The sequence below is a fragment of the Oncorhynchus masou genome, chromosome 23, assembly GCF_036934945.1.
Source record: "Oncorhynchus masou masou isolate Uvic2021 chromosome 23, UVic_Omas_1.1, whole genome shotgun sequence".
Taxonomy (NCBI): domain Eukaryota; kingdom Metazoa; phylum Chordata; class Actinopteri; order Salmoniformes; family Salmonidae; genus Oncorhynchus; species Oncorhynchus masou.
The window spans coordinates 11552158-11696336 of NC_088234.1; the positions used below are offsets into that span (position 1 = coordinate 11552158).

Genomic DNA, 144179 nt, shown 5'->3' on the forward strand with positions numbered 1-144179 from the left:
AAGCCAGCTGTGCATGTCTGCATCTCACTGTCGTAGGCTGTGTTTTGGTTATTTGGATCAATAGCCTTTTCTGCATTCACTTAGGCAGTTTGTAATAGGGTTAATTTATTCATTACCAAAACGTCCCTGCTGTAGGCCGCTGTCCGTTGTGCTGATACAGCGCAGCAGAGATCGGCTTCAGATTTTAAAACTCAATGATCTCGGAGTCTCGGCATTTGAACTTTACGCAGATTGTGCTATGGCGTGATTAGAATTCAATATAATTCCCGCTGCAAAGAACCCGCCAACATGTACTCCCCTTTCCGATTTCAACTGCCCCCTTATTCACTTTATCTTTGGGCGGGGTCTGCTTGTGACAGCCTTTCATGTAACTCCTTTGCTGAGAAGTCCTCCCATCCCAGAAAACGCTCCACCACATCCATAATTATGTCTTTCTTTAGAGACTTTCCCTCCTCTCTGGCCGTGCCGTTGACCACCATAGCTGTAAAGAGTACAACGTCCAGTTTTCAACCAGTATATCGGCGTCCTGCTAATGAGAACCAACCCCTGCCGCCTGCAGTGAATGCCTGTCCACCACCATGGGCCTTTCATTAAGAGGTGTGGTATTACTCATGAACACCATTCATTAAGAGGTGTGGTATTACTCATGAACACCTTTCATTAAGAGGTGTGGTATTACTCATGAACACCTTTCATTAAGAGGTGTGGTATTACTCATGAACACCTTTCATTAAGAGGTGTGGTATTACTCATGAACACCTTTCATTAAGAGGTGTGGTATTACTCATGAACACCGTTCATTAAGAGGTGTGGTATTACTCATGAACACCGTTCATTAAGAGGTGTGGTATTACTCATGAACACCGTTCATTAAGAGGTGTGGTATTACTCATGAACACCTTTCATTAAGAGGTGTGGTATTACTCATGAACACCGTTCATTAAGAGGTGTGGTATTACTCATGAACACCGTTCATTAAGAGGTGTGGTATTACTCATGAACACCGTTCATTAAGAGGTGTGGTATTACTCATGAACACCGTTCATTAAGAGGTGTGGTATTACTCATGAACACCGTTCATTAAGAGGTGTGGTATTACTCATGAACACCGTTCATTAAGAGGTGTGGTATTACTCATGAACACCTTTCATTAAGAGGTGTGGTATTACTCATGAACACCGTTCATTAAGAGGTGTGGTATTACTCATGAACACCGTTCATTAAGAGGTGTGGTATTACTCATGAACACCGTTCATTAAGAGGTGTGGTATTACTCATGAACACCGTTCATTAAGAGGTGTGGTATTACTCATGAACACCTTTCATTAAGAGGTGTGGTATTACTCATGAACACCTTTCATGAAGAGGTGTGGTATTATTCGTGAACACCGTTCATTAAGAGGTGTGGTATTACTCATGAACACCGTTCATTAAGAGGTGTGGTATTACTCATGAACACCTTTCATTAAGAGGTGTGGTATTACTCATGAACACCGTTCATTAAGAGGTGTGGTATTATTCGTGAACACCCATCCTTGTGTACATCCACACAATTGTATTGTAAATCATACTATTGAATGCCCAATTACTCATTCATGTGCATTCATGCATGTGTGTGTGTCCTTGTGCGTTCATGCATGTGTGTGTGTGTGTCCTCGTGCGTTCATGCATGTGTGTGTGTGTCCTCGTGCATTCATGCATGTGTGTGTGTCCTTGTGCGTTCATGCATGTGTGTGTGTGTGTCCTCGTGCGTTCATGCATGTGTGTGTGTGTCCTCGTGCGTTCATGCATGTGTGTGTGTCCTTGTGCGTTCATGCATGTGTGTGTCCTCGTGCGTTCATGCATGTGTGTGTGTGAGTCCTCGTGCGTTCATGCATGTGTGTGTCCTCGTTCGTTCATGCATGTGTGTGTGTGTCCTCGTGCGTTCATGCATGTGTGTGTCCTCGTGCGTTCATGCATGTGTGTGTGTGTGTCCTCGTGCGTTCATGCATGTGTGTGTTCTCGTGCATTCATGCATGTGTGTGTGTGTGTCCTCGTGCGTTCATGCATGTGTGTGTGTGTCCTCGTGTGTTCATGCATGTGTGTGTCCTCGTGCGTTCATGCATGTGTGTGTCCTCGTGCGTTCATGCATGTGTGTGTGTGAGTCCTCGTGCGTTCATGCATGTGTGTGTCCTCGTTTGTTCATGCATGTGTGTGTGTGTCCTCGTTCATTCACGCATGTGTGTGTGCGTCCTCGTTCATTCATGCATGTGTGTGTGTGTCCTCGTTCATTCACGCATGTGTGTGTGTGTCCTCGTTCATTCATGCATGTGTGTGTGTGTCCTCGTTCATTCATGCATGTGTGTGTGTGTCCTCGTTCATTCACGCATGTGTGTGTGTGTGTCCTCGTTCATTCATGCATGTGTGTGTGTCCTCGTTCATTCATGCATGTGTGTGTGTGTCCTCGTTCATTCATGCATGTGTGTGTGTGTCCTCGTTCGTTCATGCATGTGTGTGTGTGTCCTCGTGCGTTCATGCATGTGTGTGTGTGTGTGTCCTCGTTCATTCATGCATGTGTGTGTGTGTGTGTCCTCGTGCGTTCATGCATGTGTGTGTGCTGTAGAATCATTGGAACAATGTCCTTCTATAATTATATCAGTGGAATCGTGGTTATTTTCCCTCCTCTAAAGCTGTGAGGGTGAAGACTATGGGAGAGAGGGGGGGGGTGAGAGAAAGGGAGTTAGAGGTCAGAGAGAGACTCTGGGTTCGAGCCCAGGCTCTGTCACAGCCGGACGCGACCGGGAGGTCCATGGGGCGACGTACAATTGGCCGAGCATCGTCCGGATTAGGGAGGGTTTGTCCGGGCAGGGATGTCCTTGTCCCATCGCGCTCTGGCGACTCCTGTGGCAGGCCGGGCCCAGTGCACGCTGACACGGTCGCCAGGTGTACTGTGTTTCCTCCGACACATTGGTGCTACTAACAATTGGATACCATGAATTTGGGGAGAAAAAGGGGGTAAAGAAAGAGGATAGAAAGGAAGAGAAAGTAGGGAGAGCAGAGAGAGATAGGGGGAGAGCAGAGAGAGATAGGGGGAGAGCAGAGAGAGATAGGGGGAGAGCAGAGAGAGGTAGGGGAGAGCAGAGAGAGGGGGAGAGCAGAGAGAGATAGGGGAGAGCAGAGAGAGGTAGGGGGAGAGCAGAGAGAGATAGGGGAGAGCAGAGAGAGATAGGGGGAGAGCAGAGAGAGATAGGGGGAGAGCAGAGAGAGATAGGGGGAGAGCAGAGAGAGATAGGGGGAGAGCAGAGAGAGATAGGGGGAGAGCAGAGAGAGGTAGGGGAGAGCAGAGAGAGATAGGGGGAGAGCAGAGAGAGATAGGGGAGAGCAGAGAGAGGTAGGGGGAGAGCAGAGAGAGATAGGGGGAGAGCAGAGAGAGGTAGGGGGAGAACAGAGAGAGATAGGGGAGAGCAGAGAGAGGTAGGGGGAGAGCAGAGAGAGATAGGGGGAGAGCAGAGAGAGATAGGGGAGAGCAGAGAGAGATAGGGGAGAGCAGAGAGAGATAGGGGGAGAGCAGAGAGAGATAGGGGAGAGCAGGGGAGAGCAGAGAGAGATAGGGGGAGAGCAGAGAGAGATAGGGGAGAGCAGAGAGAGGTAGGGGGAGAGCAGAGAGAGATAGGGGGAGAGCAGAGAGAGATAGGGGGAGAGCAGAGAGAGGTAGGGGAGAGCAGAGAGAGATAGGGGGAGAGCAGAGAGAGGTAGGGAGAGCAGAGAGAGATAGGGGGAGAGCAGAGAGAGCAGAGAGAGCAGAGAGAGAGGGGGGAGAGCAGAGAGAGAGCAGAGAGAGGTAGGGGAGAGCAGAGAGAGGTAGGGGAGAGCAGAGAGAGATAGGGGGAGAGCAGAGAGAGAAAGGGGGAGAGCAGAGAGAGATAGGGGGAGAGCAGAGAGAGATAGGGGGAGAGCAGAGAGAGATAGGGGGAGAGCAGAGAGAGATAGGGGAGAGCAGAGAGAGGTAGGGGAGAGCAGAGAGAGATAGGGGGAGAGCAGAGAGAGATAGGGGGAGAGCAGAGAGAGCAGAGAGAGAGGGGGGAGAGCAGAGAGAGGTAGGGGAGAGCAGAGAGAGATAGGGGGAGAGCAGAGAGAGATAGGGGAGAGAGCAGAGAGGTAGGGGAGAGCAGAGAGAGATAGGGGGAGAGCAGAGAGAGAAGAGAGAGAGCAGAGAGAGGGGGGGGAGAGCAAAGAGAGGGGGAGAGCAGAGAGAGATAGGGGAGAGCAGAGAGAGATAGGGGAGAGCAGACAGAGACAGGGGGAGAGCAGAGAGAGATAGGGGAGAGGGGGATAGCAGAGAGAGCAGAGAGAGAGGGGGGGAGAGCAGAGAGAGAGCAGAGAGAGAGGGGGAGAGCAGAGAGAGAGGGGGAGAGCAGAGAGAGAGGGGGAGAGCAGAGAGAGGGGGAGAGCAGAGAGAGAGGGGGAGAGAGCAGAGAGCAGAGGGGGAGAGCAGAGAGAGGGGGGAGAGCAGAACGAGAGGGGGAGAGCAGAGAGAGAGGGGGAGAGCAGAGAGAGAGGGGGAGAGCAGAGAGAGAGGGGGAGAGCAGAGAGATAGGGGGAGAGCAGAGAGATAGGGGAGAGCAGAGAGATAGGGGGAGAGCAGAGAGATAGGGGAGAGCAGAGAGAGAGGGGGAGAGCAGAGAGAGAGGGTGAGAGCAGAGAGAGACAGGGGAGAGCAGAGAGAGGCAGAAAGATAGAATGAGAAAAAGACAGAGTGAGAGAGAAAGAAAGAATGAGAGAAGAAAGGAAGAGAAAGGAGAGACGACGCGTTGGGGACAACACAAGCCAGAACAGCTTCAGTGCACCTTGGCATAGATTCTACAAGTGTCTGGAACTATATAGGAGGGATGCAACACACACACACACACACACACACACACACACACACACACACACACACACACACACACACACACACACACACACACACACACACACACACACACACACACACACACACACACACACCACTGTAGCATTGCTATAAAAGTGCTATTTGCAAAGGAAGTTAATTGTCTATACAGCATTTAGTTACTCAGGAAGTCCTGTTTAACTATACAAAAGTTAGAGACAGACACAGAGAAAGACAGAGAACACAGAGACAGAGACAGAGGAAACACAGAGACAGGGGCAACACAGAGACAGAGACAGGACAGAGGCAACACAGAGACAGAGACAGAACAGAGGCAACACAGAGACAGAGACAGAGGCAACACAGAGACAGAGGCAACACAGAGACAGAGACAGAGGCAACACAGAGACAGAGACAGGACAGAAGCAACACAGAGACAGAGGCAGGACAGAAGCAACACAGAGACAGAGACAGGACAGAAGCAACACAGAGACAGAGACAGGACAGAAGCAACACAGAGACAGAGACAGGACAGAGGCAACACAGAGACAGAGACAGAGGCAACACAGAGACAGAGACAGTACAGAGGCAACACAGAGACAGAGACAGGACAGAAGAAACACAGAGACAGAGACAGGACAGAGGAAACACAGAGACAGAGACAGGACAGAAGCAACACAGAGACAGAGACAGGACAGAAGCAAAACAGAGACAGAGACAGGACAGAGGCAACGCAGAGACAAGACAGAGGCAACACAGAGACAGGACAGAGGCAACACAGAGACAGGACAGAGGCAACACAGAGACAGAGACAGAGACAGGACAGAAGCAACACAGAGATAGAGACAGGACAGAGGCAACACAGAGACAGAGACAGGGCAGAGACAACACAGAGACAGAGACAGAGGAAACACAGAGACAGAGACAGGACAGAAGCAACACAGAGACAGGACAGAAGCAACACAGAGACAGAGACATGACAGAAGCAACACAGAGACAGAGACAGGACAGAGGCAACACAGAGACAGAGACAGGACAGAGGCAACACAGAGACAGAGACAGGACAGAAGCAACACAGAGACAGAGACAGGACAGAAGCAACACAGAGACAGAGACAGGACAGAGGAAACACAGAGACAGAGACAGGACAGAAGCAACACAGAGACAGAGACAGGACAGAAGCAACACAGAGACAGAGACAGGACAGAGGCAACACAAAGACAGGACAGAGGCAACACAGAGACAGGACAGAGGCAACACAGAGACAGAGACAGGACAGAAGCAACACAGAGACAGAGACAGGACAGAGGCAACACAGAGACAGACACAGGACAGAGGCAACACAGAGACAGAGACAGGGCAGAGACAGGGCAGAGACAACACAGAGACAGAGACAGAGACAGGACAGAGACAACAGTGAGACAGACAGGACAGAAGCAACACAGAGACAGAGACAGGACAGAGGCAACACAGAGACAGAGACAGGACAGAGGCAACACAGAGACATATGTACCACAGTGGGGTGCGGATGGGGGGGCATATGTACCACAGAGGGGTGCAGGTGTGGGGAGGGGCATATGAACCACAGTGGGGTGCGGATGGGGGGGCATATGTACCACAGAGGGGTGCAGGTGGGGGAGCATATGAACCACAGAGGGGAGCGGGTGGGGGGGCATTTGAACCACAGAGGGGTGCGAGTGTGGGGGGCATATGAACCACAGAGGGGAGCGGGTGGGGGGCATATGAACCACAGAGGGGAGCGGGTGGGGGGGCATATGAACCACAGAGGGGAGCGGGTGGGGGGGCATATGAACCACAGAGGGGAGCGGGTGGGGGGCATATGTACCACAGGGGGCTGCGGGTGGGGGGCATATGTACCACAGGGGGGTGCGGGTGGGGGGCATATGTACCACAGGGGGTGCAGTTGGGGGGGATATGTACCACATAGGGGTGCGGGTGGGGGGCATATGTACCACAGGGGGTGCGGGTGGGGGGCATATGTACCACAGGGGGCTGCGGGTGGGGGGCATATGTACCACAGGGGGTGCGGGTGGGGGGCATATGTACCACAGAGGGGTGCGGGTGGGGGGGGGGGCATGTGTGACCAGTTGGTTACGGTGTAGTTCTTTCAGCACCATGATTTGAACAGCGCTCAAATGGATTAAAATAGTCATCAAGACCTGTTACCTACAACTCATCGTCTTACTCATCACTTACTATTGGTTAATCAATGTCTCCCGATATCACATGACGATTTATTAGTATTTTACAGGACCAAATGTAATAGCATATAGGTCTACTGTAGCATAGTATGACTATAATATGTTACACCAAAAACACCTCAGTCATTTCTTATATGAAGCTGAATAGTACATTTTTCCCCTCACGCCGCCCAAACTCAGCACGACCTCCTAGGCAGGAGATTGATTCCAGACTGTATCACAGTGGTCTAAGGCACTGCATCTCAGTGCTTGAGGAGTCACTACAGACCCTGGTTTGATTCCAGACTGTATCACAGCGGTCTAAGGCACTGCATCTCAGTGCTTGAGGAGTCACTACAGACCCTGGTTTGATTCCAGACTGTATCACAGCGGTCTAAGGCACTGCATCTCAGTGCTTGAGGAGTCACTACAGACCCTGGTTTGATTCCAGTCTGTATCACAGCGGTCTAAGGCACTGCATCTCAGTGCTTGAGGAGTCACTACAGACCCTGGTTTGATTCCAGACTGTATCACAGCGGTCTAAGGCACTGCATCTCAGTGCTTGAGGCATCACTACAGACCCTGGTTTGATTCCAGACTGTATCACAGCGGTCTAAGGCACTGCATCTCAGTGCTTGAGGAGTCACTACAGACCCTGGTTTGATTCCAGACTGTATCACAGCGGTCTAAGGCACTGCATCTCAGTGCTTGAGGAGTCACTACAGACCCTGGTTTGATTCCAGACTGTATCACAGCGGTCTAAGGCACTGCATCTCAGTGCTTGAGGAGTCACTACAGACCCTGGTTTGATTCCAGACTGTATCACAGCGGTCTAAGGCACTGCATCTCAGTGCTTGAGGAGTCACTACAGATTACACTCCCTTTCAATAAACATAGTTTACATGTTGTTAGCAATCTAAGCCAACCCTGTCTGTTTTGCCCCATAGTTGTGCATGTCTCGCTTTTGTTGCTAAACAACCAAGCCTTTTATATGTATCAATCTTTTCCAGATAACAGTGGCATCGGAGACTGAAGTGTTTCTTTCTTTTAAAACCAATATGACTGAAGAGAAAGACCAGCTACAGACCAGCTACAACAACCTGACTAAAGAGAAAGACCAGCTACAGACCAGCTACAACAACCTGACTAAAGAGAAAGACCAGCTACAGACCAGCTACAACAACCTGACTAAAGAGAAAGACCAGCTACAGACCAGCTACAACAACCTGACTAAAGAGAAAGACCAGCTACAGACCAGCTACAACAACCTGACTAAAGAGAAAGACCAGCTGTCAGGGCAGAGTGAGCATCGCTTGGTGTTCCAGGGATTTAGCTTTTCTTTTCCTGGGTTCTTTTTCCTGGGTTCACATTCCTGGGTTCTTTTTCCTGGGTTCACATTCCTGGGTTCACATTCCTGTGTCCTTTTTCCTGGGTTCACATTCCTGGGTTCTTTTTCATGGGTTCACATTCCTGGGTTCACATTCCTGTGTCCTTTTTCCTGGGTTCACATTCCTGGGTCCTTTTTCCTGGGTTCACATTCCTGGGTTCTTTTTCCTTTATTGAATGGGTTTAATAATGGAATTATAGGGATTTAGTTGTTAGTTTTGGTCAGTTTGCCGTGAGTTTGGTGGGGATGGCGACACATGGGGACGCCTTCCCTATCGCTGCGGCATGGTTTCAGGTATGCTACTGAAGATGCTGTCACTGTGGAGGAGGCTATGAGAATGTTGCTTATGCATTGAGAATGAACAAAAGTGGTTGTGATTTTTCTGAAAAGAGAAGCGTCATTCAGATTGTTGAGAACGGCGTCATCCTTAATGATGTGTTCATTCGAGTCACGCCGCTCATCTCCCCGTCTACTCGGGTTACGAATTTGAATGTGTCACCCTTCATTCCTAATGAGCTACTGAAGTTTGATTTGTTGTGTGTTTTGAAGTTTGTAAGTGGGATTCAGATGATTTTGCATGGTCGCAAGCACCCGTCACTGAAACAGGTCATGACCTTTAGGGGACAAGTGTTTATGTTTCTGGACTCAACAGAGCAGACTTTAGAGCTGTCATTTAAAGTCAGGTATGACAATAGGCTATATATGGTGTTTAACGTTTAATTGTTACACGATTAAATAATGTAACTAACTCATTAGGATTTGGGGCACCACGGAAGAGGTTGTTTAAAGCGTTACCATCTCCTGAATTAAACTCTATAAAAGGTCTATATCTATTACATCGATAAACAGTCCTCCGATTAATCATTACCTCTTATCAAATTATCCTACTGAACAGTCGTAACCTCCTTGCATCTGAAAAAACCCAGCCTTGCTCATTATTCAGTACTACACAAATTGGTTTAAATATTTACTTACTAAGCAAACTAAATAATAGCACAGAATAAACATACACCCTTTACATGAGACAAAGGTCTCTAGTGACCTGACAAAATATTACTGCTTATTACAGAGATGGAGAAAAAGGGACACTAACGTTAATAACAATAACGTTCAGTAGTGGGAAAAGTACCTAATTGTCATACTTGAGTAAAAGTAAAAGATATCTTAAATAGAAAATGACTCAAGTAAAAGTGAATGTCACCCAATAAAATACTACTTGAGCAAAAGTCTGAAGGAATTTGGTTTTAAAAATACTTAAGTATTAAAAGTAAATGGAATTGCTAAAAATGTACTTTAGTATCAAAAGTTAAAGTATAAACCATTTTAAATTCCTTATTTTAAGCAAACCAGACGGCAAAATTTTCTTGTTTTATTTTTGTTGATGGATAGTCAGGGGCACACTCCCACACTCAGATATAATTTACAAACCAAGCATTTGTGTTGAGTGAGTCCTCCAGATCAGAGGCAGTAGGGATGACCAGGGATGTTCTCTGTTTAGTGAGTCCTCCAGATCAGAGGCAGTAGGGATGACCAGGGATGTTCTCTGTTTAGTGAGTCCTCCAGGTCAGAGACAGTAGGGATGACCAGGGATGTTCTCTGTTTAGTGAGTCCTCCAGGTCAGAGGCAGTAGGGATGACCAGGGATGTTCTCTGTTTAGTGAGTCCTCCAGGTCAGAGACAGTAGGGATGACCAGGGATGTTCTCTGTTTAGTGAGTCCTCCAGGTCAGAGACAGTAGGGATGACCAGGGATGTTCTCTGTTTAGTGAGTCTTCCAGGTTCAGAGGCAGTAGGGATGACCAGGGATGTTCTCTTGAGAAGTGTGTGAATTGGACCATTGTCCTGTCAAAATGTAACGAGTACTTTAGAGTGTCAGGGAAAATGCATGGAGTAAAAATAAAATTATTTTCTTTAGGAATGTAGTGAAGTAAAAGTTGCCAAAAGTATAAATAGTAAAGTACAGATACCCCCCAAAACAACGAAAGTAAAAATACTTTAAAGTACTACTTAAGTACTTTACACCACTGATAATTTACACCATTGCAGAACTATTCTCACATTAATCATATAGTTTCCACATGAACCGCCGCCCGTTTGGAGTAAATAATCATTAACGTATTTACGTGTGAAATGCCTTCATTCGCCGTTTCTCAGTCGGATCCAAGCCTTCTTGTTTTGGGTCTCCTGTGGGTGTAATGCTCTGATTGTCCACAAGAGGGCACACTGTCCTTCTTAATTGTCTGGTCTCCATGGGTGTTCATTCATTGGAACAGCTACTTAGCTGTACCAGTGACTGTCTGAGAGGGGAGTTTTCTCCTTTCTCCACCTCGTGTGGATAGTCAGAGTATGAACCACGCGCCGCTGCAGACTGGCGACGTCCTGGTCTGGTAGGTGAGTTAATTTCCTTCACCTCGTGTTGACCATTTCAAACGGGTAGAGACATAGAAATGGTATCCATGAGTCTGTCGTACTACTTAAAATCTTTCAAAATTGTCAAATATTTTCAGCATTTGCTTTAGCCTGCCTGGAGTGGCAGTTGGGGTTTCTATTGCAACAGCACAGCTCAACATGCCAAGCATACGAGTACTGACACACACGCAGCTGTTGCTATTTTGCACAATAATAATGATATTGCTTAAAAATAAAGATATTAAGGAGAAAATACCAATCACGTGGTGGTATTTTTCTGCTTTAACAAATGAGAGCGTTACAAAACTTCACACACAGTCAGAGTTATACTTAAACTACATATTTTTTAATAAGAGCTTTGCAAGAGCCTTTTTGACTTTCAATGATGCAGCTCTCTCTAATGAACCATTGAAAAGTACCAACAGAAAAGTACAAAGATCTTTTATAGCCAAGATACACCCCTCTCAATTTACATGACGAACCACAGATCTTAGGAACAGTTCACAAAGTTTAAGATTTGTATGAAAGGTATCAATAAAACATAGCAGTTACTTCTGTGTCAACAGTTCTCATTGTAAAGACCAGTGTCTGGCCCCCTGCTACTCCAAACGGGAACCCGTCTCATCCTGGTACGGTATAGAACAGAACCATTACCTCATGTTATCTGGAATACTCTATAGGCTTTATTACCCGAAGACATCGTAAATCTCCTCTGTCAGTGTTATCTCATTGAGGCCCGTCCTCAGTGGAACACATATAATACTCTATTCTGTCGAATGTATCAACTAGTATAATGTAATACAAGCATTATAACAATCTTACAAGCATTATAACATTATCTTGCAATTTTCCACGACACACAATATAGTCCTGTTTGTCAAAGTGTTTATTAATACAAAGTCATCAGAGAGACAGAGACAGAGGTACAGTTGAAGTCGGAAGTTTACATACACTTAGGTTGGAGTCATTAAAACTCGTTTTTCAACCACTCCACACATTTCTTGTTAACAAACTATAGTTTTGGCAAGTCGGTTAAGACATCTGCTTTGTGCATGACACAAGTCATTTTCTTCAACAATTGTTAACAGATTATTTCACTTATAATTCACTGTATCAGAATTCCCGCGGGTCAGAAGATTACATACACTAAGCTGACTGTGCCTTTAAACAGCTTGGAAAATTCCAGAAAATTATGTAATGGCTTTAGAAGCTTCTTGATAGGTTAATTGACATAATTTGAGTCAATTGGAGGTGTACCTGTGGATGTATTTCAAGGCCTACCTTCAACTCAGTGACTCTTTGCTTGACATCATGGGAAAATCAAAAGAAATCAGCCAAGACTTCAGAAAATAAATTGTGGACCTCCACAAGTCTGGTTCATCCTTGGGAGAAATATCCAAACGCCTGAAGGTACCATGTTCATCTGTACAAATAATGGTACGCAAGTATAAACACCATGGGACCACGCAGCCGTCACACCGCTCAGGAAGGAGATGCGTTCTGTCTCCTAGACATGAACGTACTTTGGTGCGAAAAGTGCAAATCAATCAAATCAGAACTGAAAAAGTGTGTGATAGCAAGGAGGCCTACAAACCTGACTCAGTTACACCATCTCTGTCAGGAGGAATGGGACAAAATTCACCCAACTTATTGCGGGAAGCTTGTGGAAGGCTGCCTGAAATGTTTGACCCAAGTTAAACAATTTAAAGGCAATGCTACCAAATACTAATTGAGTGGATGTAAACATCTGACCCACTGGGAATGTGATGAAAGAAATAAAATCTGAAATAAATAATTCTCTCTACTATTATTCTGACATTTCACATTCTTAAAATAAAGTGGTAAACCTAACTGACCTAAGACAGGGGATTTTTACTCTGATTAAATGTTAGGAATTGTGAAAAAACTGAGTTGAAATGTACATGGCTAAGGCGTATGTAAACTTCTGACTTCTACTGTAAGTCATCATTTTATTGTGATATGTGTTGTACATGAGCATGTGCTGACTGGCTGACTGGCTGACTGACTGACTGACTGGCTGACTAAATGCCTACCTAACTGACCAACAAATAACTAGCTAGTTAACTGACTGACTCCTCTCAGCCTTCCAGTTTTATCATCACAGAAAATAACATTTTCTCAAGCTGTTTGTTAGTGGGTGTGACCTGGCTAAAGCTTTCTGTTAAAATGCTTATTGAACATTATACTGGACAAAGCTGTGTAGAGGCAGAAGTCTAATGTTGGGGGTTATGATGATTAAACTCAGAACACGCTCACACTCTTCTTTTAGTTCAGAACGACACTATTTGTCTTGGTGATGAGTGTGATGCAACAGTAACACTCTTGATAACATCTCAGATGTTTCCTCAATGATGTGGATGTTTCTATCCTCCACTGTGATCTGCCATGTCATCCAGGTTCCAGCCTCTCCCTCCCCCTGCCTCCCCCCCACCTCTCCATCTCTCTGCCCCCCCCAACACCTCTCCCTCCCTCTCCCCTGCCTCTCTCCCTCCCTCTCCCTCTCCCTGCCTCCCTCTCCCCCTCCCTCCCTCCCTCTCTCTCCCCTGCCTCACCCTCTCTCCCCCTGCCTCTCCCTCTCTCCCCCTGCCTCTCTCCCCACTGCCTCTCCCCCTCTCTTCCTCCGCCTCTCCGCCTCCCCCTCCGCCTCTCTCCCTCCCTCTCCCTCCCTCCCTCTCCCCCCTCCCTCCCTCCCTCTCTCTCCCCTGCCTCTCCCTCTCTCCCCCTGCCTCTCTCCCCACTGCCTCTCCCCCCTCTCTCCCTCCGCCTCTCCGCCTCCCCCTCCGCCTCTCTCCACCGTCCCCCTCAGATATCCCCCATCTCTCTCCGTCCCGGCAGAGTAATCTTTTTATTACACCCATCACACCCTGGCCCCCCTGTCCTCTCTTTCATATTGTAGTCAAAGCGTGGTAGGAGCAGGACACTGGGGTCTCTAGTATCTACACCTGATGACCTCTCCTCCTCTACCGCCATGATGCTCTCTACCAAACACATGATGGCCGCATCGATGTTGGTGTTGTCCTGCGAGGGGGAGTGGGATGGGGGGAGAGAGAGAATTCAATTTTCGCATTCTGTGGTATTTTCACTATCTATCTATCCATCACAGCAGTGAAGAACAAACACCTTTGTAAATAAAGTACACACACAGAGAGAAAGTGAGAAAGACAGACAGACAGACAGACGGAGAGACAGACGGAGAGAGAGACAGACAGACGGAGAGAGAGACACACAGACGGTGTCAGGATTTGGCCAGGGTTGTTCCGGGTTTTTGTCAGTAGATGTCCCCATTGTGCTTTTTGTCCCTGTGTTTTTCCCTTGATCCCCATTATTGTTTGCACCTGTGTCTCGTTTCCCCTGATTGTATTTAAACCCTTTGTTTCCCTCAGTTCTGTGCTCTGTGTTTGTATGTTAGCACCCTGCCCTAGTGTTCTGTGTGCTCTTGTCGATTCCGGGTGAAGTTCTTGTGGTATTCTGTTTTTTTGTTTTTGTTTATTTTTTGGTGAGTTTCTTTTGAGGTCTTTTTGTGTTTTTCCTACCACCTTTTGGATTTGCCATTTTTTGTATTTTAGGATTTTTTCTTTATTAAATACACCGTCTTAAGTACTGCTGTGTCTGCCTCATCTTCTGGGTTCTGCTGTCTATTCGTGGCTCAGTTGGTTAAGTGACTGTTTCTCACTCCGGAGACCCAGGTTCAAAACCGGGTCCTGACAGAAACACAGAGCCAAAAATGAACCCAGAGGCAGCCAGTTCCCAGGACCTTTTTGCCACGCTGTCCCACCACCAGGAGACTGTCCAACGCCACGAAGCCGCCCTGGTTCAGCAAGAGGCCTTAATGGCTAGACATTCTCATCTTCTGTCGGAGATGCTGACTTCCATAAAGCAGATATCTGATCGACTTACCCCGGCAATGGTTCCCGTCCCAGTACCTCAGGTTCACGTACCCATGGCAGTTAACCCCCTGGCTGAACCTCGTCTTCCACCTCCCCAACGGTTCTCAGGTGATCCAAGTGCTTGTAAAGGCTTTCTCACTCAATGTTCTCTCTCCTTTGAGCTGCAACCTTCGTCGTTTCCCACCGACCGGTCTAAGATCGCATATATCATTACCCTGCTGTCGGAAAAAGCCCTGGCCTGGGCTACTGCTGTGTGGGATGCCCATAGTTCCTGCTGTGCCAGCTACTCTGCCTTTGCTGAGGAATTCAAACGAGTGTTTCAAGGCCCAAGCAGTGGTTCTGACTCAGCCAAACAGCTCCTGACTCTCCATCAAGGTTGGCGCAGCGTGACGGACTATGCCATCCAGTTCCGCACGGTGGCAGCAGCGAGTGGCTGGAACAACGAGGCGCTCACGGTGTGCTTTCTGAAAGGCCTTTCCGACACTATCCAAGATGAACTGGCCACTCGGGAACCACCGGACAATCTCGAGTCCCTGATCAAGTTGGCCTCACGCAGTGACCAGCGTCTGAGAGAGAGAGAACTCAACCGTAGACCTCTAGCCCCTATCAGTCCCAGCTCCGAGTCCCCACCTTTATCATCGCTGGCTCCACCGGAACCCATGCAGATTGGACGCATCTCCCAGGCTGAGAGAGACCGCCGGATGAGGGAGCGACGCTGTCTATATTGCGGCAAACCGGGCCATTTCCGTTCCACGTGTCCCGGGCTCCAGGGAAACGCTCTGTCCCGTACAGACCGGGGGAACTGTAACGGGAAACATAACCTCCTCCCATCCGTCCAACTCCCGTCTGCTCATTCCAGTCACCCTCTCCTGGGACAACCACAAGCTTCACCTTCAAGCCTTGGTAGACTCTGGAGCCGCAGGTAACTTCATGGATGGTGTCTGGGCGAAGGAGAATGGCGTTCCCTCTGAACCTCTAAGTGACCCCATGAGGGTTACTACATTGGATGGAAGCCCTTTGGGATCTGGACTTGTCACTCATGTCACTACCTCCTTGAGACTTTCAGTTTCACAACACCAGGAATTGATGAACTTTCATTTGATCTCCTGTTCCGAGTTCCCTCTCGTCCTTGGATACCCCTGGCTTCACAGCCATAACCCTCACATCGACTGGTCTGTGGGCACTATCAAGCAGTGGGGTCCTACGTGCCAAGCTACTTGTATTTTCCAGAATTCCCGAGTTCTACTCCCGAGTCTTTAGAATCCATCGACCTGACCCGAGTTCCCGAGTGTTACCATGACCTCAAACTGGTGTTTAGCAAACAGAGGGCCACCATGCTACCACCCCATAGATCTTACGATTGCCCCATCGACCTGTTTCCGGGCACTTGCCCCCCAGGGGTCGGATCTTTTCCCTATCTCCACCCGAACGAGCTGCTATGGATACCTACATCAAGGACTCTCTGGAAGCAGGCCTCATGCGTCCATCAACCTCCCCGGCGGGAGCAGGGTTTTTCTTTGTGGCCAAGAAAGATGGTGGATTACGTCCTTGCATCGACTACCGGGGACTCAATGACATAACCGTCCGTAACCGTTACCCGCTACCCCTTATGGCCACAGCCTTCGAGCTGCTCCAGGAAGCAGTTGTTTTCACTAAGCTTGACCTGCGGAACGCATACCATCTTGTGCGGATCAGACCTGGTGACGAGTGGAAGACCGCTTTCAACACGCCTACTGGTCACTATGAATACTTGGTGATGCCCTTCGGCCTGACCAACGCCCCAGCGGTGTTCCAAGCGCTCATAAACGATGTGCTTAGGGATATGCTTAACATATTTGTGTTCGTTTACTTGGATGACATCCTCATCTTTTCGAGCTCCCTTCAAGAACACACTAAGCATGTCAGACAAGTACTCAAACGCCTCCTGGACAGCCATCTGTACGTTAAGCCGGAAAAATGTGAATTCCATTCATCCCGAGTACAATTCCTGGGATTTGTAGTGGAACCCGGTCGAGTCCAAATGGACCCTAGGAAGGTAGGGGCGGTAGCGGATTGGCCCACCCCCAAATCCGTTAAGGATGTTCAGCGTTTCCTGGGCTTCACAAACTTTTACCGCAAGTTCATCAAGAACTTCAGTTTGGTGGCAGCTCCTCTCTCAGCTTTAACCAAAGGTGGCAATGCAAGGTTTGTGTGGGGAAGAGAAGCTGAGACGGCCTTCCAAGGACTCAAGCAGCGCGTCCTCTCTGCTCCCATCCTGATACTACCGACTACGGATGAACCATTTGTGGTGGAGGTAGACGCATCAGAGGTTGGTGTTGGAGCTGTCCTGTCTCAGAGGGGTGAAGACAAGAAGCTTCATCCGTGCGCTTTCTTCTCACACCGGCTTACCCCGACTGAGAGGAACTACGATGTGGGGGATCGTGAACTCCTAGCGGTTAAGATGGCATTGAAGGAATGGAGACACTGGCTCGAGGGGGCTTCTCACCCGTTTCAAGTGCTTACGGACCACAAAAATCTGGAGTATATCCAGCAGGCGAAGCGATTGAACTCTAGACAAGCTAGATGGTCTCTTTTCTTCAATCGATTCCAGTTTATCCTCACCTATCGGCCCGGGTCGAAGAATCTCAAACCGGATGCCCTGTCCCGAGTCTACGCTCCTGCCATTCGAGATGACACGGACATGCCTGTCCTTCCTGCTGCTAAGATTGTGGCTCCGATCTCGTGGCAAGTTGAGGATACCGTGAGACGTGCTCAAGCTAGCGAACCGGACCCTAAAGGAGGCCCTGCCAATCGGTTGTTTGTTCCCAAGGCAGTGAGGACTCAGGTCCTTCTGTGGGGGCACTCCTCTCGCCTCACCTGTCATCCGGGCGTAGGTCGCACCTTGGAGTTCATCCAGCGTAAGTTCTGGTGGCCTACCATAAGAGAAGACGTTGCCACTTTCGTCAATGCCTGCCCCGTGTGCTGCCAGGGCAAATCTTCTCACCTCCGCCCTCAAGGACTCCTTCACCCTTTACCTGTTCCCCACAGACCCTGGTCCCATATCTCATTGGACTTTATTACTGGACTTCCTCCATCCCATGGCAATACTACTATCCTAGTCATAATCGACAGGTTTTCAAAGGCGGCCAGGTTCGTCCCTCTGACTAAGTTACCTTCTGCCAAGGAAACGGCTGAGTTGGTAATTAATCATGTGTTCCGAGTCTTCGGCATTCCTCAAGATGTGGTTTCTGACAGAGGTCCCCAGTTCGCCTCAAGGTTTTGGAAGGCCTTCTGCCAACTCATGGGGGCTTCTGCCAGTCTATCTTCAGGGTACCATCCGGAGTCCAACGGCCAAACAGAGAGGATGAATCAAGAGCTGGAAACCACCCTCCGATGTATGACTCGTGACAACCCGTCCACATGGTCATCCTTTATTGTTTGGGCCGAATACGCGCACAACACCTTGCGCTCCTCCTCCACTGGTATGTCCCCGCACGAGTGTCAGTTTGGCTATGCTCCTCCATTGTTCCCGGACCAGGAGGCAGAAGTCAGAGTGCCTTCAGCCTTGAGGTTCGTCAGACGCTGTCGGCTTATGTGGAGGAAGACCCGTCTTAATCTGATGCGTTCCTCACAGAGGTATCAACAACAAGCCAACAGACGTCGCCGTCCCGGGCCTACCCTGCGCCCCGGCCAGAGAGTCTGGCTTTCCACAAGAGACTTACCTCTACGGGTGGAGTCTCGCAAGCTGTCCCAAAATACATCGGTCCCTTCAAGGTTGCCAGGAGAGTTAACCCAGTTTCTTATCGCCTACACCCAGATCCCTTAAGATTAATCCCACATTTCATGTGTCATTGTTAAAACCTGTTGTTTTTTCCCCTTGTCCCGGCAGACAGACCTCCCCCTCCGCCTCGTGTCATTGGAGGCCAGCCGGCTTATACCGTCCACCGGATACTGGATTCCCGCCGGGTGCAGCGGTCCTGGCAGTATCTGGTGGACTGGGAAGGCTACGGTCCTGAGGAGCGCTCCTGGGTTCCTGCCAAAGACATCCTGGACCCTGACCTCATTCGTCAGTTCAGGGCCCTCCACCCTGAGAGAGCTGGTAGGAACGTCAGGAGCCGTTCCTAGGGGGGGGATTCTGTCAGGATTTGGCCAGGGTTGTTCCGGGTTTTTGTCAGTAGATGTCCCCATTGTGCTTTTTGTCTTAAGTACTGCTGTGTCTGCCTCATCTTCTGGGTTCTGCTGTCTATTCGTGGCTCAGTTGGTTAAGTGACTGTTTCTCACTCCGGAGACCCAGGTTCAAAACCGGGTCCTGACAGACGGAGAGAGAGACACACAGGGGGAGAGAGAGAGACAGGGGGAGAGAGAGCAACACGGGGAGAGAGAGAGACAGGGAGAGAGAGAGACAGGGGGAGAGAGAGAGACACAGGGGGAGAGAGAGAGACACAGGGGGAGAGAGAGAGACACAGGGGGAGAGAGAGAGACACAGGGGGAGAGAGAGAGACAGGGGGAGAGAGAGACACAGGGGGAGAGAGAGAGAGACACAGGGGGAGAGAGAGACAGGGGAGAGAGAGAGACAGGGGGAGAGAGAGAGACAGGGGGAGAGAGAGACAGGGGGAGACACAGAGAGAGAGAGACACAGGGGGAGAGAGAGAGACACAGGGGGAGAGAGAGAGACACAGGGGGAGAGAGAGAGACAGGGGGAGAGAGAGACACAGGGGGAGAGAGAGAGAGACACAGGGGGAGAGAGAGACAGGGGAGAGAGAGAGACAGGGGGAGAGAGAGAGACAGGGGGAGAGAGAGACAGGGGGAGAGAGAGACAGGGGGAGACAGAGAGGTAAAAAGACAGTTTATAATCACAGTCCCTCACTCAGCCAGCAGTTAGCAGGTATTGACATTCTATGAATGAGCTCAGACACTGTCTGCTAACATCTCCTAACATAAAGCATAAATCCCCTGATATACACTCCATACAGCAACAATAGAGACCTATCCCTCCCTATGCCGTGACCCCATGTCGTGACTTTTTACCTCTGACCTCTCACCTTGGCTGAGGTCTCGTACCACCCCACGAAGCCGTGGTCTCTGGTGAAGTTCTCCAGTTTGGGCAGTTTGGAGCAGAGACCAGTGCTCATTTGGTCACACTTATTACCCAATAGGACGGCCGGAATTGGCCTCCCGTTACCCAGAGCAACCTGGGAGGAGAGAGAGATGAAGGAGTGGTGAGACAGAGTTGTGGAGAGAGAAAGAGAGAGACACAGAGAGAGAGAGACACAGAGAGAGAGAGACAGAGACAGAGAGAGAGACAGAGAGACAGAGACAGAGAGACAGAGAGAGAGAGACAGAGAGAGAGAGAGAGAGACAGAGAGAGACAGAGAGAGACAGAGACAGGAATGAAGGAGGGAAGGAGGGAAGGGTGAAATAGAAGAGTGAAGGGGGAATGTAAACAAAGCTCTATTAAATGTAAACAGAACTTGAGCCTCATCAGAATCTACCTGGTTATAAGCATATTATAAGCATATTATGTCCCTTGTCAGTAACCTTGGAGTCGAGATCTCTCTTCCACTTGAGGACAGCCTGGAAAGTGCAGGCCCGTGTCATGTCAAACACCACCAGGTAAAATGCATTATTACTGGTTCTAAGCATGTTCTAAGCGTGACTTGTCAGTAACCTTGGAGTCGAGATCTCTCTTCCACTTGAGGACAGCCTGGAAGGTAGAGGCTCGGGTCATGTCAAACACCACCAACGCACCCACAGCCTCACGGTAGTACACTCGCGTCATGTTGCCATAGCGCTCCTGGCCTGGGGACACAACAACAATGATTTACCAACAACTACAACAATAACAATCTTTTTCAATAAAATTACGTAAGCAGCTAAGTGTGTGTGTATATATATATATATATATATATATACATATATATATATATATATATATATATATATATATATATATATATATATATATATATATATATATATATATATATATATATATATATATATAATACACACACACACACACACACACACACACACACACAAGTTTTGTAATGTGTAAATGTAATTTCTCCTGGAAGTTAACCTCTCTCACATGATACTAATATACTGGGAAAAACCATCTGATAGACAGACGCTATTTTAGGGCACAAACAGGTCTGAAAACACAGTAAGAAACCTACTTACTTTCACCTCTGACCATCTAGACAGACAGAGAGAACAGGCTCTCTCTGAACAACACATTCCGTTCAGGATGTGTAATGAAAAACACCACATATACACAAAAGTATGTGGTCACCCCTTCAAATGAATGGATTCAGCTATTTTAGCCACACCCGTTGCTGAATCTCTATCGACAAACTTTGGCAGTAGAATGGCCTTACTGAAGAGCTCAGTGACTTTCAACGTGGCACCGTCAGAGGATGCCACCTTTCCAACAAGTCAGTTTGTCAGATTTCTGCCCTGCTAGAGCTGCCCGGGTCATCTGTAATTACTGTTATTGTGAAGTGGAAACGTCTAGGAGCAACAACTCGGCCGCGAAGTGGTAGGCCACACCAGCTCACCGAACGGGACTGCCAACTACTGAAGCCTGTAGCGCATAAAAATCATCTGTCCTCAGTTGCAACACTCACTACCGAGTCCCAAACTGCCTCTGGAAGCAACAACAGCACAAAAACTGTTTGTCGGGAACTTAATGAAATTAGTTTCCGTGGCCAAGCAGTCGCACACAAGCCTAAGATCACCATGTGCAATGCCAAGCATTGGCTGGAATGGTGTAAAGCTCGCCGCCATTGGACTCTGGAGCAGTGGAAACGCGTTCTTTGGAGTGATGACTCACGCTTCACCACATGGCAGTCCGACAGACTAATCTACGTTTGGCGGATGCCAGGAGAACGCTACCTGCCCCAATGCATAGTGCCAACTGTAAAGTGTGAATGAGGAGGAATAATGGTCTGGGGCTGTTTTTCATGGTTCGGGCTAAACACCTTCGTTCCAATGAAGGGAAATCTTAACGCTACAGCATACAATGACATTCTAGATGATTCTGTGCTTCCAACTTTGTGGAAACAGTTTGGGGAAGGTTCTTTCCTGTTTCAGCAAGACAATACCCCTGTGCACAAAGCAAGTTCCATACTGAAATGGTTGTCTAGATCTGTGTGGAAGAACTTGACTGGCCTGCACAGATCCCTGACCTCAACCCCATCGAACACCTTTGGAATGAATTGGACCGCCGACTGCGAGCCAGGCCTAATCACCCAACATCAGTGCCCAACCTCACTCATGCTCTTGTAGCTGAATGGAAGAAGCATGTGGCAAGTCCCTGCAGCAATGTTCCAACATCTAGGTGAAGGCCTTCCCAGAAGAGTGGAGGCTGTTATAGCAGCAATGTTCCAACATCTAGGTGAAGGCCTTCCCAGAAGAGTGGAGGCTGTTATAGCAGCAATGTTCCAACATCTAGGTGAAGGCCTTCCCAGAAGAGTGGAGGCTGTTATAGCAGCAATGTTCCAACATCTAGGTGAAGGCCTTCCCAGAAGAGTGGAGGCTGTTATAGCAGCAATGTTCCAACATCTATCTAGGTGAAGGCCTTCCCAGAAGAGTGGAGGCTGTTATAGCAGCAATGTTCCAACATCTAGGTGAAGCCCTTCCCAGAAGAGTGGAGGCTTTATAGCAGCAATGTTCCAACATCTATGTGAAGCCAGAAGAGTGGAGGCTGTTATAGCAGCAATGTTCCAACATCTAGGTGAAGGCCTTCCCAGAAGAGTGGAGGCTGTTATAGCAGCAATGTTCCAACATCTAGGTGAAGGCCTTCCCAGAAGAGTGGAGACTGTTATAGCAGCAATGTTCCAACATCTAGGTGAAGGCCTTCCCAGAAGAGTGGAGGCTGTTATATCAGCAATGTTCCAACATCTAGGTGAAGGCCTTCCCAGAAGAGTGGAGGCTGTTATATCAGCAATGTTCCAAAATCTAGGTGAAGGCCTTCCCAGAAGAGTGGAGGCTGTTATAGCAGCAATGTTCCAACATCTAGGTGAAGGCCTTCCCAGAAGAGTGGAGGCTGTTTTAGCAGCAATGTTCCAACATCTAGGTGAAGGCCTTCCCAGAAGAGTGGAGACTGTTATATCAGCAATGTTCCAACATCTAGTGGAAACCCTTCCCAGAAGAGTGGAGGCTGTTATAGCAGCAATGTTCCAACATCTAGGTGAAGGCCTTCCCAGAAGAGTGGAGGCTATTATAGCAGCAATGTTCCAACATCTAGTGGAAACCCTTCCCAGAAGAGTGGAGGCTGTTATAGCAGCAATGTTCCAACATCTAGGTGAAGGCCTTCCCAGAAGAGTGGAGGCTATTATAGCAGCAATGTTCCAACATCTAGTGGAAACCCTTCCCAGAAGAGTGGAGGCTGTTATAGCAGCAATGTTCCAACATCTAGGTGAAAACCTTCCCAGAAGAGTGGAGGCTGTTATAGCAGCAATGTTCCAACATCTAGATGAAAACCTTCCCAGAAGAGTGGAGGCTGTTATAGCAGCAATGTTCCAACATCTAGGTGAAAACCTTCCCAGAAGAGTGGAGGCTGTTATAACAGCAATGTTCCAACATCTAGTAGAAAGCCTTCCCAGAAGAGTGGAGGCTGTTATAACAGCAATGTTCCAACATCTAGTAGAAAGCCTTCCCAGAAGAGTGGAGGCTGTTATAGCAGCGAAGGGGGGGGGGACCAACTCCATATTAATGCCCATAATGCCCACGTGTCCACATCCTTTTGGTTGTATAGTGTAGCGGTTGCTGCTAACACGCATTGCTTGAATAACATCAGATTAGCAACCTGGCAGAAAAGCCTTTTCCTACAATGTCTCTCTCTGTTTACCACACCATCTCTGTCCATCCACTGCATGCATGCATTGTGCCATTCCACAACGTCTATCTCTGTTTACCACACCATCTCTGTCTATCCACTGCATGCATGCATTGTGCCATTCCACAACGTCTATCTCCATTCACTAAGTCCACATATGCTTCTACAGGAGAGATGAGTTCCCACTGAGCTTTAAACACATAGCCCAAAGGACAAACTGTTTAGGACTCCTATTGGCAATGAGGCTCAGGGCAGGAGTGCTGATGTAGGATCCGTTTCTGCTGATGTAGGATCCATTTTCTATCCTTATATAGCAGCGTTTCCCAAACTTGGCCCTCTGGACCCCAAGGGGTGCACGTTGTTGTTGTTTTTGTATCATTTTTTGGGATACTTTCACCCCTTTTCCGTGATCTCCAAATTGGTAGTTACAGTCTTGTCCCATAGCTGCACCTCCCGTATGGACTCTGGAAAGGTGAAGGTCGAGAGCCATGCGCTCTCTGAAACACGACCATGTCAAGTCGCACTGCTTCTTGACACACTGCTCGCTTAACCTGGTAGCCAGCCATACCAATGTGTTGGAAGGAACACCGTCCACCTGTCAACCATATCAGCGTGCACTGCACCCTTCCCGCCACAGGAGTCGCTAGAGGGCAATGGAACAAGGAAGTCCTGGCCGGCCAAACCCTCCCCTAGCTTGGACAACGCTGGGCCAATTGTGCGCCACCTCAAGGGTCTCCCAGTCACGGCCGGCTGTGACACAGCCTGGGATTGAACCCGGATCTGTAGTGACGCCTCAAGCCTTGCGATGCAATACCTGACCGCTGTGCCACTCAGGTGTTTGGTGATTGGTTTTTTCCCCAGCACTACACAGCTGATTAGTTGATTATTTCAATCATCAAGCTTTGTTCATTTGAATCAGCTGTGTAGTGTTTGGGCAACAAAATAAAAGGTGCACCTCTTGAGGTCCCGCCGACCAGCTTTGGGAAACGCTGGTCTATAAATTATAATAAATAGCATGATATGGACGTGGCAAGAGACCTGGGGGCTGTATGTATAAAGTGTCTCAGAGTAAGAGCGCTGATCTAGGATCAGATTCCCTCTCCATATACTCTTCATCCATTTTTTTATCAAAAAGAAAATCTTGACCCAAGATCAGCGTTATTAAAAAAATACCAGATCAGCACACCTACTCTCAACGGATGACTGGTCATCATACACACTGACAGCTGGTAGACATGGTGTGATGTCATTATCTTTGGTGGAGATGATTAGGAGGGAAAAGTCTAGATGATACAGCACCATAAACAGTCTGCTCTGTTAACAGATGGGCTAAAACACACACACACACACACACACACACACACACACACACACACACACACACACACACACACACACACACACACACACACACACACACACACACACAGCAATGCTTTACTATACCTGAGAAGACTTTTTGTGGACCAACAATTGATTCCCATTCAAAATCCTATTTTCCCTAATGCCTAAACCCTAACCTCAAATTTAACCCTAATTTTAAGCCTAATTCTAAAACCCTAAACCTAAAATAACATTTTTACAAGTGAGGACTGGCAACATATCCTCACTTCTCTGAATGTTAATTGGTTGACTATTCTAGTGAGGACTTCTGGTACACACACACACACACAGTCAATTACAAAGACTCACGAATATATAGGTGCTTGTGCGCGCGATTTTGTCCGGCGTGCGTTCATGCCAGCGTTTTGGGCATCATTTGCTACTGATTAAGAGCTGAAACCTATCGTTAAGAGTCCTATGTGTCATATAAAAATAGAAACGTTACAAAACTATAGGGTATTTTAGTTACACCTAATTAGCTTACCAACCGAGTGGCCGATACCATTTAACGTGGAGCATGGCCTAAGTGCGTGACATATTGTAGACTTGTGTGTCTTATAAAATAATACACAGTTATACAAGCCAAAAGGTAGGCAACGTAGGGTAGGTAATTACAATAAGTTAATTCATTTAGGCTACTAACCGGCTATGTCCCACAACTGCAGACGCACCACCGTCTTGTGATCCCAATTGAGGACTTTGAGAGCGAAGTCTACTCCTATGGTGGCCCGGTAATGTTGAGAGAATATCTGATGAACATAACGCTTGATTATGGACGTCTTGCCGACGCCCAAGTCACCGATGACCAGGACCTTGAGCAAGCGTTGTTGCTGCATGGTTGGGCTATGGGTTGGTAGAAAACAATCAAGTCTAGTTACACCACATTATTGTCCACATAGAAATGTTTTATGAAAAATGACACGCAGAAAAAAAATATTCCAATAGCCAGTGTCTCTTATTCAGTTGTTTTTATTCCATATGGGTCCACTTTTCGCAGCTCTCTTTTCCCGTTACTGAAGTTGTCTGTGTGACAAATAAGACAATATACAAGTCAATTGATAGAGAAAAAACATTTACATCCCGTCTCCACTTATTCAAAATATGCACTCAAAAATAGTCCAGAAGTAATTTTTTTTTTCTCCGTTTTTCTATTTCTATACAAGTCCAATGAATCCACGCAATGAATCCACGCACGACTGTGCGTATTGGTGGCTCTTCACCCGTTACCTAACCTTCATTCATCTGGCGCTAAAAATGAGAACTTCTAAAAAGTGCTGTCAGCGCAAAGTCATTAACTAACTGTCAAATGAGGTCAAACAGCCTGCGGTCTGTGTGCGTGCTCAACTTATCTAAAAGTCGTTGCTGTTTATCTGCGCGTGAAGCTTCTTCTGCCCGTCAGCTGTTTGACGAACACACCCCTCTAACCGATCAAATAAAGGCCAACTACACCACATAGTTATTCACATACAAAAAAAATGTAATGGAAAATTACATAAAGAAACAAATTATCCAAGCAGTGGTTAAAAAAGTACCCAATTGTCATACTTGAGTGAAAGTAAAAGACACCTTAATAGAACATTACTCAAGTGCAAGTGAAAGTCACCCAGTACAATACTACTTGAGTAAAAGTCTAAAAGTATTATTTGGTTTAAAATATATTTAAGTATCAAAAGTAAATGGTATTGGTAAAATAAACACGTTTTATCAAACGTAAAAGTATAAATAATTTCAGATTCCTGATATAAAGCAAACTAGATGACATAATGTTATCGTACTTTAAAAAATATATACGGATAGCCAGGGGCTCCAACACGGACTTCATTTACAAACGAAGCATGTGTTTGGTGAGTCTGCCAGATCAGAGGCAGTAGGGATGACCAGGGAAGTTCTCTTGATAAGTGTGTGAATTAGGCTATTTTCCTGTCTTGCTCAGCATTCAAAATGTAACGAGTAAATTAGGGTGTCAGGATAAAATATATATATAAAAAAGTAAAGTACAGATACCCCCCAAAAACGAATTAAGTAGTACTTTCACGTATTTTTAGATAAATACTTTACATCACTGAGTCCTCGTCAGTGTCTATATTTTTTCTCGTTCCATATGGGTCCACTTTTCAGCAGCTCCATTTTCCCCATTACCTGAAGTTGTCTGAATGCCAAATAAGTGTAAATGTAAATAAGGTAATCCTCCACATATTCTAGCATAAACTAGTACATTAATTGATAGAGAGAGAGAAAGAAAGAAACATTCATATCAAGTCTCACTTATTACAAATATGCATTCTCGAAAATATTCCAGTTGATTTATTTTCTCACTTTTTCTATTTCCATACACCGTCCAATGAATTCACGCACAAACGTCCGTGTTGGTGACTGGCCGTGCTGGTGACTGTCCGTGCTGGTGACCGTCCGTGCTGGTGACCGTCCGTGTTGGTGACTGTCCGTGTTGGTGACCGTCCGTGTTGGTGACTGTCCGTGACCGTCCGTGCTGGTGACCGTCCGTGCTGGTGACCGTCCGTGTTGGTGACTGTCCATGACCGTCCGTGCTGGTGACCGTCCGTGTTGGTGACTGTCCGTGACCGTCCGTGCTGGTGACCGTCCGTGCTGGTGACCGTCCGTGTTGGTGACTGTCCATGACCGTCCGTGCTGGTGACCGTCCGTGTTGGTGACTGGCCGTGTTGGTGACCATCCGTGTTGGTGACCGTCCGTGTTGGTGACTGGCCGTGTTGGTGACTGTCCGTGTTGGTGACCGTCCGTGTTGGTGACTGTCCGTGCTGGTGACCGTCCGTGCTGGTGACTGGCCGTGTTGGTGACTGTCCGTGTTGGTGACCGTCCGTGTTGGTGACTGGCCGTGTTGGTGACTGTCCGTGTTGGTGACCGTCCGTGTTGGTGACTGTCCGTGCTGGTGACTGGCCGTGTTGGTGACTGTCCGTGTTGGTGACCGTCCGTGACTGGCCGTGTTGGTGACGTGTTGGTGACTGTCCGTGACCGTCCGTGTTGGTGACGTGTTGGTGACCGTCCGTGTTGGTGACCGTCCGTGTTGGTGACTGTCCGTGTTGATGACCGTCCGTGCTGGTGACCGTCCGTGTTGGTGACGTCCGTGTTGGTGACCGTCCGTGTTGGTGACCGGCCGTGTTGGTGACCGGCCGTGTTGGTGACCGGCCGTGTTGGTGACCGGCCGTGTTGGTGACTGTCCGTGTCGGTGACCGGCCGTGTCGGTGACCGGCCGTGTTGGTGACCGGCCGTGTTGGTAACCGTCCGTGTCTGGCCGTGCTGGTGACCGTCCGTGCTGGTGACCGTGTTGGTGACCTGCCGTGTTGGTGACCGGCCGTGTTGGTGACCGGCCGTGTTGGTGACCGGCCGTGTTGGTGACCGGCCGTGTTGGTGACCGTCCGTGTTGGTGACCGGCCGTGTTGGTGACCGTGTTGGTGACCGTCCGTGTTGGTGACTGGCCGTGTTGGTGACCGTCCGTGTCTGGCCGTGCTGGTGACCGGCCGTGTTGGTGACCGTCCGTGTTGGTGACTGGCCGTGTTGGTGACCGTCCGTGTTGGTGACCGTCCGTGTTGGTGACTGGCCGTGTTGGTGACTGTCCGTGTTGGTGACCGGCCGTGCTGGTGACTGGCCGTGTTGGTGACTGTCCGTGTTGGTGACTGTCCGTGTTGGTGACCGTCCGTGACTGGCCGTGTTGGTGACGTGTTGGTGACTGTCCGTGACCGTCCGTGTTGGTGACGTGTTGGTGACCGTCCGTGTTGGTTTACCGTCCGTGACCGTCCATGTTGGTGACTGTCCGTGTTGGTGACTGTCCGTGCTGGTGACCGTCCGTGTTGGTGACCGTCCGTGTTGGTGACTGGCCGTGTCGGTGACCGTCCGTGTTGGTGACAGTCCATGTTGGTGACCGTCCGTGTTGGTGACTGGCCGTGTCGGTGACCGGCCGTGTTGGTGACCGTGTTGGTGACTGTCCGTGTTGGTGACCGGCCGTGTTGGTGACCGTGTTGGTGACCGTCCGTGTTGGTGACTGGCCGTGTTGGTGACCGTCCGTGTCTGGCCGTGCTGGTGACCGGCCGTGTTGGTGACCGTCCGTGTTGGTGACTGTCCGTGCTGGTGACTGGCCGTGTTGGTGACCGGCCGTGCTGGTGACCGGCCGTGTTGGTGACCGGCCGTGCTGGTGACCGGCCGTGTTGGTGACCGTCCGTGCTGGTGACCGGCCGTGCTGGTGACCGGCCGTGCTGGTGACCGGCCGTGCTGGTGACTGTGCTGGTGACCTGTTACCCAACTTCCATTCCATCTAGTGCAAAAAAGTTATAAAAAGTGATGTCATCAGCTGTCAAGTTAGGTCAAGCAGCCTGTGTGTGCGCGCGATCATCTCACGTATAAGCGGTTGCCATTTTTCTGAGCGTGAACTGTCTCCTGCCCAGCTGTCAGCTGTTTGACGACCACACCCCTTTAACCGAAAGTTGTCTACGCCCACACAAGCCTGGTCGTTCTACGGCTGCTACCATAGGTTAACACAAGCCTGGTCGTTCTACGCCTGCTACCATAGGTTAACACAAGCCTGGTCGTTCTACGGCTGCTACCATAGGTTAACACAAGCCTGGTCGTTCTACGCCTGCTACCATAGGTTAACACAAGCCTGGTCGTTCTACGCCTGCTACCATAGGTTAACACAAGCCTGGTCGTTCTACGGCTGCTACCATAGGTTAACACAAGCCTGGTCGTTCTACGCCTGCTACCATAGGTTAACACAAGCCTGGTCGTTCTACGGCTGCTACCATAGGTTAACACAAGCCTGGTCGTTCTACGGCTGCTACCATAGGTTAACACAAGCCTGGTCGTTCTACGCCTGCTACCATAGGTTAACACAAGCCTGGTCGTTCTACGGCTGCTACCATAGGTTAACACAAGTCTGGTCGTTCTACGCCTGCTACCATAGGTTAACACAAGCCTGGTCGTTCTACGGCTGCTACCATAGGTTAACACAAGCCTGGTCGTTCTACGGCTGCTACCATAGGTTAACACAAGCCTGGTCGTTCTACGCCTGCTACCATAGGTTAACACAAGCCTGGTCGTTCTACGGCTGCTACCATAGGTTAACACAAGCCTGGTCGTTCTGTCGCGATACGAAACCTTCAGCCCCGCCCCTTGGCCGGCAGCGGGGTGCTAGAGGTGGTTAGCGTCCCGTTCCCTGGATTGGACAGGGCACTATAGGTACTTCAGGTTATCTCGGTATAACCAGGACCGCTCGCGTAGCCCTGCCTCTCTATATCGAAGAGTTGTCCGCGTAGAGAGGTCTTTTGCCTTGTCACTCTCAACGGGCTATCTCTAGCTGGGATGTGTGAACCCCACGTTTATCCTCTAGACTCCTTTTACACCCCTAATGGATCCTTGAGTTGTTATTAAGCACTAGTCCTACCAGTCTCTATATGATTTCCCTGTGGTTGAGTGTTTCCCCTCTGTGATGTATCTAGTTTAACGTGTGAAGACCTTTAGTCAACTTAGTCTCACTACTCTGCCCGTCGGCTATGTATCGCTTGGATAATAAAACTTGGATAGATCGATAAGACAATTAATGAATCACTACTGGACACACCTTCCTCTTTGTCTTTTAATGCTAACTCACTTTGTCATAGAGCATTGATCCCCGTTTCCAGTGTCCCGGTAGAGGGGAGTGTCAGAGTTGTTATCTCCCGTGCCGTTAACTGTCTTGGGAGGGCGTTTTACTCGAGACAAAATATGGCTACCGTTTATTTTTGGAAACACTGTTTGTCTTTTACAATCAAACACGCTTCAAAATACACCATTTGTTACTTGGTTACACACAGCGTTAATCAAAAACATGCAAATGCCTTAATGCTCTATAATGCCTGGTACAATGATAACACTTATCTCTAATAAAATATAATATTTCCACTTAATTACCTTTAAAAGATGACAGGGAGACCCACGGTATCAGGAGCAGAGATTCAGTCGGTCAGAGTCCTTTTAAGAATTTAGGGAGGTAGCGACTCCCCTCTACTGGCTGAGAGGTTGAATTGGAGTCGGTGCTTTACTAAATTGAGAGATTCCAGTTTGGACTGGATGAGAGATCCCGCTGGTGATTCCCTGCCCCACTGGAATATCGAATAGTCCGTGCCATGCAACTAGGGCGAGGTACTGAGCTCAGTTGAGAGGTTAAGTTTTTTTAGACTTTCTCTGGATGTAATTTGCATCAGTATACAAGCACCAAGGCCACAGGCGACAGAACAGCTGTTCAATAGTTAAACGGTATATCGGAGAGACACTTCTCAGATCCAACAAGTCAGGTGCCAATTACCCGAAGTCAAATGGTTGTCTAAATGAATTCAGAATTCAAGAAGGCAGCGCCGAAGTATCGGCAGTTTCTCTATATATACCTTTTTTTATCTCTCACTCGAGGTCACGCGAGTGTCCTCCCCTCTACACACTTTGGAGGACACACAGCTGCATTAGCACATATTAACAACAGTTGATATGGGCATCCGTTTATGATAGTGCCCTTACTCTATCAGCTATGAGTCTAACAGCTGTTCCCATTCAGAGGTGTCACTTGAGGCAGAGGGTGGTTCTTCCTGACACCAGTCAGGTTCAGTAATTGGTTGGCTTGAGTCGTCTTCTGGTGACGCTGTCCAATCCGGTATTTCAGTAGGCGTGGTCATCTCTGTCTCTACCAATGGTGGGTAAGGCAGGGGAAGAGGGCCAGGAGGTAGATCCATTTGGCGTTTTACTACAGTTCTACGGCTGCTACCATAGGTTAACACAAGCCTGGTCGTTCTACGGCTGCTACCATAGGTTAACACAAGTCTGGTCGTTCTACGGCTGCTACCATAGGTTAACACAAGCCTGGTCGTTCTACGGCTGCTACCATAGGTTAACACAAGCCTGGTCGTTCTACGGCTGCTACCATAGGTTAACACAAGCCTGGTCGTTCTACGGCTGCTACCATAGGTTAACACAAGCCTGGTCGTTCTACGGCTGCTACCATAGGTTAACACAAGCCTGGTCGTTCTACGGCTGCTACCATAGGTTAACACAAGCCTGGTCGTTCTACGCATTCTACCATAGGTTAACACAAGCCTGGTCGTTCTACGGCTGCTACCATAGGTTAACACAAGTCTGGTCGTTCTACGCCTGCTACCATAGGTTAACACAAGCCTGGTCGTTCTACGGCTGCTACCATAGGTTAACACAAGCCTGGTCGTTCTACGGATGCTACCATAGGTTAACACAAGCCTGGTCGTTCTATAATGCCTGGTACAATGATAACACTTATCTCTAATAAAATATAATATTTCCACTTAATTACCTTTAAAAGATGACAGGGAGACCCACGGTATCAGGAGCAGAGATTCAGTCGGTCAGAGTCCTTTTAAGAATTTAGGGAGGTAGCGACTCCCCTCTACTGGCTGAGAGGTTGAATTGGAGTCGGTGCTTTACTAAATTGAGAGATTCCAGTTTGGACTGGATGAGAGATCCCGCTGGTGATTCCCTAACCCACTGGAATATCGAAGAGTCCGTGCCATGCAACTAGGGCGAGGTACTGAGCTCAGTCGAGAGGTTAAGTTTTTTTAGACTTTCTCTGGATGTAATTTGCATCAGTATACAAGCACCAAGGCCACAGGCGACAGAACAGCTGTTCAATAGTTAAACGGTATATCGGAGAGACACTTCTCAGATCCAACAAGTCAGGTGCCAATTACCCGAAGTCAAATGGTTGTCTAAATGAATTCAGAATTCAAGAAGGCAGCGCCGAAGTATCGGCAGTTTCTCTATATATACCTTTTTTATCTCTCACTCGAGGTCACGCGAGTGTCCTCCCCTCTACACACTTTGGAGGACACACAGCTGCATTAGCACATATTAACAACAGTTGATATGGGCATCCGTTTATGATAGTGCCCTTACTCTATCAGCTATGAGTCTAACAGCTGTTCCCATTCAGAGGTGTCACTTGAGGCAGTGGGTGGTTCTTCCTGACACCAGTCTTGTTCAGTAGTTGGTTGGCTTGAGTCGTCTTCTGGTGACGCTGTCCAATCCGGTATTTCAGTAGGCGTGGTCATCTCTGTCTCTACCAATGGTGGGTAAGGCAGGGGAAGAGGGCCAGGAAGTAGATCCATTTGGCGTTTTACTACAGTTCTACGGCTGCTACCATAGGTTAACACAAGCCTGGTCGTTCTACGCCTGCTACCATAGGTTAACACAAGCCTGGTCGTTCTACGGCTGCTACCATAGGTTAACACAAGCCTGGTCGTTCTACGGCTGCTACCATAGGTTAACACAAGCCTGGTCGTTCTACGGCTGCTACCATAGGTTAACACAAGCCTGGTCGTTCTACGGCTGCTACCATAGGTTAACACAAGCCTGGTCGTTCTACGCCTGCTACCATAGGTTAACACAAGCCTGGTCGTTCTACGGCTGCTACCATAGGTTAACACAAGTCTGGTCGTTCTATGGCTGCTACCATAGGTTAACACAAGCCTGGTCGTTCTACGGCTGCTACCATAGGTTAACACAAGTCTGGTCGTTCTACGGCTGCTACCATAGGTTAACAAGCCAAACGTTCACTGTACTGTCTGACCATTGCTTTGACGCAACATAGCGCAGCAGGGGGAAACAAAAAAATATACATATACCAGTGTATATCCCGAATGGAGCAGCGGTCTGAGGTGTCACTACAGACTCTGGTTCGATTCCAGGCTGTCCCATAACGCGGCACACAATTGGCCCAGCGTCGTCTGGGTTAGGCGATATGTGTAAATAAGATGTTGTTCTTCACGGACTTGCCTAGTTAAATAAAGGTTCAATAAAATAAAGAAAAAATTGTCCCAGCGCACTGTCAAGCATCGGTTGGTGACCGACATGTCCCCCTTAACGCATAAAAAGTCAATTTTACACGCAGAATTATAAACCGTTTTATCAAATTGAACAAGCTCCAATACATGTTTTATATCAGCGGGTCTGTTTGGTAGGCAGTATGTAGGGAATAAACCGTTCCGTTATTAAGGAATAGCGCGCTTTCACCCACCAAAAAGGGTTGCCATACAACAGGTAAAATGATTGATATGCTATAAAAACAAAACCACAACATTTAAATACGATTTTTATAATGGTGTTATAACAAGAGTTGATATATAGGCCTAGTCTAATAGAGTTTTCTTTTATGCTATTTGTGTCGCTGTGGGTTTTTGTAGAGATGAGAAAAGTGGTTGTCCGCCTCTATATTGATGTTTACGGTAGTAGTGGTGCTGATGCGGGCGGGGAAGTGGAATGAGTCAGGTTGTGCGATGCTGCTGCTAGCGCTGCCATTTCATCAACAGCAACATTCATTTCATAACATTTTGCGGCCTTCAAAAACAGGAAACGAAAAAAAGAGAGCAGTGAAAAGAAAACGAACCCGTCGAATGTATCACATTCGAAACGAGTGTGGTTGTAGACAATAGTGTAGACTTCCGTTTACAAATAATAACCTTTTGTGGAGTAAAGCGTGCTGTGGATTTTTCTCTTAGACCAAGGCCGTTCGAGCCCGTTGTTATCGTTATAAACCGTAAAAGACATTACACATTAGACCCGTCGTTGGATCTCTCCAGGGGAATTGTAAACAGTGGTTTATGTGTCGCTGTAATACTTTTTTTCGGCGTTTGTTCTACGAAAGAGGAGACGAGCTTCTCGAAACGATGGAACCTGCAGCATTCGGGTTCTGAACGCCGCAACTAAACAACGTAAGATGAAACCATTCCACGTTCTCCTAGGCTATAGGCCTTTCTAGCAATTGTGACCTAGATCCCATTAAAATACATTTTAAATTTCAGGATAACGATGAGAGAAATAAGAAAAGGTTTTGAATAAAGTGGATGAAGAAGGTCTTGGAAGCCTGTTATGAGAGTGACAGAGGTGGTTAAGTTCAGCATCAAATCATCGTGTAGATTCTATTCTAGCCAGCTGTTCTCCATTCGATTCCCCATTAGCCTACTGACAGATCAGGTTGAATTATCCCTATAATTATAATAACAACAATTGTCCTGCCATAAGGAAAAATGGAGGGGGCCATTCATTGACCTTGGTAGGTCTGGAAAAAAACATTTGATTTGAATCCAAAAGCACCTTATGTTAAATATAATTATGACATTTTAGTCACTTAGCAGACTCCCTTATCCAGAGAGAATTACAGTAGTGAGTGGAAACATTTATATACTGGTCCCCAGTGGGAATCGAACCCACAACCCTGGCATTGCAAGCGCCATGCGCTACTAAATGAGCCACATCCACGGTATGCTCTACAATAGACATCGTTTTGTCCCCTATAGGTAACTGTAATAGGTTACAGTCAACTGTCCGTGTCAATGCTCCAGAGATCCTAGTTAAAGCCGATATCCGGGCTGAGTCAACAGCTATGGGGGTGGGTATTATGGTTATTCTCTAGGGGATCTGTGTGTCCACGGTAGGCAGAGTGTTTGCATATTAAGCGGACTGTGTAATCCCCCGGCCAGGCAGAGTGAGGTAGTGGCGGTGAGCTTTAGTTGGCACTAGAGGCAGTGTGATGCTGGATAACCAGGCCTGTGCATAGAATGGAATACCATAATACATTATTGCATTGTAGTGTTTTTAATAAGCATAGTTCTATAGAACATGGAATAGAATAGATTATAGAATCAAATATGTAAGCTATGTTACTTACTTGCCACTGGCTACAACTAGAATGAAATAACTTTATTTTTCTTAGAGGGAAATTCAACAGGGCTTTGTATATTCAGCAATAAAACAAATCCCTGATAACCTAAAATAAATCCTTGATAACCTAAAACAGACTATCAAATAGGTGCCATAGCCAAGTCAAGTGTCTTGAAAGTAGGCCAACATAGGCTAGAAAATCAGACCTCCTATAGTCACATGCTTGTAATTAAACATGTGGCTATAATAGGCATTATAAACTGGGTTGTTTGAGCCCTGAATTCTGATTGGCTGAAGGTCATGGAATATCAGACCGTATACCAAATGCCAAAACATGTATTTTTACTTCTCTAATTATGTTGGTAACCAGTTTATAATAGCAATAAGGAACCTCGGGGGTTTGTGGCCAATATACCACGGCTAAGGGCTGTATCCAGGCACTCCACATTGCGTCGGCAGAGGAAACAGTCCTTAGCTGTGGTATATTGGCCATATACCACACCTCTTTGGGTACAGCCTTTTAACTCATCACCAGGGCCGTCTCTAGCCTTCTGGGGTCCCCAAGTGAACACTGTTGTTACGGGTTACCTGTCTGACTCTGGTTTTGTGCGTCCATTCGCCCGTGTCTCTCTCCACGGGCCTGATTTCCCCAACAACAGAAGCGCGACAGTAGTCACCATGGAGGCGATATGGCTGTACCAGTTCCGACTCATCGTCATTGGAGACTCGACGGTGGGGAAGTCGTGTTTGATCCGACGGTTCACAGAGGGACGCTTCGCCCAGGTGAGCGACCCCACTGTCGGCGTAGATTTCTTCTCTCGCCTGGTGGAGATCGAGCCGGGGAAACGGATCAAGCTACAGATCTGGGATACTGCGGGACAGGAGCGTTTCAGGTATGGTGTGTGTGTGTGTGTGTGTGGGGGGGGGGGGGGTCTAAGGATGGTGATGTTACGCCCCTGAAAACAGGGGAGAAATAATCACGAGAGTGATACGGTGTTGTTTTCTCTATTCAACTTTTAGTTCGATGAGAAAAAGACCGGCGATTTCCCAGGAATATGGGTGGAGACCAGAGCAATCGATCTCCGGCTCATAGATTAAGAGCATTTAGTAGAGCACAGATTAACACTTTAAGGCAACACAAAATAAAGTAATCAGTATAACGTTTACACATTACTCCCACAATCCGTACCCTTTGTACGCTTGACGGATTTGAACTTTAACACAATTTAATGTTATCAATCTCCATCAACTAATACTGAATGCATCTTTTTAAACTTAGATGTTTTAAGATCCTCACATACTATGAACTTACTAATACTTTTTAATGTATAACAGGCTATGAATGTTTCCTTTAACCTGTCACACTGACAGGTATTTATCGTGGGATATTAACCTCTTCCGGTAGTGATCTATCATAGCCTACCTTTCGATGACAACTCTGCTGTGTCAATGCTGCTTCCTGTCCAACAAGACGGAGGTCCACACTGAAGTCAGGTTGTGTCATTCCACTACTGATTAGGGTTATTGACGAGTCAAACGAGCCTTATTATGCAAAGTACAAAGGGTACGCGGTTATTGGCCTATTGAAACATTTATAGGAACATCGGTAACTCATTGGATCGGCGTGCCTGAATAGGCCTGATAGACACTTCTAAAGCATACAAAACAAGTATATGAGGACCCTTTTTTTAATAAATAAAAGATACATTTTACATTTAAATAAGTATCAGCCTTTGAACACACACACACACACACACACACACGCTTCGTCAGTGTTCCATCTCTCCACCATTTCCTGCTCTATATCTGTGTCTTCTGATTCATTTCTACTGTTTCTTATGAATATTTTACCAGCCTCCTATCTTCATTCTCTCTTTCTTGAAGTCCTCTTCTTCCACCTCCCCTTCCCTCTATCCACCGACACCTTGCCTGCCTGTTATATCCCTCCTCCCACTTCCTGTCCTCCCTCCCGCCTCTCACATTTTCTCTTTCTCTTCTGCCAAACTTTCCCTCTCCCTCACTATCCACTCTCCCTCACTACCCACTCTCTCACTAACTATCCAATATCCCCCTCACTACCCACTCTCCCCCTCACTACCCACTCTCCCCCTCACTACCCACTCTCTCCCTCACTACCCACTCTCTCCCTCACTACCCACTCTCTCCCTCACTACCCACTCTCTCCCTCACTACCCACTCTCTCCCTCACTACCCACTCTCCCCCTCACTACCCACACTAACACCTCTCTCTCTCCCTTTGTTAGTGGGTGTGACCTGGCTAATGCTTTCTGTTAAAAGGCTTATTGAACATTATACTGGACAAAGCTGTGTAGAGGCAGAAGTCTAATGTTGGGGGTTATGATGATTAAACTCACAACACGCTCACACTCTTCTTTTAGTTCAGAACGACACTATTTGTCTTGGTGATGAGTGTGATGCAACAGTAACACTCTTGATAACATCTCAGATGTTTCCTCAATGATGTGGATGTTTCTATCCTCCACTGTGATCTGCCATGTCATCCCGGTTCAGCTTAGTAGCCAATAGTCCATCTATATATCATGTTCTCTCTCATCTCAACCCTCTCTCAGGTCCATCACAAGAGCCTACTATCGTAACTCTGTGGGCGGGCTCCTGCTGTTTGACATCACAAACCGTCGCTCCTTCCAGAACGTTCATGATTGGTTAGAGGAGGCCCGGAGTCACGTCCAACCACACAGCATCGTGTTCCTATTGGTCGGACACAAGTGTGACCTGGAGCCTCAGCGTCAGGTAGCCTATCAGAATGTGTGTGTGTTTGATTGAGCATTGGAAGAAAGAATCCTCACCCTAACAAAAGGACACTATAAATGACACCTGAAACACTTTTCTATGAAATCAGACAATAGAATAGAATCTTTATCTTTAAAATCGCCAGGTGACCCGTCAGGAAGCTGAGAAACTCGCCGGCGCCTTCGGGATGCGTTACGTAGAAACCTCGGCCCGCGACGCCATCAACGTGGAGCACGCCTTCACGGAGCTGACCAGGGACATCTTCCACCTGGTGAGGAGATAACCTTCTTCAACCGGAGTCAACAATCTAAATGGAGTGACATTTTCAATGCTAACCGTTGGCTATTAAAGCAATGGGCTGGTCCCGTACACTGGTACCACATGGTACAAACCTACGCTTGTGAAAACATGAATCTCGAAGAAACTAAATTGTAATTAATATACAATTATTAGGTTATTGCCATTTTAACAAGTAATTTCAAAATAAATACCTGATAAATACTAGGGCTGGGAATTGCCAGGGACCTCACGATACAATAGTATTACAATACTCACAATAGTATTACAATACTTAGGTGCCGATATGTTTTGTGATTCTCCCGATTCTATATGTATTGCTATTCGATACTGTGATTTTATTGCGATGATGATGTTCCAAACATATGGCTCACTATATGTCTGCTACAGAGAGAGAGAGAGCAGGAGAAAACAGTTTGAATCAGTCAGGGAAACAAATAGCATGTTGGCTCACTATATGTCTGCTGCAGAGAGACGAGAGAGAGAGCAGGAGAAAACAGTTTGAATCAGCCAGGGAAACAAATAGCATGTTGGCTCACTATATGTCTGCTGCAGAGAGACGAGAGAGAGAGAGAGAGAGAGAGAGAGAGAGAGCAGGAGAAAACAGTTTGAATCAGTCAGGGAGACAAATAGCATGTTGGCTCACTATATGTCTGCTGCAGAGAGACGAGAGAGAGAGAGAGAGAGAGAGAGAGAGAGAGCAGGAGAAAACAGTTTGAATCAGTCAGGGAGCCAAATAGCATGTTGGCTCACTATTTAGAAAGAAGATGGAGAACAAGCTATAGGATTTGGAGCAGGTATAGCCAACTGGCGCTAGTTAATGCAACCTACAGCAGCAATAAATAAATACTTGGAGAATAACATTGCGATATGTATCGATCCCCCCCCATCACTACTGGGCTGTAAAATAAAAGTGTTACCGTAGTTAATTAATCGAAAGCCTCTGCATGTGAATACGACGTCTTGACCTTGATATCTTGACCCTAGGTGAGGAGCGGTGACATCACTATCCAGGAGGGTTGGGAAGGGGTGAAGAGCGGCTTCGTCCCCAACGTGGTCCACTCCTCCGAGGAGGTCACCAAGAGTGACCGGCGGTGCCTCTGCTGATCTGGATGGATCACTAGAGAGATCTCTGACTCAAGCCTGGTTTCACCTAGGTCCTCCTGGATCCATTTCAGCTCTAGTTTAGCAATTTCCCTCTGCTGATCTGCATCAGGATGGAGGGATCTTACCCACAACTACACTACATGGTCAAAAGTATGTGGACACATCAAATTAGTGGATTTTTGCTATCTCAGCCACACCTGTTGATGACAGGTGTATACAATCGAGCACACCGCCATGCAATCTCCATAGACAAACATTGGCAGTAGAATGGCCCGTACTGAAGAGCTCAGTGACTTTCAATGTGGCCCCATCATAGGATGCCACCTTTCCAACAAGTCAGTTTGTCAGATTTCTGCCCTGCAAGAGCTGCTCCAGTCAACTGTAAGTGCTGTTATTGTGAAGTGGAAACATCTAGGAGCAACAGCGGCCCAGCTGCGAAGTGGTAGGCCACACAAGCTCACAGGTTGTCGAGATCGGTGTGGAAGAACGTGACTGGCCTGCACAGAGCCCTGACTGACTGCAACCCCATCAAACACCTTTGGGATGAATTGGAAAGCCGAGTGCGAGCCAGGCCTAATCGCCCAACATCAGTGCCCAACCTCACTCATGCTCGTGGCTGAATGGAAGTAAGTCCCTGCAGCAATGTTCCAACAGCTAGTGGAAAGCCTTCCAGGAAAAGTGGAGGCTGTTCTAGCATCAAAGGGGAAACCAACTCCATATTAATGCCCCTGTTTTTGGAATGAGATGTTTGACTAGCAGGTGTCCACAGACTTTTGGCCATGTAGTATAGATCCCTGGTTTCCCCATCTCCTTTCTTCCAATATGCAATCCCATAACACAATTTATACAGTCAGAAAGCATCACACACCATGGTTGGGCAAGGTTTAGCCAAAACAACATTCTATTTGACTCAGTTTAAAGGAGACTAAGATGGAGGGGGCTCTCAGTCTCTCCCCTCCCCCCCTCCCCCCAAAGGAAACTAAATCTGGCCTCAAAAACTCTGTGGTTCTCTACTTTTTTCCCCCACCCATCATCCAACGACCACTGTACAATCCCTATCCAACACCCTAATGGACTTTATGGACCCTGTGGACAGGGATGTAAGGGAACGACTGTTTGACTGACAGTACAGGTGGACAAAGTGACTCCAGGGACGTATTCACTTCACATCAAACGGAGGAAATGGACAAAACAGGAAGGGACAACCTGAACCAATAAGAAACATTTTATTTTTTCTTAATGGTGTGCACTAATGAATACGACCCAGTAAAAGGTGGACTAAGGGGATATTAGGCATCCCTGAGTACCGGTACATTACCTGAACATTACCTGTTCCCCTTTGCAAAAATCCAAATCCCCGAGGAGGGTCAAACTGACAACAGAGGAGGACTATTCATTTTAGTACGTTTGAACAATGTCTCTGGAACTTGTCCTAGTGATTCTGGAATCTTGCGGAGGAACCCATGGTAACAGTGGAGAGACAGCTAGGAGAACATACTCTAACAACACCATAACTACCTAGAATTCCACACCTGCGGACATCTAAATTACAGTTAACTCTATAGACACAACAGGTATGGTAATAGACATGTCAATATCTCAAATCAGGATAGAAATGAGGACACTCATTACAAAAATAAAATCACATTTTGTTAACGACTAAGATGATGTAACAATAACCTTTCTGGTTTGGTAACTGAAACATGAACTGGTTTGGGCATAATAGGTGGAGGGACAGAACTTGCTGTGTTATAACAAATGGTGTCCTACATTTTATTTTCAGTTGAAGATGTTTTGTAGCCACTGTATTCAAAGGTCAATTTCTTTCTCATCAGAAAAAAAACTATGATTCCTTCGTCTCTAGTGATGAGATTGAAATAAGATTTTAATAATCTGATAAGGTTATTTGTTTTGGATAGGGGAAGCACCATCGCTTTCCTCTGAATGGGCGAGTGTATACTACTGATTCTGTAGGGCACCTTTTCATACATTTAAGTCATTTAGCAGACGCTCTTATCCAGAGCGACTTACAAATTGGTGAATTCACCTTCTGACATCCAGTGGAACAGCCACTTTACAATAGTGCATCTAAATCATTAAGGGGGAGGGGGGTGAGAAGGATTACTTATCCTATCCTAGGTATTCCTTGAAGAGGTGGGGTTTCAGGTGTCTCCGGAAGGTGGTGATTGACTCCGCTGTCCTGGCGTCGTGAGGGAGTTTGTTCCACCATTGGGGGGCCATCTACTTGATTTGTGTAATAACTGCAAGGATGAACTACTATCATCCACCTTTTCCAAAGAGTGATGGATTATCGTATGTCAATCTAACACACAGATATAGGATCAGATTACCAGAACCCCCAACACTAACCTTTACCAGTAGACTAAACAAAGACATCGGATCCTGTATTGGTTCTTAGAGGCAACTTCTATCTACTGTGTCACACACAAGCAGACGTGGGGCGCGTTCAGCAACGTTTTGGAAAGTTCAAGATGTAAATTTGCTCTGTGGCATATTGAACAATGTTCCACGTTCAGCTCTATTCGTGGAAATTCCAACGACATCGTTGGACAACGTCGGCTACTGAACGTGGACAAGCAGTTACTTAGCCTGGTGAAACCAGACATAATGAAAGGAAACAAAAGAGAAGCGCTGTGAAATCAGTTGGATACCAGGCTAGCTGTTGCTCATAAACAATATAACACGCAAGTAGACCATCAATGTACAGCATTACTAGGGTCGTATTCATTGGGCACCAAACGGAAGACAACAGACTGAAACAAGAGAGGAAACTACCCTCTCTGTTTTGCAACGTTGTGCCCTAATGAATGAGACCCAGGATGAATCTTTTCATTTTACTCGATGGCATCTTCTCTTTGTCTCCAAGCTGTACAACACCATGTAACTACTGTTCATTCAGTTCAACATCTATGGAACTTTCTGGGCCACTACTATTCTATCAAAACAACTTGAAATGTACTAAAAAAAAAATCAATAAAAAATGTGACCGATAAAACACTAGTTTTGCTCCGTGTGTCTTACATGGTAGCGCCCGTGTGTGGGGGTAGTGACGTCATAATGGGTTACTCATTGCAGTGCCAGAAATCAACCACTAGATGACAATACAAGGCAAATAGGTGTCATTGTCAACCAGCTTGTATCCGTCTGGGGAGGGGCGGGAGAGCTTCTAGTTATACCCAGACCAGAGGTGTTTTCTCTCCACTGATTAGAAAGGAAGTTAAAAAAGGGGGAGACAAAAATATGCATGGAATGAGTTTGACACCCCAGCATTTAGAAAGGGGGATACCGAGTCAGTTGTCCAACTGAATGCATTCAACTGAAATGCGACTTTGCATTTAACCGAACCACTCGAGAGGTGCGGGGGGCTGCCTTAATCGACATCCACGTCTTTGGCGCTCGGGGAACAGTGGGTTAATTGCCTCGCTCTGGGGTAGAATGACAGATTTTTACCTCGTCAGTTCAGGGATTCGATTAGCAACCTTTCGGGTTACTGGCCCAACGCTCTAACCACTAGGCTACCCTGCCGCCCCAAGTCGTGCCTGCCGACAATGGCGAAATTAATAATTGCCAGAAGAAAAAACTAGGTTATTGAAGGAATTATCCAAACAGCGAGATCAGGACAAACTCTCTAAAGCTCCCTATTTCATTCCTAGCGGTGAGTCCGGTGCTACTATCCTAATCCTATTCAGCACTTTAGGGACAAAGGCTTCAGTTCAGATCACATGGGTTAACCCCTCATAGGGAATAGTTCAACCTAAATACCCACATTTGTCAAAACATAAAACCTCAAAAGCCTGGTTCCTCTCGGTTTCTTCCTAGGTTCTGGCCTTTCTAGAGAGTTTTTCCTAACCACCGTGCTTCTACACCTGCATTGCTTGCTGTTTGGGGTTTAAGGCTGGGTTTCTGTACAGCACTTTGAGATATCAGCTGATGTGAGGGCTATATAAATACATTTGATTGAAAAGTGATGCCAAGCATCCCAATCCTTTGGGATTGAGGCCTGTAGACTTATCCTCTTCCATAAATCACAACAGATGGTGTGGAATTGTCATTGTAAATAAGAATTGGTTCTTAACTGACCTGCCTAGTTATTATTATAATATTTTTTTTTTTACATGTTGCTATCAGATAGTTTTTGACATGGGGGGGGGATGGGGGTGCTATCCTTCTATTACGTTGATAAGAGATCAGCCCCACTGTCTCTGAGTAACCAATTGATCTCAGTCACCTCACCATACAACACCGGTAGGCAACCCTGTCGTGCTCTAGATGGCACGGTAGAATTAACTTGACAATGGAGACTGGAGTACTATTACCTTTGTCTTTATATCTGAAGCACGGTAAGAATTAACACTGTTCAAACCGCAAGACAGCTCATTTACATATCCCCTTGACCGCCCACCTCAGGAGTGATACTGATTGGCTGTTAAACACAAGGGTGTTTCATTTAAAGGTGTATAGTTCCGTATGTAACACAACTCTGTTCCTGGAGTGATGCAGATGGGGACCAAATCCTGCACTAACTTGGCACCACACTGAGGTACTTCGCTAATTGATCAGTTCAGTGTTTAAAATCAACACGTGGTCTTCCAGGTCAGTTGAATATAAAACATGCCGTGTAGACTGATGAAACTCTGGGTTTGCACCAGTGGCGGAAGGGGAGGACCATCCTCAGTGAATTTCATAAAAACTAAAAAATGGCAAAAAAAATTAAGTTATCCTTTTTAGATAAAACTATACTAAATATAAAATCACGTCACCAAATAATTAAAACACTATTTTGCAAATAAGGTCTACAGTAGCCACGACAGCACTCTGTAGGGAAGCACCATTGTGTAGCTGGAGGACAGCTAGTTTCCCTCCTCTGGGTACATTAACTTCAATACAATACCCAGGAGGCCCATGTTTCTCACCCCATCCATAGACTGACACAGTTATGACAATTTGAGGACGTCTTCCAGCCAATCAGAGTTCTTCCAGCATGTCCACCCAATCAAAGGATCAGAGAATTAATCTAGTACTGAAAACAAACTACAGCTAGCTATCAGTAGTAGCTGCCTCAAAGACAATAGTTGAACAGTTTTGAACAAATTAATTTCTTTCAAAATGAAGCAAGAGCGAAATAGACTTTTATCACTTAGCTAGCAAATGTAGCTAGCTAGTTTAGCCTACTGAATCACCCTGCTCAAAAAGAGGGATGCTATGTTAGCTAGCTGGCTATAACAGAGGGATGCTATGTTAGCTAGCTGGCTATAACAGAGGGATGCTATGTTAGCTAGCTGGCTAGGACTTTCCAACACAACACTGGAACTCTTTCAAGTCATGGTAAGATTTTGGTTTTACTCATTTATTGTGAGTGTGACTGAGTGTGTGTGATAGAGGTCGACCGATTAATCAGAATGGCCGATTAATTAGAGCCGATTTCAAGTTTTCATAACAATCGGTAATCTGTATTTTTGGACGTAATTTTTTTATACCTTTATTTAACCAGGCAAGTCAGTTAAGAACACATTCTTATTATCAATGACGGCCTAGGAACGGTGGGTTAACTGCCTTGTTCAGGGGTAGAATGACAGATTTTTACCTTGTCAGCTCTGGGATTCAATCTTGCAACCTTATAGTTAACTAGTCCAACGCTCTAGCCACCTGATTACATTGCACTCCACGAGGAGCCTGCCTGTTACGCAAATGCAGTAAGCCAAGGTAAGTTGCTAGCTAGCATTAAAATTATCTTATAAAAAACAATTAATCAATCATAATCACTAGTTAACTACACATGATATTACTAGTTTATCTAGCATGTCCTGCGTTGCACATTATCAATGTGGTGCACATTCGCGAAAAAGGACTGTTGCTGCTCCAACGTGTACCTAACCATAAACATCAAGGCCTTTCTTAAAATCAATACACAAGAGTATATATTTTCAAACCTGCATATTTAGCTAAAATAAATCCAGGTTAGCAGGCGATATTAACCAGGTGAAATTGTGTCACTTCTCTTGCGTTCATTGCACGCAGAGTCAGTGTATATGCAACAGTTTGAGCCGCCTAATTTGCCAGAATTTTACATAATTATGACATAACATTGAAGGATGTGCAATGTAACAGCAATATTTAGACTTAGGGATGCCACCGTTAGATAAAATACGGAACGGTTCCGTATTTCACTGAAAGAATAAACGTCTTGTTTTCGAGATAGTTTCCTGATTTGACCATATTAATGATTTAAGGCTCGCATTTCTTTGTTATTATTTTATAACTAAGTCTACGATTTGATAGAGCAGTCTGACTGAGCGGTGGTAGGCACCAGCAGGTTCATAAGCATTCATTCAAACAGCACTTTCGTGTATTTGACAGCAGCTCTGAAGCATTGCGCTGTTTATCAACTCCAGAGATGAGGCTGGTGTAACCGATGTGAAATGGCTAGCTAGTTAGCGGGGTGCGCGCTAATAGCGTTTCAAATGTAGACGTCACTCGCTCTGAGACTTGGAGTAGTTGTTCCCCTTGCTCTGCATGGGTAACGCTGGTTCGATGGTGGCTGTTGTCGATGTGTTCCTGGTTTGAGCCCAGGGAGGAGCGAGGAGAGGGATGGAAGCTATACTGTTACACTGGCAATACTAAAATGCCTATAAGAACATCCAATAGTCAAAGGTTAATGAAATACAAATGGTATAGAGAGAAATAGTCCTATAATAACTACAACCTAAAACTTCTTACCTTGGAATATTGAAGACATGTTAAAAGGAACCACCAGCTTTCATATGTTCTGAGCAAGGAATTCAAACGTTAGCTTTCTTACATGGCACGTTTTACTTTCTTCTCCAACACTTTGTTTTTGCATTACTAAAACCAAATTGAACATGTTTCATTATTTATTTGAGGCTAAATTGATTTTGATATATTATATTAAGTTAAAATAAGTGTTCATTCAGTATTGTTGTAATTGTCATTATTACAAATACATTTTAAAAATTGAAACATAAAAAAAATTGGCCGATTAATCGGTATCAGCTTTTTTGGGGTCCTCCAATAATCGGTATCGGCGGTGAAAAATCATAATCGGTCGACCTCTAATCATCACCCATTGTTTTTTTATACACAGCAGGTCCATTTGGTGGAAACATAGCCTACCACTGATAGGAAAAATGTGCATGTTCTCTCTATGCGGATTCTAGAATATTCACATGAAAATCTGTTTGAAACCTAGTTACCATATTCCTCCAGCAGTTTCTCAACAATCTAGTTCAATGGAAATCCATAGTAGCAGGCTATTTTCTTTGCCATGTTTTTAAATAATACAAAAAAAAGTGGACAAATTGATGGAAAACATAGCTATTGTTGCATGACTATTCCGTAAGGAATTAGCAAGAGCAGATACTGACTGGCACCAAACACAGATCATAAAGTACACAGGACCATTTCTCTTTCCCAAAATTGTCATTTTTTTTAGTTTGTCATTTATTTTTTTCCACTTCAGTATTCTAATGAATAAAACTTGATGTTGAGAAAGAGGAGGAGGGAAGACAGGAGGCTCCATCCGAAATGGGACCCTCTTCACTACCTAGTGCACTACTTCTGGCAATAAGGCGCCATTTCAGATGCAGTCGAGGGACGGAACCCACAAGAGAGAGGGCTCGACATTTAAACACTCATAATCACAGGAAGGTGTCAACTTGAACTGGTGAGATGATGCTCCTCTTCTCCCATTTCCTTCCCAGCGAGGATTATGGGTAATGTAATAGCAGGATGTGTTCTGAAAGCAAACCAAGGCCCCAAACGAGTACACAGCAAAGATCAACGTCAGTAAGAGTTTGGAAGAAGAAGCAGTACACAACAACTTAAATGGCAGAAAACACGGCGAGAGGAGGAAGAATTGTAGGACAGTGACAACCTAAAGACTAAGCAGGGGGTTCAAAAACGATTTGTGATTAATAAATCGTAATAAAAGAATACAAAAAACTGCCGTAGTAACTTTTGTTTTGTCTTTTTTTACTTGAAAAAAATACTTTAAAAAGTAACAAATCAATAGAATAAGGCTTGGTCCACATCCCAAATGGAATCCTACTCCCTATACAGTGCACTGCAGTGGAGGCTGCTGAGGGGAGGAGGGCTCATAATAATGTCTGGAATGGAGTGTTTCTGCTCCAGCCATGGCAACGAGCCCTCCCTCCCCAATAATTAAGATGCCACCAACCTCATGTGGTGCACTGCTTTGGACCCAGAGCCCTATGGGCCCTGGTTAAATGTAGTGCACTACCCTATGGGCCCTGGTTAAATGTAGTGCACTACCCTATGGGCCCTGGTTAAAAGTAGTGCACTACCCTATGGGCCCTGGTTAAATGTAGTGCACTAAATATGGAATAGGGTGCCATTTAGGTCTCAAACATGTTGTAGAGACTAGAGATGTGAACATGGAGTTGGGGCAGGTTATTGGGGGGGGGGGGGGGGGTCGCCCTCTCTCAAGACTTCATGACTGATTTAAGGAGGTTGTCCTTGCTCCTCCTCTTAACGTCAAAGTTGTAGACTCGTGCCATGTCTGAGGGAGGCGATAGGTTAAGGATGACACACTTCTCAGTTTGACATTTTTGTCTAGTATTTTCAGAAGCACTGTATAAACACTGTCGTTACCAGTCTATCAGAACAACAGTACTTACCAACAGTTTAAACAAGATCCAATTGTCAACACGAACTCTGTAACTCAGTTTCAAAATGTTATTTTCTCCTGGTTCGTGTCGACTGAACACAACCCAACTTTCCCTGCTTTGACACACCCATCTGCCACACCTGCACCAGTAACTCTACCCTGCCAGACCATAAACTGCCTCAAGTTGCAAAACCACAAGACAAGGCAGCACCCAAAGACCAGTTTAACCATCCCTGACACACAGAACTTTTTATCACAGCTTTCTTCACTCAGGGTATCTGCAGGTTCCATCAGGTTGAATTTAAGACTTAACTTTTTTTTTAATGCCACTTGAAATGCAATTTAATACCAATTAGGGTCTGCGTGCACCACAAACCTGCTAATATTAAACTTTTTTCACACCGTCACCAATAGAAATAAAGAGTTGGTTAATCATCTTGAAATGCCATTGACAGAGCTTTAGTAAAGATGTACAATTGCCTATTGAGACGGTATTCAAATATCTTGGTTAATCTAGGCAGGAATGCATGATTGAAGATATTTTCATGTGCACTGCAACCGAATCCAGTGATCGTCAAACTTCGGGTAGACAATTAGACTATTGTCGGTATATTTGTGTGTTAAAATAGGTCAATATTTTTTTTGCTAAATATAGATGAATTTGCCGAAATCTTTATGTATATTTGGTGCTTATTCACCAGCTGGGTAAGTGGAAACTCAAAACACTATGAGCTAGATCACTCCCTCTAAATCTAATTTTCACTGGAAGTAGCCAGGTTTTAATCTAACAGTAAAGTAATTATTTGTGTCCTAAATAAAGATGTTGATGTCATAGCCTAATACCCAATGAGGCCGAGGCTCATTTCACGCTCTCCATATCAATATCTCTGTTGTAAATTACACAGCTGAGAAATGTAAAAAATATATATATACCTGCATAAAGCTAAGAACATCTTCTCTTCAACTGTGACAACTATTACCAGGGCCTAAAACTATCTGTTTTTAAACCAGCCACTGTGGCAGATAGGTTGTTTTTAACCAGCCAAGTGGTTGTTGTTGTTGCCACAATTACACAAAGAAACACAGAACAGATGAGCTTAGTAATGTTGGGGTGGTTAGAGCGTTGGGCCAGTAAAATGTATTAATAGTAAGATTTAATTTAATTATCCGTGACCTGAGTATTTTAACAAAATTAAGTGGCAAAAAATATTTTTTTTTTAAATTGCCCTTTTAAGGTTACCTTGGTAACAGGGCCACTGAGTAATCACCATGCCTGTGAGAATGTCACTACTAGAGGCCAGATGTCTCTTTTTGCTAGCAGTAGGAGCAAACTGAAACGTTGAAAAGCAACCTAGCTTGTGAACAAAACAAATGTAAATTAGCCAAGAAACATGAGGACAAAGTCTCACTTTTGTAGACTTGAGTAAATTAGAACAACTTATGTCTGTGTCCATTGCTTCTTAAAGAAAGATTGAGTTTTTCTGCACTTACATCCCCCAGGCAGTGTTTATGCGTAAGGTGGGAAAGCTTGCACTTGTTCCCGTACGTGATTATTTTTTATTAAAACGCTTACACTGTAGGGGCCCGGCATGTTACCACCTGAATTAGACATTCTTACACACTAATGCCAAAATCTACCTGCGTTTGGCAGGCGACGGGTGTTCATTTTAGACCCCGAGTATTACACAGGATAGCTGTGTTTTTCTTATAGATAGAAAACAAATATATATATATGATTTCTACAGGAGAGCAGTGTGAAAGGCAGAAAAAAAGTACTCATTATCATTATCCCAGAAAAACAGGGACACATTGATGAGAGGAATTCTGAAGATATTGCACTTTACAGTTTGACAAAAATCACTTAACAGCTATACAGTTAACGAGAACGCTAACGAGTGAGCTAACTAATCAAGCTAAAAACAATGTTTCGAATCGGCTATCTATTTTGTAGCCTAACTTACTCGCTGTGCCCTCTCGGCTGGCCATAGCCGGCAGACTTGCAGTGGCACACAGAGAGAGACACAGTCGTAGGCTACATGTGGAACTCTAAGCATCTTAAAAATGCACCTCGGTAAGAATAGGCTATAATTTAATGATTTCATTTTATTTCGCCAGCTGCATAACATAGCAGAAACACCATAGTCATCTCTGGCTGAATTTTGTAAGAACATTGACAACTGAATTTAAGACAATTTAAGGCTTTTAATTTAGATAAATTAACTTAAGACTAAGGACCCGCGGACACCCTGTCATTACCCATTAACCCACGCTGCCCATTAACCCAGGCTGCCCATTAACCCCGGCTGCCCATTAACCCCGGCTGCCCATTAACCCAGGCTGCCCATTAACCCACGCTGCCCATTAACCCACGCTGCCCATTAACCCACGCTGCCCATTAACCCACGCTGCCCATTAACCCACGCTGCCCATTAACCCACGCTGCCCATTAACCCCGGCTGCCCATTAACCCCGGCTGCCCATTAACCCCGGCTGCCCATTAACCCCGGCTGCCCATTAACCCAGGCTGCCCATTAACCCCGGCTGCCCATTAACCCCGGCTGCCCATTAACCCACGCTGCCCATTAACCCACGCTGCCCATTAACCCACGCTGCCCATTAACCCAGGCTGCCCATTAACCCACGCTGCCCATTAACCCACGCTGCCTAGGGACCTATTAACCCACGCTGCCCATTAACCCAGGCTGCCCATTAACCCACGCTGCCCATTAACCCACGCTGCCCATTAACCCACGCTGCCCATTAACCCACGCTGCCCATTAACCCCGGCTGCCCATTAACCCCGGCTGCCCATTAACCCGCGCTGCCCATTAACCCGCGCTGCCCATTAACCCACGCTGCCCATGGGCCTATTAACCCACGCTGCCTATTGGCCTATTAACCCACGCTGCCTATGGGCCTATTAACCCACGCTGCCTATTAACCCACGCTGCCTATGGGCCTATTAACCCACGCTGCCTATGGGCCTATTAACCCACGCTGCCTATGGGCCTATTAACCCACGCTGCCTATGGGCCTATTAACCCACGCTGCCTATGGGCCTATTAACCCACGCTGCCTATGGGCCTATTAACCCACGCTGCCTATGGGCCTATTAACCCACGCTGCCTATGGGCCTATTAACCCACGCTGCCTATGGGCCTATTAACCCACGCTGCCTATGGGCCTATTAACCCACGCTGCCTAGGCCTATTAACCCACGCTGCCTATGGGCCTATTAACCCACGCTGCCTATGGGCCTATTAACCCACGCTGCCTATGGGCCTATTAACCCACGCTGCCTATTAACCCACGCTGTCTATTAACCCACGCTGCCTTTTAACCCACGCTGCCTATTAACCCACGCTGCCTATGGGCCTATATGCTTGCTTCAGGATACAGTTCACATCTCTACTAAATTCAGTGTTTCACAACTCTCTTGGCGGACCACCAGACACATTTTTGTTCTACCCCTGCACTGGTCGAACTTTTGGAACTTCAGAACACTTTCGGCAGCATCACATACTTCTCCAGCCTCCAATCCTGTTCACCCATAGTCCCTGGGCTGAGTGGGCCTATATTTTGGCGTAAGGATACTGACTTCGGTGGTGGTGAACTGGTCTCTGAGGAAGTCCAGGTCTTCCTCCAGGGAGTCCAGGTTGCGTGATGCGGTTGCTAGGTTCTTCTCCAGAAGAGACTGGGCCTCGTCGATGTCATACTCCAACATCACATTGGCCTGGGTGAGGGGATAGAGGGAAGAAAGGGAGGTTAGAGTATGGAATGGTAGTATATTGTAGTTTTTACTATTGCTTGCTTAATGGTTCCTTCCTAGGAGAAACTGGGAATTTTGCCCTAACAAGGCTCCTTCTAGCCTTCATTTAAGAGGGGTGGGAGGTGGGTCAGTCCAAAGAACATCACTTTGGATATACATGCACAGGCTGAGGAGGATCAATCCCAAAGTACTCACCCCTAGCCACAGGCACACTTTGTCGGTGGGTGGGACTGATGCCTTGCAGTAAACGTTGTCAGCCAATAGGAAGTGTGTCTCCATCGGGTCTGTCGTTTCCTATTGGACGAGAGGAACGGGACACAGGTTGAAACCCAATACTCTACCGTGGTTTCCTGTCCTCAGTCCCTCCCCCTCTGAAGGCTCTGGATAAGCAGCGTAGTTTCCACCATATTGCTTACAGGTCTGGAAACATTGAACAGTTAAGGCCGAGGAGGAGGAGGGAGAAAACGGGGACGGGCTGGCAAGGTATTTGTTTGTTTGTTTACCTTCTTCTTCTGCATGTGTCGTAGGATTTCTAGAGTCTGCTTGATCTGTGGGATCTGGCTTTTCAACCTGAAGATTGCAGCGAGAAAACACCATAGAAGAAGAATTAGAATCATTGTATTACATCTCAGGGTTCCGTTTAGCCGCTAATTGCCGGCTATTGGCTGATAAAATAAATGGAGAAAAAAAAAAAAACTTGAGGAAGAATGTTTTAGGCCTACCAGAGTTACTCCTATAATCTAACAATATAATGCTTCTTTATTTAAATTAAAAGATAGAACAAATTAGCCTCCTCCTGTACACCTACATCTATATGTCTGACAAGGATAAAGAAATCATGTTGGTATCGTAGCATGCCACCAGCATATTTCTCTCTCTGGGGCTAGGCCTAAGCTTGTCTTCTTTTACATTTATGTAATATCATACAGCGGAGACCAACGCCTGAAGGCCTATGGATGCAATACCCTGATACATTGTGCTCAAATCGCTGACAGCTGAACCGTGTGGAGGACGATTGTTGTTTTAGGAAACAATAGGCTATAAGGCTGTGTTTCCATGTGATACACATGGAAACACAAGGAAGTGTTTTTGCAATAGGCTGTTAAGGACCCGTAAATGCTAATGAGCCTGAGGCTGTATTCACGATCCCGGATCCGGATGGGTAGTATCAACAGGTTAAGGACCCGTAATTTGGCAAATATCCCGCGTTGATTGATGTCGCTGGCTGGTTACGCGCCCAATGTATATGTGACCAGTAAAGTTCTCAAAATGTCCGATAAATGGGAATTTAACGGGAAAAAATATTTACATGTACCGAATGACAAATACTAGTTAAATAGGGTTTCCATTACATTCAACTGTATTGATGGGTTTGTCACAAAACAAATATTACGTTATATAGCAAATGTGCCCAGTCTGATCTTCTACTGATAGATAGGCCTAGCGCACGGTTCTGACTGGTGGCCGACCTGACTATACAGTTCCCCTTCGCTCCCTCTCTGTTCCTTACTAGCTCGTTATGAAAGATGCAAGTGTTTGTGTTCTCGGAAGTGCAGCAACTAATCAGCCTCCTACGTTCCAAAAACACTGAGACTCTTAAAGGAGTTTACATTCTGACATTCAGAAATGGGAGTCGACTCTCCACCACTACGTTATCATCGTTAACAGTTGGGAAAATGGCAGAGAAGGCCAAGCGACAGCAGCGAAGCCCTGTACACAGGGAGGTGCGGGTGGGGGGGGGGGGGCATATGTACCACAGGGAGGTAGTGCTGCCGCAGCGCAGAGGAGTGACCCCCCCCCCTCACTTTTTTCAATTTGAGAATACACAGAGCAGGTGAAAGTATTTCCGGATAATTTATTCTGCTACATTAGATTTAAATCATAAAATTCCATGAAAACGATAGAATGACAAACTAAATACAGATGTAGGCTATAGCAGCCTATAGGAGGGTAAATTGTGGTTTCTTCCCTGTCTTCTCTCTGGAGGTGGTGGTGCGAATACTGAATAACTGTAGGCGTGTGTGCAGAGGTACGTCGGTCAGAGGCTCGACCACTTTGAGCGTGACAAATCCGACGTATCAAGAACAGACAGAGACAGAAAAGTCGACCAGGGGTTGCTAAAACAGCTATCGACCACGCACAATGCACCCGATTGTCCAAGCGGAGCTTATAGAAACGTACCACCTCTATGGCGTATGCAGACAAACTGATCCACCGCATGAACACACGAACGAGATCTAGGATCCAAATTCACAGCGTGTCTGCCTTGATGTTCATAGAACTCCACGGACCCTCGCACAGTGGAACCCAGAATGATATGGGAAAAGGGGATACCTAGTCAGCTGTACAACTGAATATATTCAACTGAAATGGGTCTTCCGCATTTAACCCAACCCCTCTGAATCAGATGGAACCACAGAGGGGTGCGGGTGGGGGGGGGGCATATGTACCACGGAGGAGTGCTGGTGTGGGGGCATATGTACCACAGAGGGGTGCGGGTGGGGGGGGGTGGCATGTGTGACCAGTTGGTTACGGTGTAGTTATTTCAGCACCATGATTTGAACAGCGCTCAAATGGATTAAAATAGTCATCAAGACCTGTTACCTACAACTCATCGTCTTACTCACCACTTACTATTGGTTAATCAATGTCTCCCGATATCACATGACGATTTATTAGTATTTTACAGGACCAAATGTAATAGCATATAGGTCTACTGTAGCATAGTATGACTCTAATATGTTACACCAAAAACACCTCAGTCATGTGGCCAAAACCCAACAGTGTGATCCACTTGGCAGGAGATAGGCGTTGACTGAAACAAAATACAAGAAAAGCGACTAGTTTGTTAACACCGTCCGCTCTGATTCACTGACGAAACAGTACTTCAAGAAGACCTGAACGCATATTCCCATCAAACTGATTGAGATCAATCAAATAGTTGGCATGCAGTTTGATGATTTCACCGGTAAAAATGTGATACCAAATTTCAAAATAGGCTAAATTTGTGTTTGAAGGTATTAAAAAAAATGTAATTTTCTTGAGACAATGTGTGGTGTCTCAGACATTGCAATAGGGGATGCATTTTATACAATGACATTGAATCCGTCTGTAAAACTTTGAGAAATTATGATGGCAATCTTTTTTTTTTTGCATTCCCTCACCTAAAAAAACAACAAATAGCACTAGAACACTGCCTGTATGGCAATACTTTTGAGAAGTTAAATAAGAAGGAATTGCAAACTTAGTGTGGTAGAATTGAGGTAGACTAATGGTAGCACAGGTGCAAAGCCTAACCAACTGAAAGGGACATACGTGAAACCTAAACGGTTACCGGCAGCAGAGCAGCTGCATTGTGAATTCATGTGGAATGTCATGGATTTCTCTTATCGCTTTATTGTTAAACCATTATTATTATTTTTTTTTATGTAAGTTTAAACATTAAGAGAATGTTTCCATTTGCCACATTCCTAATATTAGGTGCACTTCACTAGGTAACGGCCCTGCTACACTCTAGCCATCGAGGAATTGCTTCCTTTGAAAATCAATGAAAGTACCTACGCTGCCCGTGTTGCGCTCGCGTTGCATCACGTTCAATGGCAGCGTCCATGTTCAAGAATCGCAGAGGATCAATTCTCGATAAATGATGCGTGCCTTTATTCAATCTTGCGAATTTAAAGAATGAGAAGTGGTCTCGACTGTGCACCACTTGTTATTTTACTAAGATTAATGTAGTCAAGAAGCTACTCCTAGCTAGCAGATACTTGACTCAGGGGTCACGTTAGAGTTCAGAAAATCTGCCTTGTCATAACGCTGACCATCACAGAATCGCGTTTTAAACCATTTCATATTGTTTTGCTTCAATAGAGTGATCACGGATGTGCAACTATAGTTTTCTATCACATAAAATAAATGAGTAACACATTCGGCGGAAAAAAAGCTGCATTTTCATCAAAATACATCAGTGCAACGTCAGGCACAAGTAAATGAGTTTACACTGAAAAAGCAAGGTAATTTTGCAAAACAAATCATGGCCATCATATTTCTAATGTTTCTCATGGAAAGAATGTAGCCAGGTACATTTCTTCATGTTTTGCTTGAGGCTAATCTCGCATTTTACCAGAGAAAAGTAGGCTACACTCAGAAAATTACCAGAGAAAGGTAGCTTCTGTCAGAGAGCTGTCTGCTGATGCCCATTTGTGAATTGTCATCTAAGTGGAGAAGGGCAACTAAAGCAAAGTTTGTCTGATGCCGAGGAGAAGTTACAGCAAGAAGCATTGTATAGGCATTTACAAAACGCAGAAAGATATTTCTTATGCATTCAACAACAAATACATATTCTGTGTGTACACAGAATTCTGCATTAACGCAACCACTGTGACTGTTCACAATGTAAACAAAAGTAACCTATGAGGATAATTTAGTACAACCACTAGCAACAATTGAATGAGTACTCCTTGTTGGCCGTCATTGTAATTAAGTCTTAGTTCTTAACTGACTTGCCTAGTTTTAAATATATAAATATATATATATAAAATCCAGAGCAATTTACAGTAATGAGTGCATACATTCTCATCCGTTTTCGTACTGGTCCACCGTGGGGCCTACCTTTGTTTCTTCTGCGCCAAGTTGAGCTCCATATACTTGTATTTCTGGTACTGTTCATCCAGTTTCCGCAATACGGCGTCTGCGGTGTCGTTGCCTGGCTGCTTCATAAACGACTCGACATCCTCCTACAACGGTTGACAAAATAACGTTAGCTAATATTAACGTTATATCAGACGAGTGTCATTCTCACACTAAACCTATGGTGACATACAAGGTAGTTAAAGTTAGATAACGGTTTAAGTGCATTTGGATGACAAAGTGAAAATTGGATAGGTAGCCAGGTCGGCTAATGGGCTTTTGTCGGGCGTTATTTCCCTAAAAGGATGTAAAATAACATAGCACCACTTTGCTAGATAACGGTAGCTACCTAGCATTAGCTTAGTTAGCATGTGTGACAGGCTAGCAGAGAGGCTGAACAACGGAGAATATTATTACGTTTTGAGAGAGAAACGTATTGCACAAAGTAACGTTATAAGCGACACACATAGTGTGTGTACATACTTCATATTTTACCCACCACAAATATTGCTTCGGGAATTCCGAGATGCTTTTTGCTTGTCGCCTGTACGGCATTGCTGCTGTCTATGGTCGTTGCCATCTTGGAAAAGACTTTCGACTCTCTCGTTATGTAGAAGTTGGGCGTGGGGGTTCCTACTGAAGAGCTGCCCATCAGAGAAGGACGAGTAAGCGAGACACCCCACTTGCTGTTCTTTTTCTGGTTCAATGGAAGTCAATGATTTAAGTAGACCAGACCCAGCAGCTATTGCTACCGTGGGCGTTAAGTAGACCGGAACTGGCATTTTTTTTATAAAGTAAAATGCGAAAGTGAGCCATCTTTATTTACCATCTTTTGGTGCCCGTCTTGAACGCTTGAGTTTGCGCTTGTGAAGTAGCTTACTTCTTTTCCTTATGTCCTCGATCACTCGGCTGACATGGTTAAATAAATATATTGGGAGACCATGTACATTTACTATGTAGTAGGCTAGTGTAACAGTAAAATCTACTTTGCAAGGCTTGGGAACTGTCTAACAACCTGTTTGATTTGAATACCAGGGAAAACACAAAAATACTTAAAAGATGATTGTTTTAGAATTTGTTATACATAATTTATACAGTTTCCATTTCACATCAAATCATGGAGACCTCATTGTTATTCTTTAACATAACTCACACAGAACAACAGACAGAGAACCAAACATGGTTTTGCCCACAATGTGTGATGATGATAGCCCTACACACATGGGTTCTAGGAGTTTCACATTTATTCAAGGATTTAGAATAATTTTTCACTTGGAAAATATATATTTGTATCTCTATTTTAGCAGGTTAGTCTCATTAAAGGTAAAACATAAAATATAATAATAAATTACACATTTTTGTTTGTTTTTCAGGGTTGAGCATTTTATTTCTTGCATTTCCACCCCTGCCTACTACTAAGGACTTGATAACTCTCTGATGACCTAGCAACTAACAAGTCTGCCCAACTTGGAACCCGGACATCATAAAAACACTGTGTAAAGACAATAAAACGATCCATCATCCACCACACCTTTATGGAGTGCCATGAAACCATACAGCAGCTATGGCTACTGAGAAGTTGAGATTACTACTTGTAAGCTTATCCGCCAAGATGCATTTCAACAGAGCTTATCCGCCAAGATGCATTTCAGAGCTTATCCGCCAAGATGCATTTCAACAGAGCTTATCCGCCAAGATGCATTTCAACAGAGCTTATCCGCCAAGATGCATTTCAACAGAGCTGGAAAAAGGAAATGACCAAAAGGTATTGATGTACATTTTATTTTTATGTTAGCATCCTAAAAAAAAACATATAACTTGATAATATGACAGAAGACATTATAAGGGGATGGGAATCTTTATCTTATCTAGGACATTTTTTCATTATCTTTTTAAAACATACAGAACATATAATTACTGTTTTCACAGATATAGACACTGGTATAGGGCTGGAGATATGGAGGTTTAAAACGTGGTGAAGTGTCCTTTTAATATCAGTTCTATGAATTCTTTCAGATTGCACTCCCAACGCCTGACATCCAGACATCAGTGTGCCTAGGAATGTGATACTGCCGACCTACTGTAGTGGTTAGAGTGTAGGGGCGGCAGGTAGCCTAGTGGTTAGAGTGTAGGGGCGGCAGGTAGCCTAGTGGTTAGAGTGTAGGGGCGGCAGGGGGGGGGGGGACAATTGCCACTGTATTGATCAATTTGTTCACAGGAACAGAAGCTAATAACGACATTCAGTTGAAATAAAAGTCTGTCACATATTGAACAATCCAAAAGAAGCATTCCTTAGAGGTGGACCGATCATGATTTTTTCGACAGTTTTTTTTTTTTTTGTAATAATGACAATTACAACAATACTGAATGAACACTTATTTTAACTTAATATAATACATCAATCAAAATAAATTTAACCTCATATAAATCATGAAACCTCATAAATCATGAAACATGTCCAATTTGGTTTAAATAATGCAAAAACAAAGTTTTGGAGAAGTAAAAGTGTAATATGTGCTATGTAAGAAAGCTAACATCTAAGTTCCTTGCTCAGAACATGAGAACATATGAAAGCTGGTGGTTCCTTTTAACATGAGTCTTCAATATTCCAAGGTAAGAGGTTTTAGGTTGTAGTTAATATAGTATTTATATGACTATTTCTCTCTATACCATTTGTATTCCATATACCTTTGTCTATTGGATGTTCTTATAGGCACTTTAGTATTGCCAGTGTAACAGTATAGCTTCCGTCCCTCTCCTCACTCCTACCTGGGCTCGAACCAGGAACACATCGACAACAGCCACCCTCGAAGCAGCGTTACCCATGCAGAGCAAGGGGAACAACTACTCCAAGTCTCAGAGCGAGTGACGTTTGAAATGCTATTAGGGCGTGCTAAATAGCTAGCCATTTCACATCGGTTACACCAGCCTAATCTCGGGAGATTATAGGCCTGAAGTCATAAACAGCTCAATGCTTGAAGCACAGCGAAGAGCTGCTGGCAAAATGCACAAAAGTGCTGTTTGAATGAATGCTTACGAGCCTGCTGCTGTCTACCACCACTCAGTCAGACTGCTCTATAAAATATCAAATCATAGACTTAATTATAACATAATAACACAGAAATACGAGCCTTTGAATGTTAATATGGTCGAATCCGGAAACTATCATTTCGAAAACAAAACGTTTATTATTATAGAATATACCCTGACTCTACGTGCAATGAACGCAAGAGAAGTGTCACAATTTCATCTGGTTAATATTGTCTGCTAACCTGGATTTCTTTTAGCTAAATATGCAGGTTTAAAAATATATACTTCTGTGTATTGATTTTAAGAAAGGCCTTGATGTTTATGGTTAGGTACACGTGGAAAAAAGGACTGTCGTTGCTCCAACAAATCGCACCGCATCGATTATATGCAACGAAGGACACGCTAGACTAGTAATTTCATCAACCATGTGTAGTTAACTAGTGATTATGATTGATTGATTGATTGGATTGTTTTTTATAAGATACTTTTAATGCTAGCTTGCAACTTAACTTGGCTTACTGCATTCACGTAACCACCTGCAACGAGAGGCAGGTGGTTAGGGTGTTGGACTAGTTAAATAAGGTTGCAAGATTGAATCCTCAAGCTGACTATGTAAAAATCTGTCGTTCTGCCCCTGAACAGGCAGTTAACCTACCGTTCCTAGGCCGTCATTGAAAATAAGAACATGTTCTTTAACTGAATTGCCTAGTTAAATAAAGGTGTAAAAAAATAAAATAAATCCCGATTTCCGATTGTTATGAAATCTTGAAAATCAGCCTGAATTAAATCGGCCATTCCGATTATTCGGTCGACCTCTATTCCTTACCCCAGGACAGTTAAATCCAGGAAAATAAAGAAGAACGAGAAGTCTGTGTCTGGCTGCATAGACCTGATTTTTTTCACGGGACAAACAAACAGGCTTATGTCCGGACGCCTTCACTGCCAGAGAGGTAACAACCATGACTTGGAAGGCAGCTGGAATCTTTGTTTTCCTACTCCTTATTACAAAATCGTCCTCAACTTCTCTTCCTATCAGTGTGACAGCATATTTGAATGACACTGTTACACTCGCCTTCTCTGGGTCATGCAATGGTCATATAATTGAATGGATGTATCGTCAGAAGACTACATCAGAAGAAATTAGGTCTACCACATTGGTTGCTAAACTTGATAAACGGCCTTTGGTATTCACACCCGGAGTGGGCTTTGAGAACAGGGTTAAACGCGGGGATGGAGACCTCTATCTCAACATCACCTCTGTTGTATTTAATGACAACAGATGGTTTGAGTGTCACTGTGGTAAGACTCATGAAGATGTAGAAATTAGTCCCCATTGTTGTAGGCCAACCTACTCATGTTGGATCTAATTTTAAACTAAACTGCTATGGCTTAACTGAAAAAACATACTCCTAACAGTGAGTTGCTCGTCTATTGGAAAAGAGATGAAGAGAATGTTTTGGCTGTCAAGGGACATCATTTGACTCATGACCTTGGGTTTGAGAACAGGGTGTCGGTGTCCAAAGATGCTTACCGACAGGGAGACCTTTCCATCACACTGTCTTAAGCCTGTCAGATCAGGGGACCTACCACTGCTTCTTTGGCTCTAAAGAGCGGGGAACACCAGATGCTGTCACTCATTGTTCAAGAAGAGTGCTGGTCAACAACATTGAAATTGGTGCTTATAATTGTAGGAGGGTTTGTAATACTCTTAGCAGGGTTTGCTATTGTTAATCATGTAGACAGAGTGAGATTTGTACGTTTTCTGAGATTTCCCTATGGTCGTCGCGACCAGTAAGTGGAATCATCACACTCAGTGCCATCTCGATAATCCGAGGCCTTCTAGATCATCCGAGGCCTTCTAGATCATCCGAGGCCTTCTAGAGGAGCCCCAATAGTCTATATTCTGTTAGAAATCAGCGAGGTGAATGAGCCCACATGGACATGGAGGAACACATGAAGACGGGTGTGGAAGGGCTAGCCGATGCCCCCACTTTAAGGCTTAAAAAGAGATAAATTCTACTACTCAAAACAGTTGTGTTGGCCTATCGCCTGTGCAGTGCTAATTAAAGGACACGGTTAGACCATGTGCCACCAGAAATGAATGTTGTCACATATAAGGTAAGTGAAGAGGATGTATATTCAAAATCATTTTTATCTTCCTATATTGTGCACGTTCTACAGGGGTCCACCTGTCAGTCAACCTGCTGTCTACCAATCACTAATGCTTTGAATGGGCCCGGGGCTGGGAGGGGCTTAGGCTGGGGCTTTCCATGTTTCCTTTAAGATTTAAACCTATATGGCTTTTCAGATAGGTTAAGGGAACTAGTACATTGTACATCACATTGTACATACTGTTACGCTAATACAGTATAATAATAATAATAATAATAATAATAATGTCATTTCTGTGCTTGTTTTTAACCTGATATTTACTGTAGGCCGATTGGAGTTCTAAGATCTGGCTGTTCTCAGCATCACAACAGTTCTCAGCATCACAACAGACAAAAATATAATACAAAAGAGGACTGGCCACCCCTCAGAGCCTGACTGGTTCCTGTCATCGTTTCTTCCTCCAGCCTTTCTAGGGAGTTTTTTCTTGCCACTGTGCTTCTACAGCTGCATTGCTTGCTGTTTGGGGTTTTAGACTGGGTTTCTGTATAAGCACTTTGACATCTACTGACATAAAAAGGGCTTTATAAATAAAATGTATTCGATACAACTACACAAAGTGTATTATCAGATTGTTGAGGAAAAATGTACAACCCATTTACTAAACAAAAACTAACTAATAGGTCAAGTCCTTCATCTAGTGGTAAAACAGGGAAGTTCTAAAATCTTTCTTATCTCGCAATTTTCCAATCTGTTTGCACCCATAAAGATTATTTCAAATAATGTTATTTGTAAATAATTATGTCAGAAAAACGATTTAAACACAAATGATGTAACTCATTTCTTGTGGATGCACTGTTTCGGTTTTCTAAACTGACCTCAGGCTTTGATTGGGTCTAGCTTGTCAGCTGGTGTGACGTAATCCGGAAACCAAACACCGGCCAGTCAGCGACGTGGGCCGCATAGCTAGTTGTTTTTAAACCGATGCAAAACTTTGTAAATAAATTTAACGGAGGATATTTCAGAAACTTGCAGGATTCATAAGCTATTTCGTGAACCCATGATTTCTTCGGAGGAGTTTTAAAAAGGCAGACTTACAGCCGAGTGTGAAGCTAGCTGAGCTAACTAATAACGTTACAACAGCAGAGGAATTTGAAGCCTAGCCTGGCACCACATACAGAACAACCATGAATAGTTTTTTAAAGAAAATGTTTGTCGCATGTTTTCTCCATGTATTATATTACAATGCAGAATCCAACTCGCCTCAATCAATTGAAGTGGTTGTGAATGCCCCTGTCACACTCCGGTTCACTGGATCATGCGAGGGTCCCGTCGAATGGAAGTATCGTCAGATGACACCAAGACAAGACTTTCTACCTTCCACATTGGTCGCTCATCTTGATCAAGAAACTGGCCGACTCACACCAGGAGAGGACTTTAAGCACCGGGTTAAACGCGGAGACCGAGACCTCGATCTCAGCATCACCACTGTTGTATTTAACGACAATGGATGGTATGAGTGTTACTGCAACAGTGAACAACGTCCACAGGATGCTATGCTAGTGGTTTTGGACACCATTAAAAAAGCTGCTCATGTTGGAGAAAATGTGACACTTACCTGCCACGGCTTAACCGGTAAACAAACTGCTGACATCTATTGGGAAAAGGATGGAGAGACTGTGCTGAATGTCACGGCAGGGCATTTTGTCTTTGGCCGTGGGTTTAAGGACAGGGCATCTGTATCCTTGGATGGTTCCCGACACGGAGACCTTTCCATCAACCTCACTGACTTGTGTCTCTCTGATCAGGGCGTATACCAGTGCTTCTTCATCACCGCTACTGATAGGCTGAGACAGAGAGGACATCCAGACTCTTTCAGTCTCACTGTCAGTCCCAAAGTTGAAGAAAAGCAATCAGAGGAGGCTGGAACATGTACCATTTATAAAGTGGTTGTAGCTGTTTTGGTGGGGATCATATGTTTGTTTATTTATTTTTATGGCAAAGTGTGGTTCCAATGGATTTGTTCAAGATTTCAATCCTGTTACTGTCCAGAAGTGGGATCACGCCCCCAGCAGGATACTGAGAGGGCAGTAGTTACGACTCCAGAAGAGCACCAAGAAAATCCTGCTGATCCTAATGAGGGTTTGCCCCTGTTAAATCATGATGCCGGAGAATGGGGTGAATGATCCACCTGTCCACGTGGAACAGGATAGGGAGCATGAGTCAGAAATGGAGGAAGACAAGAGTGGGACAGGGCCACGTGTTTTTTTTTCATCAGATTTGGCCCCTGTCATCAGAGCTCCGGAAGGACCTCCCTCTACCCCAGGCCTTGTTACCAATGGTACTGATGGACCTCCCTCTACCACAGGCCTTGTTACCAATGGTGCTGATTGACCTCCCTCTACCCCAGGCCTTGTTACCAATGGTACTGATGGACCTCCCTCTACCCCAGGCCTTGTTACCAATGGTACTGATTGACCTCCCTCTACCCCAGGCCTTGTTACCAATGGTACTGATTGACCTCCCTCTACCCCAGGCCTTGTTACCAAGGCTACTGATGGACCTCCCTTTACTCCTGGCCTTGTTACCAAGGCTACTGATGGACCTCCCTCTACCCCAGGCCTTGTTACCAATGGTACTGATGGACCTCCCTCTACCCCAGGCCTTGTTACCAATGGTACTGATTGACCTCCCTCTACCCCAGGCCTTGTTACCAAGGCTACTGATGGACCTTCCTTTACTCCTGGCCTTGTTACCAAGGCTACTGATGGACCTTCCTTTACTCCTGGCCTTGTTACCAAGGCTACTGATGGACCTCCCTCTACCCCAGGCCTTGTTACCAAGGCTACTGATGGACCTTCCTTTACTCCTGGCCTTGTTACCAAGGCTACTGATGGACCTTCCTTTACTCCTGGCCTTGTTACCAAGGCTACTGATGGACCTCCCTCTACCCCAGGCCTTGTTACCAAGGCTACTGATGGACCTTCCTTTACTCCTGGCCTTGTTACCAAGGCTACTGATGGACCTCCCTTTACTCCTGGCCTTGTTACCAAGGCTACTGATGGACCTTCCTTTACTCCTGGCCCGGCCCCCAATGCCCAGGAAGGACCGACCTATTTCCCAGGGGCGATTAAATCTCAGGAAGAGGTAGTGTGCCACCCCCTGGAAACTAGTTGATATCAAATCAAAATGTATTTATGTAGCACACGTCTTATGAAGAATGAAGTTCAAAGTGCATTTTACCATGACCTGATTGTGAAGCTATCGTCTTAATATTCTATACTAAGATTGTGCATTTTCCACATGGGTACACTTGCCAGTCAGTCAATCTGCTTTGTCTACCTAAGGAATGCCACCTTGAATGTATGGCGCCAGGCGTCCTTGTGGTTGCTAGAGCAGCGTACACTGTAATTCATCAATGTACCTTTTAACATCACAAGATGTTTGACAATACTTCAGTCTTATTTCATCAGGTGCATTAAAGGACCAAATAGACCATTTTATTATTTAAGCAATAAGGTCCAAGGAGGTGTGGTATATGCTATACTGTGATATCTGGAACTTAGTTTATTTCTGAGGGACGACGAACTCTCAGGGGACCAAGATACCACGGCTAAGGGCTGTTCTTAGGCTCAACGCAACACTCCAATGACGTTGGTAACCAGTTTATAATAGCAATAAGGCACCTCGGGAGATTGTGCTATATGGCCAATATATCACAGCTATTCTGTGATTAGAGATTGTTAGGCCAAATGTTTGACTTTAGAGCATGGCGATTTTGCACAGTAAATATCATGGATATTTTGACAGTTCTGCTTTTATTCTTTGTTGCTCCTTTCATATCACACAGTGCCTTCGGAAATTATTCAGACCCCTTGACTTTTTACACATTTTGTTACGTTAAAGTCTTGTTTTAAAATTGATTAAATGTATCTATAAAAACCTGTTTTTTCTTTGTCATTATGGGGTATTGTGATGTCATTATGTGGTATTGTGTGTAGATTGATGAGGAAAATGTTTTATTTAATCAATTTTCAATTGAGATCCGAGACCATTCCTCCATACATAATGTCTCCAGATCCTTCAGATTCTCAGGTCCATGCTTGTGGACTGTCCTCTTCAGCTCATCCTACAGGTTTTCTATGGGGTTTAGGTTGGGGACTGGGATGGCCATGGAAAAACCTTGATTCTGTGGTCAGTGAAACATTTTTGTGTTGATATTGAGGTGTGCTTTGGATCATTGTCCTGCTGGAAGATCCAACCACGACCCAGTTTAAGCTTCCAAGTAGAGGCAGTCAGGTTCTGATTTAATATCTGCTGGTACTTGATGGAGTCCATGATAATATGTATCCTAACAAGTGGTCCAGGGCCTTTGGAAGAAAAACAGGCCCACAACATCAAAGATCCACCACCAGACTTGACAGTGGGGATGAGGTACTTTTCTGCATGGCTATCTTTCTGTCTACACTAAACCCACCTCTGGTGTTCGTTTCCAAAAAGCTCTGATCATAGAATTCCGTCCCATTCAAAGTTCCAGTAACATTTGGCAAACTGTAGACACTTGAGTTTGTTGTTTTTTGTATTTATTTTTTTAACCAGGCAAGTTAGTTAAGAACACATTCTTATTTTCAATGACGGCCTGGGAACAATGGGTTAATTGCCTGTTCAGTGGCAGAACGACAGATTTGTACCTTGTCAGCTCGGGGGTTTGAACTCGCAACCTTCCGGTTACTAGTCCAACGCTCTAACCACTAGGCTACCCTGACGTTTGATGACAGCAAAGTTGTTGTTTTTTATGGCAACCCTCCCAAACAACTTGTGGTTATGTCGGTGACGTCTGACCGTAGTTTGAGACTTTGAGCCCAAGACCCCAACTAATGTATGCAATTCTCCAGTTGATGTCCTTGGATATGTTTTGGCCACTCGAACCATCTTCCTCACTGTGGGGTCAATATAGACACACGTCCTCTTCCAGGCCAATTGTTAACATCTCCAGTTGCTTTAAACTTCTTAGTTATTGCTCTGATAGTGGAAATATGCATTTTCAAATCGTTGAGCTATTTTCTTCTAGCCATTTCCTGATTTGTGCGGCTCAACAACCTTTTGTCTCACATTACTGTTTTCTCAGGTCTTTCCCATAGTGATGGATGACTGTGGGAACTTGACTTGTGTCACCTCATATGTATACCCCAAGTGAAAATGCAGCAAACAATTATTTATCTTTCTTTCAAAGGCAACAATAAAAAGGTGCTACTCTGTAGTTCATATTGTACTTGACTTGGTGATGGACGAGGGAAACATGACACATCCCTTTACATTACATTCCCATGCAACTCTACACTAGCCTGATCCCAGAACAGTTTATGCTCTCAATATGAAGACGTGACATCACACTTCCTTTAATGAGTTGGTAAGAGAGCAGAAACAGACTGACACCCAGGATAACTCTACACTAACCTGATCCCAGAACAGTTTGTTGGTAAGAGAGCAGAAACAGATTGACACCCAGGGTAACTCTACACTAACCTGATCCCAGAACAGTTTGTTGGTAAGAGAGCAGAAACAGACTGACACCCAGGATAACTCTACACTAACCTGATCCCAGAACAGTTTGTTGGTAAGAGAGCAGAAACAGACTGACACCCAGGATAACTCTACACTAACCTGATCCCAGAACAGTTTGTTGGTAAGAGAGCAGAAACAGACTGACACCCAGGATAACTCTCCACTAACCTGATCCCAGAACAGTTTGTTGATAAGAGAGCAGAAACAGACTGACACCCAGGGTAACTCTACACTAACCTGATCCCAGAACAGTTTGTTGGTAAGAGAGCAGAAACAGACTGACACCCAGGATAACTCTACACCACATATGTCAGAGTCAAGGCCCGCGGGCCACATCCGGCCCGCGAGAAGGTTTTTTACGGCCCCTGGGATGATCTTGATTTATTATTAGAACCGGCCCGCAGACCGCAGCAAGCCGGCAGCCCGCAGATCTTTTACACGCACCAATACTACATTTCCCACAATGCAACGGTGACGCACCGAGCAGTAGGCTGCTTCATTTCAATATTTATTGGCAGAGCAGTCGTCAGCATCACAGTAAAATTAACTTTCAGATACCCATCAAAAATGGCAAAACGGAAGGTGGACACTGAGAACCGGGGGTTTCAAAGAAGGTGGGAGTCGGAGTATATGTTCACGGAGGTAGCTGGAAAACCTGTGTGTCTTCTGTGTGGAGAAAGTGTGGCGGTACTGAAAGAGTATAATCTGAGACGACATTATGAAACGAAACACGCGGACAAAAACAAGAATATGGACATGGAACAAAGGCTACAAAAGGCAGAGGAATTAAAACGAGGCCTCAAATCTCGACAGGCTCTGTTCAAAAAGCCAAATCACAAGGCCAGGCTGCTGTCAAGGCCAGTTTTATTTTGGCAGAAGAGATCGCTAAATCAGCCCGGCCATTTACGGAGGGGGATTTCATCAAAAACTGCATGATTAAAGTTTGTGACGAAGTTTGCCCAGAAAAAAGGCAACTCTTTTTAAATGTGAGTCTGAGCAGAAACACCATTGCCGAGAGAGTAGACCAGTTGTCCATCAATCTAAAAGAGCAGCTTGTGAAAAAGGGAAAAGATTTCATTGCATATTCCTTGGCTGTGGATGAGAGCACCGACATTTCTGACATTGCCCAGTTGTCAATTTTCATCCGCGGAGTGGACTCCAGCCTAAGCGTGACAGAGGAGTTTTTGGCTTTACGTCCTATGCATGGCACAACTACGGGGCATGATTTGTATGAAGAGGTGTCAAGATGTGTAAATGAGATGGAGCTGCCTTGGGAAAAACTCGTGGGTTTGACAACCGACGGAGCACCTGCGATGTGTGGACACAGGAGCGGACTGGTGGCGAAGATACGGGAAAAGATGCAAGAGGAAAACGCGACAGGTGAGCTGACAGCTTATCATTGTATCATACACCAGGAAGCGTTGTGCGGTAAAGCCTTGAAAATGGAGCATGTAATGAGCATCATCACGCGCACAGTTAACTTTATCAGAGCCAAAGGTTTGAATCACCGCCAGTTCAAGGCATTTCTGACGGAGTTAGAAACGGAGCATGGTGATTTGCCTTATCACACAGAGGTGCGATGGCTAAGCCAGGGAAAGGTGCTTCAAAGATGTTTCGAGCTTCGTGAGGAGATTTGTCTGTTCTTGGACAGCAAAGGGAAAGACACAACACAACTCCGAGACGAAATGTTTCTGTGTGAAATGGCTTTTCTGTGTGACATTACGAGTCATCTGAATGCAATGAACTTGCAGCTGCAGGGTCGGGTAGCCCACTTTTGCTAAAATAGAAAATATAGGCTACTGATGGTGCCTTGAATACCGGTTTCTTTCATTTAATGTTCATGTTATGGGGATTTTTATATAAAGGAAATTTGTCTTTTGTGTCTGTTGAAAATTAAAGATTACTGACAGAGCCATAAGAAAATATTGCTTTATTTATCTGATCATATTGGAATATATTTGTTAGGTTTTCAGTAGGTTCAATTAGGTTCACTAGACTATAGGCGTCATTTAAAAAATTTTCAATGAACATTCGAACAGTCCGGCCCTCGGCTTGTAGCTAAATTTTTTATTTGGCCCTCCGTCCATTTGACTTTGACACCCCTGCTCTACACTAACCTGATCCCAGAACAGTTTGTTGGTAAGAGAGCAGAAACAGACTGACACCCAGGATAACTCTACACTAACCTGATCCCAGAACAGTTTGTTGGTAAGAGCAGAAACAGACTGACACCCAGGATAACTCTACACTAACCTGATCCCAGAACAGTTTGTTGGTAAGAGAGCAGAAACAGACTGACACCCAGGATAACTCTCCACTAACCTGATCCCAGAACAGTTTGTTGGTAAGAGAGCAGAAACAGACTGACACCCAGGGTAACTCTACACACTTACTGTTGTATTTCAGTTTGTATCCACACACCAGTTCTATCCTGATTGGTGTTAGAGAAATGCTCATCTGATGTGTAGATGAAACAAACTTTAGTTATTAAAGTGTAAAAAAAAAAACAGTAAGCACCTGAAAAGAAAAAGAAGTTCCAGATCCAAGCTCGGGTCCTGTATGCCCATGTACAACCTGATGTAGAACCTCTAGTTCATCCAGGCCATGCAGATGGCAGTCTATACAGTATGCCCCCCTACACACACTTCCTGCCCCAGCCAGCAGGGGGGGGTTCTCCGCCACCTACCACATCCACCCAGTCTTCCCCAGGGACAGTAGCAGTGGCTCTGCTGGGGCATCCAGGACAGGGTCTGAGTCAGGTCGTGTCTCCCCTGATCTGTCCCTCTCCCCACCCAGCCAGAGTCCCAGTCCCTCAACCCCTCCATCCAACTAAGACAGACCCTGAGGAGCCTAGGAGCCCTCACCATCCCTACAGGACTTTGAGAGGGAACCTTCCATCTAGATTCTTTATAAACTATTTTACAGTTCATATTTTCTTTGGTTGATGTTAGAAATACAGCCTAAAGAGGGTATATTTGAAAATAAAAGAGCCGCACACTCAAGGAGCTCAGAAGCAAAAATGTAATTACCAACGTTTCATCAGGGTGAAGACAGCCTGGCTGTCGAAACGTTGGTAATTACATTTTTGCATTTGAGCTCCTAGAGTGTGTGCCGCTCTTTTATGTTCAAGTTTTCTACTCCGCTAGCGAGCACCTCGCCTAAATAGGTGTGCAATTCTTTTTTCTTCTAAAGAGGGTATATTACCAGATGTTCTGTAGTTTTCTGTAGCAAGAGAGACAGGATATAAACAACATCGGGAGTCTTGACTTCCATATTTAGGCACAGGGGGGGGGGGGGGGGGCAACAGTATCCTTCCGACTTATCAGTGAAACGTAATTGCCAGTACACTAATGCCCTGGCATTTGTAGCCCAGTAGTAATATTTAAAGATGGGTAAATATTCAAAAGCCCACTTTCCTTGGGCTTTTGCACGTGAGCTTTTCAAATACCATGAGCTTGATTGTCGAGTCCAATGTTGAAAAAAAAAATGAATAGGTAAGAGCATTGTTAATATTCTGGCAAAGGAACCTGGAAGAGAAACCATTACTCCAAAACGAGGTGGAGTGCTTCACCTTGTGGCTGGGCTGGTGTGCTGCTATAACAAAAATAGATTCGTTTGACTCAGACGCAGTAGTGTCCAATTCAGCGCACCAATCATCATAGGTCTCACAGCAGGAAGCGCAAACAGTAGCCTACGAACTAATAAGGCAAGAAGAAAAGGAAAGAGAGAAAACAAATCTACACTTTGAGGACCATCGCTTCTAAATACAGAGGTAACAATATATTTAATAATGTAGCCTGTGTGTAGCCTTAATACATATTCAACTTAGTCAGATATTCATTATTTGACTTTATTTGCTTGTTAACTGTGCCAAATATAAAAGTTTCAATTTGGTGAAGGGAAATTCTACTTACTCATAGTGGTTTAACGCTATGCTGTGTTTTAAATGCATCTGAATCGGGGATACTTTGAGATGATTTAGCGACGTTGTTTTCTTTGGGCAGGACAACTCTAATTTTAGCATGTGATGGCAGCAATGATATGTCTATTTAAATCTTTGGATGACAGTGGCAAAATCAAAGTGAGGATTGCTGTCTTTCAAATCAAATCACAGTTTGTCAACTGCATCGAATACAACGGGTGTAGTAGACCTTATAGGGAAATGCTTACTTACAGGCTCTAACCAATAGTGCAAAAAAGGTATTAGGTGAACAATAGGTAAGTAAAGAAATAAAACAGTAAAAAGACAGGCTATATACAGTAGCGAGGCTTTAAAAGTAGCGAGGCCACATACAGACACCAGTTAGTCAGGCTGATTGAGGTAGTATGTACATGTAGATATGGTTAAAGTGACTGTGCAAATACGATTAACAGAGAGTAGCAGTAGCGTAAAAGAGGGGTTGGCGGGTGGTGGGACAATGCAGATAGACCGGTTAGCCAATGTGCGGGAGCACTGGTTGGTCGGGCCAATTGAGGTAGTAGGTGCATGAATATATGTAACAGTATAGCTAGACCGTCCCCTCGCCCATACCCGGGACCCTCTGCACAAATCAACAGTCACCCACGAAGCATCGTTACCCATCGCCCCACAAAAGCCGCGGCCCTTGCAGAGCAAAGTGAACCACTATTTCAAGGTCTCAGAGCAAGTGACGTTACCGATTCAAACGATAGTCAGTCTATAGATCATCTTTGTGATGGTTCATTGAGAAGTGTTACCAGTAGGGTTGTGCTCAATTCAGAATTGAGAATGAAAAAGAAGAATTGAATTGAGAATGCCTCATAAATGCGAATTAAATGATTGAATTTGAATTGCAGTAGTAAACAGGATACATAATTGCAATTTCAATTTGAATTGAAGGAAATATAATTGAATTCGGTGAAATTCAATTAAATGTCTCTTCTATTCTGTGTAGTTTGTACAAATATACATATTGTACATAAAACATGTTGTGTACATGCTGATAAAATATTGTTGAAACAATGGATTTTCAGGACAAACTCTTAAAATGAACGATCAAAGAAAATAAAATCTGTATGCAAATATTCTAAGTTATTATTTTCCATTAAATCGCTTACATTTGGTCAATATGGGGAAATACTACATTTCCCAGAATGCACTTAATGCTCAAATTGCCCGTAAAGCCTAAAACAAGCCAAAGTAATCAAATGGCTAATATAATTGACTATTCCAGTGTTAAAAGAGTATATAAACCGTGTTTCCAGAGAAAGTTATAAAATCTTTGGTATTTGGAAGTGTGAGATTCAATGGAGCTCTCATATTATATGACTGAGTGGAAATTCTTTGAATTGCACTTAACTCAATTCTGATTCCTGTCGCTCAAGCTCATATTCAAATTCTACATGTGGGGTGTAGTCAATTCAATTAGAACTCATGAGTTGAATGGGACTCAATTAAAAAAAATCTGAATTCAGCACAACCCTGGTCACCTGAGATGCACGCTTTGTGACCAATTCAGATTTAGGAAATGTATGCCTCTCCAACACGCTTCACAGTAGTTGGTATTCAGAATTGCCTTATGCAAAAAGCGACGCGTAACAGTTTCCATGCGAGCGCTGAATAAATGTAATTCAACCGCTGAAAACCCTCTCACTTGCTGGCCAACAGATTTCCTCGTGGAGTTTTAATTCAATAGGGTTTTCAGTAGATTTATCTTAAACCATCCCTTTAAATTAGGTGAACCTTTATTTTGAATCTTCTTGACAGACTCACTAGAATATTTGGAGAGAACGGTTCAGAATATTACGGATCAATGAGAGAAATACAAAATACTTTATTTATGAATAAAAAAAAAACTGGTTTGGCGATCCTTTATGCAAAAAAATATATATATTTTAGTGATTCAAAAATAGTGGTTTGATTCCTCATGAAAGTTGCCATATTCAATTGTTCAATTCATGAAATATTGGAAGGTAAGTAACGTGTAATATACAGGTTGAACAGTAGTCCTATAAAATGTACCCTAATACTCCTTACTAATCATGGAACTGTGATGATGCCCTGCTTTTTTAACAGCACACTCCACAAAGCAAGTCCACAAATAGCTTGCTGGTGAATAGCTAGCTAGGCGAATAGCTAGCTAGGCGAATAGCTAGCTGGGGAATAGCTAGCTGGGGAATAGCTAGCTGGGGAATAGCTAGCTGGGGAATAGCTAGCTGGGGAATAGCTAGCTGGGGAATAGCTAGCTAGGCGAATAGCTAGCTAGGCGAATAGCTAGCTGGGGAATAGCTAGCTAGGCGAATAGCTAGCTAGGCGAATAGCTAGCTGGTGAATAGCTAGCTGTTGTACAGCATGCGATTCTCATACTTAAATTCAGGGTCAGAATATGCGTAGAGAGAAAAGTGCATTAAAAGGGAATTACGTTCCATTGATGCGTCCTTAACCCAGGTTGGAACCCCCCCCTTCCATTGATGAGTCCTTAACCCAGGTTGGAACCCCCCCCCCCCCCTTCCATTGATGAGTCCTTAACCCAGGTTGGAACCCCCCTTCCATTGATGAGTCCTTAACCCAGGTTGGAACCCCCCTTCCATTGATGCGTCCTTAACCCAGGTTGGAACCCCCCTTCCATTGATGCGTCCTTAACCCAGGTTGGAACCCCCCTTCCATTGATGCGTCCTTAACCCAGGTTGGAACCCCCCTTCCATTGATGCGTCCTTAACCCAGGTTGGAACCCCCCTTCCATTGATGAGTCCTTAACCCAGGTTGGACCCCCCCCTTCCATTGATGCGTCCTTAACCCAGGTTGGAACCCCCCTTCCATTGATGAGTCCTTAACCCAGGTTGGACCCCCCCCTTCCATTGATGCGTCCTTAACCCAGGTTGGAACCCCCCTTCCATTGATGCGTCCTTAACCCAGGTTGGAACCCCCCCCCCTTCCATTGATGCGTCCTTAACCCAGGTTGGAACCCCCCTTCCATTGATGCGTCCTTAACCCAGGTTGGAACCCCCCTTCCATTGATGCGTCCTTAACCCAGGTTGGACCCCCCTTCCATTGATGCGTCCTTAACCCAGGTTGGAACCCCCCTTCCATTGATGCGTCCTTAACCCAGGTTGGAACCCCCCTTCCATTGATGCGTCCTTAACCCAGGTTGGAACCCCCCTTCCATTGATGAGTCCTTAACCCAGGTTGGACCCCCCCCCTTCCATTGATGCGTCCTTAACCCAGGTTGGAACCCCCCTTCCATTGATGCGTCCTTAACCCAGGTTGGACCCCCCTTCCATTGATGCGTCCTTAACCCAGGTTGGAACCCCCCCTTGATGCGTCCTTAACCCAGGTTGGAACCCCCCTCCCCCCATTGATGCGTCCTTAACCCAGGTTGGAACCCCCCTTCCATTGATGCGTCCTTAACCCAGGTTGGAACCCCCCTTCCATTGATGCGTCCTTAACCCAGGTTGGAACCCCCCTTCCATTGATGCGTCCTTAACCCAGGTTGGAACCCCCCTTCCATTGATGAGTCCTTAACCCAGGTTGGACCCCCCTTCCATTGATGCGTCCTTAACCCAGGTTGGAACCCCCCTTCCATTGATGAGTCCTTAACCCAGGTTGGACCCCCCCCCCTTCCATTGATGCGTCCTTAACCCAGGTTGGAACCCCCCTTCCATTGATGCGTCCTTAACCCAGGTTGGAACCCCCCTTCCATTGATGCGTCCTTAACCCAGGTTGGAACCCCCCCTTCCATTGATGCGTCCTTAACCCAGGTTGGAACCCCCCTTCCATTGATGCGTCCTTAACCCAGGTTGGACCCCCCCTTCCATTGATGCGTCCTTAACCCAGGTTGGAACCCCCCTTCCATTGATGCGTCCTTAACCCAGGTTGGAACCCCCCTTCCATTGATGCGTCCTTAACCCAGGTTGGACCCCCCCCTTCCATTGATGCGTCCTTAACCCAGGTTGGAACCCCCCTTCCATTGATGCGTCCTTAACCCAGGTTGGACCCCCCTTCCATTGATGCGTCCTTAACCCAGGTTGGAACCCCCCCTTGATGCGTCCTTAACCCAGGTTGGAACCCCCTCCCCCCATTGATGCGTCCTTAACCCAGGTTGGAACCCCCCTTCCATTGATGAGTCCTTAACCCAGGTTGGAACCCCCCTTCCATTGATGCGTCCTTAACCCAGGTTGGACCCCCCTTCCATTGATGCGTCCTTAACCCAGGTTGGAACCCCCCTTCCATTGATGCGTCCTTAACCCAGGTTGGAACCCCCCTTCCATTGATGCGTCCTTAACCCAGGTTGGAACCCCCCTTCCATTGATGAGTCCTTAACCCAGGTTGGACCCCCCCCTTCCATTGATGCGTCCTTAACCCAGGTTGGAACCCCCCCTTCCATTGATGCGTCCTTAACCCAGGTTGGACCCCCCCTTCCATTGATGCGTCCTTAACCCAGGTTGGAACCCCCCCCTTGATGCGTCCTTAACCCAGGTTGGAACCCCCCTCCCCCCATTGATGCGTCCTTAACCCAGGTTGGAACCCCCCTTCCATTGATGAGTCCTTAACCCAGGTTGGAACCCCCCTTCCATTGATGAGTCCTTAACCCAGGTTGGAACCCCCCTTCCATTGATGCGTCCTTAACCCAGGTTGGACCCCCCTTCCATTGATGCGTCCTTAACCCAGGTTGGAACCCCCCTTCCATTGATGCGTCCTTAACCCAGGTTGGAACCCCCCTTCCATTGATGCGTCCTTAACCCAGGTTGGAACCCCCCTTCCATTGATGAGTCCTTAACCCAGGTTGGACCCCCCTTCCATTGATGCGTCCTTAACCCAGGTTGGAACCCCCCTTCCATTGATGCGTCCTTAACCCAGGTTGGACCCCCCCCTTCCATTGATGCGTCCTTAACCCAGGTTGGAACCCCCCCCTTGATGCGTCCTTAACCCAGGTTGGAACCCCCCCCCCCATTGATGCGTCCTTAACCCAGGTTGGAACCCCCCCCTTCCATTGATGAGTCCTTAACCCAGGTTGGAACCCCCCCCCCTTCCATTGATGCGTCCTTAACCCAGGTTGGAACCCCCCTTCCATTGATGAGTCCTTAACCCAGGTTGGACCCCCCCCTTCCATTGATGCGTCCTTAACCCAGGTTGGAACCCCCCCTTGATGCGTCCTTAACCCAGGTTGGAACCCCCCCCCCCTTGATGCGTCCTTAACCCAGGTTGGAACCCCCCCCCCTCCCTTCCATTGATGCGTCCTTAACCCAGGTTGGAACCCCCCTTCCATTGATGCGTCCTTAACCCAGGTTGGACCCCCCCTTCCATTGATGCGTCCTTAACCCAGGTTGGAACCCCCCCCCTTGATGCGTCCTTAACCCAGGTTGGACCCCCCTTCCATTGATGCGTCCTTAACCCAGGTTGGAACCCCCCCTTGATGCGTCCTTAACCCAGGTTGGAACCCCCCCCCCTTGATGCGTCCTTAACCCAGGTTGGAACCCCCCCCTCCCTTCCATTGATGCGTCCTTAACCCAGGTTGGAACCCCCCTTCCATTGATGCGTCCTTAACCCAGGTTGGACCCCCCTTCCATTGATGCGTCCTTAACCCAGGTTGGAACCCCCCCCCCTTGATGCGTCCTTAACCCAGGTTGGAACCCCCCTCCCCCCATTGATGCGTCCTTAACCCAGGTTGGAACCCCCCTTCCATTGATGCGTCCTTAACCCAGGTTGGACCCCCCCCCCCCTTCCATTGATGCGTCCTTAACCCAGGTTGGAACCCCCCCCTTGATGCGTCCTTAACCCAGGTTGGAACCCCCCTCCCCCCATTGATGCGTCCTTAACCCAGGTTGGAACCCCCCTTCCATTGATGCGTCCTTAACCCAGGTTGGAACCCCCCCCCCCCTCCCTTCCATTGATGCGTCCTTAACCCAGGTTGGAACCCCCCTTCCATTGATGCGTCCTTAACCCAGGTTGGACCCCCCCCTTCCATTGATGCGTCCTTAACCCAGGTTGGAACCCCCCCCTTGATGCGTCCTTAACCCAGGTTGGAACCCCCCTCCCCCCATTGATGCGTCCTTAACCCAGGTTGGAACCCCCCCCCCATTGATGCGTCCTTAACCCAGGTTGGAACCCCCCCCCCTTCCATTGATGCGTCCTTAACCCAGGTTGGAACCCCCCCCCCCTTCAGGAGGAGGACGTTGTCCGGCTTTCTGGACCTGCGCCATGTACTCTGGCGGTGGATAGTTAACACTCCTACAGGCACCTTCACTGCAACATGGGCTATAATTAGTAACTAGTGAGACTGATATGTGCAAGTGTCCATCCAGCAATGTCAGTTCAGTGGAGTGATCGCCACAGTTAAATACAAAACATGCATCCGATTTAGATCTTGCTTCATATGACTGCAAGAAAGCTTTGTATTTCACCTATTGTATATTTTTCAGATCCAGGACTTGAGACGGCCAACACATCCTGGACATACTGAAGACTGCAGCTGAATGCTTCTTACTTTGGGACGACTGAGCTTTGTAAACACAGGCGTTTCCAGGGAGACGCTACAGAAGCCCCCGTTAAGATAACCCTAGCACCCTCGAGCAAATTTACCCTTTAGCTACCACAGTGAAAAATGGCTGTTGCCTCCATGAAGTCGTATCTTCAAAAAGTGAAACCAGCCCCCAGATCAATTTGTTGAAGAAAATATAATAACAGGTGCTAAATATCCATCTGTTAGACATTGTGCACTGCCAGACAGATATCAACCATGACATTGTGCACTGCCAGACAGATATCAACCATGACTTGGAAGACAACTGGAGTTCTTATTGTCTTCTTACTTGCACTTGTTGCAGAATCCACCTTGTCTCTTCCTACTCTTATGACAGTGATTTTAAATGACCCTATCACACTCCCCGTCTCTGGACTATGCCATGATGGTGTCATCGAGTGGAGGCATTATCAGGATGGTCCATCAGGGGGCATCATCAAGAAGACAGTTGCTGAACTGGACCGAGGGGTTTTAACCTCCGGAGAGGGCTATGAGAACAGGGTTGAACTCCAGAATGGAAACCTCTCTCTCACCATCTCCTCAGCTGAGTACAATGACATGGGGTGGTACGAGTGTGTCTGCAACAACAACGTTTTACACGATGTAAAACTAGAAGTTTTGGTCCCCACTAAAAAATCTGCCCACGTTGGAGAAAATGTCACTCTTCAATGCCATGGCATAACTGACAGTGAAATAAACTTCCATTGGCAAAAAGATGTTCGAACGTCTGTGCTGAAGGTCGAAGCAGGACATGCTACCTTTGACCCTGGGTTTGAGGACAGAGCATCTGTATCCAAGGATGGCTACAGTAAAGGGGATCTTTCCCTCACCCTCACTAGCATAACTCTATCTGATCAGGGGACCTACCAGTGCTTCGTCGGCCCTGACAAACAGACGAGAGGAAACCCTGAAGCTGTCACTCTCACCATCACTGTTCAAGACAAGCCCTCTGAGGACACAGGCACATGGTCCCCGTGGATACAGGTGGTGCTCATTGTTGTTTTCTGTGTAGGCCTCTGGTCTGGAGTGAATTCCCAAAGATTTTTATCACCTGTCATCAGTTTTCTCCGTAGATGGAAATCACATTCAGATATGTGTAGTCAGTACAGACCAGGAGAGATCAGAACTCAAGCGGATGTTGTAAGAAAGGTTGAGGATCCTATTGATGTAAATGAGAGGGGAGTCCAGGCCAGAGCAAGGCAGAGGTCCTGGAACAGTACAGTACCTTCAGAAATTATTCACACCACTTGACCTTTTCCACATGTTGTTGTGTTACAAGGTGGGATTAAAATGGATTTGTCTTTTTTTTTGTCAACAATCTACACAAAATACTCTAAATTCAAAAATCTAACATTTGCAAAAATGAAAAAGAAAACACTAATATATCTTCATTAGATAAGTATTCAATCCCCAAGTCAATACATGTTAGAATCCCCTTTGGCAGTGATTACAGCTGTGAGTCTTTCTGGGTAAGTCTAAGAGCTTTCCACACCTGGATTATACAATATTTGCCCCTTTATTATTTTCAAAACTCAAGCTCTGTCAAATTGGTTGTTGATCATTGCTCGACAACCATTTTCAGGTTTTGCTATATACAGTGGGGAGAACAAGTATTTGATAACCTGCCAAATCGGCAGTGTTTCCTACTTACAAAGCATGTAGAGGTCTGTATGCAATAAAATGCAAATTAATTACTTTAAAAATCATACAATGTGATTTTCTGGATGTTTGTTTTAGATTCCGTCTCTCACAGTTGTAGTGTACCTATGATTAAAAAAAATAGACCTCTACATGCTTTGTAAGTAGGAAACCTGCAAAATTGGCAGTGTAGCAAATACTTGTTCTCCCCACTGTATTTTCAAGCATATTTAAGTCAAAACTTTCTCGCCACTCAGGAATTTTCACTGTCGTCTTGGCAAGCAACTACAGTGTAGATTTGTGCTGAAAGGTGAATCTCTGTGTCTGGTGGAAAGCAGACCGAACCAGGTTTTCCTCTAAGATTTTGCCTGTGCTTTGCGCCATTCCGTTTAGATTGTATCCTATAAAACTCCCAGTCTGGTTCAAATCCTGGCTGTATCACATCCAGCCGTGATTGGGAGTCCCATAGTGTGGCCCAGCTTCGTCCGGGTTTGGCCGGGGTAGGCTGTCATTGTAAATAAGTATTTGTTCTTTACTGACTTGCCTGGTTAAATAAATAAAAATATATACAAATAACATGATGTTGCCACCACTATGCTTGATGGTACTCAGTAATGTGTTATATTGGATTTGCTTCAAACATAACACTGAATTCAGGAGAAAATACTTAATTTCTTTGTTTGCAGTTTTAGTTTGCCTGTTTTGGAATATTTAGGATTCTGTACAGCCTTCCTTCTTTTTACTCTGTCATTTAGGTTAGTATTGTGGAGTTACTACAATGTTATTGATCCATACTCAGTTCTCCTATCACAGCCAGTAAACTCTATAAACTGTTTTAAAGTTACCATAGACCTCATGGTCAAATTCCTGAGCTGTTTCCTTCCTCGCCGGCAACTAAGTTAGGAAGGACGCCAGTATCTTTGTAGTAACTCAGTCTATTGATATAGTGGAATTAATAACTTCACCATGCTTAAAGGGATATTCAATGTCCGTTAATTTCTTCCCCACTGATGTACCTATAGGTGCCCTTCTTTGTGAGGTATTGGAAAACGTCCCTGGTCTTCGTGGATGAATCTGTGTTTGAAAATCACTGCTCGACTCAGGGACCTTACAGATAATTGTGTGTGGGGTACAGAGATGAGGTATTCATTCAAAAATCATGTTAAACACTATTATAGCACACAGCGTGAGTCCATGCAACTTGTGTGACTTGTTCAGCAAATGTTTACGCCTCAATTTATTTAGGCTTGCCATAACAAAGGGGTTGAATACTTATTGATTCAAGACAGTTCAGCTTTTCACTTTTAATTTACTTGTAAAACATATTTCTAAAGGGTGTGAATACTTTCTGAAGGCTCTGTAGGCCATGATTAAAGCTCAATGTTAAATTGAAATCATCATACCGTAGCTAATCCAATATGATACCAATGTCGTTGAAAATCCAAATCTCGTCATGAGCCGTCCGGCCGTTACCGAGAACCACATACTGGATTTCTGGGTCGTTGGGGGGGAGTATAACATTTCTAGCCCCGACCTAACTCAATATCTAGGCGTCGGATAAGACTACAACGTCCATAAAGTGACCAATCGACTTCCCAATTTTTCGGACTGAATATGTTTATAGGGGCATCAGTTCATTACTTTTATAATTTATTGCTCTCACGTGGTAATTTGTCAATTGTTGTTGATGTGTTTTTATTATGTATTTTTTCGTAACTTTTTTTTAGGGCTTAATTCTACGTTCTAGAAGGGGCTATTGGATATTTGGTTTTGTTCTATGAATGAAGAACACAGTGCAATTTATTATTATTTTCTTCCGTTCTATTATAAGAAATGTAAGTTGTTTGGTACCTTTTGCATTTGTTTTTATTTCGTATGCAAGTTTATTTTTGCTTTAGAAACTGAATTAGCCCAACACAAAGGATAATTGGTAGTTCTGAATTGTATACATAATTATTAGAATTGCCACATCAAATGATGGATACATACCTCATGTGATTCTACTCAAAAGGTTATTCTAGAAGATAAACACAAAGTAACATAACAAAACATTTAACTAGGTGGTTTACTATGTGTGAGGATGGATGTTTGACAGAGTACAGCATAACAAAATAATCGTCATGTAGGCATTGTAGTCCACAGATTCATAAGATGGTAGTTTTAAATGCATCTTAGCTGCATGATGTCAACTAACACAGAAGGAATGTCAGATCAAATGCAGCAAACATTTATTTATCGTCCTTTCAAAATGTACAAAATCAAGGTGCTACTCTACTGTTCATTGCCCTTGACTCATTATTATTATTGTCATTATTGTCATTATTATTATTATTATTATTATTATTATTATTATTATTATTGGACCCTGCTGGTCATTTATGAACATTTGAACATCTTGGCCATGTTCTGTTATAATCTCTACCTGGCACAGCCAGAAGAGGACTGGCCACCCCACATAACCTAGAGAGGAACCAGGCTTCGGCCTTTCTAGGGAGTGTTTCCTAACCACCGTGCTTCTATACCTGCATTGCTTGCTGTTTGGGGTTTTAGGCTGGGTTTCTGTACAGCACTGAGATATCAGCTGATGTATTAAGGGCTATATAAATAAATTTGATTTGACTTGGTGATGGAAGAGGAACATCCAACACGACACCTCTTTTATATACATTACATACCCATGCAACTCTACACTAGCCTGATCCCAGAACAGTGTGTGCTCTCAATATGAAGACGTGACATCACATTTCCTTTAATGAGTTGGTAAGAGATGGTCATTTTGCCCCTGAACAAGGCAGTTAACCTACTGTTCCTAGGCAGTCATTGAAAATTAGAATATGTTCTTAACTGACTTGCCTAGTTACATAACAGTAACATAAAAATGTAATTGCTGAGTCCAGGCTAAGTTGTGTTCCAATTGACCGTGTGGAAGAGTACTGCTTGGGCAATAGATTCTCCCCTTTTGTGCTAATTCATCTCCCAATATCTACAAAAGGGGGAGTGTCGAGACTATGGCTCACTTGTAAATGAATGGCAGGTCAAGTCCCTATCAAACCAGCTACCACTGCCTCTCTTCTCACTGACACTGAGCTATCCAAAGAAACCAGAAGAGAGCTGCCAATCTTCAGAAGAAGAAGAAACACAAAGTAGCCAGAAGTCAGAAACAGTCAGATTGAGAGTCAGAGCTACTAAGGCTTGAACACTGCCAGAGAGAACTGCCTTGATCATGAAGGCAAAGAGAGTCATTACTGTTTTCCTACTTGCACTAGTTACAAAACCCTCCTCAACTCTTGACATTCCAATCACTTCAACATCGGGCTGGGCGATATGGACAAAATATCATATCACCGTATTTAAAAAAAAAAAATGGAATGGTATGATGGTGCTTTATGTTTTGGAATATTACAAGTTGTAAATTAGTTTTATGACGAGTGCGTGACACTAGGGTGGCAACACAATTTCAATTGATCTTTCTCCATTCATATCGTTTCATACTGTTCAAGTCAACTTTAACCCATTTTTTTTTGGGGGGGGGGAATTTATCCATTTCTGCACTCATTTGAGATCATTTCCACACTGCCACAGGGCTGCACGATATGGGCAAAACATCTAGTCCTTATTTCAAACCAACTGTTGCAATTGTGACATGACTTGCGATTTAGACAAAACACTTGGGTGAACTGTTGGAATCATGGAAATGGAATGATTATTCTAATTCTATAATTACAATATAATAGTGGGCACTTTGAATACAGTGTTGCTTGACATGACAACAAAATTCATTTTATAAATTATCATACCATCTGTATTAATTGTGCGTTACCATAGAAGTATAATGCATGAAATAAATAAACCCCCCCCCCCGGTCAAAAGAGTTCTGTTGGTATTATATTGATTCATTAATTTATACACCAGTATGGGCAAGTTTCTGATAAAGTCAGAGGCAGGCTACTGTTGGTCGTAGTTTGTCTGCAACATCAAAGAAGAAGGGAATTAGTTAGTGAAAAAGGGATAATATTGTCTTCATTAATAGTACCGTTTTTTTTTTATCTTGTTTTGGTTCCATGTGTCGTCAACCTGAAATGTTGGAGAGAGTGAAATATATGTTAACCTAATCTTCGGCATTTTGTAATAATTTACAGTATTTATTGTTAAGAGGGTGTTGTGCTTGTTTCGGCCTGCAGAGGGAGCCGCTCAATCTGGTGGTTGCTATAGAGTCAGTTGAATGAGAGAGTCAAGCCAAATGAAAACTGCAGAGAGAAGCACCAGATAAACAATATAATTTTCAACGTTATTATCACGGTCAGCGAGTTATAAAGCATTGGATATGAAACTCCAAGTTCAGCTTTTGTGCTTTTTCCGCTATGAGCTAAAGGGGTTTTAGAGGATACTAGGCCTATGCTGTAATGGTTTTCTTTAGTTGAAAGAGAGGCGGACCAAAATGCAGCGTGGTTTCTATTCATGTTTCTTTAATAAAGAAAAACTATACATGAATAGACTACCAAAAACAATAAACGTGAGAAAACCTAAACAGCCCTATCTGGTGCAAACACAGAGACAGGAACAACCACCCACAAAACCCAACACCAAACAGGCTACCTAAATATGGTTCCCAATCAGAGACAATGACTAACACCTGCCTCTGATTGGAGAACCATATCAGGCCAAACATAGAACTAGACATGTAACATAGAATGCCCACTCATATCACACCCTTACCAACCAAAACATACAAAGCAAACTATGGTCAGGGTGTGACATATGCTTTGCCATTGCAGAGCGAGTAGTCAGTGTTGCATTATACAAGTGCCAAAAACTACTACTTTACCTGAAAAACAGTAGGAAACAGACCGTCATAATACACTGTAAACAACTACAATCCTTTCATGTTTCACTACATGCTGCTGCTACAAAACCAATGGCATTTTTCTTATTGTACCACCACGTTTCATTTGTGTGCCGTGGTAGCTATGTAAATGATTTATCTCTGTAAATTATAGATAAAACGTGTCAGTGCTCATCGGCCATAAACATTAAATTACACAAACCGGAAATTCCGCAATGAGTTGTTTGGAAGGAAGCAGTAGCTAACAGCAAGCATCTCAAAGCAATCACTATTTTCTTTCCCCTGCCTGCTATTCAGTGGAGAGGATGTGTGGTCCAAATCTGTGTTTAAGGATTTAAAGCATCTGTCTGATAGGGGCTCAAAACATGAGAATTGTGCATCACAGATAGACACCGCTGTTCAACTGGGATTACTGGCTACGCCTGACAAGTAGACGAGTCACCCCCTTTCACAACCAACAAATGGAGGAGAATAGGTACGTGCTTGCCAGAATTATACCGTGCATGGAAATTGTCTGGCAATGGTGAGACAGCACTGCAAAGTCGGCCGAATCCTGGATCCAGCTGTATTTTTTAGACCAATGTGTGAATGAAATTACAGGCTACAAAGGCATTTTGACGACCAACCCATTTTGAAGGGTACATCAAGAATGTTCCAAAACAAGCCTTTGGATTGTATGAATGACGTGTACAGAGAAGCTATAGCTAAAGGAGATGTCTGAGAGACTCTTTTTGCGTCTGTACAGGCAGATGAGACCACTGACATCTCCTGTAAATCACAGATGGTAACAGTGATACTGTCATTTTTGCAGACCTATCCTTCCTCACCCAAAAGACTAACTGACGAACAGAGGGGTGCCTAGGCCACCGGGTACACAATGGAACTTCAAAAGCAGAACCGTCAGTGCTGTATGGCAGGACCGTGAGGCACTGACCCAGTGCACGGAGGACATCCGCCCACAGCCTGGATGGGATGAGAGCACCATCAGCGAGGCTTATGTCCTGTCCATGAAACTCAAGGATCCCACATTTCTGCAACTGCTTGAGTTATTTTCCTTGGTCATGACAGAGGTGGATGTTTTGTACAATATAAATGCAGATATGAACCATCGATGCAGCAGAAATCGCCTGGGAGCAGTCATCAACTTCAAGGTGAACGTTCAAAACATTTGCGAGCAAACAAACACACTGGCCAAAGGACATGTTGATGCCACTGAACCAAGGTGGAAAAACACAACACTGCACCTGTTATGTTCCCCAGTATCTGTGTGTGTGTGTATTTCAGGAAATGGAATCTTGGATTCCTCAAGCAGCTGATTGGTTGGCCCCATCGATGATTTGCGCTCTGAACCCTCCCTCTCGTCAGGGGAAACAGCTGTCTTCAATTACCAACTCCTTCTGCAGGAGGGGAGAGTGTCTGTGATGTCATTTGTTGGTTGTTCGGCCATGACAGTTTTGTTGAGTATTTTGTAGCTGCTACTCCTGAGGTATGTGTTTTTTTGATTATTGAACTTGTTCACTTTAAGTTAGTAATTATTCTGTTTTATTTGTTCCTGTGGGGGGGGAAACACGCACCTTGGGAGTGTTTAGGCAAGAGGCCTGTGGGCACATGACCTGAAGTATTTAACCTGTAATGGCTGCGATCCCGACTCCATATGACAACTACCAGTGACAATAGAGGGCGCCAAATTCAAGCCACAGAAATCTCATTATTACAATACCTAAAACATAAGTGTCTTATATCATTTTAAAGCTATTCTTGTTGTTAATCCCACCAAAGTGTCCGATTTCAAATAGGCTTTACAAACTATTATGTTAGGTCTCCACCAAACCACAATAAGCTCAGCCATTTTCCAGCAAAATATAGCATTCACAAAAAAATCAAATTAATCACTAACCTTGAATTATTGTCATGCATAGGTGTAATAGGTGGCAGGGAAGTCAGGCGCAGGAGAGTAAAATGGAGTCTTTTAATAAAGTCCACATAGTATGCTCCATAACACTAAATGTACATAAAACATGGGTACGAGGACCCGACGCGCACCTATACAACACACTACACTGACAAAAAAAAAAATCTCTGACAAAGACATGAGGGGAAACAGAGGGTTAAATACACAACAGGTAATGAATGGGATTGAAAACAGGTGTGTGGGAAGACAAGACAAAACCAATGGAAAATGAAAAAAGGATCAATGATGGCTGGAAGACCGGTGATGTCGAACATCGCCCGAACAAGGAGAGGCAACGACTTCGGCAGAAGTTGTGACAATTATCTTCATCAGATGACACTCTTAGGACTTCATGATAGACAATACATGCATGTTTTGTTTGATAAAGTTCATATTTATATTTTTTTTAAATCTGAGTTTGCATTGGCGCGTTAGATTCACTAGTTCTGCTCGAAAATGTCTGTTATTTACGTCCAAATACCTTCTTTTGTTAGCGCGTTTGGTATACATATCCAAACGCTAATTCTGGTCAGCCGTTATATCGGAAAAAATTTCAAAAAGTGAAATTACCGGTCGAATCAATCATTAGGATGTTAACATATAGCTTCAATAAAGTTCCAACCGGAGTATTCCTCCTTGTCTACGTGAGCAATGACTACCATGAGGAAAAAGCGCGATCACAAAATGGCTGTACACATTACCAGGATGTGTACTGCGAGCATCCACTGACCAAATGACAAGTGTCTTCACTGACATTTACAACCTCTCCCTGTCCGAGTATGTAATACCAACATGTTCTAAGCAGACCATAGTGCCTGTGCCCAAGAACACCAAGGTAATCTGCCTAAATGACTACTGACCCGTAGCACTCACGTCTGTAGCCATGAAGTGCTTTGAAAGGCTGGTCATGGCTCACAACATCATTATCCCAGAAACCCTAGACCGACTCCAATTTGCATACCGCACCAACTCATCCACAGATGACGTAATCTCTATTCCACTCCACACTGCCCTTTTTTAAACATTTTTTTTTATTTAACTAGGCAAGTCTGTTAAGAACAAATTCTTATTTTCAATGACGGCCTAGGAACAGTGGGTTAACTGCCTGTTCAGGGGCAGAACTACAGATTTGTACCTTGTCAGCTCGGGGGTTTGAACTTGGACTTGTAACCGGAAGGTTGCAAGTCCAACGCTCTAACCACGAGGCCTTTCCCACCTGGACAAAAGGAACACCTATGTGAGAATGCTATTCATTGATTACAGCTCAGCATTCAAAACCATAGTGCCCTCAAAGCTCATCAATAAGCTAAGGATCCTGGGACTAAACACCCTCTGCAACTGGATCCTGGACTTCCTGATGGGCTGCCCCCAGGTGGTAAGGGTAGGTAACAACACATCCGCAATGCTGATCCTCAACACAGGGACCCCTCAGGGGTGTGTGCTCAGTCCTCTCCTGTACTCCCTGTTCACCCACAACTGCAGGGCCAGGCATGACTCCAATACCAAGTTCTCTGATGACACAACAGTGGTAGGCCTGATCACCGACAACGAGACAACTTATAGGGAGGAGGTCAGAGACCTGCCAGTGCGGTGCCAGGACAACAACCTCTCCCTCAACGTGATCAAGACAAAGGCGATTGTGGACTACAGGAAAAAGAGGACCAAGCACGCCCCCATTCTCATCGATTGGGCTGCAGTGGCGCAGGTTGAGAGCTTCAAGTTCATTGGTGTTCACGTCACCAACAAACGAACATGGTGCAAGCACACCAAGACAGTTGTGAAGAGGGCATGACAAAACCTTTCAAGACACAGCTGTTAACACTGCCAAAGGTGATTCTAACGTTTATTGACTCGGGTGTGAATACTTAGGGAAATGAGATATTTCTGTATTTCATTTTCAATACATTTGCAAAACATTTCTAAAAACGTGTTTTCACTTTGTCATTATGGGGTGTTACATGTAGATGGGTGAGAACTATTCAGGCTTTAACACAAAACGTTAAATAAATCCAGGGGAATGAAAACCAATAAGGCACTGTAACACAATGTGATATGAAGCAGAACATATTAATGATGGATATGTTACATTCTAGAACACTTGTTTCTGAAAACATTTTTAAAATCCAAACAAATAGCGCATGTAAACAAATGGGAAATAGCTGTAGGCTGCAATGGAATTTGTAGTATTGGCAACAACTACATACATTGCAGTACAGGAGTTATGTAAAAATGTATTTTAGCGTTCCACGGAAGGCCTGCGTCGGGACTAAAGTCCAATCCCTTTCAGGTGTTATTAGGGGAAGGACAAGGAAGCAAACTCGCAGAATTGAAGGGTTTTCTGGTGGCTGGAACAAATACACCGGTTGTATTCAGAGCACGTGACAAATCAAATTTGATCTGGTCTGATCTTTTCTTACTTTTTAATTCTGCATTGTTGTTCTGCAAAGTCTACACCTGTTATATTCGGAGCATGTGACAAATACATTTTTATTTAATTTCATTAATGCCACCTCACACCCACCGCCCTGACAACAGCGCCAACCCACCACCCTGACAACAGCGCCAACCCACCACCCTGACAACAGCGCCAACCCACCACCCTGACAACAGCGCCAACCCACCACCCTGACAACAGCGCCAACCCACCACCCTGACAACAGCGCCAACCCACCACCCTGACAACAGCGCCAACCCACTTGTGCTTGTTCTTGGCAGATGGTTAGAACACTGGAGAATGTGCAGACCCAGTTGAAGTCTGGAATTCGCTTAAAGCTTGTCAGGAGCTTAAACAATAAATAGATCTTATGAAAAGACAATAGATCAAACATTAAAAATGTAATAATATACAAAAGTGCAGTCTCCTCAGAGGGTGAAGGGGAGGACCATCCTCAGTGGATTTCATGAAATTAAAAATAGTGAAATATTTAAAGTTCCTTTTTTTAGTTAAAACTATACTAAATATAAAATCACATCACCAAATAATTGATTTAAACACACTGTTTTGCAATGTCTACAGTAGCCTCAACAGCACTCTGTAGGGTAGCACCATGGTGTAGCCAGAGGAAAGCTATAGTATACTTAACAAAAATGTAAACGTAAAGTGTTGGTCCCATGTATCATAAGCTGAAATAAAAGATCACAGAAATGTTCCATACCGACAAGTTTGTTTCTCTCAAATGTTGTGCATAAATGTGGTTACAATTTGTAGCTCCTGCAAAACCTTTTTGTATTGGTGGTTACATTTCATACTGCAATCCATTTTAAAACAATTTTTTGATGAGAGTTTGTTGATGTCAACCACCTGTATTCAATTGAGAGGTGTCATGAATATGCATAGCCATCTCAAGACAACCCCAATATAAAGGGTTCTCAAAGTTGCCAGGATGCGTCCTTGTTACGAATCCCTTTTGGCCCGACAGTCTAGGGGGGATGGTAATGAGACCCGTAACATAACTCAGTCAAATTATAATAGTGACAAAGTACAAGTGTGAACAAAATAACCAGGGCAACTGAAATCTACCGTCAAACTCAGGGTTTATTGTAAAACACACGGTAATGGGGGGGGGGGGGGGGGGCAAGAAAAGGGGCTGAGCCAGACCCAAGGAAAGAAACAATAAGTATAAAACCCCCTAAGCTACACTAGCCTACTTTAACAGCTAACTAACCAAAAATACAGTGGGTTGTCTGCCCAGTTCTAACTAGTGTATTTATCAAAGTATACCTACGGGTAGTGTGTGCCCATGGGCGACTTGTCTTGGTTTCCCCTTTTCCCACCAGCAATCAAACACCAAAACCAAAACAATACTCACAGGTGATGAAAGTGCTATGGAGGTGCTCAAACAAAAGAGAGGTCAATACACAACGAGAGCATAACCTACAGACATGGCATTTACAGAGAGATTGAGCTCTAGAGCAAACAACTGACAGGGTTTTTAAACCAAGGGAAAGGAACTGTGATTGGGTAGGAAACAGGAGGAGGTGTGTCTTCTGATTGATGATTGGATTGGTGACTGATTGGGGAGTGATGATTTTCACCTGTGAGGGGAGAAGGAGAGAAAAGAACACAGGATACACACACACACACACACACAGGATACACACACAGGATACTGGTATCCGTAACAGTCCGATTTGCATCAGTCCACTCATAAAATCCTCAGCATTACGAAACTTCTATTATGGTCAAATAAACCTCACGTAACAAAAAAGCCATTCATTTTTTTGTTGACCAAGTTTGACACTCTCATTGACCTCCATACAAAAACTATTTCTTTGGTCGGTGAAACAATGAAAAAACGCCACCTGCTGGATGGACATTTTCCGCCTCTCAATTTTCAATTCAATTTCAATTTAAGGGCTTTATTGGCAAGAGAAACAAATGTTTACAAGCAAGTGAAATTCATAATGAAGAAAAGTGAAATAAACAAAACATGTACAGGAGACATTACGCAAATCCAACTCCTCCTTTGGCAACCTTTCCTTCCAGTTCTCTGCTGCCAATGACTGGAACGAATTGCAAAAGTCACTAAAGCTGGAGACTTATATCTCCCTCACTAACTTTAAACATCAGCTGTCAGAGCAGCTTACCGATCACTGCACCTGTAAATAGCCCATCTGTAAACAGCCCACCCAACTACCTCATCCCCATAATGTTATTTATTTTTGCTCTTTTGCACCCAAGTATCACTATTTGCACATCATCATCTGCACATCTATCACTCCAGTGTTAATGCAAAAGTGTAATTATTTCGCCAATATAGCCTATTTATTGCCTTACCTCTCTAATCTTACTACATTTGCACATTTGATTTTTCTATGGTGTTATTGACTGTATGTTTGTTCATTCCATGTGTAACTCTTTGTTGTTGTTTTTGTCGCAATGGTTTGCTGTATCTTGTTCAGGTCGCAGTTGCAAATGAGAACTTGTTCTCAACTAGCTTACCTGGTTAAATAAAGGTGAAATAAAAAAAATTAAACACTCACAAAAGTTCCAAAAGAATAAAGACGTTTCAAATGTCATTATGTCTATATAAAGTGTTGTAATGATATGCAAATAGTTAAAGTACAAAAGGGAAAATAAATAAACATAAATATAGGTTGTATTTACGATAGTGTTTGTTCTTCACTGGTTACCCTTTTCTTGTGGCAACAGGTCACAAATCTTGCTGCTGTGATGGCACACTGGTATTTTATCAAAAGTTTATCAAAATTGGATTTGTTTTCGAATTCTGTGTAATCTGAGGGAAATATGTGTCTCTAATATGGTCAGACATTGGGTAGGAGGTTAGGAAGTGCAGCTCAGTTTCCACCTAATTTTGTGGGCAGTGTGCACACAGCCTGTCTTCTCTTGCGAGCCATGTCTGCCTACGGCGGCCTTTCTCAATAGCAAGGCTATGCTCACTGAGTCTGTACATAGTCAAAGCTTTCCTTAAGTTTGGGTCAGTCACAGTGGTCAGGTATTCTGCCACTGTGTACTCTCTGTGTAGGGCCAAATAGCATTCTAGTTTCTCTGTTTTTTTGTCAATTCTTTTTAATGTGTCAAGTAATTTTCTTTTTGTTTTCTCATGTTTTGGTTGGGTCTGATTATGTTGCTGTCCTGGGGCTCTGTAGGGTGTGTTTGTGAACAGAGCCCCAGGACCAGCTTGCTTAGGGGACTCTTCTCCAGGTTCATCTCTCTGTAGGTGATGGCTTTGTTATGGAAGGTTTGGGAATCAATTCCTTTTAGGTGGTTGTAGAATTTAACGTCTCTTTTCTGGATTTTGATCATTAGTGGGTATCGGCCTAATTCTGCTGCATGCCTTATTTGGTGTTTTACATTGTACACTGAGGATATTTTTTCAAAATTCTACATGCAGAGTCTCAATTTAGTGATTGTCAAATTTGTTGAATTCTTGGTTGGTGATCTCCAGACCTCACAACCATAAAGGTCAATGGGTTCTATAACTGATTCAAGTATTTTTAGCCAGTCACTACAAAGACACAGGCGTCTGTCCTAACTCAGTTGCCAGAGAGGAAAGAAACCGCTCATGGATTTAACCTTGAGGCCAATGGTGACTTTAAAACAGTTACAGTTTAATGGCTGTGATAGGAGAAAACTGAGGATGGATCAACAACATTGCAGTTACTCCACAATACTGACCTAAATGACAGAGTGAAAAGAAGGAAGCCTGTACAGAATAACAATATTCCAAAACATGCATCCTGTTTGCAACAAGGCACTAAAGTAAACCAGCAAAAAAATGTGTCAAAGAAATTAACTGTATGTCCTGAATACAAAGCGTTCTGTTTGGGGCAAATCTAACACAATATATCACTGAGTGCCACTTTCCATATTTTCAAGAATGGCTGTGTCTGCATCATGTTATGGGTATGGTTGTCATCGGCAAGGACTAGGGAGTTTTTTTCATGATAAAAATAAACAAAATAGAACTAAGCACAGGCCAAATCCTAGAGGAAAACCTGGTTCAGTCTGCTTTCCAACAGACACTAGGAGACAAATTCACCTTTCAGCAGGACAACAACCGAAAACACAAGCCCTAACACACTGGAGGTGCTTACCAAGACCACATTGAATGTTCCTGAGAGGTCTAGTTACAGTTTTGACTTAAATCGGCTTGAAAATCTATGGCAAGACTTGAAAATGTCTGTTAAGCAATGATCAACAACAAAATGTGGAAAAAATCAAGGGGTGTGAATACATTCTGAAGGCCCTGTAGCTAAATTAACCATTACCTTTGCCACAATATACTGACCCTACTGTTACTCTTGTACTCCCTACTGTTACCCCAAGCTGCACTGGGGTCGAAACGCAATCGTGGTCACATTAAGACACCATGGAGCCAGCGCGAGATATGGGTCAGAAAACATGCCTCAATGCAGGGATGGGATCGATCAATCAATCAAATGTATTTACATAGCCCTTCGTACATCAGCTGATATCTCAAAGTGCTGTACAGCAAGCAATGCAGGTGTAGAAGCACAGTGGCTAGGAAAAACTCCCTAGAAAGGCCAGATCCTAGGAAGAAACTTAGAGAGGATCTGAGGGGAGGCCAGTCCTCTTCTGGCTGTGCCGGGTGGAGATTATAACAGAACATGGCCAAGATGTTCAAACGTTCATAGATGACCAGCAGGCTCAGATAATAATAATCCCAGTGGTTGTAGAGGGTTCAACAGGTCAGCACCTCAGGAGTAAATGTCAGTTGGCTTTTCATAGCCGATAATTCAGAGTTGGAGACAGCAGGTGCCTCTGTACGATACATTTTACTATCATCCACACTGCTCCATCGAGAAGATTGAAACACTGCCCCTGTTTGTCCTCATGCTAGCTAACAGTAAACACAGCAGCCATTATGGAATGGCACAAAGGAGCTGATGGACTGACACTGCTATTTCAAAATGGCTGCGGAGGCTATTGCTAGCTAGCGTAAGGATGGAAAGGGACGTTTTCCAGGAAAACGAGCGGTATTTCCAGTACTTCTTGATGAAACAGTGTGGATAAAGGTGACATTTGGAGTACGGCGACGTATCCCATCCCTGCATTATGGTTTTCTGACCCATATCTCGCGCCGGCTCCATGGTGTCAATGTGACCACGACTGTGATCCGACCCCAGTGCAGCACAGTGTAAACACGTGTAACGGAAGGTTCTGTGTCTGTAGGCAACCATTACCTGAGCTAACCAACTCAACTTGGTGCTTGTTTCACACAGATTGGGGATGTTTGAGGAGTTGTGGTTATTCATTTAGATTAAAGATCAAAATAGCTAGCTACCATTTTGCTCCAAAGCCAGTACCCCATTCTGAGCTCTACCTGCAGTTATAGAACAGTTCAATAACTCACTTTTGTTTATTATCTACTCCACTTGCTTTGGCAATGTTAACATATGTTTCTCATGCCAATAAAGCCCCTTGAATTGAAATGGAATGGAATTGAACTCTGTAGAACAGTTCCAGAACTCTGTTCGCTAAGTAGATAGAATGCTTTGGAACAGTCTATCAGTGTCTATGTTCCATCTATCTCTCTCAGTGTTGTGAAGCCCCATGTTGCAACCATTAAGGAGATGGCCAAGTTCCACACAGACTCACGCTACCTGGAGCACCTCCACAAAATCAGCCAGGACGGAGACAATGATGACCCCCAGTCCGGAGACTTTGGCCTGGGTAAAAAGAGAGGGAAGGACAGGGTCCCTGGGGCTTAGTTTGACAGACATCAATAAATTAGAGAGAGAGAGAGAGAGAGAGGGAGAGAGATGGGAGGGAGTACCATTTCATGTAATGTTGTTTTGCTGGCAGTAGAGGGGGCTCTAAAACCAATACAAATGACCCACGTCCCATTGCCTCCACAGGGCAAAAGGTTGATTGACAACACACTAAATATCTACATTAAAATCCCTCCAGTTATATATTTGAAGATATAAATAACAGATTAATGCTGACGGCCCTTATAAGTTACTGATGTTATCTAGGTCTGTGGGTGGGTGTCTGTAGGAAGGATACAACCCCAGTCTGGCATCATTGGATGGAGAACACTCATCTTCTGCCAACCTTTCTCTTAGAAAAACTGCTCAATCTCACTTTATGTGTTTTCCTCTGTCTTCCCCATCTCTCCATGTCCCCCTCCAACACCCTTCCTTTTCATTGTCTCTCCTTCTCTTCCTCCCTTTGTTTCTCCTCCACACCCCTGTCTCGTCCTTCCTCCCATCCTTCCCCTCTCTCTTGGTCTTTGTCACTCTCACTTCTCCTCCCTCTCACCCATTGTCTCTCTCTCTCACTTCTCCTCCCTCTCACCCATTGTCTCTCTCTCTCTCACTTCTCCTCCCTCTCACCCATTGTCTCTCTCTCTCTCACTTCTCCTCCCTCTCACCCATTGTCTCTCTCTCTCACACCCATTGTCTCTCTCTCTCTCACCCATTGTCTCTCTCTCTCACCCATTGTCTCTCTCGCTCTCACCCATTGTCTCTCTCTCTCTCTCTACCTCTCTCTCTACCTCTCTCTCTACCTCTCTCTCTACCTCTCTCTACCTCTCTCTACCTCTCTCTCTACCTCTCTCTCTACCTCTCTCTCTACCTCTCTCTCTACCTCTCTCTACCTCTCTCTCTACCTCTCTCTCACTCTCTCTCCCCCCTTCTCCTTTACCTTATCACTTCCTCCCTCCATCTCTCTTTCCTCCCTCTCCATCCAAACACCATCCCTTTCTTTCTCCCTCACCCCTATACCCCCCACCCCCCATTCCTCTATCCCCCTCTTCCCAGGTTATGACTCTTCAGTGGTGGAGGGTATCTATGACTATGCTGCAGCGGTGGGTGGTGCCACCCTGACAGCCCCCCAGTGCCTGCTGGATAAGAGGGGTGAGGTGGCCATCGACTGGTCAGGAGGCTGGTACCATGCCAAGAAGTAAGAGGACAGGGGAAGGACCAGGGGAAATGCTGATGAGTGATTTATATGAGAAAAACAATTAAATGTTGTTGAATAAATTATGTTAGTTGGAGGTCCTCTAATTGTTGGTACTTTCTGTCCTCACAAACTCTCACTTCATTTCCTGTCCTTGTCTTTCTCTCTGTCTCTTACCCTCTTGTCTCTGCATCTGTCTGGGCCTGTTTCTCTCTATCTGTGCCTGTTAAACCTTTCTTTCTCTCGCTCTCTCTCTCTCCCTCTCTCTCGCTAACTCTCTCCACTGTAAGTGGATACAAAAGTTTGATTGTACATTTTTTTGTCTGTCAATAAGATGTGTTTTTGTGTATTTTTAGAGAATAATGTAATGTTTCTCTCAGGTGTGGAAGTTTTACCTCTAAAGGGATGACTGCTACATGATGACTGACTATCACACACACACACACACACACACACACACACACACACACACACACACACACACACACACACACACACACACACACACACACACACACACACACACTGTGATACCTAAGAGACTTGAAACACCCCCCACAGACCCATAGTAGCAACGTCTCTCTGGATGACTCAGGGCTGGGTAAAGGTAAACCTCTGGATGACTCAGGGCTGGGTAAAGGTAAACCTCTGGATGACTCAGGGCTGGGTAAAGGTAAACCTCTGGATGACTCAGGGCTGGGTAAAGGTACGTCTCTCTGGATGACTCAGGGCTGGGTAAAGGTAAACCTCTGGATGACTCAGGGCTGGGTAAAGGTACGTCTCTCTGGATGACTCAGGGCTGGGTAAAGGTAAACCTCTGGATGACTCAGGGCTGGGTAAAGGTAAACCTCTAGATGACTCAGGGCTGGGTAAAGGTAAACCTCTGGATGACTCAGGGCTGGGTAAAGGTAAACCTCTAGATGACTCAGGGCTGGGTAAAGGTAAACCTCTGGATGACTCAGGGCTGGGTAAAGGTAAACCTCTGGATGACTCAGGGCTGGGTAAAGGTAAACCTCTGGATGACTCAGGGCTGGGTAAAGGTAAACCTCTAGATGACTCAGGGCTGGGTAAAGGTAAACCTCTGGATGACTCAGGGCTGGGTAAAGGTAAACCTCTGGATGACTCAGGGCTGGGTAAAGGTACGTCTCTCTGGATGACTCAGGGCTGGGTAAAGGTACGTCTCTCTGGATGACTCAGGGCTGGGTAAAGGTAAACCTCTGGATGACTCAGGGCTGGGTAAAGGTACGTCTCTCTGGATGACTCAGGGCTGGGTAAAGGTAAACCTCTGGATGACTCAGGGCTGGGTAAAGGTACGTCTCTCTGGATGACTCAGGGCTGGGTAAAGGTACGTCTCTCTGGATGACTCAGGGCTGGGTAAAGGTAAACCTCTGGATGACTCAGGGCTGGGTAAAGGTAAACCTCTGGATGACTCAGGGCTGGGTAAAGGTAAACCTCTGGATGACTCAGGGCTGGGTAAAGGTAAACCTCTAGATGACTCAGGGCTGGGTAAAGGTAAACCTCTGGATGACTCAGGGCTGGGTAAAGGTAAACCTCTGGATGACTCAGGGCTGGGTAAAGGTAAACCTCTGGATGACTCAGGGCTGGGTAAAGGTAAACCTCTGGATGACTCAGGGCTGGGTAAAGGTAAACCTCTGGATGACTCAGGGCTGGGTAAAGGTAAACCTCTGGATGACTCAGGGCTGGGTAAAGGTAAACCTCTGGATGACTCAGGGCTGGGTAAAGGTAAACCTCTGGATGACTCAGGGCTGGGTAAAGGTAAACCTCTGGATGACTCAGGGCTGGGTAAAGGTACGTCTCTCTGGATGACTCAGGGCTGGGTAAAGGTACGTCTCTCTGGATGACTCAGGGCTGGGTAAAGGTACGTCTCTCTGGATGACTCAGGGCTGGGTAAAGGTAAACCTCTGGATGACTCAGGGCTGGGTAAAGGTAAACCTCTAGATGACTCAGGGCTGGGTAAAGGTAAACCTCTAGATGACTCAGGGCTGGGTAAAGGTAAACCTCTGGATGACTCAGGGCTGGGTAAAGGTAAACCTCTAGATGACTCAGGGCTGGGTAAAGGTAAACCTCTAGATGACTCAGGGCTGGGTAAAGGTAAACCTCTGGATGACTCAGGGCTGGGTAAAGGTAAACCTCTGGATGACTCAGAGCTGGGTAAAGGTAAACCTCTAGATGACTCAGGGCTGGGTAAAGGTAAACCTCTAGATGACTCAGGGCTGGGTAAAGGTAAACCTCTGGATGACTCAGGGCTGGGTAAAGGTAAACCTCTGGATGACTCAGGGCTGGGTAAAGGTAAACCTCTGGATGACTCAGGGCTGGGTAAAGGGGCTGGGTAAGGTAAACCTCTGGATGACTCAGGGCTGGGTAAAGGTAAACCTCTGGATGACTCAGGGCTGGGTAAAGGTAAACCTCTAGATGACTCAGGGCTGGGTAAAGGTAAACCTCTGGATGACTCAGGGCTGGGTAAAGGTAAACCTCTAGATGACTCAGGGCTGGGTAAAGGTAAACCTCTGGATGACTCAGGGCTGGGTAAAGGTAAACCTCTGGATGACTCAGGGCTGGGTAAAGGTAAACCTCTGGATGACTCAGGGCTGGGTAAAGGTAAACCTCTGGATGACTCAGGGCTGGGTAAAGGTAAACCTCTGGATGACTCAGGGCTGGGTAAAGGTAAACCTCTGGATGACTCAGGGCTGGGTAAAGGTAAACCTCTGGATGACTCAGGGCTGGGTAAAGGTACGTCTCTCTGGATGACTCAGGGCTGGGTAAAGGTAAACCTCTGGATGACTCAGGGCTGGGTAAAGGTAAACCTCTGGATGACTCAGGGCTGGGTAAAGGTAAACCTCTGGATGACTCAGGGCTGGGTACAGGTACGTGTCTCTGGATGACTCAGGGCTGGGTAAAGGTAAACCTCTGGATGACTCAGGGCAGGGTAAAGGTACGTCTCTCTGGATGACTCAGGGCTGGGTAAAGGTAAACCTCTGGATGACTCAGGGCTGGGTAAAGGTACGTGTCTCTGGATGACTCAGGGCTGGGTAAAGGTAAACCTCTGGATGACTCAGGGCAGGGTAAAGGTACGTCTCTCTGGATGACTCAGGGCTGGGTAAAGGTAAACCTCTGGATGACTCAGGGCTGGGTAAAGGTAAACCTCTGGATGACTCAGGGCTGGGTAAAGGTAAACCTCTGGATGACTCAGGGCTGGGTACAGGTAAACCTCTGGATGACTCAGGGCTGGGTAAAGGTAAACCTCTGGATGACTCAGGGCTGGGTAAAGGTAAACCTCTGGATGACTCAGGGCTGGGTAAAGGTAAACCTCTGGATGACTCAGGGCTGGGTAAAGGTAAACCTCTGGATGACTCAGGGCTGGTTAAAGGTAAACCTCTGGATGACTCAGGGCTGGGTAAAGGTACGTCTCTCTGGATGACTCAGGGCTGGGTAAAGGTAAACCTCTGGATGACTCAGGGCTGGGTAAAGGTAAACCTCTGGATGACTCAGGGCTGGGTAAAGGTAAACCTCTGGATGACTCAGGGCTGGGTAAAGGTAAACCTCTGGATGACTCAGGGCTGGGTAAAGGTAAACCTCTGGATGACTCAGGGCTGGGTAAAGGTAAACCTCTGGATGACTCAGGGCTGGGTTAAGGTAAACCTCTAGATGACTCAGGTCTGGGTAAAGGTATGTCTCTCTGGGTGACTCAGGGCTGGGTAAAGGTACGTCTCTCTGGATGACTCAGGGCTGGGTAAAGGTACGTCTCTCTGGATGACTCAGGGCTGGGTAAAGGTAAACCTCTGGATGACTCAGGGCTGGGTAAAGGTAAACCTCTGGATGACTCAGGGCTGGGTAAAGGTAAACCTCTGGATGACTCAGGGCTGGGTAAAGGTAAACCTCTGGATGACTCAGGGCTGGGTAAAGGTAAACCTCTGGATGACTCAGGGCTGGGTAAAGGTACGTCTCTCTGGATGACTCAGGGCTGGGTAAAGGTACGTCTCTCTGGATGACTCAGGGCTGGGTAAAGGTACGTCTCTCTGGATGACTCAGGGCTGGGTAAAGGTACGTCTCTCTGGATGACTCAGGGCTGGGTCAAGGTACGTCTCTCTGGATGACTCAGGGCTGGGTAAAGGTACGTGTCTCTGGATGACTCAGGGCTGGGTAAAGGTAAACCTCTGGATGACTCAGGGCTGGGTAAAGGTACGTCTCTCTGGATGACTCAGGGCTGGGTAAAGGTACGTCTCTCTGGATGACTCAGGGCTGGGTAAAGGTACGTCTCTCTGGATGACTCAGGGCTGGGTAAAGGTAAACCTCTGGATGACTCAGGGCTGGGTAAAGGTACGTCTCTCTGGATGACTCAGGGCTGGGTAAAGGTACGTCTCTCTGGATGACTCAGGGCTGGGTAAAGGTAAACCTCTGGATGACTCAGGGCTGGGTAAAGGTAAACCTCTGGATGACCCAGGGCTGGGTAAAGGTACGTGTCTCTGGATGACTCAGGGCTGGGTAAAGGTACGTGTCTCTGGATGACTCAGGGCTGGGTAAAGGTACGTCTCTCTGGATGACTCAGGGCTGGGTAAAGGTACGTGTCTCTGGATGACTCAGGGCTGGGTAAAGGTACGTCTCTCTGGATGACTCAGGGCTGGCTAAAGGTAAACCTCTAGATGACTCAGGGCTGGGTAAAGGTAAACCTCTGGATGACTCAGGGCTGGGTAAAGGTAAACCTCTGGATGACTCAGGGCTGGGTACAGGTACGTCTCTCTGGATGACTCAGGGCTGGGTAAAGGTAAACCTCTAGATGACTCAGGGCTGGGTAAAGGTAAACCTCTGGATGACTCAGGGCTGGGTAAAGGTAAACCTCTGGATGACTCAGGGCTGGGTACAGGTACGTCTCTCTGGATGACTCAGGGCTGGGTAAAGGTAAACCTCTGGATGACTCAGGGCTGGGTAAAGGTAAACATCTGGATGACTCAGGGCTGGGTAAAGGTACGTCTCTCTGGATGACTCAGGGCTGGGTAAAGGTACGTCTCTCTGGATGACTCAGGGCTGGGTAAAGGTAAACCTCTGGATGACTCAGGGCTGGGTACAGGTACGTCTCTCTGGATGACTCAGGGCTGGGTAAAGGTACGTCTCTCTGGATGACTCAGGGCTGGGTAAAGGTAAACCTCTGGATGACTCAGGGCTGGGTAAAGGTAAACCTCTGGATGACTCAGGGCTGGGTAAAGGTAAACCTCTGGATGACTCAGGGCTGGGTAAAGGTACGTCTCTCTGGATGACTCAGGGCTGGGTAAAGGTACGTCTCTCTGGATGACTCAGGGCTGGGTAAAGGTACGTCTCTCTGGATGACTCAGGGCTGGGTAAAGGTAAACCTCTGGATGACTCAGGGCTGGGTAAAGGTAAACCTCTGGATGACTCAGGGCTGGGTAAAGGTACGTCTCTCTGGATGACTCAGGGCTGGGTAAAGGTAAACCTCTGGATGACTCAGGGCTGGGTAAAGGTAAACCTCTGGATGACTCAGGGCTGGGTAAAGGTAAACCTCTGGATGACTCAGGGCTGGGTAAAGGTACGTCTCTCTGGATGACTCAGGGCTGGGTAAAGGTAAACCTCTGGATGACTCAGGGCTGGGTAAAGGTAAACCTCTGGATGACTCAGGGCTGGGTAAAGGTAAACCTCTGGATGACTCAGGGCTGGGTAAAGGTACGTCTCTCTGGATGACTCAGGGCTGGGTAAAGGTAAACCTCTGGATGACTCAGGGCTGGGTAAAGGTAAACCTCTGGATGACTCAGGGCTGGGTAAAGGTACGTCTCTCTGGATGACTCAGGGCTGGGTAAAGGTAAACCTCTAGATGACTCAGGGCTGGGTAAAGGTAAACCTCTGGATGACTCAGGGCTGGGTAAAGGTATGTCTCTCTGGATGACTCAGGGCTGGGTAAAGGTAAACCTCTGGATGACTCAGGGCTGGGTAAAGGTAAACCTCTGGATGACTCAGGGCTGGGTAAAGGTAAACCTCTGGATGACTCAGGGCTGGGTAAAGGTAAACCTCTGGATGACTCAGGGCTGGGTAAAGGTAAACCTCTGGATGACTCAGGGCTGGGTAAAGGTAAACCTCTGAATGACTCAGGGCTGGGTACAGTTACGTCTCTCTGGATGACTCAGGGCTGGGTAAAGGTAAACCTCTGGATGACTCAGGGCTGGGTCAAGGTACGTCTCTCTGGATGACCCAGGGCTGGGTAAAGGTACGTGTCTCTGGATGACTCAGGGCTGGGTAAAGGTAAACCTCTAGATGACTCAGGGCTGGGTAAAGGTAAACCTCTGGATGACTCAGGGCTGGGTAAAGGTAAACCTCTGGATGACTCAGGGCTGGGTACAGGTACGTCTCTCTGGATGACTCAGGGCTGGGTAAAGGTAAACCTCTGGATGACTCAGGGCTGGGTAAAGGTAAACCTCTGGATGACTCAGGGCTGGGTAAAGGTAAACCTCTGGATGACTCAGGGCTGGGTAAAGGTAAACCTCTGGATGACTCAGGGCTGGGTAAAGGTAAACCTCTGGATGACTCAGGGCTGGGTAAAGGTAAACCTCTGGATGACTCAGGGCTGGGTAAAGGTACGTCTCTCTGGATGACTCAGGGCTGGGTAAAGGTAAACCTCTAGATGACTCAGGGCTGGGTAAAGGTAAACCTCTGGATGACTCAGGGCTGGGTAAAGGTACGTCTCTCTGGATGACTCAGGGCTGGGTAAAGGTAAACCTCTGGATGACTCAAGGCTGGGTAAAGGTAAACCTCTGGATGACTCAGGGCTGGGTAAAGGTAAACCTCTGGATGACTCAGGGCTGGGTAAAGGTACGTCTCTCTGGATGACTCAGGGCTGGGTAAAGGTACGTCTCTCTGGATGACTCAGGGCTGGGTAAAGGTAAACCTCTGGATGACTCAGGGCTGGGTAAAGGTAAACCTCTGGATGACTCAGGGCTGGGTCAAGGTACGTCTCTCTGGATGACTCAGGGCTGGGTAAAGGTAAACCTCTGGATGACTCAGGGCTGGGTAAAGGTAAACCTCTGGATGACTCAGGGCTGGGTAAAGGTAAACCTCTGGATGACTCAGGGCTGGGTAAAGGTACGTCTCTCTGGATGACTCAGGGCTGGGTAAAGGTAAACCTCTGGATGACTCAGGGCTGGGTAAAGGTAAACCTCTGGATGACTCAGGGCTGGGTAAAGGTAAACCTCTGGATGACTCAGGGCTGGGTAAAGGTACGTCTCTCTGGATGACTCAGGGCTGGGTAAAGGTAAACCTCTGGATGACTCAGGGCTTGGTAAAGGTAAACCTCTGGATGACTCAGGGCTGGGTAAAGGTAAACCTCTGGATGACTCAGGGCTGGGTAAAGGTACGTCTCTCTGGATGACTCAGGGCTGGGTAAAGGTACGTCTCTCTGGATGACTGAGGGCTGGGTAAAGGTACGTCTCTCTGGATGACTCAGGGCTGGGTAAAGGTAAACCTCTGGATGACTCAGGGCTGGGTAAAGGTAAACCTCTGGATGACTCAGGGCTGGGTAAAGGTAAACCTCTGGATGACTCAGGGCTGGGTAAAGGTAAACCTCTGGATGACTCAGGGCTGGGTAAAGGTACGTCTCTCTGGATGACTCAGGGCTGGGTAAAGGTACGTCTCTCTGGATGACTCAGGGCTGGGTAAAGGTACGTCTCTCTGGATGACTCAGGGCTGGGTAAAGGTAAACCTCTGGATGACTCAGGGCTGGGTAAAGGTAAACCTCTGGATGACTCAGGGCTGGGTAAAGGTACGTCTCTCTGGATGACTCAGGGCTGGGTAAAGGTACGTCTCTCTGGATGACTCAGGGCTGGGTAAAGGTACGTCTCTCTGGATGACTCAGGGCTGGGTAAAGGTACGTCTCTCTGGATGACTCAGGGCTGGGTCAAGGTACGTCTCTCTGGATGACTCAGGGCTGGGTAAAGGTACGTGTCTCTGGATGACTCAGGGCTGGGTAAAGGTAAACCTCTGGATGACTCAGGGCTGGGTAAAGGTACGTCTCTCTGGATGACTCAGGGCTGGGTAAAGGTACGTCTCTCTGGATGACTCAGGGCTGGGTAAAGGTACGTCTCTCTGGATGACTCAGGGCTGGGTAAAGGTAAACCTCTGGATGACTCAGGGCTGGGTAAAGGTAAACCTCTGGATGACCCAGGGCTGGGTAAAGGTACGTGTCTCTGGATGACTCAGGGCTGGGTAAAGGTACGTGTCTCTGGATGACTCAGGGCTGGGTAAAGGTACGTCTCTCTGGATGACTCAGGGCTGGGTAAAGGTACGTGTCTCTGGATGACTCAGGGCTGGGTAAAGGTACGTCTCTCTGGATGACTCAGGGCTGGCTAAAGGTAAACCTCTAGATGACTCAGGGCTGGGTAAAGGTAAACCTCTGGATGACTCAGGGCTGGGTAAAGGTAAACCTCTGGATGACTCAGGGCTGGGTACAGGTACGTCTCTCTGGATGACTCAGGGCTGGGTAAAGGTAAACCTCTAGATGACTCAGGGCTGGGTAAAGGTAAACCTCTGGATGACTCAGGGCTGGGTAAAGGTAAACCTCTGGATGACTCAGGGCTGGGTACAGGTACGTCTCTCTGGATGACTCAGGGCTGGGTAAAGGTAAACCTCTGGATGACTCAGGGCTGGGTAAAGGTAAACATCTGGATGACTCAGGGCTGGGTAAAGGTACGTCTCTCTGGATGACTCAGGGCTGGGTAAAGGTACGTCTCTCTGGATGACTCAGGGCTGGGTAAAGGTAAACCTCTGGATGACTCAGGGCTGGGTAAAGGTAAACCTCTGGATGACTCAGGGCTGGGTAAAGGTAAACCTCTGGATGACTCAGGGCTGGGTAAAGGTACGTCTCTCTGGATGACTCAGGGCTGGGTAAAGGTACGTCTCTCTGGATGACTCAGGGCTGGGTAAAGGTACGTCTCTCTGGATGACTCAGGGCTGGGTAAAGGTAAACCTCTGGATGACTCAGGGCTGGGTAAAGGTAAACCTCTGGATGACTCAGGGCTGGGTAAAGGTACGTCTCTCTGGATGACTCAGGGCTGGGTAAAGGTAAACCTCTGGATGACTCAGGGCTGGGTAAAGGTAAACCTCTGGATGACTCAGGGCTGGGTAAAGGTAAACCTCTGGATGACTCAGGGCTGGGTAAAGGTACGTCTCTCTGGATGACTCAGGGCTGGGTAAAGGTAAACCTCTGGATGACTCAGGGCTGGGTAAAGGTAAACCTCTGGATGACTCAGGGCTGGGTAAAGGTAAACCTCTGGATGACTCAGGGCTGGGTAAAGGTACGTCTCTCTGGATGACTCAGGGCTGGGTAAAGGTAAACCTCTGGATGACTCAGGGCTGGGTAAAGGTAAACCTCTGGATGACTCAGGGCTGGGTAAAGGTACGTCTCTCTGGATGACTCAGTGCTGGGTAAAGGTAAACCTCTAGATGACTCAGGGCTGGGTAAAGGTAAACCTCTGGATGACTCAGGGCTGGGTAAAGGTATGTCTCTCTGGATGACTCAGGGCTGGGTAAAGGTAAACCTCTGGATGACTCAGGGCTGGGTAAAGGTAAACCTCTGGATGACTCAGGGCTGGGTAAAGGTAAACCTCTGGATGACTCAGGGCTGGGTAAAGGTAAACCTCTGGATGACTCAGGGCTGGGTAAAGGTAAACCTCTGGATGACTCAGGGCTGGGTAAAGGTAAACCTCTGGATGACTCAGGGCTGGGTCAAGGTACGTCTCTCTGGATGACCCAGGGCTGGGTAAAGGTACGTGTCTCTGGATGACTCAGGGCTGGGTAAAGGTAAACCTCTAGATGACTCAGGGCTGGGTAAAGGTAAACCTCTGGATGACTCAGGGCTGGGTAAAGGTAAACCTCTGGATGACTCAGGGCTGGGTACAGGTACGTCTCTCTGGATGACTCAGGGCTGGGTAAAGGTAAACCTCTGGATGACTCAGGGCTGGGTAAAGGTAAACCTCTGGATGACTCAGGGCTGGGTAAAGGTAAACCTCTGGATGACTCAGGGCTGGGTAAAGGTAAACCTCTGGATGACTCAGGGCTGGGTAAAGGTAAACCTCTGGATGACTCAGGGCTGGGTAAAGGTACGTCTCTCTGGATGACTCAGGGCTGGGTAAAGGTAAACCTCTAGATGACTCAGGGCTGGGTAAAGGTAAACCTCTGGATGACTCAGGGCTGGGTAAAGGTACGTCTCTCTGGATGACTCAGGGCTGGGTAAAGGTAAACCTCTGGATGACTCAGGGCTGGGTAAAGGTAAACCTCTGGATGACTCAGGGCTGGGTAAAGGTAAACCTCTGGATGACTCAGGGCTGGGTAAAGGTACGTCTCTCTGGATGACTCAGGGCTGGGTAAAGGTACGTCTCTCTGGATGACTCAGGGCTGGGTAAAGGTAAACCTCTGGATGACTCAGGGCTGGGTAAAGGTAAACCTCTGGATGACTCAGGGCTGGGTCAAGGTACGTCTCTCTGGATGACTCAGGGCTGGGTAAAGGTAAACCTCTGGATGACTCAGGGCTGGGTAAAGGTAAACCTCTGGATGACTCAGGGCTGGGTAAAGGTAAACCTCTGGATGACTCAGGGCTGGGTAAAGGTACGTCTCTCTGGATGACTCAGGGCTGGGTAAAGGTAAACCTCTGGATGACTCAGGGCTGGGTAAAGGTAAACCTCTGGATGACTCAGGGCTGGGTAAAGGTAAACCTCTGGATGACTCAGGGCTGGGTAAAGGTACGTCTCTCTGGATGACTCAGGGCTGGGTAAAGGTAAACCTCTGGATGACTCAGGGCTTGGTAAAGGTAAACCTCTGGATGACTCAGGGCTGGGTAAAGGTAAGGTAAACCTCTGGATGACTCAGGGCTGGGTAAAGGTACGTCTCTCTGGATGACTCAGGGCTGGGTAAAGGTACGTCTCTCTGGATGACTGAGGGCTGGGTAAAGGTACGTCTCTCTGGATGACTCAGGGCTGGGTAAAGGTAAACCTCTGGATGACTCAGGGCTGGGTAAAGGTAAACCTCTGGATGACTCAGGGCTGGGTAAAGGTAAACCTCTGGATGACTCAGGGCTGGGTAAAGGTAAACCTCTGGATGACTCAGGGCTGGGTAAAGGTACGTCTCTCTGGATGACTCAGGGCTGGGTAAAGGTACGTCTCTCTGGATGACTCAGGGCTGGGTAAAGGTACGTCTCTCTGGATGACTCAGGGCTGGGTAAAGGTAAACCTCTGGATGACTCAGGGCTGGGTAAAGGTAAACCTCTGGATGACTCAGGGCTGGGTAAAGGTAAACCTCTGGATGACTCAGGGCTGGGTAAAGGTACGTCTCTCTGGATGACTCAGGGCTGGGTAAAGGTAAACCTCTGGATGACTCAGGGCAGGGTAAAGGTACGTCTCTCTGGATGACTCAGGGCTGGGTAAAGGTACGTCTCTCTGGATGACTCAGGGCTGGGTAAAGGTAAACCTCTGGATGACTCAGGGCTGGGTAAAGGTACGTCTCTCTGGATGACTCAGGGCTGGGTAAAGGTAAACCTCTGGATGACTCAGGGCTGGGTAAAGGTAAACCTCTGGATGACTCAGGGCTGGGTAAAGGTAAACCTCTGGATGACTCAGGGCTGGGTAAAGGTAAACCTCTGGATGACTCAGGGCTGGGTAAAGGTAAACCTCTGGATGACTCAGGGCTGGGTAAAGGTAAACCTCTGGATGACTCAGGGCTGGGTAAAGGTAAACCTCTGGATGACTCAGGGCTGGGTAAAGGTAAACCTCTGGATGACTCAGGGCTGGGTAAAGGTAAACCTCTGGATGACTCATGGCTGGGTACAGGCCTCTTTGAGACAAAACCATTTCCGTAACGCTTAACATTGTCAGTAACATTTAACAAAAAGCTAGGGTTGCATGTTCATTGTATTGTTGAGTTTTTGCAACTGCAGAGAAAATACAAATGTTTTTGTTTAGTAAAATTATAACATTGTCCATTCTACGGTTTACATGTTAGCGTACATATTGCATTGGATGAAGTTGTCAGTCTGTAATTATTGTAATTGTTATAGTCAGATTAATTTACAGCATATGATATGTTAGATTAAATACTAAAGGTGTGATTGTTGTTGCCGTCATCAGTGTGATAAAGGAGGTGCAGCCGTTGTTTAACCCGGAAACAGTTGGGAGTTGACCCCATGGCTGGTGACCCCATGTGTTCCTTCAACATGACCCCTGTAAGGAGGGCACAGTATTTACGACACGTACTAGACTAGCACCTACCCACACTACCACTGGTACGTCTGACACACACACACACACACACACACACACACACACACACACACACACACACACACACACACACACACACACACACACACACACACACACACACACTACAATCCTTCTATTTATCCTCCCTTACTCTCTCCCTCATCTCTCTTTTTCTTGCTCTCCTTCTCCTGATCTCTCTACTGCTTTCTCCCCTTCATTCTCTCTCTCCCTCCCCTCCCCCTCTCTCGCTCTCTTTCACTCTCTTTCTCTTTCCCTCTCCCTCCAACCCCCCTCTCTCACTCTCTCTCGGTCTCTTTCTCTTTCTCTCTCTCCCTTCCCCCTCTCTCGCTCTCTCTCTCCCTCCCCACTCTCTGTTTCTCCCCACATCTTTCTCCCCTCTCTCTCGGTCTCTTTCTCTTTCTCCCTCCCCCCTCTCTCCCTCTCTCTCCCCCTCCCGCCCCTTCTCTCTAGGAGGGTATAACCTAGTCAACACGACTCGTTGTTGAACCTACCTGACTGTGTCCATCCTGGGACAAACACTAGCCTCTGAGATACCTGACCACGAGGTAGGACTACATCTGAGATACCTGACCACGAGGTAGGACTACATCTGAGATACCTGACCACGAGGTAGGACTACATCTGAGATACCTGACCACGAGGTAGGACTACATCTGAGATACCTGACCACGAGGTAGGACTACATCTGAGATACCTGACCACGAGGTAGGACTACATCTGAGATACCTGACCACGAGGTAGGACTACATCTGAGATACCTGACCACGAGGTAGGACTACATCTGAGATACCTGACCACGAGGTAGGACTACATCTGAGATACCTGACCACGAGGTAGGACTACATCTGAGATACCTGACCACGAGGTAGGACTACATCTGAGATACCTGACCACGAGGTAGGACTACATCTGAGATACCTGACCACGAGGTAGGACTACATCTGAGATACCTGACCACGAGGTAGGACTACATCTGAGATACCTGACCACGAGGTAGGACTACATCTGAGATACCTGACCACGAGGTAGGACTACATCTGAGATACCTGACCACGAGGTAGGACTACATCTGAGATACCTGACCACGAGGTAGGACTACATCTGAGATACCTGACCACGAGGTAGGACTACATCTGAGATACCTGACCACGAGGTAGGACTACATCTGAGATACCTGACCACGAGGTAGGACTACATCTGAGATACCTGACCACGAGGTAGGACTACATCTGAGATACCTGACCACGAGGTAGGACTACATCGCACAGCCCCTAACACACACACACCTTGTGGTCCGTCTTCGCTGAGTCATTCCCTCTAATCAAAGATGGCTGCCGGGCCTCAATAAAGGGGTTTGTTTCCAGGTGAATCAGGAGGGATGAAGGGAAGGAGGGGGAACAATACCACTCTGTCCCCTTTAGACCTGACAGAGAGGGTCTCTGTGCTTCTTTCTCTCTTCTCCTTGCTCTCCTTCTCTCTCGCTCTCCTTATCTTTTTTTGTCTTCTTAGAGGAACCTTGTGTATTTTATTCTGGGGGGGAGGGGCAGTTTCTTTTTGGTGAATTCCCATATAATTAGAAAGGGAGAGGGGGAGGGAAGGAGGGAGGGAGGGGGACAAGGAGAGAGAGGGAAATGGGGAGGGATAGAGGTCGAGAGAGATTTTCCATGTAGAGTGAGTGGTAGGTATATATCTCTTCTGAGATAGAGGGTATTTCTGTAGTGTGTTGGCCATGATAAAGACTCTTCTCTGAGATAGAGGGTATTTCTGTAGTGTGTTGGCCATGATAAACACTCTTCTCTGAGATAGAGGGTATTTCTGTAGTGTGTTGGCCATGATAAAGACTCTTCTCTGCGATAGAGGGTATTTCTGTAGTGTGTTGGCCATGATAAAAACTCTTCTCTGAGATAGAGGGTATTTCTGTAGTGTGTTGGCCATGAGAAAGACTCCTCTCTGAGATAGATGGTCTTTCTGTAGTGTGTTGGCCATGATAAAGACTCCTCTTGTTTCCTCTCTGCCATGTCAGGCTGTAACCTCATACGACCTTTAAATTCATTAAGAAGGCCCTACCTCAAACAAGACTAACCAGCTGCTATAACACACACTATTACACACACACACACACACACACACACACACACACACACACACACACACACACACACACACACACACACACACACACACACACACACACACACACACACACACACACCGTGTGTCTTTGTATCTATGTGTGTGTTTGTATCTTTGTGTGTTCGTATCTATGTGTGTGTTTGTATCTTTGTGTGTTCGTATCTATGTGTGTGTTCGTATCTATGTGTGTGTTCGTATCTATGTGTGTGTTCGTATCTATGTGTGTGTTCGTATCTATGTGTGTGTTTGTATCTATGTGTGTGTTCGTATCTATGTGTGTGTTTGTATCTATGTGTGTGTTTGTATCTATGTGTGTGTTCGTATCTCAAATCAAATCAAGTTTATTTGTCACGTGCGCCGAATACAACAGGTTTCAACCTTACACTGAAATGCTTACTCACAGGCTCTATGGTGGGGGAATTTTTTTGTTTTGTTGTGTGTGTGTGTGTGTGTGCGATAGTGTGTGTGGGTGTGTGTGTGTGTGTGTGTGTGTGTGTGTGTGTGTGTGTGTGTGTGTGTGTGTGTGTGTGTGTGTGTGTGTGCGATAGTGTATGTGGGTGTGTGTGCGTGTGTGTGTGCGATAGTGTGTGTGGGTGTGTGTGTGTGTGCGATAGTGTGTGTGGGTGTGTGTGCGTGTGTGTGTGCGATAGTGTGTGTGGGTGTGTGTGCGATAGTGTGTGTGTGTGTGTGTGTGTGTGTGTGTGTGTGTGTGTGTGTGTGTGTGTGTGTGTGTGTGTGTGTGTGTGTGTGTGTAGCTAAGTAAAGAAATAAAACAGTAAAAAGACATTTTAAAAAGACTAGCGAGGCCACATACAGACATATATATACATACAGACACGGGTTAGTCAGGCTGATTGAGGTAGTATGTACATGTAGGTATCGTTAAAGTGACTATGCATATATAATGAACAGAGACTAGCAGTAGCGTAAAAGAGGGGTTGGCGGGTGGTGGGACACAATGCAGATAGCCAATGTGCGGGAGCACCGGTTGGTCGGGCCAATTGAGGTAGTATGTACATGAATGTATAGTTAAAGTGACTATGCATATAAGATAAACCATGTCATTACCTGTTCAGGAGTCTTATTGCCTGAGAGTACAAATGGTTGAGAAGCCCTTTTTGTCCTAGACTTGGCACTCCGGGACCACTTGCCATGTGATAGTAGAGAGAACAGTCTATGACTGGGGTGGCTGAGGTCTTTGACTATTTTTAGGGCCTTCCTCTGACACCGCCTGGTGTAGAGTTCCTGGATGGCAGGCAGCTTAGCCCCAGTGATGTACTGGGCCGTACGCACTGCCCTCTGAAGTGCCTTGCAATTGCCGTACCAGGCAGTGATGCAACCAGTCGGGATGCGTTCGATGTTGCAGCTGTAGAACCTTTTGAGGATCTCAGGACCCATGCCAAATCTTTTTAGTTTCCTGATGGGGAATAGGCTTTGTCGTGCCTTCTTCACGACTGTCTTGGTGTGTTTGGTCCAATCTAGTTTGTTGTTTGATGTGGACACCAAGGAATTTGAAGCTCTCAACCTGCTCCACTACAGCCCTGTCAATGAGAATGGGGACGTGCTCAGTGCTCCTTTTCCTGTAGTCCACAATCATCTCCTTAGTCTTGGTTACATTGAGGGATAGGTTGTTATTCTGGTACCACCCGGCCAGTTCTCTGACCTCCTCCCTATAGGCTGTCTCATCATGGTGATCAGGCCTACCACTGTTGTGTCGTCAGCAAACTTAATAATGGTGTTGGAGTCGTGCCTGGCCATGCAGCCGTGGGTGAACAGGGAGTACAGGAGGGGACTGAGCACACACCCCTGGGGAGCTCCAGTGATGAGGATCAGCGTGGCAGACGTGTTGCTACCTACCCTGACCACCTGGGGGCGGCCTGTCAGGAAGTCCAGGATCCAGTTGCAGAGGGAGTTGTTTAGTCCCAGGATCCTTAGCTTGGTGATGAGCTTTGAGGGTACTATGGTGTTGAACGCTGAGCTGTAGTCAATGAACAGCATTCTCACATAGGTGTTCCTTTTGTCCAGGTGGGAAAGGGCAGTGTGGAGTGCAATAGAGATTACATCATCTGTGGATCTGTTTGGGCGGTATGCAAATTGGAGTGGGTCTAGGGTTTCTGGGATGATGGTGTTGATGTGAGCCATGACCAGCCTTTCCAAAGCACTTCATGGCTACAGACGTGAGTGCTATGGGTCTGTAGTCATTTAGGGAGGTTGCCTTTGTGTTCTTGGGCACAGGGACTATGGTGGTCTGCTTAAAGCATGTTGGTATTACAGACTCAATCAGGGAGATGTTGAAAATGTCAGTGAAGACACCTGCCAGTTGGTCATCACATGCCCGGAGCACACGTCCTAGTAATCCGTTTGGCCCCGCAGCCTTGTGTATGTTGACCTGTTTAAAGGTCTTACTCATATCGGCTACGGAGAGCGTGATCACACAGTCGTCCGGAACAGCTGATGCTCTCATACATGCCTCAGTGTTGCTTGCCTCGAAGTGAGCATAGAAGTGATTTAGCTCGTCTGGTAGGCTCATGTCACTGGGCAGCTCGCGGCTGTGCTTCCCTTTGTAGTCTGTAATAGTTTGCAAGCCCTGCCACATAAGACGAGCGTCGCAGCCGCTGTAGTATGATTCAGTCTTAGTCCTGTATTGACGCTTTGCCTGTTTGATGGTTAGTCGGAGGGCATAGCTGGATTTCTTGTAAGCTTCCGGGTTAGAGTCCCGCAAATTGAAAGCGGCAGCTCTACCCTTTAGCTCAGTGTGAATGTTGCCTGTAATCCATGGCTTCTGGTTGGGGTATGTACGTACAGTCACTGTGGGGACGACGTCCTCAATGCACTTATTGATAAAGCCAGTCACTGATGTGATGTACTCCTCAGTGCCATCGGAAGAATCCCGGAACATGTTCCAGTCTGTGATAGCAAAACAGTCCTGTAGTTTAGCATCTGCTTCAATGACAACTTTTTTATAGGCCGAGTCACTGGTGCTTTCTGCTTTAATTTTTGCTTGTAAGCAGGAATCAGCGGGATAGAGTTGTGGTTGAATTAACCAAATGGAGGGTGAGGGAGAGCTTTGTACGCGTCAATTGGAGTCTACCTGTGGTAAATTCAATTGATTGGACATGATTTGGAAAGGCACACACCTGTCTATATCAGGTTCCGCAGTTGGAAGTGCATGTCAGAACAAATACCAGCCATGAGGTAGAAGGAATTGTCAGTAGAGCTCTGAGACAGGATTGTGCCATGCACAGTTCTGGGGAAGGGTACCAAAAATATTTGCAGCATTGAAGGTCCACAAGAACTGTGTTTCCTGCTTTAATTTTTGCTATCAGGAGGATCAGGAGGATAGAGTTGTGGTCAGATTGACCAAATGGAGGGCGAGGGAGAGCTTTGTACGCGTCTCTCTGTGTGTGGCGTACAGGTGATCTAGAATTTTTTCCCTCTGGTTTCACATTTAACATGATGGAAATTTGGTAAAACTGATTTAAGTTTCCCTGCATTAAAGTCTCCGGCCACTAGGAGCGCCACCTCTGGGTGAGTGGTTTCCTGTTTGCTTATTTTCTTATACAGCTGACTGAGTGCGGTCTTAGTGCCAGCATCTGTCTGTGGTGGTAAATAAACAGCCACGAAAAGTATAGCTGAGAACTCTCTAAGCAAGTAGTGTGGCCTGCAATTTATCACAATATACTCTACTTCAGGCGAGCAAAATCTAGAGACTTCCTTAGATTTCTATGTGTGTGTCTGTGTGTTCTTATCTATCTGTGTGTTCGTATCTATGTGTGTGTTCGTATCTATGTAATTTGTAAGTCGCTCTGGATAAGAGCGTCTGCTAAATGACTTAAATGTAAATGTAAATGTATGTGTGTGTGTCTGTGTGTTCGTATCTATGTGTGTGTATCTGTGTGTGTGTTCGTATCTATGTGTGTGTTCGTATCTGTGTGTGTGTGCGTGTGTTCGTATCTATGTGTGTGTTTTCATTTCTGTGTGTGTGTGTTCGTATCTGTAATAGTGTGTACACAAGAGAGGAATGTTTACCCACGATGACCTTAGCAACGTGAGGTACAAGGAGAAGGGAAACACAAAGCACTTTGTTCTACATGAGTTCCAGAGAGAAGCAAAAAGCTCCTTGTCCCCTTCTCCAGCTGGCTGCAGCCTCTCTGGGCCCCGTCAGCCAGGACAGCCCCCTAACCACCCTGGAACAATGGACCTAGACCCAGACACAGACCCAGACCCAGAACCAGACCCAGACCCAGACCCAGAACCAGACCCAGACCTAGACCCAGACCCAGACCCAGACACAGACCCAGACCCAGACACAGACCTAGACCCAGACCCAGAACCAGAACCAGACCCAGACCCAGACCCAGAACCAGAACCAGACCCAGACCCAGACCCAGACACAGACACAGAACCAGACCCAGAACCAGACCCAGACACAGACCCAGACACAGAGCCAGACACAGAGCCAGACCCAGAGCCAGACCCAGAGCCAGACACAGAGCCAGAACCAGAACCAGACACAGAACCAGACCCAGAGCCAGAGCCAGACACAGACCCAGACACAGAGCCAGACACAGAGCCAGACCCAGAGCCAGAGCCAGACACAGAGCCAGACACAGAGCCAGAACCAGAACCAGACACAGAACCAGACCCAGACACAGACACAGACACAGACCCAGACACAGATACAGACACAGACACAGAGCCAGACCCAGGGTTAGGGGCTATCAACCGGGCCTCCTTTCAGACCATCACACACACAGAGACAGAGGACTTGTGACATTGCAAAAAGAGATGCCCTTTGACCCTAACAGTCACCCCGACCGTTCATATATGACGGGGTAGACGTAGAGTGTACAGAATGTCTTGGTTTGGTGTGTGTGTGTGTGTGGGGGGGGTTGTTGAAGACTGTACATAGAATATCCTAGATAAAGACTGACTGAAGTCACAGGTCACCTCAGGTATCATAAGCCAGAGAAATAAGCCAGAGAAATAAGCCAGAGAAATAAGCCAGAGAAATAGGCCAGAGAAATAGGCCTGAGAAATAAGCCTAGAGAAATAAGCCTAGAGAAATAAGCCAGAGAAATAGCCCAGAGAAATAAGCCGGAAATAGGTCAGAGAGATTCTCTCCAAGTTGTCTTAGCGCTATAGGAGTTGACAAGGCAGCACCAGCTACTCGACCTGTATTGTCTGTTAATTAACCTTGTTTTTGACCAGGGGTCAAAGGTCACATAGTTTTGATTAGCTGACTTGCAGGTTTTGAAGGTTGTGGTATTATCCCAAATGGCACCCTATTCTTTATGTAGTGCACTACTTTAGACCAGAGCCCTATGGGTAGTGCACTACTTTAGACCAGAGCCCTATGGGTAGAGCACTACTTTAGACCAGAGCCCTATGGGTAGTGCACTACTTTAGACCAGAGCCCTATGGGTAGTGCACTACTTTAGACCAGAGCCCTATGGGTAGTGCACTACTTTAGACCAGAGCCCTATGGGTAGTGCACTACTTTAGACCAGAGCCCTATGGATAGTGCACTACTTTAGACCAGAGCCCTATGGATAGTGCACTACTTTAGACCAGAGCCCTATGGGTAGTGCACTACTTTAGACCAGAGCCCTATGGGTAGAGCACTACTTTAGACCAGAGCCCTATGGGTAGTGCACTACTTTAGATCAGAGCCCTATGGGTAGTGCACTACTTTAGATCAGAGCCCTATGGGTAGTGCACTACTTTAGATCAGAGCCCTATGGGTAGTGCACTACTTTAGATCAGAGCCCTATGGGTAGAGCACTACTTTAGACCAGAGCCCTATGGGTAGTGCACTACTTTAGACCAGAGCCCTATGGGTAGTGCACTACTTTAGACCAGAGCCCTATGGGTAGTGCACTACTTTAGATCAGAGCCCTATGGGTAGTGCACTACTTTAGACCAGAGCCCTATGGGTAGAGCACTACTTTAGACCAGAGCCCTATGGGTAGTGCACTACTTTAGACCAGAGCCCTATGGGTAGTGCACTACTTTAGACCAGAGCCCTATGGGTAGTGCACTACTTTAGACCAGAGCCCTATGGGTAGTGCACTACTTTAGACCAGAGCCCTATGGGTAGAGCACTACTTTAGACCAGAGCCCTATGGGTAGTGCACTACTTTTGACCAGAACCCTATGGGTAGTGCACTACTTTAGACCAGAGCCCTATGGGTAGAGCACTACTTTAGACCAGAGCCCTATGGGTAGAGCACTACTTTAGACCAGAGCCCTATGGGTAGTGCACTACTTTAGACCAGAGCACTATGGGTAGAGCACTACTTTAGACCAGAGCCCTATGGGTAGAGCACTACTTTAGACCAGAGCCCTATGGGTAGTGCACTACTTTAGACCAGAGCCCTATGGGTGGTGCACTACTTTAGACCAGAGCCCTATGGGTAGTGCACTACTTTAGACCAGAGCCCTATGGGTAGTGCACTACTTTAGACCAGAGCCCTATGGGTAGAGCACTACTTTAGACCAGAGCCCTATGGGTAGAGCACTACTTTAGAACAGAGCCCTATGGGTAGTGCACTACTTTAGACCAGAGCCCTATGGGTAGTGCACTACTTTAGACCAGAGCCCTATGGGTAGTGCACTACTTTAGACCAGAGCCCTATGGGTAGAGCACTACTTTAGACCAGAGCCCTATGGGTAGAGCACTACTTTAGACCAGAGCCCTATGGGTAGTGCACTACTTTAGACCAGAGCCCTATGGGTAGTGCACTACTTTAGACCAGAGCCCTATGGGTAGAGCACTACTTTAGACCAGAGCCCTATGGGTAGTGCACTACTTTAGACCAGAGCCCTATGGGTAGTGCACTACTTTAGACCAGAGCCCTATGGGTAGAGCACTACTTTAGACCAGAGCCCTATGGGTAGTGCACTACTTTAGACCAGAGCCCTATGGGTAGTGCACTACTTTAGACCAGAGCCCTATGGGTAGTGCACTACTTTAGACCAGAGCCCTATGGGTAGTGCACTACTTTAGACCAGAGCCCTATGGGTAGAGCACTACTTTAGACCAGAGCCCTATGGGTAGAGCACTACTTTAGACCAGAGCCCTATGGGTAGTGCACTACTTTAGACCAGAGCCCTATGGGTAGTGCACTACTTTAGACCAGAGCCCTATGGGTAGTGCACTACTTTAGACCAGAGCCCTATGGGTAGTGCACTACTTTAGACAGGAGCCCTATGGGTAGTGCACTACTTTAGACCAGAGCACTATGTGTTATGTACTTGAGTGAAGACCCAAAAGCGGTTTTAACAGAAAACAGAGTTCTTTAATGAAAAAACAGGAATGGCATAAATCCTCTTCCAATGTAGTTAATGGAACAAAAAGAACGTTAGTATAATGCAGGATGCACCTGCCAGGCAGACTCCGACAGGATAGGACAAGGTGGAAGCAAACGAGACGACAGCTTGCTTCTGGCATCAAAAACACAAACAAGAATCAGACACTGAAAGTAGCAGGAACAGAGAGAGAAATAGAGACCTAATCAGAGGGGGAAGAGAGAACAGGTGGGAAAGAGTGAATGAGCTAGTTAGGGGAGATGTAGAACAGCTGAGGAATGAGAGACAGAGAAGGTAACCTAAAAAGACCAGCAGAGAGAGACAGAGTGAAGAGAAAGGACAGGAACAGACATAACAAGACATGACAGTACCCCCCCCACTCACCGAGCGCCTCCTGGCGCACTCGAGGAGGAAACCTGGCGGCAACGGAGGAAATCATCGATCAGCGAACGGTCCAGCACGTCCCGAGAGGGAACCCAACTCCTCTCCTCAGGACCGTACCCCTCCCAATCCACTAGGTACTGATGACCACGGCCCCGAGGGCGCATGTCCAAAATCTTACGAACCCTGTAGATGGGTGCGCCCTCGACAAGGATGGGGGGAGGGACGAGCGGGGGCGCGAAGAACGGGCTTAACACAGGAGACATGGAAGACCGGGTGAACGCGACGAAGATAGTGCGGGAGAAGAAGTCGCACTGCGACAGGATTAATGACCTGAGAAATACGGAACGGACCAATGAACCGCGGGGCCAACTTGCGAGAAGCTGTCTTAAGGGGAAGGTTCTGAGTGGAGAGCCATACTCTCTGACCGCAACAATATCTAGGACTCTTGGTCCTACGCTTATTAGCGGCCCTCACAGTCTGCGCCCTATTACGGCAAAGTGCCAACCTGACCCCCTTCCAGGTGCGCTCGCAACGCTGGACAAAAGCCTGAGCGGAGGGGACGCAGGACTCGGCGAGCTGAGATGAGAACAGCGGAGGCTGGTACCCGAGGCTACTCTGAAAAGGAGATAGACCGGTAGCAGACGAGGGAAGCGAGTTGTGGGCGTACTCTGCCCAGGGGAGCTGTTCTGACCAAGACGCAGGGTTACGAAAAGAAAGACTGCGTAAAATGCGACCAACAGTCTGATTGGCCCGTTCGGCTTGACCGTTAGACTGGGGATGAAAGCCGGACGAGAGACTGACGGAAGCCCCAATCAAACGGCAAAACTCCCTCCAAAATTGAGACGTGAACTGCGGGCCTCTGTCGGAAACGACGTCAGACGGAAGGCCATGAATTCGGAAAACATTCTCGATAATGATCTGAGCCGTCTCCTTAGCAGAAGGGAGCTTAGCGAGAGGAATGAAATGAGCCGCCTTAGAGAATCTATCGACAACCGTAAGAATAACTGTCTTCCCCGCTGATGAAGGCAGTCCGGTGATAAAATCTAAAGCGATGTGAGACCACGGTCGAGAGGGAATGGGAAGCGGTCTGAGACGGCCGGCAGGAGGAGAGTTCCCAGATTTAGTCTGCGCGCAGACCGAACAAGCGGCGACAAATCGGCGACGGTCATCTCCTCCTTAAAGTCCTGATACTGGTTAATACACTCAGCCCTCGCCTCCCAGATTGCCGTGCCCCACTCACGCGCCCGTCCGGTAAGGAGAGAAATGACGTAGGCGATGCGGGCTGCGCTCCTGGAGTAAGTGTTGGGCTGGAGAGAGAACACCACATCACACTGAGTGAGGAATGAGCGGCACTCAGTGGGCTCCCCAGAGTAACATGGCGGGTTGTTGATCCTGGGCTCCGGAGACTCGGAAACCCTGGAAGTGGGCGGTGGATCGAGGTGGAGTTGGTGAACCTCTTGTGAGGTCGGAGACTTGGACGGCCAGGGTCTCAACGGCATGTCGAGCAGCAGACAATTCCTCCTCGTGTCTGCCTAGCATCGCTCCCTGGATCTCGACGGCGGAGTGAAAAGGGTCCGGAGCCGCTGGGTCCATTCTTGGTCTGATTCTTCTGTTATGTACTTGAGTGAAGACCCAAAAGCGGTTTTAACAGAAAACAGAGTTCTTTAATGAAAAAACAGGAATGGCATAAATCCTCTTCCAACGTAGTTAATGGAACAAAAAGAACGTTAGTATAATGCAGGATGCACCTGCCAGGCAGACTCCGACAGGATAGGACAAGGTGGAAGCAAACGAGACGACAGCTTGCTTCTGGCATCAAAAACACAAACAAGAATCAGACACTGAAAGTAGCAGGAACAGAGAGAGAAATAGAGACCTAATCAGAGGGGGAAGAGAGAACAGGTGGGAAAGAGTGAATGAGCTAGTTAGGGGAGATGTAGAACAGCTGAGGAATGAGAGACAGAGAAGGTAACCTAAAAAGACCAGCAGAGAGAGACAGAGTGAAGAGAAAGGACAGGAACAGACATAACAAGACATGACACTATGGGTAGTGCACTACTTTAGACCAGAGCCCTATGGGTAGTGCACTACTTAAGACCAGAGCCCTATGGGTAGTGCACTACTTTAGACCAGAGCCCTATGGGTAGTGCACTACTTTAGACAGGAGCCCTATGGGTAGTGCACTACTTTAGACCAGAGCACTATGGGTAGTGCACTACTTTAGACCAGAGCCCTATGGGTAGTGCACTACTTTAGACCAGAGCCCTATGGGTAGTGCACTACTTTAGACCAGAGCCCTATGGGTAGAGCACTACTTTAGATCAGAGCCCTATGGGTAGAGCACTACTTTAGACCAGAGCCCTATGGGTAGTGCACTACTTTAGACCAGAGCCCTATGGGTAGTGCACTACTTTAGACCAGAGCCCTATGGGTAGAGCACTACTTTAGACCAGAGCCCTATGGGTAGAGCACTACTTTAGACCAGAGCCCTATGGGTAGTGCACTACTTTAGACCAGAGCCCTATGGGTAGAGCCCTACTTTAGACCAGAGCCCTATGGGTAGAGCACTACTTTAGACCAGAGCCCTATGGGTAGTGCACTACTTTAGACCAGAGCCCTATGGGTAGTGCACTACTTTAGACCAGAGCCCTATGGGTAGTGCACTACTTTAGACCAGAGCCCTATGGGTAGTGCACTACTTTAGACCAGAGCCCTATGTGTAGAACACTACTTTAGACCAGAGCCCTATGGGTAGTGCACTACTTTAGACCAGAGCCCTATGGGTAGAGCACTACTTTAGACCAGAGCCCTATGGGTAGAGCACTACTTTAGACCAGAGCCCTATGGGTAGAGCACTACTTTAGACCAGAGCCCTATGGGTAGTGCACTACTTTAGACCAGAGTCCTATGGGTAGAGCACTACTTTAGACCAGAGCCCTATGGGTAGAGCACTACTTTAGACCAGAGCCCTATGGGTAGTGCACTACTTTAGACCAGAGCCCTATGGGTAGTGCACTACTTTAGACCAGAGCCCTATGGGTAGTGCACTACTTTAGACCAGAGCCCTATGGGTAGTGCACTACTTTAGACCAGAGCCCTATGGGTAGAGCACTACTTTAGACCAGAGCCCTATGGGTAGTGCACTACTTTAGACCAGAACCATATGGGTAGTGCACTACTTTAGACCAGAACCCTATGGGTAGTGCACTACTTTAGACCAGAGCCCTATGGGTAGTGCACTACTTTAGACCAGAGCCCTATGGGTAGAGCACTACTTTAGACCAGAGCCCTATGGGTAGTGCACTACTTTAGACCAGAGCCCTATGGGTAGTGCACTACTTTAGACCAGAGCCCTATGGGTAGTGCACTACTTTAGACCAGAGCCCTATGGGTAGTGCACTACTTTGGACCAGAGCCCTATGGGTAGTGCACTACTTTAGACCAGAGCCCTATGGGTAGAGCACTACTTTAGACCAGAGCCCTATGGGTAGTGCACTACTTTTGCTGGGCGATATGGCCTGAAAGTGATGTCTCGATTTCTTTGTAACACTACGGTACATTTTTTAAATGTTTTCTCATCAGTAATAATGAATTCAGGGCTTGTGAAATGATACCAAGGCTAAATATAAGCCCTCCGCAACCTCAGGATTCGTAAATGATTTAATTATTTAATCAAAATAGTTTAACCTGCTTTTTTTTGCAATAATCCGTGATCTGGATTTCAAGTCTATGAAAATGCCATTTTCGTTACAAATTTAGCAAGAACCACGTTCACTAATAATGACCAACTTCTAGTAGCAGCCATTATAGAACATTAACACAGTTCTCTTAAAACAATCTGTCAAGCACAAGCCCACGTGCTAGTGAGTAGCTAATGTTTATATTTCAAGTTTAGGCAACTTGGATCTATTTGCTAGCTAACGAGGTTGAACAGTCTAATTACTATGAACACCCCATTCTGTCCGTCTCCAACTGTTTTAACAGCAGGCTAGCCTGTCCACTTTGTTCAGATGTTGAAATCAAGTGGCCTACCTTATTTCTCAGCATGAGAGCGAATTGCCAATTCCTTATGTAATTGTTTTATGCGTATTGCACATTTATAGACAGCTAGTATAATGCCGGTGTTCACCAGACGCGTTTCGATTTGCCAGTTGTCTAGCCGTATTGTTTTTACAAAAAGCTAGCCAGTTGTCTAGCCGTATTGTTTTTACAAAAAGCTAGCCAGTTGTCTAGCCGTATTGTTTTTACAAAAAGCTAGCCAGTTGTCTAGCCGTATTGTTTTTACAAAAAGCTAGCCAGTTGTCTAGCAGTATTGTTTTTACAAAAAGCTAGCCAGTTGTCTAGCCGTATTGTTTTTACAAAAAGCTAGCCAGTTGTCTAGCCGTATTGTTTTTACAAAAAGCTAGCCAGTTGTCTAGCCGTATTGTTTTTACAAAAAGCTAGCCAGTTGTCTGGCCGTATTGTTTTTACAAAAAGCTAGCCAGTTGTCTAGCCGTATTGTTTTTACAAAAAGCTAGCCAGTTGTCTAGCCGTATTGTTTTTACAAAAAGCTAGCCAGTTGAAGTACGTCTACTTCCGTTTGTACCACAGTAAAGCTGAGGGACTTCAGGAGTTGATATTACAAATAATAATAATGTATGTTTCGTTGTGTCCATATGACCTGTTCTGTTGAACCAAACCTTAAATGCAAATAGCGAGTTAAAACTGCTTGTCAGAAAGTAGCCTACATGTATACTACGGGGCAAAAGGTCTAGAACACCTACTCATTCAACATTAGTCCTTTTGGTTCCAAACGCCGTGTCTTTGTGAGACGCAGAGTAGGTGAACGGATGATCTCTGCATGTGTGGATCCCACCGTGAAGCATGGAGGAGGAGGTGTGATGGTGTGGGGGTGCTTTGCTGGTGACACTGTCAGTGATTTATTTAGAATTCAAGGCACACTTAACCAGCATGGTTACCACAACATTCTGCAGCATTACGCCATCCCATCTGGTTTGGGCTTTGTGAGACTATCATTTGTTTTTCAATAGGACAATGACCCAACACACCTCCAGGCTGTGTAAGAGCTATTTGACCAAGAAGGAGAGTGATGGAGTGCTGCATCAGGTGACCTACAAATGAGGGAATGGGGTGTCATTTGGGATACAACCTGTGGGTTAGTTCAAGTTCAAGTTCAAGTCTTATCTTAGATTGAGGAAACCGTTTATTTTGGACCTAACCCACTTGAGTGGTTCTGTAGACCTGAACTTGGATTGTGTGTGTGGAACCGGTCTGTCTGTCTTACTGCCTGTTTGTCTTCAGACATTCAACATCTGTATGTCCTCTCTTGCTCTCTCTAGCTCTCTCTCTCCCTTTCTCTCTCTCTCTCTCTTGCTCGCCCTCTCTCTCTGTCTCTTTCTCTCTTGCTCTCTCTCCCTTTCTCTCTCTCTGTCTCTCTCTCTCTCTCTCTCTCTCTCTCTCTCTCTCTCTCTCTCTCTCTCGCTCGCCCTCTCTCTCTGTCTCTTTCTCTCTAGCTCTCTCTCTCCCTTTCTCTCTCTCTCTCTCTCTCTCTCTCTCTCTCTCTCTCTCTCTCTCGCCCTCTCTCTCTGTCTCTTTCTCTCTAGCTCTCTCTCTCCCTTCTCTCTCTCTCTCTCTCTCTCTCTCTCTCTCTCTCTCTCTCTCTCTCTCGCTCGCCCTCTCTCTCTCTCTCTCTCTCTCTCGCACTCTCTCTCTCTCTCTCTCTCTCTCTCTCTCTTGCTCGCCCTCTCTCTCTGTCTCTTTCTCTCTTGCTCTCTCTCCCTTTCTCTCTCTCTCTCTCTCTCTCTCTCTCTCGCTCGCCCTCTCTCTCTGTCTCTTTCTCTCTAGCTCTCTCTCTCCCTTTCTCTCTCTCTCTCTCTCTCTCTCTCGCTCGCCCTCTTTCTCTGTCTCTTTCTCTCTAGCTCTCTCTCTCCCTCTCTCTCTCTCTCTCTCTCTCTCTCTCTCTCTCTCTCTCTCTCTCTCTCTCTCTCTCTCGCCCTCTCTCTCTCTCTCTCTCTCTCTCGCTCGCCCTCTCTCTCTCTCTCTCTCTCTCTCTCTCTCTCTCTTGCTCGCCCTCTCTCTCTGTCTCTTTCTCTCTTGCTCTCTCTCCCTTTCTCTCTCTCTCTCTCTCTCTCTCTCTCTCGCTCGCCCTCTCTCTCTGTCTCTTTCTCTCTAGCTCTCTCTCTCCCTTTCTCTCTCTCTCTCTCTCTCTCTCGCTCGCCCTCTCTCTCTGTCTCTTTCTCTCTAGCTCTCTCTCTCCCTTTCTCTCTCTCTCTCCCTTTCTCTCTCTCTCTCTCTCTCTCTCTAGCTCTCTCTCTCCCTTTCTCTCTCTCTCTCCCTTTCTCTCTCTCTCCCTTTCTCTCTCTCTCTCTCTCTCTCTCTCTCTAGCTCTCTCTCTCTCTCTCTCCCTTTCTCTCTCTCTCTCTCTCTCTCTCTCTCTTGCTCTCTTTCTTTTTCTCTATGTTTTCTCAGATTTTCTCCTGAACGATTCCCAGCACAGCCTGTGCAAAAACAAACACAAAAGTCCCCTCTTTCTCTCCCTCCCTTTCTCATTCCTTCAAAGAGTAGAAGAGTAATATATTCCAGTGTTTTCTGTCTCTCTAGTAAATCCTCTGTGTTCCAATATCCACAAACCAAAATACCATTGAGTATGAAGCAATGTGTCTGCTAGTATGTGCATTCAAACACAGGATAGGTCTGCTAGTATGTGCATTCAAACACAGGATAGGTCCGCTAGTATGTGCATTCAAACACAGGATAGGTACAATAGGCTTAGCTTTGAGGAGATATTTGACAGCACTATCAGGACACACACACACACACATACACACCCATACCTAGAGGACACACACACACACACCCATACCTAGAGGACACACACACACACACCCATACCTAGAGGACACACACACACACCCATACCTAGCACACACACACACACACACCCATACCTAGAGGACACACACACACACACCCATACCTAGCACACACACATACACACCCATACCTAGAGGACACACACACACACCCATACCTAGCACACACACACCCATACCTAGAGGACACACACACACACCCATACCTAGCACACACACACCCATACCTAGCGTGCACACACACCCATACCTAGCACACACACACACCCATACCTAGAGGACACACACACACACCCATACCTAGCACACACACACCCATACCTAGCGTGCACACACACCCATACCTAGCGTGCACACACAGTACCGTGGTCCTCTACCCTTCTCTCCAGTGCTCTCAGTCCCTTCCCAGATTGGCAGCTGAGTCACTTCCTGTCCCGCCCCTGTACTTCCTGTTTCCTGCCTGGTACTTCCTCTCTGGTGCTTGTCTCTCTCAGCCTGCCCATCAGGATGCACTGGGCTCAATCACCGGAAAACTGAACTGTGTGTGTGTGTGTGTGTGTGTGTGTGTGTGTGTGTGTGTGTGTGTGTGTGTGTATAAGGTGTTGTCAATGTCAGAGTGGCCCTGTGGAGTTGAGCAATCAGTCAGTTCTAAATGGGACATGTAGAGTTGCGTCCCAAATGGTGCCCTATTCCCTATGTAGTGCACTACTTTATACTACAGCCCTATTCACTATATAGTGCACTACTTTATACTACAGCCCTATTCCCTATGTAGTGCACTACTTTATACTACAGCCCTATTCACTATATAGTGCACTACTTTATACTACAGCCCTATTCACTATATAATAATATATCCCATTTAGCAGACGCTTTTGTCCAAAGCGACTTACAAGTCGGCTGGGGCCACTACTTTTACATATGGGTGGCCCCAGCAGGAATCGAACCCACGACGCTTGGCGTTGCAAGCGCCATGCTCTACCGACTGAGCCACACAGGACCTACATATATAGTGCACTACTTTATACTACAGCCCTATTCACTATATAGTGCACTACTTTATACTACAGCCCTATTCACTATATAGTGCACTACTTTATACTACAGCCCTATTCCCTATGTAGTGCACTACTTTATACTACAGCCCTATTCCCTATGTAGTGCACTACTTTATACTACAGCCCTATTCACTATATAGTGCACTACTTTATACTACAGCCCTATTCACTATATAGTGCACTACTTTATACTACAGCCCTATTCACTATATAGTGCACTACTTTATACTACAGCCCTATTCCCTATGTAGTGCACTACTTTATACTACAGCCCTATTCCCTATGTAGTGCACTACTTTATACTACAGCCCTATTCACTATATAGTGCACTACTTTATACTACAGCCCTATTCACTATATAGTGCACTACTTTATACTACAGCCCTATTCCCTATGTAGTGCACTACTTTATACTACAGCCCTATTCCCTATGTAGTGCACTACTTTATACTACAGCCCTATTCACTATATAGTGCACTACTTTATACTACAGCCCTATTCACTATATAGTGCACTACTTTATACTACAGCCCTATTCACTATATAGTGCACTACTTTATACTACAGCCCAATTCCCTATGTAGTGCACTACTTTATACCACAGCCCTATTCCCTATGTAGTGCACTACTTTATACCACAGCCCTATTCCCTATGTAGTGCACTACTTTATACCACAGCCCTATTCCCTATGTAGTGCACTACTTTATACTACAGCCCTATTCCCTATGTAGTGTACTACTTTATACTACAGCCCTATTCCCTATGTAGTGCACTACTTTATACCACAGCCCTATTCACTATATAGTGCACTACTTTATACTACAGCCCAATTCCCTATGTAGTGCACTACTTTATACTACAACCCTATTCCCTATGTAGTGCACTACTTTATACCACGGCCCTATTCACTATATAGTGCACTACTTTATACTACAGCCCAATTCCCTATGTAGTGCACTACTTTATACTACAGCCCTATTCCCTATGTAGTGCACTACTTTATACTACAGCCCTATTCCCTATGTAGTGTACTACTTTATACTACAGTCCTATTCCCTATACAGTGCACTACTTTATACTACAGCCCTATTCCCTATGTAGTGCACTACTTTATACTACAACCCTATTCCCTATATAGTGCACTACTTTATACTACAGCCCTATTCCCTATGTAGTGCACTACTTTATACTACAGCCCTATTCCCTATGTAGTGTACTACTTTATACTACAGCCCTATTCCCTATACAGTGCACTACTTTATACTACAGCCCTATTCCCTATGTAGTGCACTACTTTATACTACAACCCTATTCCCTATGTAGTGCACTACTTTATACCACGGCCCTATTCACTATATAGTGCACTACTTTATACTACAGCCCAATTCCCTATGTAGTGCACTACTTTATACTACAGCCCTATTCCCTATGTAGTGTACTACTTTATACTACAGCCCTATTCCCTATACAGTGCACTACTTTATACTACAGCCCTATTCCCTATGTAGTGCACTACTTTATACTACAGCCCTATTCCCTATGTAGTGCACTACTTTATACTACAACCCTATTCCCTATGTAGTGTACTACTTTATACTACAGCCCTATTCCCTATGTAGTGCACTACTTTATACTACAGCCCTATTTCCTATATAGTGCACTACTTTATACTACAGCCCAATTCCCTATGTAGTGCACTACTTTATACTACAGCCCTATTCCCTATGTAGTGTACTACTTTATACTACAGTCCTATTCCCTATACAGTGCACTACTTTATACTACAGCCCTATTCCCTATGTAGTGCACTACTTTATACTACAACCCTATTCCCTATGTAGTGCACTACTTTATACCACAGCCCTATTCACTATATAGTGCACTACTTTATACTACAGCCCAATTCCCTATGTAGTGCACTACTTTATACTACAGCCCTATTCCCTATGTAGTGCACTACTTTATAATACAGCCCTATTCCCTATGTAGTGCACTACTTTATACTACAGCCCTATTCCCTATGTAGTGCACTACTTTATACTACAGCCATATTCCCTATATAGTGCACTACTTTATACTACAGCCCTATTCCCTATATAGTGCACTACTTTATACTACAGTCCTATTCCCTATACAGTGCACTACTTTATACTACAGCCCTATTCCCTATATAGTGCACTACTTTATACTACAGCCCTATTCCCTATATAGTGCACTACTTTATACTACAGCCCTATTCCCTATATAGTGCACTACTTTATACTACAGCCCTATTCCCTATATAGTGCACAAATGTTGTCCAGAGCCATGTGGGTCCTGGTGGAAAGTAGTGCACTGTATAGGCGATAGGGTTCCATTTAGGACGAGCAGCGAAGGACAATGACAGGATCAGTGGGCCTTGACCTGATTACTGACTGTATTGTTTTGTTGTAGTACCTTCTATAGAGGGCCAGGCCACAGGAGAGAGGGATGGACAGACAGACAGACAGACAGACAGGCAGGCAGACAGACAGACAGAGAGACAGACAGACAGACAGACAGACAGCGAGAGAGAGACAGAGAGAGACAGAGACAGACAGACAGACAGACAGACAGACAGACAGACAGACAGACAGACAGACAGCGAGAGAGAGACAGACAGACAGACAGACAGACAGACATGAACTGAGAGAGAGAGAGAGAGAGAGAGAGAGACAGACAGACAGACAGACAGACAGACAGACAGGCAGACAGACAGACAGACAGACAGACAGACAGACAGTCAGACACAGACAGATAGACATAGAGAGTGAGAGAGAGAGACAGACACAGAGAGACAGACAGACGGAGAGAGGGATAAACATTAGGAGAGAGACAGACAGACAGACAGAGAGAGGGATAAACATTAGGAGAGAGACAGACAGACGGAGAGAGGGATAAACGTTAGGAGAGAGACAGACAGACTGACAGACGGAGAGAGGGATAAACATTAGGAGAGAGACAGACAGACAGAGAGAGAGATAAACATTAGGAGAGAGACAGACAGACGGAGAGAGAGGGATAAACATTAGGAGAGAGACAGACAGACAGACAGAGAGAGGGATAAACATTAGGAGAGAGACAGACAGAGAGAGAGAGGGATAAACATTAGGAGAGAGACAGACAGACAGACGGAGAGAGGGATAAACATTAGGAGAGAGACAGACAGACAGAGAGAGAGATAAACATTAGGAGAGAGACAGACAGACGGAGAGAGGGATAAACATTAGGAGAGAGACAGACAGACGGAGAGAGGGATAAACATTAGGAGAGAGACAGACAGACAGAGAGAGAGATAAACATTAGGAGAGAGACAGACAGACGGAGAGAGGGATAAACATTAGGAGAGAGACAGACAGACGGAGAGAGGGATAAACATTAGGAGAGAGACAGACAGACGGAGAGAGGGATAAACATTAGGAGAGAGACAGACAGACAGACAGACAGACAGACAGACAGACAGACGGAGAGAGGGATAAACATTAGGAGAGAGACAGACAGACAGACAGACAGACAGACAGACAGACAGAGAGACAGACAGACAGAGAGAGGGATAAACATTAGGAGAGAGACAGACAGACAGAGAGAGGGATAAACATTAGGAAAGAGACAGACAGAGAGAGAGAGGGATAAACATTAGGAGAGAGAGAGACAGACAGACAGAGAGAGAGAGGGATAAACATTAGGAGAGAGACAGACAGAGAGAGAGAGGGATAAACATTAGGAGAGAGACAGACAGACGGAGAGAGGGATAAACATTAGGAGAGAGAGAGACAGACGGAGAGAGAGGGATAAACATTAGGAGAGAGACAGACAGACAGAGAGAGGGATAAACATTAGGAGAGAGACAGACAGACAGAGAGAGGGATAAACATTAGGAGAGAGACAGACAGACGGAGAGAGGGATAAACATTAGGAGAGAGAGAGACAGACAGAGAGAGGGATAAACATTAGGAGAGAGAGAGACAGACAGACAGAGAGAGAGAGGGATAAACATTAGGAGAGAGACAGACAGACAGAGAGAGAGAGGGATAAACATTAGGAGAGAGACAGACAGACGGAGAGAGGGATAAACATTAGGAGAGAGACAGACAGACAGAGAGAGAGATAAACATTAGGAGAGAGACAGACAGACAGAGAGAGGGATAAACATTAGGAGAGAGACAGACAGACAGAGAGAGGGATAAACATTAGGAGAGAGACAGACAGAGAGAGAGAGGGATAAACATTAGGAGAGAGACAGACAGAGAGAGAGAGGGATAAACATTAGGAGACAGACAGACAGACGGAGAGAGGGATAAACATTAGGAGAGAGACAGACAGAGAGAGAGGGATAAACATTAGGAGAGAGACAGACAGAGAGAGAGAGGGATAAACATTAGGAGAGAGACAGACAGACGGAGAGAGGGATAAACATTAGGAGAGAGAGAGACAGACAGAGAGAGGGATAAACATTAGGAGAGAGAGAGACAGACAGACAGAGAGAGGGATAAACATTAGGAGAGAGACAGACAGACGGAGAGAGGGATAAACATTAGGAGAGAGACAGACAGAGAGAGAGGGATAAACATTAGGAGAGAGACAGACAGACGGAGAGAGGGATAAACATTAGGAGAGAGACAGACAGAGAGAGAGGGATAAACATTAGGAGAGAGACAGACAGACTGAGAGAGGGATAAACATTAGGAGAGAGACAGACAGACGGAGAGAGGGATAAACATTAGGAGAGAGACAGACAGAGAGAGAGAGGGATAAACATTAGGAGAGAGACAGACAGACGGAGAGAGGGATAAACATTAGGAGAGAGACAGACAGACGGAGAGAGAGATAAACATTAGGAGAGAGACAGACAGACGGAGAGAGGGATAAACATTAGGAGAGAGACAGACAGACGGAGAGAGGGATAAACATTAGGAGAGAGACAGACAGACTGAGAGAGGGATAAACATTAGGAGAGAGACAGACAGACAGAGAGAGGGATAAACATTAGGAGAGAGAGAGACAGACAGACAGAGAGAGGGATAAACATTAGGAGAGAGACAGACAGACGGAGAGAGGGATAAACATTAGGAGAGAGAGAGACAGACGGAGAGAGGGATAAACATTAGGAGAGAGACAGACAGACAGAGAGAGGGATAAACATTAGGAGAGAGAGAGACAGACAGAGAGAGGGATAAACATTAGGAGAGAGACAGACAGAGAGAGAGAGGGATAAACATTAGGAGAGAGACAGACAGACGGAGAGAGGGATAAACATTAGGAGAGAGACAGACAGAGAGAGAGGGATAAACATTAGGAGAGAGACAGACAGACGGAGAGAGGGATAAACATTAGGAGAGAGAGACAGACAGAGAGAGAGGGATAAACATTAGGAGAGAGACAGACAGAGAGAGAGGGATAAACATTAGGAGAGAGACAGACAGAGAGAGAGAGGGATAAACATTAGGAGAGAGACAGACAGACGGAGAGAGGGATAAACATTAGGAGAGAGACAGACAGACGGAGAGAGGGATAAACATTAGGAGAGAGACAGACAGAGAGAGAGGGATAAACATTAGGAGAGAGACAGACAGACGGAGAGAGGGATAAACATTAGGAGAGAGAGAGACAGACAGAGAGAGGGATAAACATTAGGAGAGAGACAGACAGACAGAGAGAGAGAGGATAAACATTAGGAGAGAGAGAGACAGACGGAGAGAGGGATAAACATTAGGAGAGAGACAGACAGACGGAGAGAGGGATAAACATTAGGAGAGAGACAGACAGACGGAGAGAGGGATAAACATTAGGAGAGAGACAGACAGACGGAGAGAGGGATAAACATTAGGAGAGAGACAGACAGAGAGAGAGAGGGATAGACATTAGGAGAGAGACAGACGGAGAGAGGGATAAACATTAGGAGAGAGACAGACAGACAGAGAGAGAGAGGGATAAACATTAGGAGAGAGAGAGACAGACTGAGAGAGGGATAAACATTAGGAGAGAGACAGACAGAGAGAGAGGGATAAACATTAGGAGAGAGACAGACAGAGAGAGAGGGATAAACATTAGGAGAGAGACAGACAGACGGAGAGAGGGATAAACATTAGGAGAGAGACAGACAGACTGAGAGAGGGATAAACATTAGGAGAGAGACAGACAGACGGAGAGAGGGATAAACATTAGGAGAGAGACAGACAGAGAGAGGGATAAACATTAGGAGAGAGACAGACAGACAGAGAGAGAGAGGGATAAACATTAGGAGAGAGAGAGACAGACGGAGAGAGGGATAAACATTAGGAGAGAGACAGACAGACGGAGAGAGGGATAAACATTAGGAGAGAGACAGACAGACGGAGAGAGGGATAAACATTAGGAGAGAGACAGACAGACGGAGAGAGGGATAAACATTAGGAGAGAGAGAGACAGACAGAGAGAGGGATAAACATTAGGAGAGAGACAGACAGACAGAGAGAGAGAGGGATAAACATTAGGAGAGAGAGAGACAGACGGAGAGAGGGATAAACATTAGGAGAGAGACAGACAGACGGAGAGAGGGATAAACATTAGGAGAGAGACAGACAGAGAGAGAGAGGGATAGACATTAGGAGAGAGACAGACGGAGAGAGGGATAAACATTAGGAGAGAGACAGACAGACAGAGAGAGAGAGGGATAAACATTAGGAGAGAGAGAGACAGACTGAGAGAGGGATAAACATTAGGAGAGAGACAGACAGAGAGAGAGGATAAACATTAGGAGAGAGACAGACAGAGAGAGAGGGATAAACATTAGGAGAGAGACAGACAGACGGAGAGAGGGATAAACATTAGGAGAGAGACAGACAGACTGAGAGAGGGATAAACATTAGGAGAGAGACAGACAGACGGAGAGAGGGATAAACATTAGGAGAGAGACAGACAGACTGAGAGAGGGATAAACATTAGGAGAGAGACAGACAGAGAGAGAGGGATAAACATTAGGAGAGAGACAGACAGACAGAGAGAGGGATAAACATTAGGAGAGAGACAGACAGACGGAGAGAGGGATAAACATTAGGAGAGAGACAGACAGACGGAGAGAGGGATAAACATTAGGAGAGAGAGAGACAGACAGAGAGAGGGATAAACATTAGGAGAGAGACAGACAGACAGAGAGAGGGATAAACATTAGGAGAGAGACAGACAGAGAGAGAGGGATAAACATTAGGAGAGAGACAGACAGAGAGAGAGGGATAAACATTAGGAGAGAGACAGACAGACGGAGAGAGGGATAAACATTAGGAGAGAGACAGACAGAGAGAGAGGGATAAACATTAGGAGAGAGAGAGAAGCCTACGTGCTCTCTGGCTTGACATTTATTAGGAACTCTAGATTTGTTTTGCCAGCACTTTTTCCACGAGTCAAAACATTGACTCATCATATCTGGAGCAGTAGTCCTTTCTGATATGTAGAGGAGAAGTGGAACAATAAACAAGGGTCGGATTCCTTTTCTAATCTGGCTCGGCCTAGTCTCTCAAAACACATACAAAAAGAGGGAGGGAGACAGAGAGAGAAAGAGATTTGGAGGGGAGGAAAAGAGAGACAGACAGACAGACAGACAGACAGACAGACAGACCTGTTTCTGCTTTGTCATTATGGGGTAATGTAATGTATGTAGATTGATGAGGGGCCATTTAAAAAATTATCTATTTTAGAAGAAAGCTGTGACAGAAATGCAGGAAACTGCAACATTTTCTTTCAGCAGCATTGAAAAAGGTTTAGAATTACAGGAAATTAATTAAATTAAATTAAAATTAAATTAGCTTTCAACTGCAAAAAAAAATATTTGCAGCTCCATGGGGAATTGTATAGAATTGATGGAAATTGCCTTAAAAATGCTGAAAAAGTCTGTACAGTGCCAAGATGGATAAGATACGCCCCTTTTTGATCCATAGAAAACCCTGGAGGCTATTGTTTTACGCTAGGGGCTAGGGAGTAGGAGCTATTGTTTTACGCTAGGGAGGAGGAGCTATTGTTTTACGCTAGGGGCTAGGGAGTAGGAGCTATTGTCTTACGCTAGGGGCTAGGGAGTAGGAGCTATTGTCTTACGCTAGGGAGTAGGAGCTATTGTCTTACGCTAGGGAGTAGGAGCTATTGTCTTACGCTAGGGAGTAGGAGCTATTGTCTTACGCTAGGGAGTAGGAGCTATTGTTTTACGCTAGGGGCTAGGGAGTAGGAGCTATTGTCTTACGCTAGGGGCTAGGGAGTAGGAGCTATTGTCTTACACTAGGGGCTAGGGAGTAGGAGCTATTGTTTTACGCTAGGGGCTAGGGAGTAGGAGCTATTGTCTTACGCTAGGGGCTAGGGAGTAGGAGCTATTGTCTTACGCTAGGGGCTAGGGAGTAGGAGCTATTGTCTTATGCTAGGGAGTAGGCGCTATTGTTTTACGCTAGGGAGTAGGAGCTATTGTCTTATGCTAGGGAGTAGGAGCTATTGTCTTATGCTAGGGAGTAGGAGCTATTGTCTTATGCTAGGGAGTAGGAGCTATTGTTTTATGCTAGGGGCTAGGGAGTAGGAGCTATTGTCTTACGCTAGGGAGTAGGGAGTAGGAGCTATTGTTTTACGCTAGGGAGTAGGAGCTATTGTCTTATGCTAGGGAGTAGGAGCTATTGTCTTATGCTAGGGAGTAGGAGCTATTGTCTTATGCTAGGGAGTAGGAGCTATTGTTTTACGCTAGGGAGTAGGCGCTATTGTTTTACGCTAGGGAGTAGGAGCTATTGTCTTATGCTAGGGAGTAGGAGCTATTGTCTTATGCTAGGGAGTAGGAGCTATTGTTTTACGCTAGGGGCTAGGGAGTAGGAGCTATTGTCTTACGCTAGGGGCTAGGGAGTAGGAGCTATTGTTTTACGCTAGGGGTTAGGGAGTAGGAGCTATTGTTTTACGCTAGGGGCTAGGGAGTAGGAGCTATTGTTTTACGCTAGGGGCTAGGGAGTAGGAGCTATTTTTTACGCTAGGGGCTAGGGAGTAGGAGCTATTGTTTTACGCTAGGGGCTAGGGAGTAGGAGCTATTGTTTTACGCTAGGGGCTAGGAGCTATTGTCTTACGCTAGGGGCTAGGGGGTAGGAACTATTGTTTTACGCTAGGGGCAAGGGAGTAGGAGCTATTGTCTTACGCTAGGGGCTAGGGAGTAGGAGCTATTGTCTTACGCTAGGGGCTAGGGAGTAGGAGCTATTGTCTTACGCTAGGGGCTAGGGAGTAGGAGCTATTGTTTTACGCTAGGGGCTAGGGAGTAGGAGCTATTGTTTTACGCTAGGGGCTAGGGAGTAGGAGCTATTGTTTTACGCTAGGGGCTCTGTCTCGGTCTCGATCTGTCTCTGTATATCTCTCTCTGTCTCGGTCTCTCTGTCTCCCTCCCGCTCTCTCTCTCTCTCTCTTCTTACTCTGTTGGGAATTCGATCCGTGCAGTTAAATGAAGGTGGTGTCATTCTTTCCTCTGTTCCTCTCTTCTCTCTTCCCTGTCTCTGTTCTTTCTGTGACACACACACACACACACACACACACACACACACACACACACACACACACACACACACACACACACACACACACACACACACACACACACACACACACACACACCTCAACCGTGTTGTATGTTAGAGAGAGTCTGTGAGTCTACAGTGGTTCCAGTTTAGACCAGGATGTGGTTGCTGGGCAACTGTGGCGTATTGTAGACTGGAAATCAATTTTCACCCATGTTCCCAACCCAGGGAACCCAATGTTTATCAGTGTTCCCAACCCAGGGAACCCAATGTTTATCAGTGTTCCCAACTTAGGGAACCCAATGTTTGCTAGTGTTCCCAACTCAGGGAACCCAATGTTTATCAGTGTTCCCAACTTAGGGAACCCAATGTTTGCTAGTGTTCCCAACTCAGGGAAAGCAATGTTTACAGTTTTTCTCAGTCGCTTTGGTGCATTTTTCACATCATCCCTAACATGTGCAAAATAATAAGTGCATTTCTCAGAACAATTTGTACAAACTGCAATATACAATAGATATGTTTCTAAAGCTAGTCAGTCACTAAAAATCCTTAGTACATCTCTCAAAAGTAAATATTCATGCCAATGATCATGTCAGTGTCATCAGAATGATAAGTCCATTGTTCACGAACAAGGTCGTCAAAATGTTTCGGCATGTTGTCAATGTAACTGTGTACTTTGACAGTATTACCTGATGTAAACTTAGGCTACAGTTTGGATGACAGTTACTGTATTGAAAATGCACAAGGCTGCACTTCTATGGCATATATCAATTTCAACAGTACTATTTACATATTACTGTATGTGGGTTATTGATCGAAAGAGACTGGACAACCCAAGGGGCACAAAGGAAAAAAAACTAAATTAGAAAGAAACACAGGAAACCACCCCTAAGGCACAACTTTGCCCGCAGCACTGTTGTGCTGTCTCTACACATCCAGATGCTGGGTGTTGTATGGCCCTATAAGGGGGATATGGGTTAGGACACCATGCTCTGAAATAGCAGCACACATGGTGATATTTCCTCCCTGTTGGCCTGGCAAATCCACAGTAGCTCTGTGACCGATGATATTCCGACCCCGCCTTCTGCATTTGGTCAGGTTGAAGCCAGCCTCATCCACGCATACAAAGATGTGAGAGGGTTCACTTGATTCCAACTCCATTATACGCTGTATCCCTGAACACACAGTTGAATTTGCTTTGGTAAGGAAGAGTGACATAAAATGTACATATATTGCATGTTCCTTCCACAGCAATGGAAATGTGTGCAGTTTATGCTTACTGTACTATGTATCACTATAAAATATTGCTGTAAAGTAGTTACATAGATATATGTTTTACCTGTACATACTGGTACCGTAGCTCCTTAACTCTGTCCTCATTCCTTTGGAATGGTACACGGTACAGCTGTTTCACACTCATCTGGTTTCTATGCAGCACCCTGTCGATGGTTGAGATGCTAACCGTATGGATGTTTTCAAAGACATTGTTGTCTTCTATAATGGTCCTTTGTATTTCCCTGAGTCTCATGGCATTGTTTGCTCGGACCATGGTGCAAATAGCCTCCTCCTGTTGAGGTGTGAAAAGGCGTCCTCTGCCACCGGTTTGAGGTCATCTTGCAGTCCTATGTGGGGAAAAATGCAGTGATGCGTCACACACTTTCACATAGACTAAAACTATGCGAACATACATTTTACTGTAAAACATACAGGTGGGTGCATGTAAGGTGCAGTATGTATCTGTATAGAGTATATTTCTGTATGCTGGGAAATACAAGTGGACTACTGTAATATGAAGCATTGTAGGAAGTATACAGTATACTGCTTATATACAGTAACTCTCTACGAAACGTTTGAACTATTGAGGACACCGTTGATCTCCCAATATTCGGCTGCCCCCTTCGACCCGCCTCAGCCATTGTAAGGCCATGATTGACAACATGGTCTACAAGAGTGGCCCTTATGTCATCAGATATGCGCCTATGTCCTCTTGTGCCTCTTCCTCTGTTTTGCCTTCCACCACGCATCATTGCTCCTCTTCTTCCTCCTCTTGGCTGTTGACCCTGTTAATTTCCTGGTCCATCCATTATTGGAAAATTGCAACTCTGTGTTGTGGTCTGTCTATATATGCTTGCCAATTGATTCTTCATGAGATGCACCTTTGAGCAATTTAGACAACTGGTTGGTTGTTGGTTGAACTAAAACTTTACATTCCTTCATGAGTGAGGGTCAATTTCACCTGCACGATTCATCAATTCATGTTTTTGTACAAAAGGTCTAATAGAAATGTGTAAAACTATGCTTGACAGTTTATGACAAATAGTTCAATAATTTTGCATGCAAGGAACTAATGCCTAGATGTTTTGAGGGGTAAGACTATTCAACAGAGAACCATCTACTATATTTTGATCAACATGACACGAGCAATTGATAATGTGGAAAAAAGCTGACACTTGTACATTATCAATTGCAATTTGTTCAAAGGAATAAGACATTGCTTTAATGATGTTTTTTATTTATTTTATTTATGTCACCTTTATTTAACCAGGTAGGCAAGTTGAGAACAAGTTGTCATTTACAATTGCGACCTGGCCAAGATAAAGCAAAGCAGTTCGACACGTACAACAACACAGAGTTACACATGGAGTAAAACAAACATACAGTCAATAATACAGTATAAACAAGTCTATATACGATGTGAGCAAATGAGGTGAGATAAGGGAGGTAAAGGCAAAAAAAAGGCCATGGTGGCAAAGTAAATACAATATAGCAAGTAAAACACTGGAATGGTAGATTTGCAATGGAAGAATGTGAAATAAAAAGTAGAAAAGTAGAAATAAAAATAATGGGGTGCAAAGGAGCAAAATAAATAAATAAATTAAATACAGTAGGGAAAGAGGTAGTTGTTTGGGCTAAAATATAGATGGGCTATGTACAGGTGCAGTAATTTGTGAGCTGCTCTGACAGTTGGTGCTTAAAGCTAGTGAGGGAGATAAGTGTTTCCAGTTTCAGAGATTTTTGTAGTTCGTTCCAGTCATTGACAGCAGAGAACTGGAAGGAGAGGCGGCCAAAGAAAGAATTGGTTTTGGGGGTGACGAGAGAGATATACAGTGTTATGCGAAAGTATTCGGCCCCCTTGAACTTTGCGACCTTTTGCCACATTTCAGGCTTCAAACATAAAGATATAAAACTGTATTTTTGTGTGAAGAATCAACAACAAGTGGGACACAATCATGAAGTGGAACGACATTTATTGGATATTTCAAACTTTTTTAACAAATCAAAAACTGAAAAATTGGGCGTGCAAAATTATTCAGCCCCTTTACTTTCAGTGCAGCAAACTCTCTCCAGAAGTTCAGTGAGGATCTCTGAATGATCCAATGTTGACCTAAATGACTAATGATGATAAATACAATCCACCTGTGTGTAATCAAGTCCCGTATAAATGCACCTGCACTGTGATAGTCTCAGAGGTCCGTTAAAGGCGCAGAGAGCATCATGAAGAACAAGGAACACACCAGGCAGGTCCGAGATACTGTTGTGAAGAAGTTTAAAGCCGGATTTGGATACAAAAAGATTTCCCAAGCTTTAAACATCCCAAGGAGCACTGTGCAAGCGATAATATTGAAATGGAAGGAGTATCAGATCACTGCAAATCTACCAAGACCTGGCCGTCCCTCTAAACTTTCAGCTCATACAAGGAGAAGACTGATCAGAGATGCAGCCAAGAGGCCCATGATCACTCTGGATGAACTGCAGAGATCTACAGCTGAGGTGGGAGACTCTGTCCATAGGACAACAATCAGTCGTATATTGCACAAATCTGGCCTTTATGGAAGAGTGGCAAGAAGAAAGCCATTTCTTAAAGATATCCATAAAAAGTGTTGTTTAAAGTTTGCCACAAGCCACCTGGGAGACACACCAAACATGTGGAAGAAGGTGCTCTGGTCAGATGAAACTAAAATTGAACTTTTTGGCAACAATGCAAAACGTTATGTTTGGCGTAAAAGCAACACAGCTCATCACCCTGAACACACCATACCCACTGTTAAACATGGTGGTGGCAGCATCATGGTTTGGGCCTGCTTTTCTTCAGCAGGGACAGGGAAGATGGTTCAAATTGATGGGAAGATGGATGGAGCCAAATACAGGACCATTCTGGAAGAAAACCTGATGGAGTCTGCAAAAGACCTGAGACTGGGACGGAGATTTGTCTTCCAACAAGACAATGATCCAAAACATAAAGCAAAATCTACAATGGAATGGTTCACAAATAAACATATCCAGGTGTTAGAATGGCCAAGTCAAAGTCCAGACCTGAATCCAATCGAGAATCTGTGGAAAGAACTGAAAACTGCTGTTCACAAATGCTCTCCATCCAACCTCACTGAGCTTGAGCTGTTTTGCAAGGAGGAATGGGAAAAAATGTCAGTCTCTCGATGTGCAAAACTGATAGAGACATACCCCAAGCGACTTACAGCTGTAATCGCAGCAAAAGGTGGCGCTACAAAGTATTAACTTAAGGGGGCTGAATAATTTTGCACGCCCAATTTTTCAGTTTTTGAGTTGTTAAAAAAGTTTGAAATATCCAATAAATGTCGTTCCACTTCATGATTGTGTCCCACTTGTTGTTGATTCTTCACAAAAAAATACAGTTTTATATCTTTATGTTTGAAGCCTGAAATGTGGCAAAAGGTCGCAAAGTTCAAGGGGGCCGAATACTTTCGCAAGGCACTGTACCTGCTGGAGCGTGTGCTACAGGTGGGAGATGCTATGGTGACCAGCGAGCTGAGATAAGGGGGGACTTTACCTAGCAGGGTCTTGTAGATGACATGGAGCCAGTGGGTTTGGCGACGAGTATGAAGCGAGGGCCAGCCAACGAGAGCGCACAGGTTGCAATGGTGGGTAGTATATGGGGCTTTGGTGACAAAACGGATTGCACTGTGATAGACTGCATCCAATTTGTTGAGTAGGGTATTGGAGGCTATTTTGTAAATTACATCGCCAAAGTCGAGGATTGGTAGGATGGTCAGTTTTACAAGGGTATGTTTGGCAGCATGAGTGAAGGATACTTTGTTGCGAAATAGGAAGCCAATTCTAGATTTAACTTTGGATTGGAGATATTTGATATGGGTCTGGAAGGAGAGTTTACAGTCTAACCAGACACCTAAGTATTTGTAGTTGTCCACGTATTCTAAGTCAGAGCTGTCCAGAGTAGTGATGCTGGACAGGCGGGCAGGTGCGGGTAGCGATCGGTTGAAGAGCATGCATTTAGTTTTACTTGTATTTAAAAGCAATTGGAGGCCACGGAAGGAGAGTTGTAATGGCACTGAAGCTTGCCTGGAGGGTTGTTAACACAGTGTCCAAAGAAGGGCCAGAAGTATACAGAATGGTGTCGTCTGCGTAGAGGTGGATCAGAGACTCACCAGCAGCAAGAGCGACCTCATTGATGGATACAGAGAAGAGAGTCGGTCCAAGAATTGAACCCTGTGGCACCCCCATAGAGACTGCCAGAGGTCCGGACAGCAGACCCTCCGATTTGACACACTGAACTCTATCAGAGAAGTAGTTGGTGAACCAGGCGAGGCAATCATTTGAGAAACCAAGGCTGTCGAGCCTGCCGATGAGGATGTGGGGATTGACAGAGTCGGAAGCCTTGGCCAGATCAATGAACACGGCTGCACAGTAATGTTTCTTATCGATGACGGTTAAGATATCGTTTAGGACCTTGAGCGTGGCTGAGGTGCACCCATGACCAGCTCTGAAACCAGATTGTATAACAGAGAAGGTATGGTGAGATTCGAAATGGTCGGTAATCTGTTTGTTGACTTGGCTTTCAAAGACCTTAGAAAGGCATGGTAGGATAGATATAGGTCTGTAGCAGTTTGGGTCAAGAGTGTCCCCCCTTTGAAGAGGGGGATGACCGCAGCTGCTTTCCAATCTTTGGGAATCTCAGACGACACGAAAGAGAGGTTGAACAGGCTAGTAATAGGGGTGGCAACAATTTTGGCAGATAATTTTAGAAAGAAAGGGTCCAGATTGTCTAGCCTGGCTGATTTGTAGGGTCCAGATTTTGCATCTCTTTCAGAACATCAGCTGCACAGATTTGGGAGAAGGAGAAATGGGGAAGGCTTGGGCGAGTTGCTGTGGGGGGTGCAGTGCTGTTGACCGGGGTAGGAGTAGCCAGGTGGAAAGCATGGCCAGCCGTAGAAAAATGCTTATTGAAATTCTCAATTATGGTGGATTTATCAGTGGTGACAGTGTTTCCTATCTTCAGTGCAGTGGGCAGCTGGGAGGAGGTGTTCTTATTCTCCATGGATTTTACAGTGTCCCTGAACTTTTTTGAGTTAGTGTTGCAGGAAGCAAATTTCTGCTTGAAAAAGCTAGCCTTGGCTTTTCTAACTGCCTGTGTATGATGGTTTCTAGCTTCCCTGAACAGCTGCATATCACAGGGGCTGTTCGATGCTAATGCAGAACGCCATAGGATGTTTTTGTGTTGGTTAAGGGCAGTCAGGTCTGGGGAGAACCAAGGGCTATATCTGTTCCTGGTTCTAAATTTCTTGAATGGGGTATGTTTATTTAAGATGGTTAGGAAGGCATTTAAAAAAAATATCCAGGCATCCTCTACCGAAGGGATGAGATCAATATCCTTCCAGGATACCCCGGCCAGATCGATTAGAAAGGCCTGCTCGCTGAAGTGTTTCAGGGAGTGTTTTACAGTGATGAGTGGAGGTCGTTTGACCGCTGACCCATTACGGATGCAGGCAATGAGGCAGTGATCGCTGAGATCTTGGTTGAAGACAGCAGAGGTGTATTTAGAGGGCAAGTTGGTTAGGATGATATCTATGAGGGTGCCCGTGTTTAAGGCTTTGGGGAGGTACCTGATAGGTTCATTGATAATTTGTGTGAGATTGAGGGCATCAAGTTTAGATTGTAGAATGGCTGGGGTGTTAAGCACGTTCCAGTTTAGGTCGCCTAGCAGAGCTCTGAAGATAGATGGGGGGCAATCAGTTCACATATGGTGTCCAGAGCACAGCTGGGGGCAGAGGGTGGTCTATAGCAGGCTGCAACGGTGAGAGACTTGTTTTTAGAGAGGTGGATTTTTAAAAGTAGAAGTTCAAATTGTTTGGGTACAGACCTGGATAGTAGGACAGAACTCTGCAGGCTATCTTTGCAGTAGATTGCAACACCGCCCCCTTTGGCAGTTCTATCTTGTCTGAAAATGTTGTAGTTTGGAATTAAAATTTCAGAATTTTTGGTAGTCTTCCTAAGCCAGGATTCAGACACAGCTAGAACATCCGGGTTGGCAGATTGTGCTAAAGCAGTGAATAGAACAAACTTAGGGAGGAGGCTTCTAATGTTAACATGCATGAAACCAAGGCTATCACGGTTACAGAAGTCATCAAAAGTGAGCACCTGGGGAATAGGAGTGGAGCTAGGCACTGCAGGGCCTGGATTCACCTCTACATCGCCAGAGGAACAGAGGAGTAGAATAAGGGTGCGGCTAAAAGCAATAAGAATTGGTCGTCTAGAACGTCTGGAACAGAGAGTAAAAGGAGGTTTCTGGGGGCGATAAAATAGCATCAAGGTATAATGTACAGACAAAAGTATGGTAGGATGTGAATACAGTGGAGGTAAACCTAGGTATTGAGTGATGAAGAGAGAGATATTGTCTCTAGAAACATAATTGAAACCAGGAGATGTCATTGCATGTGTGGGTTGTGGAACTAATAGGTTGGATAAGGTATAGTGAGCAGGACTAGAGGCTCTACAGTGAAATAAGCCAATAAACACTAACCAGAACAGCAATGGACAAGGCATATTGACATTAAGGAGAGGCATGCTTAGTCGAGTGATCAAAAGGGTCCGGAGAGTGGAGAGGTTGGTTGGGGGTCACGGCAATTTAGACAGCTAGCCAGGCCATCGGTAGCAAGCTAGCATAGGATGGACATCTGTTATTAGCCACCTCTTGCGTTCCGTCAATAGATTAGTGGGGTCCCGTGTGGTAGAGGGGATTAATCCAAATCACACAACAACAACAAAAATAAAAACAATAGATATAGTTAGAGGCCCAAGAAGAAACAATAATAATAAATAATAATAAAATTGTCTGATTGTCTATTCAGATAGCAGTGTTCCCAACTCAGGGAAAGCAATGTTTATCAGTATATTCTGTATGTATATTCTCTGTCTCTCTCTCAATTTTTTTTCTCTCAATTCAATTCAATAAAGGGCTTTATTGACATGGGAAACATAGTGTTTACACACACACACACACACACACACACATACACACGCACACTGCAATGAAAACAAACAGGAAACCAAAGCATGACTCTATAAAATGGTTGTTTGTCAAAAAACAATATATCTGAGTGCCGTATTACTGTGCTCACAGCTTGTGTTAGTTAAACATGGAACAGCCTGTTGGTGACAATAGGACATCAAGGCTGCATTGTCTTCATAGACACTGACATGACCTGTCCCCTTTCATTCTACGCATTCGGTATTGGCCTTACCTATAGTCCATCACATACAGAATATACACAGCTCTCTGTCTCTCTCGCTGTCGATTCCCTCATGTTCTCTCTCGCTCTGTCTCTCTCTCAATTTTTTTTCCTCTCAATTCAATTCAATAAAGGGCTTTATTGACATGGGAAACATAGTGTTTACAAATTGCCAAAGCAAGTAAAATGATAATAAACAAAAGTGATGTAA

At 45.8% G+C, this 144179-nt stretch overlaps 6 protein-coding genes across 8 annotated transcripts in view; 3 read left to right on the plus strand and 3 right to left on the minus strand.

Annotated features, from left to right (window-relative positions):
* Window positions 1-6934, minus strand: part of LOC135511245 (uncharacterized) — a 10229-nt gene extending 3295 nt beyond the window's left edge. Inside the window, exons 1-2 of the mRNA XM_064932870.1 lie at window positions 6815-6934; window positions 6490-6728 (exon numbers count right to left, since the gene is read on the minus strand). Coding sequence (XP_064788942.1) covers window positions 6490-6728; window positions 6815-6934 — 359 coding nt within the window. The remainder of the gene's footprint in view (window positions 1-6489; window positions 6729-6814) is intronic.
* A 6743-nt stretch (window positions 6935-13677) lies between these two features.
* LOC135510305 (ras-related protein Rab-38-like) lies at window positions 13678-37122 on the minus strand. Of its 2 annotated transcripts, none has more exons than XM_064931132.1 (4): window positions 37083-37122; window positions 20423-20553; window positions 19797-19946; window positions 13678-13906 (listed from the first exon to the last, which is right to left on the minus strand). In XM_064931132.1, the coding sequence occupies exons 2-4, from the start codon at window positions 20531-20533 to the stop codon at window positions 13691-13693; spliced, it is 477 nt and encodes a 158-aa protein (XP_064787204.1). In that variant the 5' UTR covers window positions 20534-20553; window positions 37083-37122; the 3' UTR covers window positions 13678-13690. The 2 variants fall into 2 exon arrangements, with proteins under 2 accessions (XP_064787204.1, XP_064787203.1); XM_064931131.1 differs by lacking the exon at window positions 37083-37122 and adding an exon at window positions 25623-26411.
* LOC135510306 (ras-related protein Rab-39B-like) lies at window positions 34272-42846 on the plus strand. Its single transcript, XM_064931133.1, has 5 exons — window positions 34272-34710; window positions 36319-36552; window positions 38251-38431; window positions 38577-38702; window positions 39716-42846. Exons 2-5 carry the CDS (start codon window positions 36338-36340, stop codon window positions 39833-39835), a joined length of 642 nt encoding a protein of 213 aa, XP_064787205.1. The 5' UTR covers window positions 34272-34710; window positions 36319-36337; the 3' UTR covers window positions 39836-42846.
* A 4978-nt stretch (window positions 42847-47824) lies between these two features.
* On the minus strand, window positions 47825-57562 carry LOC135510307 (prefoldin subunit 3-like). Of its 2 annotated transcripts, none has more exons than XM_064931135.1 (6): window positions 57395-57562; window positions 56878-57002; window positions 52773-52839; window positions 52465-52563; window positions 52095-52233; window positions 47825-48392 (listed from the first exon to the last, which is right to left on the minus strand). In XM_064931135.1, the coding sequence occupies exons 1-6, from the start codon at window positions 57545-57547 to the stop codon at window positions 48316-48318; spliced, it is 660 nt and encodes a 219-aa protein (XP_064787207.1). In that variant the 5' UTR covers window positions 57548-57562; the 3' UTR covers window positions 47825-48315. The 2 variants fall into 2 exon arrangements, with proteins under 2 accessions (XP_064787207.1, XP_064787208.1); XM_064931136.1 differs by having other exon boundaries at window positions 57379-57509.
* Window positions 57563-71258: 13696 nt separating this feature from the next.
* On the plus strand, window positions 71259-81207 carry LOC135509915 (uncharacterized). Its single transcript, XM_064930742.1, has 2 exons — window positions 71259-71371; window positions 77977-81207. The coding sequence occupies exon 2, from the start codon at window positions 78294-78296 to the stop codon at window positions 79326-79328; it is 1035 nt and encodes a 344-aa protein (XP_064786814.1). The 5' UTR covers window positions 71259-71371; window positions 77977-78293; the 3' UTR covers window positions 79329-81207.
* A 12731-nt stretch (window positions 81208-93938) lies between these two features.
* Window positions 93939-95904, plus strand: LOC135511246 (histone deacetylase 8-like). Its single transcript, XM_064932871.1, has 3 exons — window positions 93939-93997; window positions 94534-94667; window positions 95759-95904. The coding sequence occupies exons 1-3, from the start codon at window positions 93939-93941 to the stop codon at window positions 95902-95904; spliced, it is 339 nt and encodes a 112-aa protein (XP_064788943.1).
* The last annotated feature ends 48275 nt before the right edge of the window (window positions 95905-144179 follow it).

Excerpts from the sequence above, each read along its gene's own strand:
- LOC135509915 (XM_064930742.1), top strand. The coding sequence starts at position 78,294 with ATGACATTGTGCACTGCCAGACAGATATCAACCATGACTTGGAAGACA.
- LOC135511246 (XM_064932871.1), top strand. The coding sequence starts at position 93,939 with ATGGAAAGGGACGTTTTCCAGGAAAACGAGCGGTATTTCCAGTACTTC. Across the intron at positions 93,998-94,533 it reads CAGTACTTCTTGATGAAACA|TGTTGTGAAGCCCCATGTTG; the intron begins GTGTGGATAAAG and ends TATCTCTCTCAG. Across the intron at positions 94,668-95,758 it reads GTCCGGAGACTTTGGCCTGG|GTTATGACTCTTCAGTGGTG; the intron begins GTAAAAAGAGAG and ends CCCTCTTCCCAG.
- LOC135510307 (XM_064931135.1), bottom strand. The coding sequence starts at position 57,547 with ATGGGCAGCTCTTCAGTAGGAACCCCCACGCCCAACTTCTACATAACG. Across the intron at positions 52,564-52,772 it reads GACACATGCAGAAGAAGAAG|GAAACGACAGACCCGATGGA; the intron begins GTAAACAAACAA and ends CTCGTCCAATAG. Across the intron at positions 48,393-52,094 it reads GTTCACCACCACCGAAGTCA|ACATGGCACGAGTCTACAAC; the intron begins GTATCCTTACGC and ends CGCCTCCCTCAG.
- LOC135510306 (XM_064931133.1), top strand. The coding sequence starts at position 36,338 with ATGGAGGCGATATGGCTGTACCAGTTCCGACTCATCGTCATTGGAGAC. Across the intron at positions 38,432-38,576 it reads ACCTGGAGCCTCAGCGTCAG|GTGACCCGTCAGGAAGCTGA; the intron begins GTAGCCTATCAG and ends TAAAATCGCCAG. Across the intron at positions 38,703-39,715 it reads CCAGGGACATCTTCCACCTG|GTGAGGAGCGGTGACATCAC; the intron begins GTGAGGAGATAA and ends TCTTGACCCTAG.
- LOC135510305 (XM_064931131.1), bottom strand. The coding sequence starts at position 25,815 with ATGCAGCAACAACGCTTGCTCAAGGTCCTGGTCATCGGTGACTTGGGC. Across the intron at positions 20,554-25,622 it reads GCAGTTGTGGGACATAGCCG|GCCAGGAGCGCTATGGCAAC; the intron begins GTTAGTAGCCTA and ends TTGTGTCCCCAG. Across the intron at positions 13,907-19,796 it reads GGTACGAGACCTCAGCCAAG|GACAACACCAACATCGATGC; the intron begins GTGAGAGGTCAG and ends TCCCCCTCGCAG.